The sequence below is a fragment of the Ictidomys tridecemlineatus genome, chromosome 1 (assembly GCF_052094955.1).
Source record: "Ictidomys tridecemlineatus isolate mIctTri1 chromosome 1, mIctTri1.hap1, whole genome shotgun sequence".
NCBI lineage: Eukaryota > Metazoa > Chordata > Mammalia > Rodentia > Sciuridae > Ictidomys > Ictidomys tridecemlineatus.
In genome coordinates this window covers 277,689-413,098 of record NC_135477.1, presented here as the reverse complement: position 1 = coordinate 413,098, position 135,410 = coordinate 277,689, and the positions used below count along the sequence as shown (strand labels likewise).

Genomic DNA, 135,410 nt, shown 5'->3' with positions numbered 1-135,410 from the left:
TGGTTGTGACATACGGGGTCCGGTTCTTCTGCAGCAGATCGATGTAGACCTCAGCTCCATCTCCACTGTGGACACGCAACAAGCTGAGCAGCTCATTGACATCATGATGAATCCGAAATTCACTCATGGTTTCAGCTCTGAGGCATCAGCATCACAAGACACACTCTCCTAAAGGAAAGAATAGAGTTATTCATAAAATTAACCTCTATGAAAAAATTAAAAGATCAAATTTGACCAACTTCATGCTTTGACAAAACAGATCACCTGGCCCAGCCCAGGCCCCCCCACACCACGATGCCCTCCCCCTCCCCTCCCACCTGTGCAGTCAGTTCTACTTGCCTCCTTTTCCTCAGGGAGCTGAGGCATGCTAGCTGGCCTCACTGCTTTCACCAGTGCTACACCCTTCTGACAACCCAAAGTGCTGCTCTTTCACAAGTTGGGCTTTTAGCACACTCTACCACTCAGGCAGTGCACCAGGCAGGTTGTGCGAATGGCCCTGTGGGCTCTTCTCTCCTGGGAGACTATGTGCACACTTAGCCCTAGGCCAGCAGGAAGTGGCTGTGCTGCTCCCCTTGGCTAATGCACACACAACAGTGTGAGGCACTGGGTTCAATCCTCTGAACCACATAAAAATAAATAGAACTTTTTAGTTGTCCATTTACAACTAAAAAGACTTAAAAAGTAACTATAAATTTCATATGAACAATTCAAAACACCTATGTGTGGGTTCTTAAGTTAGGATGCACAAATAACAAAAGAACCCTTAAAGCTAATTATAATCATTTGTCTGTGAATTTTGTGAGGAAATGGTCTTGCAACAAATTTTTAAAGGTTCTGTGACCCAAAAGGTTAAAAAGTACTGCACCAACAGCTCAGACAGAAACAGCTGTTGAGTCAGACTTCAAGAACAGGAGACCCAGCACACACTCCCACAGCATGCTAATTTTGTAGGGGACATCAACTGGAACTCTAACCTCAGGGTAATGGAAGCTTGTTAAATGAACCTCCAGCACTGGCCAAGGTAAGTGTCTCCAAGAATGAAGGTGAGAGGAGGAGGCCTGAAGTGGCGCCCAAGTCCCCAGCACCTTACTTTCCAATCAAGAGGCGCTCATGTAACCACAGTAATGGAACAGGGCCTCTCTTCCTTGGCACTGCACACAGCTACACAGAAGTCATGCTCCAAGATGAAACATTACCCCCCAAAGCGGGGTGACCCCCACCTGCAATCCCAGACACTCAGGAGGTTGAGGCACGGGGACCGTAAGCTCAAGCCCTGGCTCAAAACCAAAGGGGTTGGGGATGGAGCAGGTGGTAAAGCGCTCGTGGGTTCAGGCCCCAGCGCCAAGAAAGGAAGAAACAGCGGCGCCGGGAGAGTGAAGGCTCCACGCCGCCGACGAGCGGAGGTCGTCCTCCGACGTTCGTCCCCCTGCGCGGCTGTGGGCTCGGGGGGGGGCAGCACCGCCTGGGACCTCCTCGCCCCGTTACCTGTGGGGGACGGTGGAGGAGCCGGGAGAGGCTGAGCCCGCAGGACAGGCAGGGCCGCCGGGCAGAGTTGGGGAAGCCCCCGCCGTGCGGCCGGCGGAGGCGGTCACAGTGGACCGCCAACTTCCCCGTCCGCTGGCCCAGCTGCAGGGCCGTTCCGGGGCCCGGGAGAGGCGGCCGCATCCTGCCGGTGCAGGCGGGCGGAGAATGCGGCCTGAGGGGCAGGGGCAGAGGGAGGGGCAGGGGCAGAAGCCTCACGAACGAGCCCAGCGCCGACTCACCTCCGCCGCCGCCGCCGTAGCCGCCGCGCGCGCGCGCGGGCCGCCACAGGAAGCGCTGCTACGTCACGTCCGGCTCCGCCTGCGGATGGTGGCCGACGGGCTGCGGCGCCGCCGCGAAGGGCGATGCTGCTGCCCGCCGCGCTGCGCGCCCGCCTGGCCGGCTCGCCCGGGGCGGCTGAGCCGCTGCCAGTGGAGAGGGACCCCGCGGCCGGGGCGGCGCCCTTCCGCTTTGTGGCACGCCCGGTGCGCCTCCCGCGGGAGCACGAGCTCTTCGAGGTGCGGGGGCGCGGGGGCGCGGGGGCGGGGCCTGACGCTGGGGCGGGCCCCGGCCTTAACCTCGGCGCTTGTCTCCTGTAGGACGGGGACGTGCAGAGGCATCTCTACCTGCAGGATGTGCTCACGCAGGTGGCCGAGGAGCCGGAGAGGTCCAGGTGAGCGGCTCCGCCCGCGCCCGGTCCCCCGCACCGCCTCGTGCAGCGGAGGGCTCAGATCCCTCCACAGAGACCCTCGGTGCCAGCGTTGGCACGTCTGGTGACTGGCTTCTACTCCGTCTGTGGCCTGTTTAGGGGAATTTCATGTTTTAATAAGAAAGGCTTGGAGTGTGGCGCGGTGGCGCACTTCTCTAATCCCAGCGTTCAAGGCCAGCCTGGGTCATGTAGCAAGACCCCGTCTCAGTATAAAAATGAAAAGGGCTAGGGTTGTATGTATCTCAGTGGTAGAGCACCCTGAGTTCAGTTCCCAGGACCAAAAGAACCTCAGGAGCTTTATTGGGCCTCTTACTCTGGATGAAAAGTCACACTGGGGTTTCTGCTTCAGCAAAGTGTGCCTCCTCCGTTGAGATTAGCCTCCTTTCCCAGGGTGCCTGAGTTCACCTGTCAGGTGCCCGGCTGCTGCCAGGTGTTCGCTGCCCTGGAGGACTACCAGCACCATTACAACATGCTACACGGGAATGCCTGCTCCCTCTGCAGCCGCGCCTTCCCCTCCGGACACCTGCTGGATGCCCACATTCTGGAGTGGCATGACTCTCTCTTCCAGATCCTGGCGGAGAGGCAGGACATGGTGGGTAATTAATCAGGCTGGGCACACGTTGTGCTAGGGACTTGGATCAGGGAGGTGACACCCTATCTTTTGCAGTACCAGTGCTTGATTGAAGGTTGCCCAGAGAAGTTTAAGACCAGCCGAGACCGGAAGGATCACATGGTGAGGTTCCACCTGTACCCCGCGGATTTCCGGTTTGATAAGCCCAAGACAAGCAGAGGGTACGTGAGGAGTAGGGTTGTTGGCCACCCCTGGTCTTAGGAGATGTGAGAGCAGCTTGAATGGGTGGAGGCTTTTTTTTGTTTGTGTATACCTGCAGGTAGCTGACATTCTGACCATGGGGATCAGTACTCAAAGGGGTTACACAAATAGGGTAGCTTCCCCTCAGAGGGAAATGGCAGAGGAGTTCCTGGCCAGGAGTAGCAAAACAGGGATGTAGCAATGGCAGGCACTCCTTTCCCATACTTGCACCTGGGCTGAATCCCACATGCCCTAGTTTTCAGAGTTAGGAAGCTGCCAGCAGAGGCCTATAGAGTTCATCCAAAGCCATGAGCATCCTCCCCCTTGGTAGGCTTATACTATGTGGCACCATAAAAACAGTATATTTGAAAGAAAGAGTATGATCATATTTAAATATATAAAATACAGGGCATATTATGTGAACTGTGACCTTGCCATAAGCATTCACCCTTTTTTTTTTTTTTTGATAGCCTGGAAATTGCACTGTAAAATTAGACTATGCCAACAGAGTAAGAATATCTTTGCAAAAAAAAAAAAAGAGTCCTTTGCTTGAAAGTTTATTTCTGGGGGAAGCCAGGGCTGTGGGAGTTATGCTGAGCCGTGGCTGACACTCTGTCTTCTGCAGCCCAGCCACTCGGGGGTCTGATGCTGACCTGTCAACTGCTGCCCTTGGGGATGAAGGGGATGCAATGGAAGTCTGCTCCGAGCCTGCAGCAGCACCCCCAGCACCTGTAGGTGAGAAGCGGACCTACATCCACAGGTCAGTGTGGACATCTTCTTGAGACAGTAACACTGGGCAAGTGTTGGCCTCATGAGGTTGAAAACCAGAACATTCTGGTGTGTTCTGCACCATGAAGTCCAGGAATGCAAACTACCCTTTTAACTTTCCTCAGTCCATGGGGGGCCTTCACTTGTAATTGTTCCAGTCACAATCTGGCAGACTTGTTTTCTAGTATGGAGTTAAAACTGACTTGGAATCTGGTTTTGGGGAAAATGTTAACCATGGGAAAAAAATCGCTGAAGACTCTGAACTGGCTGGAAGATGGATGTGTTTCCCTCATCTGCCTTCTCACCTTTGCCTAGACTGGCCTGTGAGTGGCCCAGACGGTAGAGGAGGTCAGGTTTCAGGGGATGGTAGATAACGGGACATGGGCACCACAGAAAGCTGGGCCACAGCTGAGATCTCAATGAGTGCCCATTGACTGCGAATGTCTTCCACAGGAAGCAGATCTGACTCCGGGAGCTGCCTCAGGGCCCAGGAGGGCAGACTCCACTTCCTGGCTGTTGCACAGAGTGAGAGAGGGAACATTCTAGAATAAGGAGGAATAAAGAATCACACACAAGGCTGCTATTATGAGTTGGGTTGCTTGTTGGCAAAGGAAGTGTCATCACTTGATGTGAACTGTTTTCCATTCCAGAGTGCCTTCTACCATCTGTTTTGGCCAAGGTGCATCTCGAGGGTTTAAAAGCACCCAGAAGAGAAACAAACACCACTGACAGATCCAGATGGGAGAAAGAACCAGGCATCTGTGTGGACAGTGCAGGAATGGGGCTCCTGCAGGGGCTGGTGGCCCTCGGGCCTCTCTCACACTTGTCATGTGGGCACCCTGGGGCTGGGCCTTTGCTTCCCTCCTTGTCTGGGTCCCTGGGTAAGTTACCAGAAGCGGCAGGGGACTTAAAGCTTCCAGAGATGACTGGGACAAACAGCAGGCTCAGGAGACAGCTCACCTCTTTCTGCAGGGACCACTCTAGGGACATTCTTTTTAAGCACATGAAATAAATATTTTTCACCAAATTCTTTACTCTTATTTCTGTGTTGTTGAACTTATCAACTAAGAGTATTGCACTGTGAGGATTCACTGTTCAGAGAGATTTATGAGGAGCCCCTGAGAGTTGGTGAGTAGGTCAGGTACAGCAATCCCTGAGTCCTTATCTTCAAGGCCTTGAGAAGGACACCCAGATGGTCTTTGTGCCCCACCCACCCAGGAAGCTCCTCTGGGACACAGTGTTGGAGAAGGGGTGCAGCAGGAAGGCACACAGGCCTGTCAAGCAGGAGAGAACTCGGCCAGGGGTGGAAAAGGCAGCTCAGGAGGTCAGAACAGGTGGGGAAGCACAGACAGGCAGGCAGTAGCATGTCCTGGAGAAATATGATTATCCTGGGCTCCAGGGCCAGGCCTGGCAGAGGCCCATCCCCACTGCCAGGCATCTGGGTGCTTCTGTGCCAGAGGTGCTAGCACAACAAGCCCTTCCCTGCCTCACCTCACCACCTGCTGTTTTTCTGGACTTGGAGCCTGACCAGAAGCAGCTGGTGGTCACTTGTGACTCCTGGTACAGAGGTGCAGCCAGGCTCATAGCTCTCAGAGGGAATCTTGAGGATGACCTCAAATTCAGAAAACATTCCACTGGCATTCAGGCACTAAGGCAGGTGCAAGTGCTCAAGGGAGAACAGCTTGAGTGCAGTCCTGGTGTGCAGGGAGGAAACCCAGTGTCCACTGTTGGGGTAGGAAGTGAGCATCCCCTGGGGGCAGATGTGGCCACTTGAGAAAACAGAATGCAAACCATCTCCCAACTCCCGGTGGGAGGCCTTGTCTCAGTGTGTCCACTATCCTGCTGTCCTCCTTGTATGCTAGTGCTGACCAGTGTTCTCCACAGTGATGGGATTGATCCTTTCCACAGCAGCACATTCTGCCAGACCTATGTTGTCTGCAGTTTGGGTCACCAGGAGTGTGTTGCAGCCTTTGAGGACTGTCCATGCTGGGATCCTCTCCGGGATTCCTCCCTCACCAGAAAGCTATCTGTTTTTCCTGTCTCTGTTTTTCTCTTGACAAATATGGAATGCAGAACTGATGGGAAGAAGACTCCAGCATTGCGGTGAGGTCCAGGTGAGCCGCTCAGTCTCTGGGGAGACCTCCTCTCCCTGCTGCAGAGTCCCGGTGGGTTCAAGTCCAGCTGTCAAACAGAAGCACTTTCCAGAAAGAGGTCACTTGCAGGCTTCAGGATGGAATGTGCATCAGTGCTGTTTGTGGTGGAAAACTGGTTTGCCACGCTTGGGTTTCGGTGACGTGTCTGTGTTTTCTTGCTGGGGGATCAGGACCTGCTGGGGTGATGTTTCTTTCTAATTAGTGTGTGGAGCCTTGGTCTTCTCTTTGCTTTTACATGGAAAGCACCTTTCACATGGGAAACACCTTGGCCCCTAGTCAGGTGTGGCAGCCATCCTCAATCCTGTGGTGCACAGTCTGCTTAGGCTCTTGGCTTCACTTTTTCTTTCCTTTTTATACCTTTTTTTTTTTTTTTTTAGAGAGAGAAAGAGAGAGAGAGAGAGAATTTTTTAATATTTATTTTTTAGTTTTCGGCGGACACAACATCTTTGTTTGTATGTGGTGCTGAGGATCGAACCCGGGTCGCACACATGCCAGGCGAGCGTGCTACCACTTGAGCCACATCCCCAGCCCCTTTTTATACCTTATTTTGGACAGAATGTGCTTTTTCTCCCTCTGGGGAGTTAGGCACCTTCTAGCTAATTATCTTAGTAGATGCCCTGACATTTTTAACATAAACTCTGTTGGGCTCCAAGATTAATTGACATCTTGTTTCCCCCAAAAGTCAGGGACTGTGGACACTAAACCCAGCCCCAGCTCTCTGCTCACGCTTTGTCACAGACATTTCATTTCTAGATCCTTTTGCTAATCCCGTGGCATGACACTCCCATGGCTCGGGGCCAACGTGCAGTGAATCTGCCATAGTGGCCGCTCCTGGCTAAGCAGTCCTTGCCTCTCCCAGCTTACAAGGATCATTCTCTTCATTGCCTTAAGCAACCCAGGAGTCTCCTTTAGTGAATCTGTGCTTGTACAGTTTTCATTCTGTTTGCCTGAAAATGCTTCTCTATCCTTGTCTTGTTGCTGGGAACAGCAGACCTGGTGCCTCCCCTGAGCCTGCTAGGCGGCTGCCCCTGCCTTCAGAGCTGCTGACAAGGCAGCCAGGTGTGCTGGGGACTCCCTGTCCCCTGAGGGTCCTCTCCAGCTACTCTCAGGACCTTCTTTGGTCTTTGGTATTCCACTGTTCTATCACCCAGTTGGGAGAAGGTATCCTTCTTCCCTGCCTGCCTGCTGTTCTCTGCCTTCAAGCCTAGAGTCTAACATCTTCAGATGCTGCCTATGCCCAGGCTCCCTCCCTTCTCCTGAAAGCACTGAAGTGAATGTCAGATTCTGTCATCTGCTTCCAGACCTTCTGTGTTCTATGCTGCGTGCTGGTGCCTGGAGTCTCGTCGGACCTGCTTTCGTTTTCTCTCCTTTGTATCACGTGCTGCTAAACTCCATGTCTAATTCTATAAATAGGACAGTCAACTAGAGAAGCTCTAGGCTGTCTTCCTATGTTGCTGGATTTCTATAGTTTTGCTTATCACAGTTCAACCCATTCTTTCAATTGTTGGATTAGTTTGTGGGGAATTTATGTCCAAGGCATCATTGGAAAACATGGAGCAATCTGTGGGCACTTAGCAGGCTGGGCTAGCAAAGTCCCACTGCCTCAGGACGCCAGAGGCTGAAGACATCTGAGAAGAGCTGCCGTCACTAAAACCAGATCCAGGGCTGGGAATGTGGCTCAGGCGGTAGCGCGCTTGTCTGGCATGAGTGCGGCCCAGGTTCGATCCTCAGCACCACATACCAACAAAGATGTTGTGTGCGCCGAGAACTAAAAAATAAAATATTAAAAATTCTCTCTCTCTCCTCTCTCACTCTCTCTAAAAAAATAAATAAATAAATAAAACCAGATCCAGTGCCAGTGAGGAATAAGCAAGCAGAAGCATTAGCAAGATGCTATGATGTTACCTACAATGTTCAACTCACAACAGCAAAAAATACAAACCATGCAAATAAAGAGGACACATGACTCATATCCCTGGGAGACAGGCAACTCCAACAGCCATCCCAGAAGTGTTTGCAGAACTGAGGGGAGCATGATGACATCTCACAAACAGGGTTTCAAAGAAGAGAGACACAAGTCTTTCAAAGAACCAAGTGGAAATTCTGGAGTTGAAAGTACAATGCCCCAAATTATAAAAATTCATCGGAGCAGTTCAACAGTAGAGCTGAACTGGCAGAAGAAAAGAGTAAGGAAACTTGATGACACCAACCAAGAAAAGAGAAAATGAAGAGCCTGGGGAGAGCATGAGGGAGGCGGGGCACCTCTGGCACCCACAGAACCTCGGGAGGAGAGGAGAGAGCAGCAGAACAGTGTGTCCGAAGAACTGCTGAGAATGGCCACATTTTTTGAAAAGCACACCATCATTTAGGAAGTTCAATGAATTCCAAGTAGGATAATGAATACAAAAAGAGCCATAGACAAGTCATACTTAAAGTGCTGAAAGTCAAAGATAAGGAATTCAACTTCAGTAGCAAAAGACTTGTTGCTACAGGATTCAAAGTGGCTGCTTTCAGAAACAATGGGGCTCCCAGGGCAACTTGGCCAAAGGCCTAAGGAGCTGTCAGAACCCTCTACTGACAATCAGAATGCAAGGGGGCATCATCCCACCTATGGAAGGGTCAAAAGAGAGCTATGAACAATCAGAACAGTTGCAGGGACAAGTTCTAGACATAGGATCACCAGCAGCCAAGAAGAAGCAGGGGGTAGAGTAGAACCACAACATGAAAAAGCTAAATCAGAAGCAACAAAGATCCCAAGAGAGAAGACTCAGGGCCAAACCATCTATCACTAACGCTGGTCTTCACTGTCTAACTTGCTGGGTGATTTTTTCCCCTTGGTGGTCCAATCAGTGAGAGTATGGCATGTTATATGGACCATCAGAAATAGCCAGAACTTAGGCTGCGGTTGTGGCTCAGAGGTAGAGTGCTCGCCTAGCACGGGTAGACCTGGGTTCGATCCTCAGCACCACATAAAAAATAAAGGCATTGTGTTGTGTCCATCTATACCCAAAAAATAAATATTAAAAAAAAAAAAGAAAGAAATAGCCAAAACTTAGGCTGGAGTTGTGGCTCAGAGGTGGAGCGCTTGCCTAGCATATGTGAGGCACTAGGTTTGATTCTCAGCACCACATTAAAAAGATAAATAAATAAAGGTATTGTATTCACCTACAACTATAAAATGAATGTTAAAAAAAGAAAGAAAGAAATAGTGAAACTGCCAATTTAGGCAACAGTTTTAAAAACTGAAAACAAAAGTACACACCTGAGTCCCTCTGGACTCAGGAAAACAGCGCAGTCCACTTACTCATAAACGCTTCCTGAGGGCGTGCACGGGACTGAGAGCTGGGGACACTGGGCCCACGAAGACAAGCAGGAGAGCAGATGGCCTGTCCCCAGCGCCGGGCTCTTGGGGTCAGCCCAAGTGGAAATGGTATTGCTCTCCACACGCCTGCTGCTGCACCTCCACAGTTCACTGGAAGCATTTCTCGGGTAGAATAGCATGTCCTGGCAGGGGTAGCAAATGCCAGTCCTACTACCCAGCTGGAGAATGCATCACCTTTTCAAAACTCGCTGCAAGGAGGCCCTTAGCTCCAGATCTTCACTGTCATTCAAGATCTGCTGGTCAGATTTCACAAATTCCTTCCCCAGAACCAGTGCAAGGCGTCCTGACCAGGCCTATTCCTCCTAGTGGTCCCCAAGCACAGCATAGTGGCCTCCAGTCCATGCCCAGGGTGGGGCCAAGAGCAGCCCCCATAGACCCAGAGGGGTAAGGCTGGTGCTGCTGGCTGGCGGAGGCTCTAAGGGCTGACCCTACTAGGATGAGGCCCAGAGGGGTCAGCCCCTTTCACACCCAGAAGCTGGTGGGCCTTCGAGCCAGCCCTGCTATACTCCTATCTTCTGGTGATGAAGTCCCTACGTTGGGAGCCTCAGGGTTATTCTGCAGGCCCCATGAGTTCCCTTTCCCAGGAGAGCAGGTGGCCCTGTCTCGGGCATCAGACCCGCAGTCTTTTCATGTCACTCAATGAGACATCTGGGATGGTGGGGCTCAGTGGGCGGGTCACTAGGGCATTTCACAGACCAGCCCTCTACACTTTGACCCTGCCAGAGGCCACCAACAGTCCAGGCCATTCTACCATGTGTCCACTCCTTATTCCTGAACCACACAGCCGCCCTGCACTCCCAAAGAAGTGTGTCCTACCCTGGAAGATTGCTCCGGGCCACCTTGTCAGGTGATCATCTTGCCAGAACACAAACTCCTAAGGACAGGGCAATGTCCCCAACCCCAACAGGAGTTGCCCAGCACGGACAGCTGAAAGGGCACAGACTGGCGGGCAGGACTCTGGGGTTCAAGGCATCTGTCTATAGATGGCCCACCCGCTACCTGCAGGGACACAATGGGTGACTATTCTGCCACCAGTTCCGGGCCACCTCTGACCTTGAGACACACTAGCTGAGTTCAGGGGGTGGCCAGCAGGTGTGTACAGCTCCAGGTTAGCCTAGGGTTTGCAGGGCCTCTAATCCTGGGAGAAGGCTTCTAGCCCACATCCTCTCTCCAGGAGAAAGTCTCAGTCTTGGTAAGTTCACCTTAGTCTTTTCACAAGCAAAAGGGCTGGACAGCAACAAGGGCATATGCATGTCCTGCCCTCCAGCCCCAGAGATGAACTCACCCTGGAGAGGTCTGGGCACCAAGAGGACTTGGGCAGATGTTTGGGGTCAGAAATGGTTTCAGAGAGATGAGTGCTATGGCACATGCCAGCTTGGGAGGCAAAGGCAGGAGGATCATGAGTTCAAAGCCAGCCTCAGCAAAAGCAAGGAGCTAAGCAACACAGTGAGACCCTGTCAAAGTACAAAATAGGGCTGGGGATGTAGCTCAGTGGTTGAGTGCCCCTGAGTGCAATCCCTGGTACCCCCGCCTATCTCCAAAAAAAGAATTGGTTACAGAAGGATAAATAAGCTAGCTCATCACTCTCAGTTCAGCAGATCTGCATCAGCTCTGGGCTGCCTGGCACTCTCCAGGGCCCTGTAGGGTGGTTTATATGCCCTTGGCCAGTGCACAGATGCCCACAAGGTGGCTAAGTTGCTGTGCGGACCCCAACTCCACTGGAATGGGCCCTGGATGCTTGTTTTCCTCATGAGTAGCTTTCAGGATTACTCAGAAATCACTAAAACTGAACCATAAAACTTGGTCCTGGCTGGCCCTATGCCACTCAGAGACCTAAGATTTGGAAAGAGAATACAAGGGCCTTGAGAAGCAGCAGCCTGGTGCAGCCCATGGGGGACATTGGCTGCTGAAGACCTATCCCAACCCCGGTTCCTTTGCTCTGTACATTTAGAGACCACGGGAGGGTCGGCCACTTGAAAATTTGGGCTTCAGTTTAAATAGTTCAGGCCCCAGGGCGGGTGGACAAGCACAGGCACCTGAGAAGGGCAGGCACCTTCCCTTTCTCCAGCCTGGTCTCCAAGAACTGGGATCATTCCTCATTAAACCCATGGTGAGTTCCCATTTTCTCAGAGACACAGGAAGAGTGTCTAATGGACACCTCAGGGAATTTCACGCAATATTATCTTTATAACTTCCAGGTGTTTGAATTGAAGCAGAAACACCCATGAAGTCTGTAGGACTGGGTGTTTCTCCTAGGCTGCAGTCCTGATGAGCAGAGTTGATCCTTCCCCTCCTGCAGTCTGATTCACCTGATCTGCAGGACCCAGCCCAGTGCCATCAGCAGAGGCCTGTGGGGAGAGGGGATTCCCCATGGTCTAGGCCCACTGCACCCTTGGCCATCCAGTCCTGTCTTCAGCTGCAAGTCAGGACAGGGTTGGGGGGTGGGGACTTCCCACTACTCCTGCTGTGACTCCAGGGAATCAGCAAGCTCAGCTTAACCCTCCAGTCTGTGGCTGCAGTTTACAAAGAAACCAGCTGTGGGTTTTCCAGAGTCTCTGCTGTGTGGCAGGGCTGGTGGACCTACTGGGGTAGCTCCTCAGAGTGGGTCAGATTGTTCATCTTTTCATGTAAAGAGAGCTGTGCCCGCCTCATCAAGGAGCGCAGTGCCTTGCAAACAAAAGGTGACCAGCGGGGACCTGGGGACCTGGCCTCCACGGTGCTAGAACAAGGCCTTTTGGATCCACCCATGCCCCCATCCACCATCACAAGGAGTTCTTCCTCTTCCCTGCAAGCGGTGGGGGGATGGGGCACAGCTTGGCCTGGGTTTTGGAGCAGCCTAGCAGCAGCATCCTGCCCAGCGCTTGTCCTCCAGGCATGTCCCCAAGCCCAGCAGGCCCACTCGCCCTGCGCCCCCCCATTGCTGTCCCTGGCACCACTAACGTGCCCATGCTCCCACCACAGCGGGTGATCAGCTTCAAGCTCCCTGAACCAATTACAAATTGCCTGAAGTAAGTGCAAAAGTTTCCATCCATAATGACGTGAGAATCTAATTAGAGTGTCAGTATTTGTTTCCAGTAGTCCTGGCATCAAACTATTTTAATTTCTTTGAGAAGTAGTTCCTTGGTGTGTCCCAGAATAATCCTGCAACTGGACAAGGCTACCTGGAGGAAACTGGGCTTCAGAGCCAGAGGTGGGTCCACGGAGCAAGCCTCAGAGTACTTTGGCAGCTGCTTTATTCCAAGTAGGAAGATCTATTTTGGTCCATTTTGAGGGTACAGAATAAAGTCCATTACCTTTCAGCAAACAGTTTAGTACTAACATGATTCTTAGAAACTTGAAATCTTTGTAAGATACCCACAAATAGGCTTCAGGCATTCAATATAACATCGTATTAGCAACAAAACCGAAAAACTAAACAACAGCAACAAAAAAGGCGACACCGAAATGCCGAGGGTACCAGGAACAGGGACTCAGCGCAGGCCAGTCTTCCGTGGACTGTGGCACAGGCGGAGCCAGACTGGCCGTGTCCCTCCTGCTAGGCGGCTCCGGGTCGGATTCTCACACCCACGCCTAAGTCAGGTAGTACACGCTGTAGGCCGTGGCTGGCCCTGCGAGGAGCCCAGACACCTGGGGAAGGGCTCCTGCGGGGCCACCGAATGCGCCCGAGCCATGCAGCGGGGCGCCCAGAGGGAAGGGCAGGGCGAACGAGGGCAGCGGCGGCTTGGCCGCCAGCTTCAGCTTCTCCAGCTCAGCCTCCTGCAGCCGCTTGGCCTTAGCCCTACGGTTCTGAAACCAGATCTTCACCTGCGTGTCGCTGAGGCTCAGGCTGCTGGAGAACTCGGCGCGCTCAGCGACGGACAAGTACTGTTTGTGGTGGAACTTGCGCTCCAGCGCCAGCAGCTGCGAGGCAGTGAAGGGCGTCCGCGGCTTGCGGTTGTTCTTGTGTTTTCGGAGGATGCAGGGTGCGGGGCCGGGGGTTCCTGAAAGGAAAGAGAAGTATAAAAAGGGCCCACAAAGCTGGCGCTAGGTCATTGTCCTGACACTGCCAGACCCCTGCAAAGGCCGGTTGTTGGCGCAAGTTCCCATTCATGACTGGGCCCTTGGAGCCACGAGACCCCAAAGGCAGCTGCGGCAAGCGAAGGAAGGGCGGGGAAGCGGCGGGGCAAAGGTGGCTCCCTGTGGATTCGGGCTTTGCTCTTCAACCCACAGCCCCTCACCCCAGGGAAGATTAGGACTCTATCCACTTGGAAAAAGCGGGAGGCTCGGACTGGAGATCGTGGCCGGAAATGAGTGGGGTGAGCGTAGAGTCCAGGACTCCAAGCCAACTTTAGCCATCTCAGGAAGGCCTGGGGCCGACAGGGAGTGCTTCAGTAGGAGAGTCCTGAAGCGGAAAAGCCTTGGGTTGTGGACAGGACAGAAGCCTGCCTGGAGTGGGATGCAGGAGTAGCTGCTGGGCCTGGACGCGCTGCAGGGCTCCGGTGGGCAATTTTCTTTCTTTGCGCTTAGGCTGGGCGTGTTTGTGGCTGTTACTTTGTAAGTTATGAGCGACAGCGCCCTTTCCGCCCTGGTTTTCATCCAGGCTGGTCGGGCGCTGCTCAGGACCCGGGACCGCGAGGCTGGGCACTTACGTAGGGGGCACGCAAGGGCAGCAGGCGGGACCCAGGCCCGGGTCTCTGCGGCGCCTAGCGGCCTCTCCTCCCCTGGCTCTGTGGGCTCGGAGTCCGGCCCGCGCTCTGCCTCCAGCAGCGACTCGACGCTGAAGGGCAGGGGACCTGAGCCCGCGCCGCCCCCACCGCGTGCCCTGAGCGCAGCGGTGTTCATCCCGAGCGACATGGGTGCCATGCATGGGACAGTGGGTGCGGGGAATGTCGCACAGTGCGCGCGGGACGCAGGAGCAGCTTGCCTCACCACTGCCCGGGGCTCCGCGGCGCCCCCGCCCTCTGTACCCTATAAAAAGGTGGTGCCGCTTTCATGAGCCGCTGTCCAATCGTCGCGGCAGCTGATATGCGGCTCTCGGCGCGGGTTGGCTTTGCTAAAGAGGAGGCGGGAAAAACAGGGAGGGGCAGGGCCGCTGCCTGGGACCTCTAAGCCCCGGCCCAGAAGCGCTGGGCTACACTGGTGCGGAACTCGCCGCGCTGGATGAACTCTGTCAGAGATTTGCCCGCGCTTCTCCTGCCCAGAAGGCTGCGGGGACGCTTCCGCAACGCTTTGAGCTGTACCCAGTCCCCCTGAGCTGAGGAACCAACAACGGGCGCGGCGGCATGGTGGAGCTGCGGCCTGGGCACGGGCCCGTGTCCTTGCGCGGATTCGGGGCGCTATATACTGCGCCTCTGGCAGTCCTTGTGTGGCTCCGGGGATGCTCTTCCCAAACGTCCCAGCCCTCGGGAGCAGAACTATCGTCGTGTGCCTGCTTCGACCATGGCTCTCTCTGCATCCTGGGGGTCGCATGGGACGAACACTGCTCTCGAACTGGTGACTCTGCTTCTGTTTCTTTGGAGCCGCGCCATGGGGTCCAGGCTCTGAGCGGCTCCTTCGGCTCCTGGATCCGCCAAGCACACTCTCGGGGAGTTGCTGCCCCTAGGCTTGCCTGTGCGTCCCAGGGACGGCAGGGCGCATTGCAGGGCTATGGGCACAGACCACCGGGACGTGAAAGGGTAGAACGCGCACTGGCCTCAGATGCCGGCTTGCAAGGTTTGACGCCCGGGGCTGCTAGGAGCGAGAGAGTTCACTGCTGGGTTTTCGGCTCACTGTCCGCCTGTCCCGCTCTGCATTGCAGATAGTTTTGGCTGACCTGCGATAAGGCCTCCAGAGAGGGTGTCTGGTGGGTGGGAACAGCCAGGGTCACTCCTTGAGGCTTCGGAGGAGGAACCTAGTGGGGACTGCATCCCAGCTCTGCAAGAAAGGAGGCTTGGCCTGATACAGACTGTGCACCTGTGGGTTCCTTTTCCCAAACTAGACTGAGCTTCAGGTTTAAAGAGCTCCTGTGCTGCTTGGAAGCCGGGCTGTTTTAGAATATTTCATAAATTGGTTTGGGATGATGACCTATGTCTGATTAATATCCTAGAATGTAGAAACAACTAAATTAATCTATTTATTTATAAAAAACCAAAGTTGCCTTAGGACCATTCTGGGGCAGTTTAATTGTCCAGCTCACCCAGAGACGTTAGGTTTTTCTTCATGTAGGTGTAGAAAGTCCCAGAAACCCCCAGAGGGCTCCCAGCTGCCTATGTTGCCTGGCAGGGGACAGAGCAGCCCTTCCTGCTCCAGACTCTCCACTGTGATGGAGATGGTCTGAATTCACTGGCGATGCGTGCATCATTGAAGCGCTTTCTCTGAAGGCCTCTCTGGCTTTTTACTAGGCAGCTCACAGGACTGTTCAACCCAGAATTCTAATAAGGACGAGTGCCAGCTGGTCTGGGCCTGCCCCTGCCAGGGGATGCCACCAAGGGGGCCTCTTGGTGGGGAAAGCAGGGGCTTGGCTGGTGTGGCCGCCCGGGTCCACGCTGGCACAAGTAGGCTCAACAGGATTCTCTCCTGCCAACTTGAGGAATGGTGCTTCTTGGCTCCCTCACCTGCCCCCACCTCCCAGTGGGTGTCCATGCTGGCATCTCTCTGGTAGCCCTGCCCTGTGCAGCAAGACTGGCTCCTGCCTGGCTCTGTGGGCTCCAGATAGGACACAGAGGAGGGAGGGCACCGTGCCCCAGTAGGCATGAAGGCCTAGGTCCAAACATAGGACACTCAGCCCCCTTCAGCCTGGCTGGCAGAGGGCCTGGGTGGGGGGCAGTCCTGGAATGAAATGGGACCCCTTTTTCAACATGGCAGCTTTGGATACAGAAATCCAAGTCCCCTGTATGAAGGATCCTGGACACTGCTCTGGCCACTGGAAGGGACAGCAATACCCATGGACCCCGGCATCCCTGAAGTTCACCAGCAGGGCTATGTGTGGACAGATAGGAAATAGCACAGCCCTCGCAGCCAAGGGACCCCTTCCAGGTGTGCTCTAGAATGGAGGCAGACCCTGAGGCTGCCTCGCCCTCTCTGGCTGATGCCTTCCCAGTCTGATGGCACCATTTCCTCCCTGTGTTTGGAGTGCTGATTGCTTAGAGCAGAGGTGAATGCAGACCCGAGTCAGAAGGGTTTTTCTGGAGTAGGGATAGAATTTATGAGGCTGGATTTCATTGTAGGGTTTACTGTCACATTTGGAACTTGGCAGGACTAAAGAGACTGGTTCTTCTCTCAGCTTCGACTGAGACTGCACAGTTTAGGCCTTGCTAGGTTGAGCCAGAAGATCCCATGTGGTGGAGGCCACCCCCCACTGTTACAGAAGGTGACATGGCCCCTCTCGGATAACTGGGTTGGGTTCAGCCGGCCATGCAGACTCTTCCTGCTGTCTGGCTGCCAGTGTGTGGACCTGGTACAGGCAGCTACCTCCCGTGTCTCATACCAGAGCAGAGTCATCCACTCCAGCGTTTTCCAAAGTCTCCCTTCCCAGACACTGGTCTTCAGAGAGCCACAGGGAAAAGCCAAGTTGGAAAACCTCACATCTCTGCCTGATCCTTGTCCTAGTCAGTCATGTGTCAGTTGTGGCCCGAGATGTGGCCCTGTCCTGGGAGGGCAGCTCTCCTCCCCAATAACATTTCTATTGGAACTTTGGCTTTTTCCTTCACAACTTGTTGGAAAATTGTTCCGAATACAAAGTGGTATTTTACCCCGGATTCCAGCCAGAAGAAGACCAGTTTGGGTGAGCTCTGGCAGCTAACAAAGGTGACGCAGAGCAAGTGGGAAAATGAGGCACAGGGGTAAGGACATGAGGCAGGCTTGGGAGGGCTGTGCAGAGCTAGGAGCCTGGTCCTGCACCTCCTAATGATCCACCTTCCTCTCCTGCTCACCACGTCTTGTCCTTCAACACACCCTCCTGGTTACTCTTCACACTCAGGTTAATAACTTTGGCAAACTGCTTGAAGGAGGAGAGTAAAGGAGAAAACCATCCTTATTGATTGCCCCTTTCCCAGAATAACAGGAACACATTCCTTTGTGCAGTATAGATGGCCCTCGGCCCCTCAAGATGCCCCCGTCTAATCTTCAGGACCTGGGAATGTATTCTGTGGCCGAAGAGCTGAGATGTCAATCAGCTGACCTTGAGATGAGGCATGCTGTGGTTTGGGGATGGTTTGGGTGTCCCCGATGGTCCACTGTGGTTGGTAAGGTGGTGCTGTTGGGAGGTGGAGCCTGATAGGACGTTCTTGGGTTGGTGTGCTCTTAGAAGGCCATTCTCTGTTGAGAGAATTATATATGACCACACAGTGAAGTGACTTAGCTTACTAAGTCACCTAATGCATATTTTATAAAAAGGGCAGGCCTGACCCCATCTCCCTGCTCCTGGTTTGAGATGTAATCACTTGCTTCCAAGGCTTTGGTCATTGCCACCCTCCATGATATGGCACAGCCCAGGGTGGCCCTCGCTAATCTGTACTGCCCCATTTGGACTTTGAACCTCCCAAACCTTGTTGGTATGCTGGCAGATGGCACCCTTGTGCTGTTTCAACTGTCTGTAGTCACTTGCTGCAGGTGCAGTGGGAAGCCAGTTTCCTAGGAGAGGACACAGGCTCAGAGAGCTGGGGTGACTGCAGGTCTCACAGGATGGGCCTGTCTGATTCTAAAGTCCTTCCTCTTTTCTCTCTACTTGGCCTGAGGGCTGGGAGGTGGGCCTGGGGCTATTGCCGGGCCCAGCCCTGCTCTCAAGTGCTCCCTGAGCTTATGGGGTCCCAGGCAGAAGGAGGCAGGGCCACATAGCAAATGGGACCTTTGCTTAGGGGACAGCTCTCCCAGCCTCTGTCTGCCCATCATCATCTCCACTGACCATCAGGCAAGATGCAGTGCCCGTCTCTGCTCTGCTAAACCCAGACCAGAGTACTGACTGGCCAGCACAGTGATTAGAGGCAGTGGTGGATGGTTAGGACCAGACATCTGGGATTTTGCTTGATGGGCTGGTAGTGTCCACTCTAAGGCTGGCATAAATGTCCCAAGCCCAAGACTCAAGACACAGGGGTTGGTGGGGAATTGATCCCCTGAGAAAGGACAAGGCCGCCTTTCAGAAAAGGAAGGTGGGCCTCTTGGAAGCGGGTGGACCGAGAAGTCAGAGCCGTGCCAGTACTAAGGACAAGTTCTGCACCCCACTGCCCTCTACAGCAGCCACTGCAGACCAACCAGCACAGCAAGCCGACTGCCCCCACCCCCAGACACCTAGAGACCAACTCACTCTCTGGAGGGTAAGGGTCTGGGCTTTCCCCCGTTTCCTGGCTCCTGAGCCCCACCTGCCCTGGGTTGAAAGAGGGCTGTGTGCAGTCCCACTTCTCATCCAGCCACTCCTTCGTCTCTGGGGCCATCTGGCTCTGCCTGCCTTGGACCTGGAAGTTAGCTGCCACCTGCTTGAGCTCAGTCCCCAAAACTAAGAAGTACCCAATGGGCAGGATTTCCTGTTAGGCAGGAGAGGGGGAACTGGCTCTGAGCCCTCTGCCCGGCTGGGCCTGCTGGACAGCAGAAGTAAGCTGTCACCTCACCTCACTGTGGTCACAGAGGAGGCTGGGAGCCTGGAACCGCCGGGAGAAGCAGTGAAGTCTGCAGATCTTTGTGGAACATTGCTTGGGGATTACTGGATTATATTTGTTTATTTTGAGGATTAACAACTTTTCTTTGGAGATGCTTGGGGAGAAAAATGCAGAGGTGGATGGGGACAACACCCGGAGGGACTGAGGGATGATAAGAATGAGTGGAGGGGGGCTGGGGATGTGGCTCAAGCAGTAAACGGCTCACCTGGCATGCGCGGGGCACTGGGTTCGATCCTCAGCATCACATAACATAAAATAAAGATGTTGTGTCCACCAAAAACTGAAAAATAAATATTTTTAAAAATTCTCTCTCTCTCTCTCTCTCTCTCTCTCTCTCTCTCTCTCTCTCTCTCTCTCTCTCCTCTCTTCTCTCTTAAAAAAAAAAAAAAAGAATGAAAGTGGAGGGCTGGGACTGGGGAGGAGCCCAGCAAGTGCGATGGGGCGGGCGGGCAGTCTGCCTGTCTTTGTCCCTGCAGCACTGCCCCTTGCTCTGATAGGAGGAGCTGGGGTTACCATCTATGTGGCTGGCTAATTTTAAAATTGGGGCGGGAAAAGGGATGGGCTTTAGTTAAAACAGCTGCGATTGAATCTTACATCCCAATTAAGTCTAAATACTACATTCTGAAAATGGACCATAGGCTTTCTCTTTCTCACATTTGTCCCCTGCGACCATACATGGTTCCTGCCATCTCCGTGGCCTCCGGTGGCAGTCTTGCTCTTCCTATCTTCTGCTTAGCTTGGATTCCTTTCTTTTATTTTTTATCTTCTTTTATTACGAAAAACTTTTTTTCTGGAGGGTGGGTACCCGGGATTGAACTCAAGGCACTCCACAACTGAACCACTTCCCCAGCCCTATTTGTATTTTATTTAGAAACAGAGTCTCACTGAGTTGCTTAGTGCTTGCAGTTGCTGGGTCTGGTTTTGAGCTTGAGATCCACCTGTCTCAGCCTCCCAAGCCACTGGGATTACAGGCATGTGCCACTTGCCCAGCAGTTTTTTTTGTTTTTGTTTTTGTTTTAATTGTAGATGGACACAATATCTTCTTCTTCTTTTTTTATACCTTTATTTTATTTGTTTATTTATTTTTATGTGGTGCCAGGTATCGAACCTAGTACCTCACGCATCGAGGCAAGCACTCTACCACTGAGCTACAACCCCAGCCCTCCCAGCTCCTTTTTATATTTTATTTTGAGACAGGGCCTTTAGGGCCTAGCTGAGTGGCTGAGGCTGGCTTTGAACTTGTGATCCTCCTGCCTCAGCTTCTGGAGCTGCTGGGATCACAGGTGTGTGCCACTGTGCATGGCTTATTGTTTTGTTTTGTTTTGTTTAAATATGGAAAATGAACCATGGAATTTTAAATCTTTATTTTTAAACTATATTGTGGTACTATGGATTATCCTAGGTACTACTTTAGTGGTGTTAAGTTGGATTGGGAATGTCCCCGAAGGCTCCTGTGCTGAAGTCTTGGTCCCTAACACAGCAGGTTAGAGGTGGAGCTTTGGGGAAGTGATTGGATTATGAGGACTCTGGCTCCTCAGTGGATTAATCCACTGATGGATTCATAGCTGGCTGTACCATTGAGAGGAGGTGGAAACTGAGGGAGATGAGACATAGTTGAAGGGAGTGGGTCCTTGGAGGTGTGCCATTGAGGACTATTTCTTGTGTCCACACCCCACTTCTAACCTCTACCATGCCCTCTCCTCCACCATGCTTTGCCTCACTTCAGGCCCCAGAGCAATGAGCCAGCCAACAGTGGACTGAAACCTCTGAAGCCATGAGCCAAATAAATCTTTCTTCCCTAAAATTGTTTTTCTCAGGCATTTTGTCACAGCAATGAAAAGTTGACTAATACAAGTGGCATTCAACACATTTTGATATGTTTAGGTTTTCTTTCAGTTCAAAATGCTAATTTCCCTCTTGTTTCTTCTTTGACTCTGCAGTTTCTTGGAAGTGTGCTACTTAGTTTCCATCCATTTGAGGATTTTCCAGGGATTTTCCAGTAGGAATTCTGTTTATTTCCACTGTGGCTGGAGGATACATTTTGTCCAGCATCAGTATTCTACATTTGTTAAGACTTGTTTTATGGTTCAGAACATGGCATGTCTTGGTGCATGCTCTGCATGCTTTTGGAAAGCAGTGGCCCTTCCTTTCTGCGCAGGTGGTCAGGAAACATCTTTTGGGTGGAGGTGGTGAATCATGTCTCCATCTGCCATGTCCTTCATATTTCCTGCCTGTTTATCCCACCAGTTATTAAGAGAGGGTTTGACCATCATTGTGGATTTCTCCATTCCTCTTTGTGGTGATTATCAGTTATTTTGTGCATCTAGAAGCTGTCTTATTAGATCCACATCTGTTTAAGATACTTATGTTCTCTTGACCTACGGACTCATTTATCAGCATGGAATGTTCTCTTTATTTTTGAAATGTTTTTGGTCTAAAGTCAGCTTTGATATTACCACTATTATCACTGCAGTGCTGAACCCATGGAGCTCTACTGCTGAGCTACATCCCCAGCCCTTGTTATTTCTATTTTGAGAAAGGGTCTTACTGAGTTGCTGAGTTGGCCTCAGACTTGCAATCCTCCTGCATCAGCCTCTGAAGTAGCTGGGATTGCAGGTGTGAATCACTGGACCCAGCAACTTTGTTCAATGTTAATGTGTAGATTCCAGATTGTTTTCAACTGATGTTAGCATGGCATAGCTTTTCCATTCCTTGATTTTTAACATACTTTCAACTTTATATTCAATGAGTGTTTCTTGTTATGCTATAAGGGGTTGGAGGAAGAGACCACAAGAGACCAGCTTCATGCAATGAGCAGGAGGGAGTTTATTGAAGAGGATCCTAATTCAGCGCGCTGAGGCCCAAGGCTCACTCAGGAAGGGAGAGCGGCCCAGAGCCCAGAGCAGAGGTCAAGCAGAGCTTAAGTACACTTTTTTTTGGGGGGGGGGGCTTTGCATACATCAGAACAAATCATCATGAGGCTCAGGAAAATTGAACAACAACTCTGAGACATGATTGGCACATTCATTGGCGGGAACAGGTCGGGCGGGGGTGATTGGTCACTCCTAAGCGGGGTACACATTCAAACTGATTGGTTCGGGCCCTGTGACAAACTGCACAGGGCCCTAGGCTAAATGGCCGGTAGGGCGTTGTCTTAACTATCTCAGGAATTTCAGGTTCTGGGTGTAGCAGAGGAACTTTGCATGCCCGGTCTTTTACATTTTAATTCAGGCTTTGCAGCTTAGAAACTTTTTACCCTTTCAATGCAGCATGGCCTTTGTGCAGTGTGAGGGACTATGCCTCTTAGTTGAGTATTTAAACCATTTATATTTGATGTGCCCAATGGTATGGGACTATTTTATAAATTACCATCTGTTCAATTGGTTTTCTCTTTTTCTTGCTTTTGGATCAACTGGATTTTTTTCTTATTTCAATATGTCTCCTTTGTTGACTCTTGTTTTAGTAGTTGCTGTAATTCTTGTTTTAGTAGTTGTTGTAGGGTTTATGTCTTCAATTTATTGCAGCCTACCTGCAGAGATGCCACACCCCTAGACCCTGGTACCATGGTCGTAATACCTTCCACTCCTGTACTTCAGAGGCCACCATTACAGGGATTTTTGTTTTTTTGAGATGGGGCTCTCTGTGTTGCCCTTGCTGTCCTTACATTCTTAGGCTCAGGTGATCCCCTGTCTTAGCTTCCTGAGTAGCTGGAACTGTAGGTGCGCACCACCACACCAGGCCAATACAGCTTTTGTGTAGATGCTTTTTATCTTGTAAAGAGAGTTAGACAATAACCAAGTGTCTCTTCTGTTTATCCATGTACTTACAGTTTCTGGTGCTCCTGGGTCTTCATGCAGGTTCATCTTTCCACCAGGTGTCACTTTCCTTCCAAGAACTTTAATATTTCCCTCTCCCTCTCTTTCCTTCTCCATCCACCTTCTCTTCCTCCGCTGCTGTCATCGTTATCCCACCGATGCCTCCTCCTTCTCCTCCTCCTCCTCCTCCTTCTCCTCTCTCTCTCTCTCTCTCTCTCTCTCTCTCTCTCTCTCTCCTTCCCTCGGGGCCAGTGACTGGACCCAGGACCTTGCACATGCTAGACCAGCACTCTACGCCAAGCTGTACCCACAGCCCTTTTTATTTTTCCTCTTGAAGCAGAGTCTAACTAAGCTGACCAGGCTGGCCGGGAACCTGCCTCCGTCTCCTGAGTTGTTGGGTTCACAGACTTGCACCACCTCAGCTGGTAGGGTGAGTTTTCTGATAGTCACTTTTCAGTTTTGTCTGAAAAATTATTTATTTTTGTTCAATATTAAAAGATTTTTCTGGATATAGTTTCAAATCGACAAACTGTCCCCCCCCCCCCAGCATATCACTCCACTGTCTTCTCACTTGCACTATTTCCAGTGGAGGTCAGCTGCTCTCCTTATCCTTGTCTCTGGGCACACAGTGTCTTTTGTCTCTGACTACTTTCAAGATTTTATCTTTGTGCTTAGTGTTGAGCTGTTGGTCATGAGGGCCTGAGCTAATTTTAGTCACATGTCATATGCTTCAGTTTTGATGAGTTTCTTGGATCTATAGTTTCATAGATTTAATCAAATTTGGAAAATTATCAGCCATTACTTAAACTTTTCTTTTCTGATTTCTACTTGCTTTCGGGATTCCAGTTGCTTATATCTTAGGCCTGCCAAAGTTTTACCATGTCTCCCTGAAATGCTTCATTTAAAAAACAAAAAACATTTCCCTGTGTTTTATTTTGAACACTTTCTATACTGTCTTTAAGTTTACTGATTTTTTTCTTCTGTAATATGTATTCCATCATTAACATTAATCAGTGTGTTTTCAAATCTCAGATATCATAGTTCTCACCTGCAGAAGTTCTGTTGGGTCTCTTTTCTATCTCTCACGTCTGTGCTTATCTTTCCCAGCAATGGAATACCTTTCTGTTGGTTTGTGATACTGGGTATTGAACCAGGTGTGCTCTAGCACTGAGCTAAACACCAGCTCTTTTTATTGTTTTATTTTGAGACACAGCCTTGCTAATTTGTCCAGGCTGGCCTGGAACTTGGGATCCCCCTGCCTCCTGAGTGGATGGCAGGTGTGGTCACAGTGCCTGGTGGAATATTGATATAATAACATTCTAACAGGTTTGTCTGCCAGTTCTGTCTTTGGTACCAGTTCTTGGGTGGTTTTGACTGGTTTTTCTTTTTATCAGACATCTATTTTCCCGCTTTTCTGTGTGCTTGTACTTTACAATTGGATGCTATACTTTTGTGAATTGCCTTTCTGGATGCTGGACATTTTTGCCCTTCCACCACCTGCTCTGGGACAGCTGTGCTATTAGAAGAGTCTGATCCTTTCGGGTCTTCCTTTAGGGTTCCTAGGCAAGGTCTGCTGGGGTGCTTGTTGGGCTGATCAGCCCCCACCTGAGGCCAGGCCCTTTGTGCATACCCTGAGTGCCCAAGGGCTGGGGAGCACCAGGCACTATTCTCCAAGGAGGAGGATACAAGCGTAGGGAACTCCTCACACTGGCCTGGTCCTACCATCTCCTCAGCAGCCCAAAGGACAGTGCCACTCATTCTGGAAGCCACAGAGAGGCTGGTAGGCTGGGAACTCACTAATCACCCCTAACCAGTGTAAGGTCCTTCCTGTAGGGTGGGGGGTACTCATAGAGTGCACACAGGCCTTGGCTTAGGAGGAGGAAAGGGAAAGCTGAACAGAGAGACATTTGGGACAGAGGCAGAGTTGGCCACAGGGGCCATGGAAGTCAGAGGAGGCCCTGAGGACCATAGTGCAGGAAGTCACAGAGCCTGAAACCCTGAAGCCCCCCCCCCTTTGCAGAGACAGTATCTCCCCAGCCTGCAGTCCAGAGGTGCTACAGAGGGCCTGCCCCACACCCATCGTCCTCCCATGTCTCCTAGGGCTATCTGGGCAGTCCATGGAGATGTTCGCTGCACTGAGTGGAAGAATGGGGCACAGGTGGGTGGAGGTAGAGGAGGCAACGGCCTCTAGCTTGGGGGCCTACAGGGCATCTGGAGGCAATGGGTCAGACTTGGGTGCAGAAGTGCAGCCTGGCTGCCCTGCTGTGCCACGGGTCCCTCCTCTGCTGCTGGGAAGCTGGATCCCCCAACTGTGGATGGGAGGTGGTCTCAGGTCTGGTGGGGACAGAGGAACAAGGTTGAGGTGGCTCTGTCCACCCTGGCAGCCTTCCTGCCAGCCCTCTGTGTTGAGCATCTGTACCTCACTACCTGGGGGCTCTTATGAGCCCACCAAGACCTAGGAGGGGCGATGCTCTCCAACCACACTCCAGGCGGAAACAGATCCCCCTCTTGGGCCCAGTCCCCACCTCGGGGGAATTTAGGACAGAGGCGCTTGGTCCTCCCACAGGCCACCATGCCTGAAGTCCTGGGGTCCCACCTCAGCTGACCAGGGTGTATCCTGGCTCTGGACACCTTGGCCCTGCACCCTGAGGGTTATGCCAATGTCACTGGAGAGGTCTGTGTCCCAGCTTCTGTCCCTGGGGACAGCGTTTCTCGGTGCTGGCTGGTGAGGGCTACTGGGCCCTTTAATCACTGCCCACGGCAGCAGTGCATTGAACATCGGCGGGCAGGACTCTCCCAGGTAGCCCGACAATGTGTTCAAAGGGCTTGGATAAATAGTCAGACACAGGGGACAAAGGGTTGCTGTCTCTGGGCCGGTAGGACCTGTGGAATCTGCTTCATCAGGCCTGCCCTGGAGCTGGGCCCACAGGTGAGGCAGCCCTGTGTGGGGTTTAATGAGCTGGAAAATACAATTGGCTCCCCTGGCTGTGAAATTGCTTCAAGGGCAGTGGCTCACTTAGCTGCTGGGAGATCCTGGAATTGATCTCCTTTGTTCACAGGGCCCAGCACATCCTTGCAGTTGTGGAGGCCGAGCAGGACCTCCTCCCAGGAAGACCCCAAGCAGCCCCCAGGTCAGAAGGGACTCAGGAACTCAACCTTCAACCAAATGTCACAGGCCTTCCTGTGCTCGCCGTTTCCAGAGCTCCCTTTGGAGTCTTCTTATAGGCCAGGCCAGGAGGGTGCTCACTGGCAGGGACTCCACAGAGGACTCTGGTCACTCACTACTGGGGCCTTCTTGGGCAACCACGTTGCTGCCTGGTAGACCTTGCAGCCGTGGGGCTCATTTTTCTCCAGTCGTCTGTGCTGCCCTGAGTTGGGTCATGATGCTCATGAAGCTGTCAGGGCTGCTGTGACCACTGGGAAGGACACGTTGGGGAAAAGCAGCCTCAGCTGTGACAGAGAGGGTGACGCCTTCTTGTGTGCATGGGGCATGGGTTTCTGGAATTCCTGCTGGCTCTCACATCCCTAGGGCAGATGGGCTGGCTGTGCTCAGCTGACCTTGGGAGTTTCGCTGCCTCGCTCAGGGACTGTAGCAGAGGAGACCAAAAGAGGTAAGTGAGCATTTTTATGTCAATCCTAGAGGGTTCATAAAGTCATTTTCTACTGGTCTGGATTCAGAGCAGAGATACTGACTCTAGAACCTCCTCCCTGTGGTCTCCCAAAGCCTGGAGAATCAGAGTGAGGAGGGGTCTGCAGACCTCGGCAGGGTTCTCAGGACAGCATGGTGTCGGGGGGCACCAGCCTCAGGAGCCCTGCCCTCAGATGGCCCGTCGAGCTGAGCATCTGCAGGCAGGTGCTGTGGAGCAAGGATGGGAGTGCATAGGAAGGAAGTCCCCTCTGCAGAGTTCACAGGCGCTCTCAGAGCTGGGCCCTCCCATGCAGGCATGTGGTTTCCTTCCTGCAGCGGGCTCCTGGTTTCCTTCCCCCAGTCCTGAGAGCAGCTTTCTTCCCTAGCCATCATATCCTTGATATCACAGCCTTCCCTGATATCATAACCTTGCCTAGAAGCCAGTCCTGGGGCTGCCTGCGAGCACTGCACAGACCACTTGTCCACCCAGCTTGCCCAGGCCTTGAGCAAGATGTCCTCTCACCACTCTGGTCCTTGGTACAGGCTGTAGTGTGAGAAGCAGGGATGCTGGGTTCCACAGAGGTGCCCTCCTTCCCCTCCCCACCAGCCCTGCAGCAGGGGTAAGTCCACCAGGGCACAGAGGTCCCTGCTGCGTCTCAGACACTACTAGAGGACTTCTGGGTATGTAATCCAGCTTAATCCTGTTGGGCCTCAGATCAGCCTGTCAGCAGCCCTGCAGGCACAGAAGGCCACACAAAGTAGTCTCCATGGATGGACTCTGGCCCAGCCTGCCGACACAGGTCCCCTGGCACTAGGGCTAACTACCCGTGCATATAGGCATGGATTCTGGGCACCCAGTGACAGGCACAGGTGCAGCCTCATCCTGGAAGAGTCCAATGCACAAGGCAACATCAGCTGTGCTACCCTCTGTTGGGCAGACCAGACAAACAGGTGACTGCACCAACACATGGTCTTGTCTTGGGAGTGAGGACAAGAGAAGGGTGGCATCTCCTCAGAGCCATGGCTTTTGTTTCTAGAAAGGGGAAAACTGAAGGCCATAACTCAGGTGAGAACCAATCCCGCAAGCTTTCCCTGCTGGCTCCACCACACATCCCAGCCCCTACAGCCGGACAAGGGGCAAGGGGCTGCACCAGGCCAGTCCACTCTCCACAGTGGCCACAGTGTGAGTGCCTTGACCACTCCAGGGACAGAAAAAGTGAAGGTCAGTCGCTCATAACTCGGCTTCCCCCAGAGCAGATGGAGAGAGGGGAGAGGGCTGTAACCCTGGTCACCTGGTCACCACTGCCTTATTCCAGCCTTCATGCAAGTCACCAAGCCCAGCCACACTCAAGGGCTAGGAAAAGTATCAAGGACTTTGTGAACACATTTTAAAACTACTCCAAGCCTGAGGCGGTGGTGATCCCAGTGACTAGGATTGCCAGTTCAAGCCTTGTCTGGGCATCTTAGCAAGATCCTATCTCAAAAAGTAAAAAGGAGATGGGGATGTAGCTCAGTGGCAGAGTGTCCCCAGCACTGCAAAACAAAATGGAACAAGGTAACAACAAACCATACAAAGGCCCAGCCAGGGAGAGAGAGGAAAGAGGTGCAGGTGGTGGACACCAGGCCACTGTGCAAGGGAATGGTGCTAAGGACGTGACTCCCAGGGCATGGGGCCCCAGGAACAGCCAGGCGGTGCCAGTTTGCCTGCCTGGGAGTGCCCCCTAGGGGTAAAACAGGACTGTCCCCAGTGGGGACAATTCCAACAGGCAGGCCAAAAGGTGGGGCAGTGGGTGCCTGGCCCAGGAGAGGCCGGGAGCAGAAGCACAGCCACCCTGGACAGGTAGCAACCAGGAACTCCTCAGAGAGCGAGGGCCAGTTGGGGCTTGGCAGGGGCCCAGGGAATTCCCCTTCCTGACCAAAAGCAAGCGACTACGAGTGTGAACAACCCATGGCCCAAGGCTCTTAAGTTTGAAAACAATCTAAGACAGAATGTGACCAACAGCTGAGCTTCCAGCATTGGAATAAACGTGGGTGTTGGGTCTGACCTCCAGCCTCTTCCAGGTCCTGGGGGATGGAGACCTCTGGGCACAGGCAAGGGTTAGGAAGAGCAGCACCTGTTATCACTGAGGTTTTGGCCCTGGGCTGCTACAATGTGTCCAGGACCCTGACTGGCATGTGTGACCTGTGCACAGTGTTGGCTCATCTTGAGCCAGGCCTGTCTGGCACCTGAGATCTTTATTCTTCATTCTGGGTGACCGACTCCCCAGTGAGCCGTCACTGTGGTCTGCCAAGCTGTCACCCTCAGTCCCCTCCTCATCTCTGGACTTTCTCTGAGCTATGTTTGGAATCCTGGAGTAGCAGGTAGAAGGGCCAGCAGCAACCTGTGGACAGCCTAGGATGCCGGGGAGGCCCAGGGCCCTGGCTGGGAGGTAAGCTAAGGCAGAAGCGCAAGGGTGAGGCCCTGATGCCTTTTGTCCTTACCAAGGACAAGCATGACCCCAAAGGGCTGAGCACAGTTAGGGAGGACATTTCCCACCCCGTGCCTATCCCCAGAGCCCCCTAGGGCCAGTTGCCCGATTTACGGTCACATGTCTGGAAGGCTGTGACCGAGAAGGGGGAAGCAGGCAGCCAGCTGTTGGAAGACTATGGGTTCCTCTGGGTGGGCTTGTTGGATATCTAGGGGCAGATGCCTGGGATGTGCCTACTTCCTGCCTCAGACCCTGTGTTGAGGAAGAGAAACAGCCCTGGCCTGCAGGTAAGAAGCCACTGCTTGTCACAGGTTTCCAAGGCAGTCTCCGGAACACTGACTCCCCCTCCTAGGCCTTCTCCTAGCAGCAACGGGAAAATCAGCTCTGCATCCCTGGCTCCCCTCTGCCATAGAAAGCCCGGCCCCAATCAGCTCTGCTGCACTCCAGCACTGTAGTTGTGCAGGGGTATTTCTTCTTACTCGCTTTTACCCCTGAATAGAGCAGTGCCGCTTTGGTAATCCAGGACGGGCGGGGAGCCCTCTGGCCCTTCCTCCACCTCTTGGGGTGTGGGTGGGGTTGACGGGGGCGGGCGCTGGCCGCGACTCTTGGCTTTCCTGCTCGCGGGCCGGGCTGCGGGACCAGCGAGAAGTTCGGAGAGGCCGGGGAGCTCGGGAGCCAGGCTCGGCGGCCGCATGGAGCGCCAGAGGCGGACCGCTCGGCTCCCGCGCCGGGCTCTTGGTCATGCACAGGAGGGCGCTGGACTGAGAAAAGGTCTCCGTCAATGCGGAGCCACGTGAAGGGCACTTTTCTTCCCCGGTCTGCGTCTTGGCACAGGCCTGCTGCTTCCAAGTGGCCTCTTATTCAAAGGGCCCGGCCCCCATTCTTTGTCCCCCTAGGTGCCCGGCCCGCGGCCCCTGGCAGCTGCTGCGCCGTCAGAGGCCCTAAAAAGCCCGCTCTGCAGGTGAGCCTCTCGGTCAAAGGCGCTTTCAGGCGTGTCACCCGGGAACGGATTCCGAGCTGTCGCTGCTCGCGGCGCCGGCACAATGACTGCGCCACTCAACAGCCACCGCCCGCCCCGCGCCGCCCTCTCTTTGCAGCTCTCCTCCTCTTCCTCCCGATCGCCCTCCCCTCCCCCCAGCCGTTCACCCCCCTCTCCCAGCTCCTTCCCCCTCTCGCTCCACCGTCCCAGTCCCCGGTCTCCGTCCCCACCCCACCCGGGTAATCGTCCTGGGAGGCGGTGCCCTCAGCGCCCGCCTGGCGTGGGGCTGCCATCCAGCCGCCTGTCTCAATACCTCCGGATCCTTTCCTTTCCATCCTTGGAGTCCCGCCAGTGGTTCCGGGCACCAGTTCTGCTCTACGGGGTGACCAGGGAGGATGGGTCGAGGGGGCATTCAAGACCCACGGAAGCCCGCCTTGCGTGCTGCTGGCCCGCACTGCCCCCGCCTCCGGGCGTCCCCTAGCTCCAGTCCTCTGGTTGTGCTAATGTTTGTTGAAAGAATGAGAAAACAAAATTAGAGCTTTAGATGTCAGACCGCCAACAGGCTGTGCCCCGCTTTCCTATAGGACCCCAGAGCTCCAGAGCTGTGCTGCCCCCACCCCAGCCGGAGTGAAGGGTGCCAGGTAGTGGCCCAGGGAAAGAGACCTTGGGATTCAGCTCCTCTTGCCTCTCCAGCTTGCTTTTGTTTTTTCCTTTTCTTTTTCTTTTCTTTTTTTTCTCCTTTTTTTTGGTACTAGGGATTGTTGAACCAAGAGTGCTTAACCATTGAGCATCCCCAGTCCTTTTTCTTTTCATTTTGAGACAAGGTCTCACCAAGTTGCTTTAGGTCTCGCTGAATTGCCGAGGCTGGCTTTGGACTTTCCATCCTCCTGTCTCAACCTCCTGAGTAGCTGGGATTATAGGGATGCACCACCATGCCCCACTCGACTTTGCTTTTAAAGCTGAATGTATTTGCTCACATTACGGAAACTTGGTGTCTGGGTCAGCTCTGTGTTGCTATAATAAATATCTGAAGCTGCAAAGAGAAAAGGTTATTTAGTCCATGGTTCTGGAGATGGAACTGGCGCTACTCTGAGAACACTTGGAAGAACTGACTGCAGCTGAATGGGTGTGGTCAAGGCTCTGTCCCAGAGTCCCTCCTTTCTGGGATGACCCAAGACACCCTGAGGCTGGGCCTTCTCCTTCATCAGGTCCTGCAAAGCTGACTTGGATGTGGTGTTTGTTGTGCTGTACAGTCGCCTACCAGGGCTCACTCTCCTGGGCCCTAGAGCCCAAGGCCTTGGCAGTCCAGATCTGTGGGTCACTGTGGCCACTGGAGGAACAGGGCCAGGTGTCTCAGTCCCCACATGCCTCGCCTTTGAGGTGGGCACCTGAAGTCCAGCGCAGCCTACCTCAGGGCTGTCAGTGCTTCTCTTGAGTTCTCCTGGGCTGTCATGTTCCTAAGGCTGTTGTCTCTGGACACAGATAGCATCCATAGGCTGGCAGGGCCTCACTGTCACCCACACCGAGACTGGCTTCAAGGGTCAGAATAGGTGGAAAAACCTGGCCCTGGCCCTGCCTCACCTGGAGCCAGGCAGAGATGGTTCCAGAGATAGCCCTGGATCTGGCTCTGCCCCACCCCATCAGGCACCCCTCAGTGTAGGCCCTTCTTTCAAGCCTGGGACTATAACATGGAGACGTCTCCAAGCCAAGATGCTGTCTGGCCAACCCAGAGGAGGCCTGCACAGCTGGCAGGCACACCCCAGCCACTGCAGCCTGGTATCTCCCTAGCCCTCAGGACAAGTGGAAGGACAACCCGCATCTCTTCTGTCCTGTCCCATGGGTAGAAACGACATCTGTGTTTTCAGCGGGTGACAGCATAGAGCCAGGCTAGGCAGGACGGTGCTAAGCAAGCATCTCTTGAAGCTGCTATGGACACAGATGTCCAGGGGCCTTGGGTGCCTGCTCTCCATTCTGAACCCCCCGGGCCTAAGGGTAAGATGGGCAGAAAGGTGCTGCAATGCTCCTCACTGCCAGTGTCCAGATGCCTGTGCAAAGGGAGTCGGGCTGGTGCCACGCAGATGTTGACTGTCCTATGGTCACCCCAACAGGGCCTGAGTCCCCCGGCATGCCCCTCAGTCTGTTGACCCACTGGGGCTGGGATTTCAGGTTGGGCTCTCCCCCAGCTGGGCCTGGGAGTCACTGCTGGTCTCTGGCAGCCTCAGGTTGGCAGCATAGTGACTCTACTGCCCCCTTGGGCATGTCCCCTCTTCTGGGGTCCGCTGTGCTCCATGGCTGCCTGGGCCATCTCTGGTTCCTTTTCACCACACACTGGTCTTCATTCCTTGGTAGCTCATCCTCCCCTGGACGCCTGCTCCCCCAACAAGCCTGAGGTCCAGTGGCTGGGACTGTGGACCAGGCCGAGGCTGTCTCAACATGTCAGGTTCCAGCACGAGTCAGCCCAGCCTGGGACTCGGCCTCCTGGGGGAAGCGGCACCCTAAGAGGCACCCAGTAGAGCAGACAAGGGCCTAGAAGGGAGGCTCTGCTGGGGAGACCTTGATCTTCCCGGGATTTTCTCTCTCTGGAGTTTCAGGTTAGGGGGATGGATGGACTAATCATGAGACTGCCAGATCTTCTGACCTCAAGCTATGGCCTCTAAGGGGCCAGACAGCCCCAACATCACAGGGGCTGAGGGACTCCGGGCATTTGTGCCCAGGCCCCTGAGATGCCCCTCTGCTTAGTGGTTGGAGCAGCCTGTTTCTGGCCATCCCCCAAGCTCCTGCCTCCTTGCCAGCCTCCTGCAGTGGGCAGGGTCAGCACCGGGTCCTTGGCAGCCCCCCGGGTGCACCCTGATTCAGGTGGTTTCTAAGAAGCTGAGATGACACAATGTGGCTCAGAGATCCAGGCAGGGGCAGGCTGTACCCTCCAGGGGTCTGGGGCCCTAGAAGCCCTGCCAAGATGCGTGATCCAGTCTGTCTCCCAGGTTGCCCGGCTCTGTCCTTCCCAGCCTCAAGCTCATACTCGTGGGCTGGGTAAGACCGAGGCCCTTGCCCCAGCCCAGCCCACCCTGGGTCCTGTCTGTGCTCAGTTTGGAGTGTCCAGCTTAGGCTTAGCAGGGCAGGGATGGCTGCAGAAGCGTGAACCCCAGGACAGAGAATGGAGTACCTCCTTGGCCCTGGAGCCAGGCTCCTTGGAGTGCAGAAGCAGTGGGGGATGTGGCCCACTGCTGCTCTGCTCTGCCCCTGACCCACACTCTTGGCTGTTGAGGTGGGCTCAAAGCCAGGCTTGTTTCCAAACCATTTTAGGGAACAAACCAGGTGGAAAGAAAGTGTTCCTGTGCAGCAAGGATTACAGTACTGGTCACGTGGGCCTGCTGCCTCAGGGCCTCTTCTGGGCAGCTGCCTTAGAGACCAATTAACAGCTGTGTCCACCCCCACAGTGTGTGCCATCTTGCCCGGAGACAGGGTGCTTTCTCGCTGTGAAGTGTTCTTGACTTGGAAGGCTTCTGGAGGCGCTGGGATACCAGTGAACACCAGTGACCCTTTCTATGGCCGGTGGGCACCTTGGACCCAACTTGAACAGCCCCAAGTCCTGAGCGCTGAGTCCTGCTTGCAGTTTCAGTTTCCACTTGGTGTCTTGCTCAATGAAGAGACCCCAGAGTCTGTTGCCTTCCAGCCTGGCACCCCAGTGCTACTACGCCTTCATAGTGTGTCCACCCTTCCAAGGCCACATGTGCCTACTTTCAAGACCATGTGTGCCTCCCTTCCAAGGCCAAGTGTTTCCTGGGCATCCACAGAGATATCCTTCCGACATGAGCACAGGCTAGCTTGCCAGCAGGGCAAAACTCAGCGCAGTGGAGGTTGGGAAAGCTTCACTGAACAAGGAGAGGCCCTGGAGTGGCCAGTGGAAGCTTCTGGTGGGGGTGACTGCAGGCAGTAACTGGCATCTGTGGGGCATACTTGGCTTTCTCAAGCTGGTCTTAAGTTGCAACTGTGCCATTCTGTCTTACTGGAGGAGGCACAGCTCCATTGTGCAGCCAACCCCTACCTGCGCCACTGCAGTGATAAGACCCTGGCCAGTGGCCCTGGACTGCTGACAGACAATGCCCTTGGGGCTGGCACTTTCAACACTCAGGCCTCCAGGCTCCTGGGGCAGTGCTGGGCCACATGCACAGGAGTGCAGGGAGTCTTAGCAGGCCCTGCTGACCCCTGGGCTGCAGTCCCTGGCCCCCCCTCCTCTCTCCTCAGTTCCATGTTCCTTCCTTTAATTTTGGAGCAACCCTGCTGTTTTGCTGCCAGTACATTTCTCTGTCCCTCTATGTGGTTTTTGGAGGTGATTTCCCAAGCAGTTCTGAAGGCTTTTTTTTTTTTTTTTTTTTGGAAGAGATACAGAAGCTGGTCCTGGAGCCAGGAACCCAAAGTCCTGCCGTCAGAGGCCAGCATTTCTGCAGAGCCCCAAGTGGGGTCAGTGTATTGCAATGACAGCAGGGTCCAAGGAGCATCCTTTCCCTGCTTGTGGTTGAGCTGCCCTTGGCTGGCCGTGTGGACATGGCTGTAAGTGAGGCCAGGAAAGTATGCATGGGCATCTCACCTCTGCTGAAACCCCTTCTGAGTCCCTGCTACCTGCACAGGCTCCCCAGATACCAGAAGAAGTCAGACAGACCCTGCCATGGGCCCTAGTCCAAAGCACGACGGCCAACCCTCCTGCTCCTGCTGTCTGTACTGAGAGCCCACGGGGTACTGGTCAGCCATCAGTCCTGTCAGCAGGAAACTGGGAGGCCAGGGGAGGCCTGCATTTGTCCTCAGCATGGGTGCCCCACCATCATAAGACCTGGGCCTGGGTCTTCTCACATAGCAGGCACTTGGCCTTAGCTCTCTGTTCCCCCTCCCCTCCCACTCCCACTCCCACCCTTGAGTTTTGCAGTAGCGGCCTCTGTGAGTGATGTCACCCCTTCCTAGGTTGGTGTGCCTGTCTACAGCGCCACCTCCTGGAGGCAAGTGCCAAGTCTGGATCTCAAGGCTGCAGAGGTGGCCTTGTGCTGGGGTTGCTGGGGTGTCTGCCGGCACTGTCTCTGGGAAACAGGAGCAGTGGGACCTGAATTGCCTGGGCTTTTGGGGTGCTGGAACCAGGGACTTGCGTGTGATGGGCAAGTGCTATATTGCTGAATCTGTTCTACCAGAGCTTCATGTTTGAGTGTACTGGGGACACAGCAGGAAGCAATTCAAAGGTCCATTATCACAGACACATACAGGACGAAGCTCTGTTTTCCTTTTCCAGAGTCTGTGGTCAGAGGGAGGAGGAAGGATCCTTGTCCGGCTCCAGGAAGGGGTCCTCAAAGATCCCTTTGACTCCAGGCCCCAGCAACAAGGCAGTACCATGGAGGTTAGGGGTGGGCCCTGGACCTCTGTTCTGGGCCTCAGTTTATCCATCTGTACATGAGCAGATGATCTCCAAAGATCAGTCAACTTTTCATTTTTATTTTTTGCAGGACTGGGGATCCAACCCAGGGCTTCATACCTGCCAGGCAAATACTCTGCCATTGAGCTATACCACCAGTCCAAACATAAGCCAAACTGAAGTTTGGTGCTGGGTGGATGTTTCTGGCACCCTCCAACAGCAGCCAGGTGCTGTGGTGCTGGTGGGAGCCAGAGGCTGGAGAGCACTGGCTCCTGGGGCCTGGACTGCATGGTGAAGATCCCTTTGAGAGGACACCAGCAGGCAGAGGTGTGGGGACCAGAGAAAGAGGCACTCTGGGCAGGGAGATGGCTCTGACCCACTGCTCTTGTCAGTGGTGGGATAGACCCCCTTGCAATTTAAGGGCTGGGCACTGACTGGGACAGCACAGCCAGGAGTTGGTGGTGGGCACTGCTGCTCTCCAGGAGTGCATCCTGGAAGACCCAGGCCTGCTGAGGAAGCTTGGGGTGCCCAAAACTTTCTTGGGGGCTGTGCTAGGTACCAGGATCTGCTCCAAGCTCCTAGCACCTGTCTCTGAGTGGTTCGAGGCAGGAGCTCAGTTGAACATCCCTCACACCCCAGGAACCTCAAGGAACTGTGGGGGCATCCTGAGACTCCTGCTTCTGCTCATGGGGCTTCTGTAGCCTTCTAGGGCCCACAAGACTCCACTGATACCTGCGTAGGACCTCTCAGAGTTGCAGCCTGGGCAGGGACCATGCAAGTGAGTCCAGAGAGCCGGGCCACCCCACCACACCCATGTGGGACCAGGCCAAGCCTATGGATGGCAGAATAGGCTCCCAGGACATGGAGGGGTTGACTCCACACCATGCAGGCAGCACCTACCTTGGCCCCAGAGCCATTCAGCCCCAGAATGCAGATGTTCCAGAGAGCACGGGCATGCCAGGGCCTTTCCAGAACCCAGACTCCAGGCTCAGCACAGGAAGTCCTGGGCCCAGGGAAGGTGGCTTGACTTCTTTGCCATGTCCAGACACACGCTCACGGACACAGGGACAGGGACATGCACATCCACACATACCCTTGAGCATATGTGCACACACAGATACGGGCACACACACAAACATGTGAACACACACTTGAGCCCACACATGCACACATGGCCCCTCAGGCTCTTCCAAGCAGGCCAGTGACTACAATGGCATTCCTGTCCCCTGCAGCTGGCGCCTTGTAGCCAAGAGACAGAGCAGACAAAAAGGATCTCACAAAGGTCTGTCACTTCAAAAAGCCAAGATTTTTTGAAGTCATGAAATAACACATTTGTACCCACAGTAAGGGGAGTGTTGAAAATGAGCCATTTTACGGTGCCATTGACCTTTCACAGGGCAGTGGGAAATCAAAGCCTTTGGAAAGTTCCGCCTCTTTCCAGTAGCGTGAGGGACAGTGATGTGCCTTGTCCCTGCAGTCTGGAGCCCTAACCCAGTCCCTCTCCATTGGGTCACCCAGCACCCACCCCAGGACTGTGTGGCCCACACCTGTAGCTGCAGAACACCAGGTTTCTGGCCACCTCCCAGGGCCCTGGACCTAGGGCTGTGCCACATGCTGCAGGTCAGAAGCCTCTGTAGGGCCCTGTCCTCTGGGTGCCCTACTGAAGTCCCTTGAGCCCCAGAGGAGGCCCTGGAGTAGAGACCTTCTGTAGGCCTGACCTCCACTAGCAGCCCCAGGCAGCCCTCTGAGCCTGGGAGACAGCCTTGCAGCACCCCAGACACACTGGTACATCAGGTCCCAGCAGGCTAGGGCGGCTGCAGAGGAGGAAGGTGGCACGGGGTGCTCTGTGACCTCAGTCTGGGAGCTCCACCCCCACAGACACCTATGGGAAGCATCTCTTGCTGCTGGTCCAGGACAGAGGCAGATGAAGATGCTTTACCAGGCTGATGGTCCCCAGGAGCTCCTTCGAGGCCATGGCCTGGCCATCAGTCATGATGGGCCATCCCAGTGGTCTCTCCGAGGGTGGGTGCTGAGGCCTCTGGAGCAGCCCCTCCCTGTTCCAGTGTGTTTCCCATGAGACAGGAGAGGAATGAGGCTGCTGCACCTGGTAGCCCCCTCCCCCAATTAAACCATGGGCCTGGTTTCCACCGACTCATCTGGCCCTAATGGCGGGCTCCAGTATCTTGAGGGACCCTCCAGGGTCCCCTTCATTTGTCTGGACTCTGCCCAGGCTCCTGTGGGCCAGCTGAGTCTCACCATGAATCGTGCGGATGGGACAGGACCCCTGTCACAACATTCCTCATCCCTCCTCAAGGACAGCAGGGGCCATCCTGTACCAGTTGAGTGTCTGGGCTTTGGGTCTATGTGCCAGAACAGGAGGACCAGAACGACCACTGGAAGCCCACCTGACGTCCCTAGGCAGGGCTGCAGGCAGTCCAGCCCCTGGGTGAAAAGCCTGAGCAGGAGAGCTAGGCTGTGAGGGTCTGGCCTCATCGACCCACCTTGGGGGGCAGGAGAAGCAGGGGCCTGGGAGCCTGAGAGCCTTGTTCTGGAGTGAGTTACCCACTCCTTGAAAGAGGACCCCCAATCCAGTCCCAAGCAACATCTTACAGACTGGAAACTGCAGCCCCAGGGCACAGCTGGCCACATCCCTCCCCATCTACCTGAGCCCCAACTGCTGGCCACCACAGAACCTCCTCAGGGGTGGGAGCCCACCTGGCCCAGTGGTCTTGGCAGCATGTTCCGAGCAAAGTCCCTTAGACGCCTCTGGCTAACTCCAGCTGTAAGGAGTCCTTTCAGACATCTAGGGTGGGCTGCCACCTCGGCCTGTCCCCATAGTGCCTGCATCCAGTAGAACATGGACGCACAAGGAGAGGAAGGCTCCGTACTACAGGACTCCTGGGAGAAGAGCGCACCCCGCTCTTGATTTCCTAAAGCTGCAGCATCACAGGGTCATGCCTGGGTCATCCAGTGGGTCACCCAGGAACTGGCAGTGCTCAGAGGTACCCATGCAAGAGTCACATGGCAACTGATGTCCAGGTAGGGTGGTGAGTGAGACAGTGAGTCCTCAGGCTTGTCCTGGGAGGGCACATCTTTGAGGCCACCCCCTGACACATAGCTCCCTCAGATGGCCCACCTGGAGGGAGTTTCCAGGGTCCACTGCAATAGGGTGATCACCTTCAAGACCATTTTGAGAGGTTTCAGTAAAACCTGGGCAAGAGCAGACCTTACAGGCACCTCAGAAATCTTACAGAATGCAAGGGACCCAGGCAGGGTCTGGCTGACGGGCCCAGGAGGGGTCTGGATGCCTCTGGGGCAAGGCCTGGCTTTAGTGGAGGGGGCCAGGGTCCCACCCCCAACTGAGAGGCCTGGCCAGCAGGTGCACTGGCTCACCTGAGGTGCCGGGGGTGCGGGGCTCTTACTTGTGGGCAGAGATTAGGAAAGATCTTCTCAAACCGGGTGGAGATTTTAAGTTCACAAAGTACTCAACTTGTCTAGATTCGAATCTTCAAATTCTGTCTCATGAGCCTGTGGTTTTCGTTTTAAAACAGGTCACCAGATTGTGCCGCTGGCCATCCCAAAGAGTATGGGTGCATAAGTGCTCTTGAATTTCCCCGGGCAGCATGCCAGTGTGCACTGTGGGATGGTTGAGGTGCCCAAGAGGGTCAGATACATCGATTTGTGATTCCAGTTTGAAACACCTGGGGAGCTTAATCAAGTTTGACATGTCTGCAAGATGTCTATATGAAGTTTAGAGATTTGGCATGGGTTCGATTCTCAGCACCACATATAAATAAATAAATAAATACATAAACAATAAAGGCCCATCAACAACTCAAAAAAAATAAAATTAATAAAATCTATCCAAACCATTTAAAAAATGTTTAGAGGATTTAATGTATCAAGTATAAGTGAATGGAATGTTAAAAAATAAGTGGTGTATTTTCACACTAACACAAAAATTACTGGATTTATAAATAAACTTTTAGGTTGAGCTTTCAAGCTTGAAAAAAACTTGTTTTAAGTTTATAATTATAAAACATGCTTTTAGAGCTGGCGTTGTGGCTCAGTGGTGGAGTGCTTGCCTCACACATGTGAGGCACTGGGTTTGATTCTCAGAACTGCAGATAAATAAATGAATAAAATAAAGTCCATCAACAACTAAAAAATATTTTTAAAAGATATGTTTAACCCAGAAATACTACTTCTAGAACTTAACCCTGAAGATAAATCACCGACCAGAAAAAAACACATGTGCATGACTTAGCCCTGGCAGCACAGCACCACACTCAGCAGGGCACCCAGCGAGGCATGGCTGCACAGCCGTCCTCTGCCCCAGGTCCTGCTGGGCACAGAGCCCCGAGCATGCCTGAGCTGCTCCTGCAGCCACTGTGGACCACACCTTTATGAAGCCTAAGCTTGTGCTGGGGACGTGACTCAGGCTGGGGGCCCTGATGCTTCAGGAGGGGCTGGTCACCAGAACCCTGAGTCAAGGGTGACAGCTCTGCCCTCTGCCCTGGCAGGGTGTGCCCGTCCCCCGCCACCTTGCCCCCTGCCTTCTACGTGGCTGACCAGGTGTGCCTTCATGACAAACTGCAAACAGGAAATGGAAAATAAAATTACAGGGGCCACTGCTTTGGACTGGGCTCCTGTACTAGGCCCAACAGGCCAACCAAACCAGAATGGAGTCACCTCACGGAAGCTCCAAAGGCCAAACAAAAAACAACAACAACAACCAAAAAAAACGAAAACAAAACGAGGCTGTTACTTGTCCCACCCAAGGCCAGGAGAGACTCTAGAGTGAGTTCCCAACAGGCCAGCTCCAGTTGGCTCTAGTCCTCTTGCAGAGGTGACCCCAGGACACTAACCTTGAAATGGCCCATAAAGTTCTGTGATTTTGCTTCCCTCACTCTCTAAAGCCAGCACTTCTGCCCAGCACTCGATGTGATTGACATGCCTGACCCAAGTGCCTTCCTGAATGCCATCAGTTGTTCTAGAGGAGTACTGAGCCTGCCCAGGGGTCCAGGAGTGCCCGGGTCTGCCACCCAGTTGGACAGAAGTGCAGGTGGCCTGTGGATCCTGGGATTCCAGCTTTTGCCCCCTGAGAGAAAGGGCTTGTGGGGGTCTGAACCTGTGACCTGTGGGTGTGTGCCCACTCCAAGTAGCACCAGGACAGGATGAAGGACACGACCTGAGCTGGGGCCAGACAACTGGGGGTTGTCACTGTGGACAAAAGCCCTTCAGTTAAAGTCTAGGAAGGGAGCAGAAAAAGGAAAGTGTATCTGATTATTTTTGCAAAGGAGATGGAGGAAAGCCAAACTAGACACGAATAAGATGCATTTCCTGATGGGTGGGATGCGGGGGTGGGGTGGGGGTGGCAGGGGTGTCTCATCTGAGCTGACTTTTGGAACCATGTCAAGGTCTTACATAATAGAATAAAAATAACAAAGTGGGGAGAGGCCTAAAACAGAGTACGAGCAATAATGAGCCTCACCCCTCACCGTATTTCAAATCAATAATGTAATCTCACTGAGTGGAAAAAAGGACTAACTCAAATGACCTTTGAGTGTACACTTGGACTTTGTACCTTCAGATTAAAGACCCAAAAGACCCTAAGTTCCAGTTTGCAGGCTCCTTTTTGTCATGTTTGAGTTGCCGACTCTGATGCATTTTAGGACTGAGCAAATAAACACATGAAGGACAAGAGGGACTGGTCTTCTCCCAGTAGAGGGGGCTACAAATAAGGGGAGACTGGAGTCAACCCCAGGGTACTGCTGTCACATGAACTCAAGCAGATTTTACATGTGTGTATACCGACGTGTTTACAGAGAGGAGATGCAGGGTGTGTGTATAGTGTGTGCACAGAGATGGGGACATGAGGTGTGTGTGTGGTGTGCGCAGAGTCAGGGGACATGGTGTGTGTACAGAGACAGGGGACATGGGGCGTGTGTGGCAGGTGTGCACTGAGATGGGGACATGGTGTGTATCCTCCCAGATCTGCTTCCGACACACAGGTTCTGGTCCATGTTGTCTGGTCCACACTGGAGTAGGGGGCTCTCCTAGGGACTTCCACTGGGGGGCCCCCTGGATGCTAGTGCCCCTCCTGCTCCAGCCAGGACACAGTGGCCCCTCCTGCTTGGAGCTGCTTCCTCATGCCCCACCAAGTACTCTCTGTCATGGCCCCTAACTGCCATCACAGTCCCCAGGCCTGAGCTTACCTCCAACCAGGTGGGATGTCTGGGCCCCCAAATGGAAGCAACAGAGAACAGGTGCTTAGGTAGGCAAGGTGACAGATGGGGTCCTGCAGAGTTGCAAGCTGGCTTGATGGAAGGGCTGGTAGGAGTGAGGGATCTTCCCACTGGGCCCCCTGAGACTGTCCTGTCTAGCTCCCAGCTGGGGGCCAGAGCTCACAGACCCTGCAAGGCCCCATTCCCTATCCAGTGTAGCATTTGCTCATTGCTTCCTTAGGACATTCATAGTGACAGTGATTCCTCTTCGGGCAGAAACCCAGTGCAGGTGCTGCCAGGAGTGTGTGTGTGGGGGGTAACCCCAGGAGCGGGCTACTGCTAGACACTGGTGGCTCAAGGACCAGGCCCCAAACCCAGCAGACAAGCCGGGGATATGGCAGAACATGGGTTTGGCGGTTGACAGAGTCCACCCAGGACTCTTAGAATTCCATTGTGGCCAGTCAGGGCAAGTGGAGGACAAGGCCCCTTCGCAGGGCTATGGCCCCCAGCCCAACTAGCAAGGTAGTGGGATCTTCCTCAGCAAGAGCGTCCCTGATCCTCCGCCTCAGGAGCAGGACTTCAGGGGTCCCTCTGGGCCCCAGGAGCTCCGTCACATGGGGGTTGGGGGCGGGCAGTAGGTGCAGAAAACACAAAGGGCCAGTAGACGGGAATCTTTACTTACAGAAAAGCGACAGAGGCAGAGGCCCCCGGGGCGGGGCTTCAGCAGGGTGCCTGGGGGTAGGGGCACAAACACTGGGTGGGAGAGCAGCGGGGCGACGCTCTGGTCACAGGAGCTGGCTGGGGAAGGCTGCGAAGATGGAGGGGCTGGGGCTGAGCGGGAGGGGCGAGGCCCGAGGTGCAGCCCGCTCCCCGCCCCCCACGCCCACCGGAGGGAAGAGGCGCCCTGCAGCCCCTCTCCCGCTCGCCCGCTCCCTGCTCACCCCGCTCCCTGCTCGGACTCTGCGTGGTGGGAGTGGGAAGGCGCCCGCCTGGGTGAGGTTCTGGCGGGCCGGGCCGGGCCGGGCCGGAATGAGGGGTTCCCAGGAAAGCCGAGAGGGGAGGAAGGAGTGTCCCGTGCTCAGAAAAGGCGGCAAGAGGTCAGAGGGAGGCCTCGATGGGACAGGTCAGCGCCACGAAGGGGCGGCACACCTACCCGGGCCAGGCTGGCTGGAGGGCCCTCACTGAGGGGCCGGGGGAGGTGCGCTACTCGCTGCCTCGCGGGCCTCCTCCTTCTCTCCTTTGGTCGAGGGCTGCCCGGGGGTCTCGGTGGTCGCCGCCGCCGCCGCGGCCGGAGTGGGCCCCTTGTGCACCTCCTTGGCCGCGCGGTAGCTGTCTCCCCAGGCCGCGGGCATCTCGGTGCCGTGCTTTCGGCTCAGCGGATAGGCCCCAATGGCTGCCAGGATGCTGCGGTGGCGCTCGGGGTCCATCTCAGTGTAGTACATCTCCAGGGTCAGCGGCGTACAAATCTTGTGCTGCGGGGGCGGGGCAGGGCGGGGCTGGGTCAGGGGCTAGCTGGGCCAGGTGAGCAAGGGGGGTTGGAAGTCCAGGCACGGGGTGCGGCGGGTCTATGGAAATGGAGATGGGTTCCAGTTAAGATCCACCTCCAGGTCAGAATCCACGGAGGCTTCGTGGAGCCACAGGACCAGGTGGTCGTGGTTAAGAGAGGGGCTCCCGGGGAGAAGCATGTCTGGCGTCAGCCTGGAAGGACTTGTGAAGTGTTTGAAGGCATGCAAGGGCCAGGGTGGTTTCTGCTGCTCCGTGCCCAGGCCTCTGGTCTTACCCGAAGCAGGAAACCATCTGGGCAGGTGAACTGGTCATACCAGATGGCCTTGTACATGATCAGCACGCAGCCCAGGAGGGCCATAGCGAAGGCGATCATCCTGGCAGTGGGCAGCTGGTGGAGGGAAAAGAGATATTTGGTTTAGGCAGGGAACCAAGTTGGCCAGCTTCCTAGGGAGAGCCCCCTTGGGGGCTGGGGACGGGAAAGGGATTACCATCCCCAAGCCTTGGCACCTTTCAGGAGGTCAGCCCCAGGGCCAAGTGCCCAGGAACAACTCTTCAGGGTCCAGGCTATGTTGGTGCCCCCTCTGATGGGATTCTGGAAGCATCTGCCACCCAGAAAAGTGCATGTGGCCTTTGACCAGCAGGTGCTTATAAGAACTTCTCCAGCAGCTTCCCTGCCCACATGGCACCCAGGGAGGTTAGTGGCCACCATGGCCAGGGTACTGTTTGTTGGGAACATCTCCAGGCCTCCCCAGTGAGGAGGGTGCTGGAGCCCCAGACTAGATGGACCTGCTGAAGTGCAGCCAGGCCTCAGTGCCTCTGTGGGGCCCTTCATTGAAGGAACTATGGGGTTAAAAGTGACAGATGTCACTTTTGAAAAATGAGAGGCTTCAGAAATAGTCCACTAAAAATTATTATTAAAGCCACCTTTAGGGGCTGGGGTTGTGGCTCAGTGGTAGAGCGCTTGCCTAGTGTGCGTGAGGCAATGGGTTCCATCCCTGACACTACATAAAAATAAACAAATAAAATAAAGGTATTGTGTCCTTCTGAAAAAAAAAAGCCACCATTAATAAAGAGGTCAAAAGATGAGGGAAGGTATTATGCCATATGTGCTACAGAAAAGTCAACATCTATATGACGCAGAAAGTCAGCAAGTAGCTTAAGAAAAAGACAGTGGGGCCGGACCTGATGGCGCATGCCTGCCATCCCAGCAGGTGGGGAGCTGAGACAGGAGGTTGTGAGTTCAAAGCCAGCCTCAGCAAAAGCAAGTAACTAAGCAACTCAGTGAAACTCTGTCCCTAAATAAAATACAAAATGGAGCTAGGAAAATGGCATAGTGGTTTAGTGTCCCTGAGTTCAATCCCGGGTACCTCCCCACCCCCCAAAAAAGGAAGAAAGAAAAAGAGAAGACAGTGGCCTGTTGAGGAGAGGCTACTTCCCTGGGAAGGGGCAAAAGCCCCAGCTCCGCACTCTGCAGTCAGCCTTGGAAGAAAGTCGGTCTGTGGAAGCTAAAGGTCAGGCAGGCTGGAAGGCCATCCTGAGTGGAATGACCCCCTGCTATGCTCTTGTGTCTGGGCTAGACCCAGTGGGGACAGCCCAGCCTAGAACCTGGACACCTGCAGCCCGGGCTGCCCCTCCACTTGTCCCTGCCCTGACTCCCACAGCAGTGAGTAGGTGTGTTACCCTGCGCCCTTCCTCTGGGTGGCCGCAGCTCAGCCTTTGTCCCTCCAGGTCTGGAAACTTCTTCGGCTGGTCTGGGGAGGACAGCTGGTATTCCGTCTGCGTCTTGATGACCACCTGAGGAGGGAGATGGCCATGGCCTTGCTGGACAGCTGGCAATGACCCAGGAGAGCCCTAACCTGGAAGTGTTAGGAGCCAGGGTGCAGTGCATGGTGATGGTGTAAAGCTGACCGTCTGCCAGGATCATCTGATGGCAGGCAGAGCTCCAGCAGCTCCAAAATGAAGCCCAGGGAGGTGGATGCTGTGTCTGCCCACCCTCCACTCTAAGGGGGTGAAATCTCCCTGCCATAGCTTCCCTTTTGGTAGCTCCACAGCTTGGAGCTTTGGCTCCCTCCTCCAGAGCCTGTCCTGACTCTCATAGTCTTGGGGCCCCTGCCATAGAGCAGAGCTAGCTCTAAACTCTGTGTGTTCTGGAGGACGCAGGCTGGGCCTGCCCATAGTGTCCACTGCTGGAGGAGAAGCAGTTGAAGCCCACCTGGAGAACTGTCCTCAGGAGACCCTACCACCAGGAACTGCCTGGCGTGGGCACAGAGCATGGCCCCTGCCTCCAGCTGGGACAGCTCCTACTGTCCTTTACGCCCAGAGGTCCTGGAGGCAGGCTGGGTTAGGGTTGAGCTGGGCTCTTTGCTTCCCACTGATGTCTGCTGAAAGCCCACCCTCCATTAGTCACTTGCCCAAAGAGCCCATCTCTGGCCCCCCATCCAGAACCATGCCTATCAGAAGAGTTTATACTATGGTTTGCTGTCCCTCAGGCTGCATTGTGGGCTGGGTGCTCAAATTCTCAGGCATCCTATGGCCAGTTTGCCCTGTTCTCAGATGGGAAGAGGGGCTCTGGATGAGGGAGCCAAACAGGAGGTCACTTTGGCTGTGGTCAGCTGAGGATTGGCTTTTCAGGACCCTGGCTCCACTGCATCTTGGAGGAGGTCACATCTATATGAACCTCACTCCTGTCTGTTCCCAAGCAGGCCTGAAGAGGCCTCTCCCCACTGGTCAGCTACTCACCTGGTCAGGGAATGGTGGCTGCAGCTGGCTGACATCCAGGGGACTGATCAGAGGGACACTGTCCGTGGCAGCCCCATCCTGGTCCCCAGGGTCTTTGCCTGGCTTCCCGGAGAAGCTGCAGCCCAGCTTCACCATGGTGGACAGTGGCCCTTGTCCTGCCCCAGAGACAGACAGGGTCATTGTTCAGAGGCCACCCTGTAGACAGTCATGTCGGCTGTCTCTGGAGTGAGAGGACCCCTGGCTAGTTCCAGTGCTCCTCCAGCCAAGGCTTTTTGTCTTTTCCTGACCCTGGGGCCCCTCAACTCTGCAGGGTGTGGTGCCTCTGGTCAGAGACTACCCAGACACAAAACTGCGGGGGGGGGGGGTCTTCCACCAGCTGATCTGTCCTAAAGGATATCTTAAGGGCTGCTGTTATGCTCAAAGGAAAAGATTCAAAGAGCAGTTTGAATTGGGTTTCCAGTGTTAAGCACATAGGCCCAGATAAATTTGAATTTCAGTTAACCAATGGTGACTTTTAAAAATATAAGTGAATCCCATGTAATACTCAATATGGGACATATCTATCCTAAAATGTCAATCTTTGTCTATCTGAAATTCAAATGCAATAGGGTATCCTGTGTTCCTCTGGCAGCCCTGCTGGAGCTACTGAAGGAGGGCATCTGCTAGTAAATTCAGACACTAATGGAAGAACATGGTCTTGTTGGTGCATGGAAGGGCAGATCTCCTGGAAACCCGATATCCCAGGACAGAATCCAGTGGCTTAGGGGAAGGAAGGAGAGGCAAGTCCCTTGAGCACTAGGCAAGTCAAGAGCAGACACACATTCACCTCTAGGCTGACCTCTGAGAGAAAAGGGGTGCAGCAAATGACCCTGAAGCTGACAGATGAAAAAAGAGCACAAAATACACTCAATTAAGAGAAGAGGTCCTGTGTCCACTGAGAAATGTAGTCTGCCATTAAGACCTCTCAAAAAGAACTCCTGGCCCTGTCAGCCTCACCGCTGATCCACCTCCGTTCCAGAAGGAATGAGGGGAAGAGGATTTGCGGACACCCATAGCCGAGGCCAGCACAGCTTGCACCTGGCAGCCTGACAAGGACACAGGAGAGGCAGTCACAGCTCATTCCCACCTGCAAATGCCAGAGCAGACTCCAAGTTAGATCCTAGCAAGCCATAGCCATCAAGATACAAAAAACGAGGCTGAGACTAGAGGACTGCAAATTTGAGGTCAGCCTCAGCAATTAAGCAAGGCCATACAACAGCAAGATCCTGTCTCAAACTAAAAAAGAAAAAGGTCTAGGGATGTGGCATGGTGGTTAAGCATTCCTGGGTTCAAAACCCAGTACAAAAAAAAAAATCTCTATCTTCACCACATTAATAGAAGAAAGAAGGAAAAACATCTGATGAATTTCAATAGAAGCAGAAAAAATATTTGACAGGATTCAACATTTATTTACTATTTCAGAAATCAATTACATATCAGGGACAGAAGGGATGTTCCTTAATTTCATAGAAGTCAACAGTAAAAACCCTGCAGTGAAGCGCACTGAACACAAGTCTGGTGCTGGATACCAGGAAGGAGGTAAGAATCACCTTGACCTGGTCTGTTTTGTGACACAGTAGCAGAGATCTCAGCCATGCAGCCACACAGGGCACAGAAATGAAACCCGAGCCTGGGACAAGAACAAGGAATGCTGTCATTGTTCATGGAAGAAACTGCTTTGGTGTGTAAAAAATCCAAAAATGCTACAGATAAGGTCTGAAAATGAGTCTATTGAGATGACTAGAGACAAAGTTTGCAAAGCAGGTATATTTCTTTATGCCAATGGCAAAAAAAAAGGAAAAAAATTTTTAAAAAGATTCTATTTAAATAGTATCAAAAATATGCAATGCTTGGGAACAGGTATAGCCAGCCAGAATGGGCAGGACCTCCATGTGGAAAAAGTTATTGACAGACACAAAGAGGAGCAGAGTCTCCTAACAGGCAGGGAAGGCTGTGGTGGTAGGTCTTGGAGGTCTCCATGTTGAAACGTGCCCCCTACGCAGCAGGGCAGCAGTGTATCTGTGGAATCAATGTATAGGACACAGAGAAGTCGGTGTTGCTCTCACCCAGTGAAGGGCGACATCTCAACACAGGTGCACCAATGCCTGTGTGAGAGGAGCTGGGGAGGGGCAGCAGGAGGCCACTGAGGAGGTCATCCTGCTGCTGACCCCAGTCAGGCTCTCTGGAGAGAGGTCCCTTGGAAGCATGTTTACTGCTGGTGACCCTGTGTCTGGCCAGACCAGGAAAGAGGTCATGTGGCACGAGGCTCTTCCTGGAGTGGTCTTGGGCCTGGCTTCTTGGCACCTCCCTTGGGCAGGTAAGCGACTGTACTAAGGGGATGTGGTTTCACGGTGCTTCATACTTAGCGCACAGCACACAACCCATTGGGCACTGGGTGCTGACAGTATCGCAGTGGGAAGGCAGAGATGGACGATGAGGCAATGAGAATACATATAAAGGCCGGTCTAGATCCCCGGCAAGAGGATGGAACGACAGGAGAGGGTGCCATGCAGGGTGCCCTCAAGGAGAGAGGCGTTAGGATTTTCACGGAGTGCCATTCCGAGGTACACCAGCCTTGGCACAGGTCGGGAGCTAGGCGCAAGCATGTGGGAGAGTCCAATGCGGGATCGATCCGCTTGGGATCATCCGGGGCCAACTATGAGCTCCAGCTCCCCTGGCACTGCGTCATCTCAGGTTCCTACAGCAACGGGGCAGGACTCCAGCCACCCCACACACGCCTCTGCATCTTGTTCCAGGCCTCAGTGTCCGGGCGGAATGCTAGGAAGGGGGCTGTGCTTGGCATCACTCCCCGCCCCTCTCCACACACCAGAACATCCTTTAGGTCGCTGAGTCACGGAGATCCGCTGGGAAGGCGCGCTGGATGCATGCACACAGTAGACAGCTCTGAAATTGTGGGGAGTGGGCATCCTTACTCTTCCTACTGGCTCCTCCCCCACCCCGCTCTGTAATCCTGTCTGCGCTGCTGTTGTGGGGACAGTGCACCAAGCTCCAAGATTGGAGAGTGGGCGGTGCACAAGCTGTTGATGGACAGATGGATGATATCTCTGCTAGAGGTCATGTCATAGAGTCGCTTTCACTCTCACACCCCACCCAACTCTGGGACGTTGTGTCACGAGGGGAGGTGCCCGCGGGCGTGGATTATGCAGGCGAGCTACCAGCGCTTGCGCGGCGTGCGCGTCGGCGCGTTCATGACTGCGGACCTCTGCGGGTCCGCCCCTACCTCGCCCGCGCCTGTCCCCGCGGAAGGCCCCCACCCACCGCCCGACCAGGTGCTTTTGCCCCCCTGCCCTGCAGCGGTTGGTGATTTGACTCGGGTTGAAGCCCTGCTGAGCTGCGGGGCGCAGGCAAAGAGAAACCGGGGCGCAGTCTCCTGCGTTCCAGCCACCTTCGGCCACATATCCAGAGCTGTGGCAGGTGGTTCTGGAGAAATGCCGCCTCCCTACTTTCTGGCCACTTCCTGCCTGTCATGCAGCCACCCCCATCACGCCCCCGACCCCCTGCAGGCAGCAGATCCTTGATGCTCTGGCCCAATGCCCCTTCTGCTACCCATCTTCTCCCCATTCCCTGTCCCTTCTCCCTGCCAATGTCTGCAGGCAGAGCTGAACAGGAGCTGGGACTGGCCCTCTCTGCCTACCTCGGGGATGCATAGCTCCCACTGGCTCTCTCAGACCTGCAGGGGTGGAGCCAGCTCATAGGGAGGAGGCTGCAGTCCTACCCGTCTGCTGCCCGCCTGTGCCTGATAAGGGGATCCCAGCAGCAGGTCAGGTCTCTGCAGGTGGGACACTCAGGTACTTACTGAACGTCCAGGTTGTGACTGTCCCCACTTAGGACTCCCCTGACATCGCCCACCCCCGAGAACCACCCCCATCCAGTCAGCAAAACCGGGCAGCATCTCCCGCTTCCCTGAGGACCTCCCCACCCCCCACTTCTGGTTAGCAGGATGGGCCTGGCCTGGGGACAGGCAGAGTCCCCAAGGTAGGAGGGTAGCTGTGCCTGGCCACCCTGGCCACCATTCAATCTGCCCAAGTGCTCCTGCATACACTTGCACCGTACACACACCCAGCACATCCCTGCACACGCACTCTCTCCTGCTCACACCAACACACCCTTGCGCTTGTCACATCGTTGCACACACCCCCCCCCACACACACACACGGGCCCCTCACCCCACTCCACAAGGAGAAACCTGGAAATGGCTCACAGGCGGCTCCTACTCCAGCTGCTGCAGGACGCGGTCGCGGGAGGGTGAGGATGCGGATGTGGATGCGGAGGATGCAGTTCCAGACGCTTCGCAGCCGGGGGCGGGGCGGGCAAGGGGCTGGAGCCGCGAGACCGAGGCTGTGGTTGCCGTGGTAACCAGGCTGGAGGAGGGACCGCTGCTACTGTGGCCGCACACACCCCCTCCCTCATCAGACGTTGGCCGGGAGCCCCTACCTTCACAGGCACGCACCTGACACACACCTCACACTCACACATGTAACACATGTAACACAGCATAGACACATCTCACATGCCTCAGCATAGACACATCTCACATGCCTCAACACCAGACACACACACACACCTCCTAGGAACCCAACACGTCAGACCAACACCACCCAAATCCCCACATAATCACCCCCTTAGGGCAGGGGGCAGATACTGGGACCAGCCCAGCCCAGGCTGCTCCTCCACCAGGCAGACCTTGATGGCACAGACCGCCTGTCCCCTCCCCTGCCTCCTATCCCTTGGGGCAATTGGGGCCAGACACAGCTGGGTTTGGCCCCCACTCACCCAGAGGATGGCCTTCTTTTTTTTAATATTTATTTTTTAGTTGGACACAATATCTTTATTTATTTAGTTTTATGTGGTGCTGCGGATCGAACCCAGGGCCTCGCACATGCTAGGCGGGCGCTCTACCGCTGAGAGACAACCCCAGCCCCAGAGGATGGCCTTCCGCTCTGTCAGCTTCTGATTCCTTGGGCAGTGCGCTTTCCCAGGGCAGCCTCGACTTTCCCAGTCACCGTGGTGACGACTGTCGGTAGGAGGCCCAGCATGCAGAAGGTGCTCCCAGTGCTTGGCTGAGGGTGTGTGTACCATGATTCATGCAGGGCTCCAAGCACAGTGCTGGCACATGCACTGTGCTCACTGCCATGTCCTTGGTGAGAATCCTGTTCCACTTGGGCACCATGTTTTTGATGTCGTTGAACACTCCTGTTCAAGTCTTTGGTAGACATGTGCTTCATTCTCTCAAGTAGATGATGCAGAGAGAAACTGCTGAATATTTAAATATTAAGTGTACATTTAGCTTTTAAGGGAATGCCAACGTGTTTCCTGGGCAGTAGCTTTACATCCCAGCAGTATGGGGCTCTCACCAACATCTGCTATTGTCTTTTTCATGGTATCCATCTGAATTAGCCACCTCTGGCTGCCAAAAAATTGCTGCAGATGGGTGATTTAAACAACAGACCTCATTTTTTCACTGTTGTGGAGATGAGGTCTGAGATGAAGGTGTGAGCAGGGCTGGTTGTTCCTGACATGGAAAGGAAGTCTTCTCCCTGGTCTTCACAGGGTTGGCCCTGTGTCTGTGCCCTAATCTTTTCTTATCAGGACTCTAGTCCTGTGGGATTAGGGCCCTCCCTAGCAACCTTATTTTAGCTTGTTGCCTCCTTAGGGACCCTAACCCCAAGTGCAGCTGTACTCTGAAGGCTTAGAACTGAAACACAGGCCTTGAGGGGAGAACTTGGCACCACCCAGGCAGGTGCACAGTGGGCCGGCAGTGGTTTGCATCTGAGCTACCCTGGTGACTAACAGTGCCGAGCATCTTCTCAGGGCCTACTAGCCATTTGCAGACCTCTGGTGGAATGTCCCTTCAGTCAGGCAGTTCACCTTACATTCAAGTCGTGAGAGTTCTCTCTGTGTGCTGCACACACCCTTTCTTTGTTTTTCGATTACTTGTGGAGGGGTGGGAGGAGACAAGCTGATAAACATACCTGTGTGATGGTCACCACAGTCAAGCTTATTAACACACACTCTTCCCGTGTACCACCCCTAGAACCTGATCATCTCACTGCTGGCAGTCTGTGTCCTGTGACATCCCATTTCCTGGCTCCACCGCACTGGCAACCAGCCCTAACCCTTTGCTTCTGAGTTCGACATTTTTGGACTCCATATGTGAGTGAGCTGGGCAGCGTTCTTCCAGTCCAGCGTAATGCCCTTGGGGTCCATCCATCCACTGGAACAGCACAGTGTAGGATGGAGGCACAGAGAGAGTGGGCACCTTTGTCTTGTTTCTGTCTTAGGGGGACAGATGGCAGTGTCTCATCACTAAATACGATGTTTGCCACAGATTTCTTGTAGGTCCTCCTTTGCCAGGGTTTGAACCCAGGGCCAGGCTCTAGTGTTTTTGTGCTAAGAGCCAAGTACTATGGTGCATGGCATTTTTGGTTGAAAGGTGACGCCAGCTAGCCATTGAGATGATATGACTATGTTAAGATCTGCATTCATATGGATATTGGACTCCTGCGGTCCACCTCAGCCTGCTATGGGACTCCTGGAGAGTTCCCATTGGTTGGGGAAGTGCAGTAGGAAAGAGTTCGGGAGGAGGAACTTCCTCTTGGGATCCGGGAGAACGCCGCGTGTGTGCCGATCGGCAATCTTCCCGGGAGCGTCCAGGGCATTGGCGGCAGTTTCAAAAATAAAGTTTGTTCCTGCTTGAGTGGCTTGTGATTTTCTGCCCAGCCAGACTGCGGCATTTTTGGTTTGTTTTTGGTAGTGGGGACTGAACCCAGGAGCACATTACCACTGAGCTCATACCTAGATCTTTTGATGTTTTATTCTGAGGTAGGATCTAAGTTGCTGAAGATTTCATTAAATTGCTGAGGCTAGACTCAAATTTGATTTGATCCTCCAGCCTCAGCCTCTCAAAACACTGGGATGACAGGTGTGTGCCACCATACCCGACTAGTCCTAGTTTTAAAAAAGTCTTTACCATAAACAGGTATTGGATTTTGCCAGATACTTTTTAGGATGACATGAGCTCTTTATCCTTCATAGTGTAGTACATTGATTTTTAAATATTGGGCCAACTTTGCATTCCTGGAATAGTGCAAATAATGTCTTTTTGTGTGTTGCTGAATTACGCTAATGTTGTACTAGTGATTTCTGTGTCTGTGTTCAAGAGTGGTCTATAGTATTCTTTTCTCGTGATGTCTTTGGTGGCTTTGGTAGCTGGGTGTCCCTGCTTCATGGAAGGAGTGTCCTTGTTCCCGCTGTCGATGGCAGAGTGTTGGTGCTCCTTTTTGATGATTCCATTAGAAGTCAGCCACTAATTAAAAGTGCCGTCTGTGCTCTGTGTTGAGTATTTCTCTCTTGCTGGTCTCAAGATTTCCTCCTTGTGTTGGGGTTTCAACAGTTCAATTCTTATTTGGTGCTTTTTGTTTTTCTTTTATTTTTTAGGAGGCAGGGTCTCCCTGTGCTGTCCAGGCTGTCTCAGGCTCCTGGCTCAGGCCACCTCCATCTGGGCCTCTGGGGTAGCTGGGACTGCAGGCCTGTGTTGCCAAATTTGTTCTTTCAGTGAACTGCTTATTGAGATTATTTAAGACATTTCATCACACTTTTCTTTAGTTCTCTAAACACGGTTTCCATTACCGTTTTGGTTTTTTTTTTTGCGGGGGAGGGGTTGTACCAGAGATAGAACTCAGGGGCACTTGGCCACTGAGCCACATCCCCAGCCCAATTTTGTGTTTTATTTACAAACAGGGTCTCACTGAATTGCTTAGCACCTCACCATTGCTGGCTTTGAACTTGAGATCCTCGTGTCTCAGACTCCCGAACTGCTGGGATTACGGGCGTGTGCCACCTTGCCCAGCTCCATTGCTTTTTATTTGTGAAGCCTAACACCTACATTCACTCAGAGGAAGTTTCTAGAACTAGCTTTCCCCTAAATACTGGCCATGCTTTTCCTGTTCCTTTGCCTTGGGTTGAAAGCAGGTGCCTTAACCGGCTCAGTTGCAGGTCACAGGCCACACTGCTGCAGGGTGTGATGGGGGAAATGGGTGAGAGGCAGGGGGCACACGGAGCTCGCACCTTCTGTTCACCTTCTCACTAAACCTAAAATTGCGCAAAAAATGAAGTCTATGAATTTAAAAAACTAGATGTTTTAGATAATATGTTGAGGCCTTGAAACCTGACAACTGGCCTGTTGCTCTCTTGCTTGTGGGTTTAGTTACCTCCCTGGACTGAACCTCGTGGCATGTGGCACTGTGTCCCCATGTGTCTTCCTCAGCCTGGCTCCCTTGTGCTGCCCTGTGTGGGCTGGTGGAAGGCCCACAAGTCTCCACCCTGGGCTCTCCCTGTGGCTGGGCATGCTGTGTCTAGGTGGCACTGGGGCTCTCCTTCCAAGTCTCTGGCCTTCTTTGAGCAAGTGTGCAGGGCTTGCTGCAGCTGGAGGTAGGGGGAGAGGCCAGAGAGATGGGGAGAGCTGAGCCCTCATCTTGCGGTTACCCCAGTGTGGGGGTCCCAGGCCCAGGTGGTTGCCTCTCTGCTGGGTCTCCTTGTTGAGGCTCCAGCTGACCTGCAGTCATTGCTCGTCCCACTGGGAGGACTCTAGCTCCTGAGCCGCTGCCTGTGGGCCTTTGCTACCCGGCTGGCTGGCGCTGGGTGGCCCAAGGCGCTTTGCACTCTTACCCAAGGTGCATCACTTCTTGCAGCGGCCATTTCTCAATTGTTCATGTTAAAGTTTCAGATTCTAAAATTGTTTTGTGATCCTCACTCCATCCTGTCAAAATCCCAGTCCTGGTTTTGGGAAAACTCAGTTATGGGAGGGCTGGCAGTGTTACCGCTTTTGACCGGTGAGGAGTCCTGGCTTCCCCAATGTTGAAGAATAACACCAAGAAGCACGCCGAGGCCAGGTCAGAGTAGAAATTAGAAGTTTATTAAAGGACAGCAGAAAAGACTTCTCCCAGAGGAAGAAGGGGACCCAAGAGGTGGAATCCGTGGAAGTGCGGTTGTCTCCCCTTTTTAGCGTTCTTTCAGTGATGGAATGCAGGTGGGAAGGCCCGAGGGGTGGGACACAGGTGGGCCAAAGAAGTAATCTGGGCAGGAAGGACTTCTGAGTCAGCACCTTCAAGTTTGCTGGGGGCCGTTCATTAACACTTCTTTGGGATGGGCTCTGGCCTTGGGCTTTTCCCAGACTTCATTAACATTCCATGAGTTGTCCTGCGTTTCCGGAATCATTCCCAGCATGGCCTCCATTTTAGATTTCACTCGGTATTAGACCCGATTTACCTAACGACACTGACCACCTAACTTTAAATCTGGCTTCAGCAGCTCAACCCCATGGCCACACTGCCCCAACGCTGCCCTGACAGGCTGGACAGGGGCAATTTGAGGGCAGGGCTGGGACAATCCTCAGGCTGAAAGCTCCATCCAGCCACACTCTGTCAGTACCCTCTCCTCCGGGTCCCAAGGCCAAGGCCTGCCCAGGCAGGACACCTTCCTGGTGTGTCCCAAGGAGAGAAGAGTGAGTGTGGGGGATGAGGGCACTGGGTGGGATGGCCAGGGTGCTCTAGCAGGCCAGGCAGTGGGGTGGGCAGGTGGGTGACCTGGAGGTTTCTCAGGGAGTCAATTCCTTGGGAACACCTGGGTTCCAGGTTGGGGTGCGGCTGGGCAGCGAGATTGTGGGACCCTGACCTCTGGCCAGACACGCCCGGCTGAGGAAGACACAGGCCATAAAGCCGAGCTGCCTGTGTGGGGAGGGACCAGGAGGTGCCTGGACCTGTGGATCTGTGACTGCGGCTCCTCAGAGCACTCTACCCTGAGAAGGAGGCCCGGCATGAGGAGGTGAGGCTGCCCCCAAGCCCCAGCTGCTCTGCCCACCCACTCTGGCAGTGGCAGGGCTGGGCATGTGGTCAGGGCCATTGTGGCTGCAGGTTTTAGAAGCCTAGCTCAGAGACTGCCTGACTCTGAGGAAGGCCAGGGAGGGAGTCGCTGTCCACAGACTGGGGTTGGGCCCTGCTGGGTGGCAGTTCTGAGAGGCTGGCTCTTCCCAGGTGGATGGGGACGGGCAGAGCCCGCCCCTGGGGCCCCCTGGTCTTTGTCCATCTGATGCCCCCAGATGTTTACAAGAGTGCCTTGCCCCCTGGGGCCCTGACCCTGAGGAAAACCACCACAGGCCCCTTGGAAGGAAGGGTGACATGAGGCTGTCAAGGCCCAGGAGAAGGGATGGGGTTCGAGAAGACCAGAGGCAGCTTGAGCTGAGTGAGGCAGCCCGCAGGGCCAGGGTCAGCCTGCAGGGGTCTGGTGCTGAGGACAGGGTGCGTGTCCCTCCCACACTCAGCATAGGCAGGGCAGCTGAACCCCACCAGGCCAGGTCCCCCACCCTAAAGTGCTGAGTCACCCTGGGAAGGAGAGCAAAGGTGTCTGGGAGGCTGCAATTCACACACAACACACTTCACATGCAAACTGCACTCATGCAGACCACACACCATGCACACTGCCCACACCCTAAGCTCTCCTTCCTGCCTGGGGAGGGGGCTGTCTGCCCAGTGGCACAGCTGCAGGGCTGTGGCTGTGTGCTGGGGTCTCTGCCTCTTATCAGCGAGGTTGTAGCCCTCACGGGTACTGGGAGCTTTCGACTCCTCTCACTCTCGAGGTGTGTGTGTGCACATGTGTGTGCGCGTGTGTGTGCAGGGTCCCTCTGAAGTTCTCAGTACTGCCCCTCTGCCCCACTGGTGGCCCAGGGCAAGCCTAGTGCCTGACTTCTCCACCCTTCTCTGTGAGATGGGACCCTACTTGTGGACCACTCCAGGACTCCAGCCAGTCCTCCTGAAGGCAGAAACCATCAGCCCCTTAGCTGCTCAGTAGGGTCCTGCCAGGGTGGGCTGAGGGCTTCCTGGTGGGCAGGTGCAGCCCTCTGCCTCACACTTTCTCCCTGGCCCCCAGGCTCTTCCTGGTCACCTGCCTGGTGCTGCTGCAGGAGGTCCTTGCAAACCCAGCACCCCAGGTACACATGCCTGCCCCCACCCACTGTCACCTCCTGCTCCCTACCAACCAGGATGTTGGCAAAGGCCCCCCCAAGCCCATGGGCACTGAGTTGGGCCTCAGGGTCTCCAGCTGGGGACGTGAACCTCCATGGCACCTAGGAAGACCCCCCCAGAGGCGGGCCCCTTTGATGCTCACCTGGGTGGGGGCCAAGCTGCACTGTTCATGCTGTTAACATGGTGGCCTGGGCTGGAAGTCATAGGCCTGCCCTGGGTCCAGGCCACTCAGCTTGTGTCCCAGAGCCATCAGGATCAGGGAGGCCCGCCCTTCCCGCCACTCCACGGCTGCCTTGGCCAGTCCCCCCTGGGCTCCCCTCTGCTTTGCTCTTCTCTCCCCACTTTGCCCCACTGGGTGCTGGACTCAGGGGGCTGCCCCACAACCAGCCAGGGAGTGGGGTGTAGGACGAGCCCTAACTTGCCTTTGCAGAAGATAGCCAGTGCCCCCAGGGCTGGTGGGTGAGTGGGACTGCTGAGCCAGGGTGAGGCTCACATCCCTGCCGGGTCGTTTGGGGACAGGGAAGCTGGTCAGTCTAGGTGGGCTGGTCATCTGGGGACAGGCTGGTGACTTCACTTCCCTTGCTCATAACCCTGATATCCCAGGTGGCCGTGTTCTGGCCTTTAGTTCTCAGAGACGCTCACAGAGGGTGTTGAGCTGGCCGGCCTTTCCTGTAGCCCCAGGTGGACCTTGGAGCAGCCTCTGCACCATGTGTCCTTCAATCCAGCCCCCTGAATAGCAGTGCTCACACCTGTGACTCACTCTCTCAGGTCCCTATCAGGACCAAAGGCAAACATGAGCAGGACGTGGAGAGGTAAGTGTCCCCAGAAGCCCTACTCACTCTCCCCTGAAGCCTGGACCTGTTGGACCTGGGGTGCACATGGTGGGTTGAGAGGAATCCTGTCCTGGAGTTCTCCATGGGAGGATTCTCAGGGCCAAAAGGTATCCATCCATCAGCAACAAGCTCTGTGCCAGGAGCAGGGGACCCTGGGGGCTCTGGCCAGCTCCCCTACCCACTGGCCCTAGGCTGGCTCAGTCTTGGAACAGGATGGCTTCTCACCTCCCTGGCCCTTGAGGACCCAGTGAGAGAGGGTTGACCAGCATCTTGGGGCTGCTGAGCACTCTCTTTGGTGGGCTGGCTACCTGCATGTGGACTGACTTAGTTTGTGGGCAGGGCCTGGGGCATCCAAGCTGTAGAGCCTCTGAAGAAGGATGGTCAGTTGGTGGGGCTGCCCCCAATGCCGAAGCTGAAGCTTGCAGCCTCCGAGGAGAAGCACCCAGGTAATCTGGGGCCAAGACCACACAGGGGGACCCCAAAGGGATAAGCTGGAGAACGTGCCAGTGGACAGGCCAGTGGAGGGAGGGCCTGGAGATAGGAACTGAGGCTACACCTCCATTTATCTGTCTCTAGGCCCCAAAGCATGGGTGCAGACTGAGGACATCCTGGGCCGTTTTCGGATCCCACAGCAGGGTCCTGAGCTGGATCTTGACAGTCTGTACCACCCTCCAGTGGAGGAGGTCCAGGGCAAAGAAAGGCCCTGGTCCCCAGTGCTGCTGCCTCGCCAGGTGCTCGAGGGACCAGAGGAAGACCTAGACCACATCTACCACCCTATGGAGGACTCCAGGGAACCCTGACTGCTCTCCACCTCTGCCTGAAGTCCACCTGCTGCCTCTGCTAATCCTTCCCAGCTAGAAAAATAAATGCCTGCAAACAGAGGTGGAGGGCCACATGTGTCCTTAGACCAGTGACGAGGGGGCCTCTTCCTTCCAGGAGGAGTGAGCTGTGTCTGCCCCTTCTGTGGCACATCAAGAGCCTTCCAGGCTGCACAAGGGCCAGCTGACCCTGGCTCTGACTACTCTGGTCCCCCAGGCTCACCCCGTGCATGTGTGGATGGGGTGAGGTGTATGACGGTAGTGAGTGGTGGGAACCAGCGGGGAGCACTGGACCAGCCTTAGCAGAAAAATGGAGTTTAATCTGAGCTCCCCACAGAAGGGGTCAGAAAGGAGAGGACTGGGGAGCAAGAAGATGGCATCAGTGGGCACTCAGGTGAACAGGTGCAGAAGCATGCTGGTGTACCAGTGGACAGATAGCCTCAGGAGTTAGGTGCACCAGTGCACAGGTACACAAGTATACAGGGGCTCAGGTGAGTGGAGCAGGACACAGGCCAGGACACACTTTCTGACCAGATTTTCTGGGCAGCTGCCTAGCTGTATCTTGGGGGCCAGTCCTCCTCAGGTTCTTGCTCAACAGACCCTTGCTTGGCACGGGCACAGGCCACTTGGGTTCTCACACACTGGATGCATTGCGGTCTGGCAACCCTGCCCTGCAGGGAGAGGGAAGGACCAGGGAAAAGTCCCAAGTCACATTCTTCTGGCTCAGGCAGCTAAGATGGAACTGAGGCAGCTCTCAGTCCTGGGTGCCCATCCTGCACACACTGCAGTAGTTTGTCCAGGTGACCTCGTGTGCCCTCAAGTTCTGTGTCTCCTCGCCTGTCTCTACTCCCTTGAGGATACAAATGGTAGCCCTGAGGGCTCATGCCCACGCCTTGGCCTCAAACCCTGTGAGCAGGAGCCAGCCTCCCCACCTTGCGGATGAGCTGGCCATGGTGGAACAGTGAGTGAGCTTCAGGGTCTTGCCTGAGAGGGCCGAGCAGGTCCTGCTTCGCCTTGGTGCACCTTCCCTGATATCCTGGTACCCATTCAGTGGGCACTCTGAACCTACCTGTCCCTCCTCCTGGACCACTCCTGGCAGGACAGCATTCACAGAGGCTCCAAAGTCCCGCCTGAGTCTCAGGTGGGCAGAATTCCTGGGGCATGTGAGGGCTCAAGGCCCCAGGCTGACCCACGTCGGGCACAGGTAGTCGGTGGCCCTGAGGTCTGGTCTCCCCATGTTGACCCCTTCACCCTCCCTGGGTCTCATGGGTTACTGGGGCTGTCAGGCTCAAAGGCTGCCACTGGCTTAGGATGGTGTTTGTGGCTAAGTCTCTCTGTGGTCTTGCCTGAGCCAGGACCCCCTGTGGACACTTCTTTAAACTCCTGAGTGTGACCAGGAGACTCAGGATTGTGCTGTCATGGTGGGCAGGCCAGGTAGGCAGAAGGAAGCAACTGGCCAGCTCAATCCTGCAATTTGAGAGCCTGCGGGGAAGGTCAACCACCCCAGTCAGGTGTGGCTCCTTGGGAGGTGCTCATCTTAGGTCACTTTCCGCTGTTCTCCAGATGTGGCTGGTCAACGCATCTGGAGAACAGAGGAAGTGGTGGAGGGCTGAATTCCAGGAGGCCTAGGAGGCACAGCTTGGGCTTCACTGAGTGCAATGGCCTAGTGGGGACCTGGGACACTGCCTATGGAACTGTGACCAGAGATGCTGCACAGGGGATCTGGCCTCAGCCAGCGGTGCCCTTCACTCATCCTCACACACCTGAGCTGATCCCCAGCCTGGGAGCCACATCCTGGTTCAACATCTCCACTGAGGGGACTTGTGGCAGGGTGGCCTCTGCTCTCATGTGCCTCTGAAGTTTAGCTGGGCCCAACAGACAGCTGGTGGGCATAGGTACTCCCCAGAGAGAATGGACCCAGACTTGAGTCTGATGTTAGCGGAAATCGGACACGAGAGTTGAGAATTGGCATCAGCCAAGACAATCTGTGCATGAGAAACAGACCCAGAAAAGATGCTCCACACCAGCAACTGTCGGGGAATGCAAATTAGAACCTAAGGGATACAGGATTCATTTGTTCAACAGGATGGAACAAAGTCAGGCCACAATGAGCACCCAGGAAATGGAGCTGGATGCCCCCTCGTGGTGGGAATGTGAACTAGCACAGCTACCGATGAATAGGGGTCCAGCAGGGGACATTGCTTGTAATCTGTTTTAGTCAGCTTTTTCCACTGCTGTGACTAAGGGGACCCCACCAGGACAACTGTAGCGGAGAAAAAGTTTATTTAGGGGCTCATGGTTTCAGAGGTCTCAGTGCATAGACAGCAAACTCCATTCCTCAGGGATCGAGGTGAGGCAGGACATCATGGCAGAAGAATAGTAGAGGGATCAGAGAGACTCCACTCACCTGTTACAAATATATACCCCAAAGCCATGCCCCAATGTCCCCTTCTCCAGTCACACCCTACCTGCCTCAATTTCCACTCAATTAATACCATCAGGTGATTAATTCACTTATTATGTTAAGACTCTCATAATCCAGTCACTTCTTCTCTGCACCTTCTTCCATTGTCTCACACGTGAGCTTTTGGAGGATACCTTACATCAAAACCATAACACCAGGCCTCTCTACTCTATACCACCCTCACTGGCATCTGACATGATCACTTTTGGCCATCTTCCCTGCAAAGTGTCCAGGCCAGCCCTGACACTTGTCCTCCTGCTTAGGGGCGAGCAAGGGGTCCTGGTCAAGAACCACCTGTGTCTGCAGCTTGGGGCTGGTGCAGAAGCCTCCACCCGACTCAAGTCACCCAGCAGCCACCGAACCCACCTCCATCCTCCTGCTGGCCCTCTGCCCAGCCCCCAGCCCCAGACCTCATTTCCCACTTCACAGCTGAGGATGCATCAAGGGTGGGCAGGGGCCTCTTCTTTGGGGATCCAGTAGCTGCCTTGAGCTCAGGGGTAAGTCCATGAGAAAGAGCAGAGTCTTTATGCTGAAGGCTGACACTGACTGCATTTCCCCATCATTTTCATAAATCAGGGGAATTCTGGTCTTCAGAGCCCCCCAGATCTGCCAGACCCTTGATCCCTGGCTACGACCTGGTCTGGCTGTGCCCTAGGAAGGGCTGTTGGTGGGGCTCAGGGCATCGTCCACCCTCTGTCCCTGGAGTGGTCTTCACCCTCAGGAGGAGCCCAGCTGAGCTGGGGCAGGAGCAGAGGCTAGGGTCCCCTGAGCCAGGGTCTGAACTCCAGACACAGAATGGATCCCATTTGCTCTCATCCTCTGAACTGAAGGTCCAGACACCAGCAGCCTTGGGCAAACAGGGACCCTGTCCACCCAAATGCCCCCTTTGGGTGACCTCAAGTCTCAACTGGACATGAGCTAAGCAGGGGTAGGGGTAGGGGTCTCCTCAGGAGCACGAACAGGGGCACACTTGGGCCAGCTGGAACTTATCCAGTTGCAACAACAGCAGAGGCCTTTTTCATAAAACTCAAATCTCTTATCTTTGCCAGGGCTTTCTGGAAGAGAAATGGGCCACCTAGAGGGACCTAGCTGAGAAACCCCAGCAGGTGGGCCCCGAGTCCCTGGGCAGGAGGTGGGGGCACCGGGAGTCACGGCCCTCTAGTCCACTTCTCTGGTTCTCCTGGTGCAGAGGTCCCCAGGGTGCTCAGTCTTGGATTTTTAAGGACTGGGCAGTGGGTATGGGGCAACGCTCATGCCCTGTCCAGGGCCTCTGGTGGACTGGGTCTGAGGGCAGCTTGGCAAGCCCTCCAGTGCCCCCGAGCTGCCCTGGGGAGTTGCCTCCAAGACAGGCCCCTGGACTGCTCCCTGAGGTAATTCTTACTCAAGATCTGCCAGTGGGGGGGGGCTGGGGGGTGGGATGGGTGTGTCCACTCACTTGGCAGGGTAATGAAGCCAGATTTAAAGTTAGGTGGTCAGTGTAGTTAGGTCTAATATCCAGTGAGATCTAAAATGGAGGCCATGCTGAGAATGAATTCCGGGAAAAGTTGAACAACTCCTGGAATGTTAATGCAGTCTGGGAAAAGCCCAAGGCCAGAGCCATCCCAAAGAAGTGTTGATGAACGGCCCCCAGCAAACTTGAAGGTGCTGACTCAGAAGTCCTTCCTGCCCAGATTACTTCTTTGGCCCACCTGTGTCCCACCCCTCGGGCCTTCCCACCTGCATTCCATCACTGAAAGAACGCTAAAAAGGGGAGACAACCGCACTTCCACGGATTCCACCTCTTGGGTCCCCTTCTTCCTCCGGGAGAAGTCTTTTCTGCTGTCCTTTAATAAGCTTCTACTTTCCACTCGGACCTGGCCTCGGCGTGCTTCTCTGGTGTTGTTCTTCAACATTGGGGAAGCCAGGACTTGTCACCGGTCAGCAGCGGTAACAGTGTGAGCCATGTGGCTGCAGAGCATAGCCAGGATGGGGTGGCCAGCAGGGAGACCTGGGGCCTGGGGACACATCCCTGGAAGGTCGGGAAGTCCAGAGCCCCCCTCCCCAAAGCTGGCTCCACTGGTACAACCTCTCCCCAGTCTGCTTCCCCACGCCCAGGCAGATAGGTCAGGATCCTAGGAGGGAGGTGGGAAGCTAGTGGGCCGAGAGGGAGTCAGCCACAGCCAGATGCACCTCTTCTGTCCCAGCCAGTGGACAAGTGCCTGTGTTCCTGAGCACTGTGTGCTGTGCATCAGGGCCAGGTGGGGGCATCTGGAACTTCATCTTTCACTCTTCTGAGCCTCCAGGAGACAGAGTTCCTATCCCCGTCCCACAGCCTCACTGTGCAGCCCACCATAAACAGACTCATGATCTTTCCACAGTGATTCTGCAGTCCCTCTCCTTGTTGTTGGGCACCAGATCCATGATAGCAGCCTGGGGGCGGGGCAGGGGTCAGCTTTGTGGTCCTGGGCACCTTCAGAACTTCCCAGCTAGAGATGATTCAGGGCTCCATGGATCTGGTTAGGAACCCTTTCCACCACCTACTCCAAGGTAGGTGACCTGTGAGATACGGGAAAGGGACACTGAGGCTCAGAGCAGCAGTGTAGCTTTGGGGCCTTCACCAGGCTCCCCAGGAGGTGTCCAGAGGCAGGAGCTTCAGCAGAGCAGCCAGGAGCTGCACGATGCCCAGGGCTGGAGGGGAAGAGCCAGGCTCAGACTCGGGCCATTCCCCAAGGCCTGTCCTCCTTCACCAACTTTCACTCCTGGGCCTCAGTAAGTCACAGGTCATGACGACTTAGGGCCCAGGACAGAACTAGGACCACTGCCCACTTCCCAACCTGCCACTGGCAACTGGCTCAGCATCTGCTCGGACTCCACCGGCCCTCACTGGCAGATGGAGGAGGTGGGAAAGTTCACGTCTGCAAAAACTGAAGAGCTGGTCAGCCAGGCCCAGGTCAGCATGGACGCCGGTGGAATGCAGAAGCCACTACCTGTAGGTCAGCTGGCCTCTGCTCCTATCCTGGTCAGTGGGCCAGAACATGGGTCACTCCCACCCCCCTTCAGAGGAAGTAAGGAAGAAAGGCGGAGGTGTGAGAAGGCCAAACCTGTTCCTAAGAGGAGGGGGCAGACCACCCCAGCTTCCAGTTGCACAACCTGGCCCTGGGACCTGGAGAGAGAAACTGCCGAAGACCAGGGTGGCCTGGCCTGGGAAGGATCTGAGGCTGGAGGTGAGCCTGGCCCTCCCAGCACCCTGCTCGGGTTCCTTGACCCAGACACAGGGCTGACCAAGGGCCACCTTGTGATCATGGGGCCGGACACTGAGGACTTGACAGCAGGGGTAGGCAGGGGGCAGGGGTAGGCAGGGGGCAGCTGTGGCTTCCCTACCTCCCAGACTCCCTGCGGAGGGCATGAGCATGGACAGCACGCCTACCTGGGGCCCCCACAACCCAAGCACTAACTGATCTTGTCTCCATGTCCCATCTGTGCCAAGGTGTACAGCAGCTCTGTGGACAGCAGCGCAGGGACACCCTTGAGCCCCTCCATGCAGCGTACTTCAGGATTGGACATGATGGAAGGGCAGAGCGGACTTGCCTAGCATGGGCGAGGCCTGGGATTCTATCCTAGCACTGCAAAAAGCAACAACACTTAGGGTTCAAATGCTAAAAGTCAGATTGTGGAGCTGAATGCCCAGCATGTGTGAAAAATTAAATATTGGGGCTGGGGCTGGGGTTGAGCAGTAGCACACTTGCCTGGCATATGTGAGATACTGAGTTCGATTATCAGCACCACGTATAAATAAAGGTCTATCAACAACTAAAAAAATATTTTTAAAAAAAGAAAAATTAAACTATTATACTGTGAAACTGGAGTTCTCCTCAAAGTCTCATTGGTGAGGGGTGGAAATGCTGGAAGGAGGGGCCTAGAAAAAGGTCTTTGGAGAATTTGGTTGGAACCCTGACCTCTCCTGCTGCCTTTGCTTCCCAGCCGCATGAGGTGAGCAGCTGTGTTCCACCATGAGCTCCTCACCATGATGTACTGCCTGGCCATAGGCCCAAAGCAATGGGGTCAAGTGACCATGGACTGAAACCTCTAAAACTATGGGCCAAAACAACCTTTTCCTGCTTATAAGTTGATGATCTCAGGTATTTTGTCATAGCTATAAAAACCTAACACACAAATGAATGGATTTTCTCAGTTTTAAGGTTTTCCTGCTTGGATACTTCAAACTGATGTCTCCTCTACACACTTATTCCAAACTCTAGGATTGATGGTGGCCCAGCACAAACCTCCAGGTGTGTTCAGCTTTAGTCATTGAGCAAGTGCACATCCGGTGTCACCAGGGCCAATCTCCCTGGCTCCCTGCCCTCAGGGAAAGTCTGCTCTGCCCTGTTGGCCTGAATCAAATTCCCTTTGGCCCTATTTCTGTAAGCACATGCCAAAGAATTCAAGATCCTGAGGCTTATCAGCAACACATCATTCCTGTGTGAAGGGGGAACTGTGTGAGAATTCAGTGCTGCCCCTGGTGGGTGTGTCAACAGAACCCATGATGTGCTCCTTCCTCCTGCATCAATTCCTGGTTGCAGCACACAAGAATACAGGCACATGTGGGGGGATTGCAGAACTGATACCTGCAAGGGACATGGTCCCCACAGTGCATGCAGACATGCTGTGCTGAATAAATGAAGTTGAACAAGAGCTGTCATCTGAGGTGTGCGAAAGTTCTTACTTCTCAGTGTGGGCGATCCTCCCCTGGTCCAGCTTGGTCCTCACAGGCTCCTGGCTTATGCCAGCCCAAAACCATGACCATACTTCAGACCACCTTCCTACTCCTAGCCGTGGGCCAGTATATGGTGCTCTGACATGGTTACCAAGCTGAAGGGCATGTGCTTTCCCATGAGATGAGGGGCCCGAGGCCTAGTTCCCAATAGGACAGGCATCATTTGCTTTGGCCTAGCTGCACACTGTGATGACCATGCTGGTCCCTGTGGCCTGGGGTGCATACTGGCTACTCAATAAACTGCAAGTGCTCCCTACCCTAGAGTCCCAGGCAGATTTAGACCCCCTTCTCTTAGGCAAAGTCCTATCCGGTGTATAGCCAGCACAGCCAGGCACCGAAGGGGTACCTGTGGGGGCTCACGACAGCACCAGCCTACACTGATTTTCCCTCAAAAGCCAAAGTCAGTGTGCATCAGCAGAGATGCAGATTTCTCAGCCTCTCCTTAGGTCTCAGGATTCCCTAAGGCTTGTGAGCCCCTGACCTGGGGCAGCCAGTGTCATCTTAGGCCTCAGACCATATAGGATGGGAGGTCATCCAGGATGGTCAACTCTCATAGACACTTGCTTGAGAACAGTTTGGAGAGCTTAGTGTTCTGGGAATAAAGAGGATGCTTGGCGGCAGGGGCAGCGGTTTCTAATAACCAGGTCACCACACTGAGCTCTACTGGGTGCCAGAGGCTGCACAGCAATTCAGGCCAAGGTCAATCCTCCCAGAGTGTGCAGCCACCAGAGGAACCCTGACAGAAGCCCGTCCCTCAGGGTAGCTCTCCCACCCCTGTGGCCCCTGTGGACTAGGTCTCCATGCCTTGCATGGCAAGCAGCACCAAGCATGACAATACTTCCTAGATCAGCTTCTCTGTGCTTCAGGAACCAGCAGGTACTGGGCACAGAAAAATCTAAAGGAGGCTACAAACCCAAGTGTTCACAGAAGTCAGACACCTGGGATGTGGTAGGGGATTGCTTGCCTTATGGACTTCTGTTTTGTTTGAATGCTTTCATTTACAATGAAGAAAGTTAAAAACAAAACAAAACATTAATTTATAGAATATTCACCTTCTAGAGATTATTACAAGGCAGAACTAATTTGAAATAGTCACTTTAATCATGATTCTTTTCAAAAGTAGCAACAGCAGCATCTCCTTCTGAGCAGCCACATCCAGCAGCTGCAGGCACAGGACAGACGGTGCCTGCCTCCACCCCAACACAGCACAGCAGTGGCCAAGCAAGCACCTCAGCTCCTGAGGTGAAGAAAAGGCTGAACGTGCTGGAAGTTCCTCAACAGGACCTTTGACTTAGAAAATGTGCTCCAGTCAGAACACAGGAGACTGATCCTGCTAACCACTGGCTGGCTGTGCTGCGAAGGCTTGAGCAACGACCAGCCATCAGCAAGAACTCTATGTGGTCTCTGCTACCTTTTCAAGGAGGTGATCTATTTGCTTCTAAGCGGACAGCCTGCAGTTCCCTCTCCATGAAGACTGAGGCCCAGGAAGCTGGTTTCTCAGTGGTCTTTGAAACTGGCCTTCCTCTTCTCCACAAATGCAGCCATGCCTTCTCTCCGGTCATCCTGCAAGAAAGGGAGGTCAGCAGAGGTGGTGCAAGCACCTGTATCACTGGCACCTGGGGTCTCAGGGCTGCTCTTGCTGCTCTCTCCCTGTCTGCTGTCCATGCTCACGGGGCAGGCAGGGCGATTCTGCAGCAGGCCCACCTGCAGCCTGGGAAGAACAGAATTCCTTACCAATAGGCCTAGGCCTGGAGAGGAGGTTTATAGCCCAGGCAACAGTCACTCAGGAACTACCCATGTGAGTGTAGAGTAGTCAACCTCAGAAAGCCTCAGAGGTAACCTCTGGCCACCCGGGCCCACAAATAGCAGAGGCAGGGTCGGCAGGGTCTGTGTCTGCAGCATACGTGGGGCATTAAGTAGGACCACAGTGGAGCCCTGCACCTGTCTCTTCCTTTGCTGTGTGTGTACACACACACACACACACACACACACACGTGCACCCAGACATGCAAACACCTTCACTTTTTCCGTAAAAAAAGCCATTTCCAATCTAGTAGAAAGAAGACCATAGTCGATTCCGATGTGCCTGATTCACCTCTCCATGCTGAAACCAAGCAACTGGCTCTGGCTCTGTGTTTGTACCTTTCCCTCCAGTCAGAGGTGCCTTGTTTCCAGTCGACCCAAGGAGTCAGTTCATGAGAAGAGGACCTCTTTTCCCTCCACCTCTCCCAGGAAACTGGTATGGAGAACCTGGAGATTATTTTCCACCGGCCCCACCACCCATCCCATTTCCAATGCAAAATGTCTATGCAGGGAGGGGTTTTCCTCATGACCTTCCCCCACCCCCGCATTCTGAAAGTACAATGAGTTCCCTGAAGGGTTCCTTCCACCTGCAAATAAGACTGTTACTCAACATCCAGAAAAGAAACCTGATGTCGTTGCTCTCTCTTCAAAAGTAATTTGACTTATCTCTCATTTTTAGTTTTTAAGTAACTGCTTTTACTTCAGTAATTGACTATACTTTGGCTCCAATTGAAGCTCAATGGAACTATAATTCTTAAGATAGTATTTTGTAAATAAAGATGGTTTAAGTAGGAATGAAAAAAAAGCCATTTCCAAAACCATTCTAAATCTTTCATAAAACACCTCGATATGACTTTCTGTTAACAAAAGAGGTGAATTACAATGGTAATTAGAAGATATTTTCCTTTAAATTACTGGCAAAAATCCTAGAAATGTTGCTTGAAAGTGTAGGATTAGAGCTATTACAATACATTTGAATCACATTCCAAATAAGTGGAATGATCCAGGGAAAATATGGGTGAAGTGAACTATATTTAATTTTTTAAACTTCCATTTCTTTTTGAGAAGGGGTCTCACTATATTGCCCAGTACTCCAGTGATCCTCCTGAGTAGCTGGGATGCAGGTGCCACCACCCACCTAGCTAGGAACTGCTGCTTAAGGTGTGCAACAGGAAGTGGCCTTTTGGAGCATTCCCATTCTTCTAACCTCCATACACTCTACTTTCTTGCTAAAAACATGGCCCAGTGATAGTCTGGTCCAGCCAAAGGGTTCTAATAGTTCCGATCGAAAGGAAATGGTAGTTCATCATAGAATCTGAAGAATTCCCAGCAGCTCCTGTAAGTGGAATACGCTCAACTCTCAGCAGAACATGGTTTACTCACGGTGGCAAAGGTCGAATAGAAGAGTTTCTTCTCCAACTTATTTCCTTCTGTTAATGTCATTTCAAAGGCTAGAAGAGAAACCCGGTGGTCATGAACTCAGATGCTACATGTGGGAACATAGAGTGTCCATGTAGTGCTTGTGGACCCAATAGAAACCTGACTCAGTAGTGCCAGGAGGCCCAGCTCTGTGCAGGCCTCCCCTAGTTCAGCTCATGCCTCCCTGTGCACATATGGCCCCAGCTGAACAAACTGCTCTCCCAGGTCTTTTGAATGTCCTTCAATGGTGGCAGAAGAAACTGAAGGAAAGCCAAAAGGACAAGTTGTCCAACTGTGAGCATCTGAGTGGCCGAGGAACCCAAAGCACAGAGAAACTATAAGGAGGAAAATCAGGAGAGAGTGAGCAGACACCAGCAGTGTCGTAGATGCTCTGGGCCTCATTCCAGGCCTTTCTTTTCAGTGGAGGACACAGGTGTGCTGCTGTCTAAACACCTGGAGAGAAGTGCCTTCTGCTGTAATCCTGCCCAAGGTCTCAGCTCCCCCAAAGCCTCACATGGCTGCTCCTTGGACTAGCACATCTGCCTAAGGATAACAGCAACCCTGGAGGCAAGTTCTCTCTGGAGGTGGTATCAGGTTCACAGAGGCTGGGGGACTTCCTGGGCCACATCTCCTGCGATGGGCTGACTCTAACAAGCCACTACAGTGAGCAGAGGCCATCTCACTCTGAATGCCAAGGTGGACTGTTACATTCAGGTTCAAGCAGTTCTGTGGAGGGCAGTCAGACTGCTTTGCCAGCAGAGAGAGAACCAAGTGTCCAGACCAAGGAGAGTGTGAAGTCTGCCTGAGGCTCATGGATACTCTTGGGGTCAGCCTGTGCTGAGAGGAACCGTGCAGCCTGGGCTCACGAGGAGAAAACAGGGCTTCCCCAAAGCCACAGACCAGCTGAGCATGGGGACCAGGCTCCTTTCTTGGCCTCTTCCTTCCATATCTGGCACTGTGTCACCATCACCTTCCAGGCCTGGCCCAGTTCTCGAGCCCTGGTACAAAGGTACACTCAGAACATCTCCACAGCCTGAGAGACTAGGAGTCAGCACTCTAATGGCAGAATCACTGTCCTGAAAACCCTTCTATTGCTGCCCAGGACAGGCGGATCTGTGCTGTGTGGAGCCTTACATCTGCGTTGCTACGGCCTGGGACCCTCCACTCTCTTCCTGCAGAACCTACCTGCATTCACAGATTCCTTGGCCATGGCTGCTATAATTTTGGAATTGCTGGCAATTTTTTCTGCACATTGGATGGCTTCTTCAACCAGTGTCTCAACAGGAAAAATCTTGCTCACAAGACCTACAACAAAAAAGGAGGTAAGTGAAGTGCAGATCTGGCACAAGTCCACTGCTTGAGTCCACAGATGCCCAGTCAGGCTGCCTACAGCATCAAACAGCAGAGAGAGGAGGAAGGTGAACTGTGGCCACCAATGGCAGGGAAAGGGCTGGCCTGCAAGGGTCTAGATTCCCACAGCCTACTTGGTTCTATAGGAAATGGGATGCTGTGCTATTCCTCCTCAACCTGAGAGTATGTTATCACTCTCTCGAACATAGAATATTTCAAGATCTAAACCCCAAAATAGTCAACCTCCCAGATTCTCAGGATCTAAAAGCTCTGGTGCCAATTACCCCAGGACACCTCGGCCAGTCTCTACCCAGCTCCCGAGGGTAGACCTGCATCACCTGCTTGCTTGGCATCCTGAGCTGAGATGCGGTCACCAGTGAGGACCATCTCCATTGCCAGGGACTTGCCGACTGCACGGGTAAGTCTCTGAGTGCCCCCTGCACCTGCAGGGATAGAGACTGCGTATTGTAGCTGGCTACATGACACATGAGGTCAAAAAAAAAAAAAAAAGAGAGAGAGAAGAAACCACAGACGTGCTGCTTACCAGTTTATGCTGAAGATAAGGCCTAAGATGAGTTCTAGCCAGGGGTCAGGCAGAACCAAGTGGTCAGCAGGTGGAACAAAAAGGGCTCAGAACCTCAGGGCAGGCCCCTTTCCAAGCTCAGGCCCCCAATTTTAGGATAGTGTTGCACAGCATATGTGGATTCTCCTCAGGTTTTCACCAACATTCTAGGAACTTCCAGCTTTCCCTCACTCCATGTGCTAGATCCTTAGCAATTGCTGCCCTATCCAAGACAGACCCTGAAAATTCATGAACCTTGTAGCACAAAACCTCAGAAACTGCCTGGCTGAACCCAAAGGGCAGTGGAAGGCTCTTGGGAGTATGCCTAATCCCCCTGAGGTCTGCTCCCACCCCAGGTCTACCAGTGGACCCCTGCACATAGATAGAGTTGCTCTTGGCCCAATACCCCAGCTCCCTCCTAGGCAGGGGATGATGGAGATCTAGACACCTGCATGTGCTGAATTTGGTAAAGCCACGTGACCTGCCTCAACCAATGACATGGGAATGGACAGGCTGGGGTCACACTGGTCAGACCTCCTGGCATCAGTGTGAGATCACTGTTTTCTCTCCAAGGTTTCTGACCTATAGGGATCCACCTCAAGTATGGATCATAAGCAGGAAAGAACCACTGTGGCTGGGGGCCAGAGTCACGTGATCTGATGTCACCAGAAGTGGGATATGGTTGTAACCACAGGAACCAAGCTGTGTTCACTCTGTTCTTCATGTGCTGGTCCACAAACAGAGCACGAATCAGACCTGGGGCTGTCTTTCTGGGGCTTTTGGTTAGATGCAAGCTGTAGGCCCCAAAGCATGGCTAGCCTTGAAGAATTACCTTCAGAATGCCTGCTAAAGCTACTGTGTTCTCACCTGGGATGGTCCCCAGAAGGATTTCCGGCTGTCCAAACTGGGCTTTCTCGCCGGCGTAGATGATATCACACATCATAGCAAGCTCACAGCCCCCACCAAGCTGCAAGATAGTGTTCAGCAGTTTTTCCAGGGAAGTCCAGGCCGAAAACCAAAGTCTGCTTGCTCTGCTCATTGGGAGGGCAAACTCTTCTGCAAAGTGTGGACAGTAAGTATTCTCAGTTCTGAGGACACTGAGCTCTGCCATAGTGGCTCAAAAGCAGCCACAGAGGATGTGGATGTGGAGGACGTGGCACACATGGAAGGGGACTTCATTAAATTAACACCATGTGAAATGACCGTATGGCTTCCCCAATCCATGCCAGGGGCCCTGATACATCCAATAGAGGATGTGATGCCTTCGCAGGTACAGCATAGGTCTGATAACATTATATTAATACAGAAAAGTCCATTAACCCATTTGGAAAGAACCAGTAGCTGAGCATTCACAAAACGAAGTGGATGCAAAAGATTCCTATTCCTCATTCAGCATTACCAGCAGAAAGGGATTGCTAGCCTGCAAGCCACACACAAGGCCTTTCTAAGATAAGGATCCTGCATGCTCCCTCTTACAAGCAGAACCCATCAACCACCCCAGGAGCAGATCCTTGATGTCCACACTCACAGCATAACCATTGACAGCAGCAATGACTGGCTTCTTGACCCGAGTTAGATGGTCCCAGTGGCTCAAGAACTTGCTAGAGTAACAGTCCTGGAATGTCCGGCTCTGCATTTCCTTGATGTCAGCTCCAGCTAGGAGTGGAAAAGAGGCAGCAGAGATCCCACCAGTCCTATAAACCCCAAACCCACAAGTAGTTATCCCATGGACTATGTCAGGCTCTGGGAACAGCAAGGAGCAGCCAATACTGAGATGCCTATTGTGACCAGATAATGCAGAAAGGTCACAGGGCAGGCAACAGATGCCTGGTGGACTCAAGAGAAGGCAGTCTTGTTTATCAGCACTTAATCTGGCTGGTAAAGACCTGAGTCACTCTGAATATGCTGCTTCTGCTGATGAAACACACTTGAACGTCCAAGAGTGCTGTTCATTAAGCAGCTCATTTGGGTAGATCCTAAGACATCTGCCAACACCGAGAGGCCAGTCTGTCTTGCCACTTTCCACAGGCCATAAGCACCCCTCCCATCTGCCACCACTGCTGCCAGCACACCTGCAAATGCCTTATCTCCACCAGTGAGCACGATGGCGCCCACGGTGGGGTCTTCCTCAAAGGTCTCTAGTGCCTGGTTGAGTTCCTTGATCAAGCCATTGCAAAGGGCGTTGAGTGCTTTGGGGCGGTTCAATCGGATCAACCCCACGTTGCTATTCTTCCCCTTTTTTTCTGTGATGATGTACTCAAAGTTAGCCCCTAGGGCAAGAGAGCAAAAGGAGATCTCTGTCACACAGGTGTCAAAGTTAGGGACACAGAAGTACTCAGCCTGCAGCTCCCACCACTCTGCTTGAATCCTTAAGTTAAAGAAAATCCCCAGCACGGAACACAGCAGTCCCCTCTGATATGCCTGGTCAGTCTTCCCTGGCATCAAGGAGAGGAAAATGCCTTTTTACAACGAATGCCCACCGGAGGACAGCAGGACAGGGCTCTGGTCATACAGGGTAGACAGGCTGGCAGGAGGAAGACAGAGACAAAGGACAGAGAGGCAGCTAGCTCAGACTTAGAGGGAGCAGTCAGGGACTTGAGAGGAAGGACAGCCTGATAAGGGGCATCTATATGTTGAGTGGTCAGTCCTCTTACACAGAACCTGTCCCATGAACATGCAAGTGAATGACTAAAATATCATGGAGTAAGTGTCCTTTTGTGTGTGTGTGGTGCTGGGGATGGAAGCCAGGGTCTTGTGCATCTAGGTAAGTACTTAACTACTGAGCTGCACCTAGTCCTTGGGTATGAATGTTGAGCAGCAATGTGTCTGCCATTAAGAAACACAGGAATTTCTGCCAACCCCAGGCTGGGGTGCTGAAGTGAACAGGCAAGAACTGAGGGTGCAGCCAACTACTATCCACCACTGGATAGTTAGTTGGACCCACAGGGTATGGGAGGAGCCCAGCATGGGGTATGGCCAAGAATTCCTTACAATACTAGAGCAGTGGTGTATGCAGGAGAGCACAGCCAAGGTGAAGGAGCGGGAGTAAAGGACAGGACTGTTCTTTCTACAGCTGGCTGTAGGAGGAACCTGAGTGTAAGCATGAGCCTTTCTGAGTGGATGAGCTGAAGGGCAGGCTCAGGGAGGAACGGGCACTGAATGTGCCTGGACAGGGGGCACTGAGACAAGCGAAGCCTGCATTTTCAATTTCCAGGCTGACTTGTTCAACAGGACTCCATGTGCTCTTAAAGCTACCTAAACACATGTGGGATTTCACAACCGACATTCAGGTGCCTAGTAGGCCACAGGTCTTGGTCTTCAGTCTAGGTACAGGAGTTGAGAAAACAGTATTGACCCACCCAGAGTCTGGACATGACCTGCAGGCACGGGGATCAGGAAAGTTAGGGTGAGGTAGCTGGGGTTAATCTGGGGGCCAAGAATTGGGAGGTGTGTGGGGATGGGTCCAAGAGAGGGGTAAAGGAGCCCAGGTCAGGGGAATGAGGGTGTCCGAGATCAAATTGAGGGGTGTGGGTAGGGGTCAGGAGAGGGGCTCAGGGCTGGGGCCGGGTCAGGAGTCCTGGGTCAAGCCGGGATGGGATGTGTGTCTGGGGCAGAGGCCCGGGGTCAGGGGTGGTCTAGTCAGGCGGGGATCGGGAGTGAAGGTCGGGGGTGCGGGTTAGGGTCAGTCGGGGAAGTCCAAGATCCAGTGGAGGGTGCGGGCCGAGGGCGTCGGACCCCCTCCCGGCCCGCACTCACCCGAGGCGAAGGGCCGCAGCGCGGGGCAGCGGGCAGGGAGCTGCAGCTGGTGGCGGACACCCAGCAGTACGACGCGGAGGGAGGCCATGGCGTCCAAACTCCCAGCTCCGCCCGCGGGCCGCTGGGCCCGGAGAGGCCAGCCGGAAGCGGAAGAGGCCGCGCCAGGCCGGGGCCCCGCCCCGTGGCGAGCCGAGGCCCCGCCCCGCGACGACCCGAGGCCCCGCCCCGCGACGGCCCGACGCGCGCGTCCTGAGGTGCGGGCGCCTGCCGGGCCTCGGGCGCGCGGGGCGGGTCCGGGCTGCAGCCGCGGGCGGCCGAGCGCCGGGAGGCGGTGCGCTCACCGGGCTCCGGGCCGCCGAAGCCCTCCCACTGTCCCCGCGCGGAGGCCTCGGTCCCCGGGTCGCGCCGCGCACTGGGTGGCGCCTTGGGGCTTTGGACTGAGATTCTCGGGCCTCACCGTCCTGGGCCGCTGGGAACTGAGGCCGGAGCCGTTCCGCTGGCGTAGACTCTGCAGGTGCGTAGACTCTGCAGGTGCGTAGACTCTGCAGGTGCGTAGACTCTGCAGGTGCGTAGACTCTGCAGGTGCGTAGACTCTGCAGGTGCCAGGGCGGAGAACAGCGCCTTCACACCACTTCAGAAAAGCAAGGCTGGTGTCTCCAAGAAAACAATCCTACTCAACTATCGTGAAATGAACTTAAAAGTTAAACAACTCTGAATCTTCTGAGGTGAAACTTCAGATCTTCATGTTAACCCTCATCCACCTCCTTTTACTAAGGTCGAGCCGTGTGACAGACCCAGAATGAAGTGACTCAACCCAGGGCTGCTGTCGAGGGCAGGCTGCCGTCCTTGAAAGGGAATTTAGGGACAAGAGCCCAAACAGTAAAAGGGAAATATAAATTGGATTTAAGTAAAGCTAAAACCTTTTTTGTTTCAAAAGGTAAGATAGTGAAAGACTTTCACAGAATGAGAGAAACATTTTACGAGTTTTATACCGGGTGAAAGTCTTGTGTCTCGAATGTGTAATGAGCTCTCAAACCCAGTAACGAAAGAACAGCCAATAAAACGGGCAAAGTACTGAACAGATATTTCCCCCATAAAGACACAAACGTGTCTGAAAAGCCCACGGAAAGATGCTCACCATCATTTGTCTCAGGTATGGGACAAGCCCAGTGCTTTCACATCCATTGGGCTGGCCATAATCAAGAGACGACAATGCGGGAGAGGGAGGACAGGCAGAAGACAGAGCCCTCCACTGGCGAGTGGGAGGGTGCACTCACTTTGCTCCTCTTTTTGCAGTGGTGGGAATGGAGCCCAGGCCTTGCAGAAGCCAGGCAGGCCTCAACCACTGAGCCACACCCCCAGTGCCAAGCACAGCCACTTTGGAAAGCATTTAATGGTATTAAACAGCAGTCCCACGTGGTGGCGCATGCCTGTATCCCAGCAGAAGCTGAGACAGGAGAATCACAAGTTCAAAACCAGCCTCAGCAATGGTGAGGTGCTAAACAACTTAGTGAGACCTTGTCTCTAAATAAAACACACAAAAAAATAAGGCTGGTACTCCCCCCCCCCCCCCCCGCAAAAAAGAAAAAAAGGTTAAATAGCAAACCCAACCCCAGGTACAAGCATAAGAGGAGTGAAGACATGGCCACATGAGAGTATATAAGTGAACATTCACAGCTGCACTACTCATAATGGCCAAAAAGTGGAACAATTCAAATGCCCACCAATTCATGAATGTTTTGTACAATTGACACATTAAAATATACTAGAAGATACCCTGGGGGCAAGGGTGCAGTTGAATCATAGAATACTTGTCCAGTATCCACAAGACCCTGTGTTGGATCCCCTGCCCCCACAAATATACCCTGGAATACTGGGGATAAAAAGGAATGACGTACTAATACACACCACAATGTGGGTGGATCTTGAAAGCATGTCAGTAAAAGAAGCCAGACAGGAAGACCTGATGTATGATCCTGCTTATGTGAAACATCCAGAACAAACAAAGCATACAGGAAGTGATCAGTTGTTGCAAGGGGCTGGTGGGAGTAGGCCATGGGAGTGACTGCTAAAGATGGGAGTATTCTCTTTTATGGTGATGGGGACATTGTAAACTTGATCATGGTCAGAGCTGCACAGCTCCACACTGAAAATTATTGAACTGTACACTTGAATGGGCAAAGAATATGGCACATGAATTCTATGTCCATAAAACTATTTTTTTTTTAATGAAACAAACCTGATTTGGTTAAGCCGTCTGGGTAGTGTCACCCGTGAAGGCATCACCAAGGCCCTCAGTGTCAGGAGAAGCACATGACTTTGTCCCCATTGGTTGACACAAGGTGACCTTGTGTGCTAGAGCTGGTGGCCTAGACCAGCAAGATGCAGATTGGTGAGTTTTCTATTTCAGAGGATGTGGGGCTGGGTGAATGACCAAGGTGCAGGTCACAGTGTCTAGAGGATAAGAAGAACATTGATCATCCCCACCCTGCACTTCTTGGGGTCCATGGTGGTCTCATCCCCTGCATTGGAGTTGGTGTCCTCTCCATAGCCATAAGGGCACCTGTTCCAGGCCAGGTGCCCTTTCTCCTATCACCCTCACCCCATCAGATCTCCAGCCTAGCTGTGGGGTGTGTGTAAGTGGGACAGGGGGTTTCTACCCTTAGGATGCTGTGGGGTTAACCAAAAGTGTTCCCAGGCAAGTGGTCCTTGTCTTCATGCTGCAGCTTCATGATTGACAGAGGAGTCTAGCGATTGAGCCAGAAATAAATTTGAACACTTCAGGTCATTCATGGCTGGATTCTTACTAGGAGGGTATGCCAGGAGGCTGGCCCCAAGACCAGGGGTGGTCAGGGCAGAATCTAGGCTTTTGGTGGGGAGGTTGAGATCCTTTATCATTCTGATCTTTAACTAGAGAAGGGCTGGCCAGGATGATGGACTGGGCTGAGAGGTATAAATTTGCTGATCTGACATTGAGGGGCTGCTTCAAGGGGAGGTGATGCGAGGCACCAGGGGACTGAGCATCACTTATACTTTGACTACTGCCCATTACTGATTGGCTTCCAACAAAGGCTGGCCAGTGGCAGACTGGATAGAGTCCAGAAAGCTGGAAACATGAGACAGGCATTATAGAATGGGACAAGGACTTTGCAACCTGAAAACATGGCAGCAGCCATGAAGCACTACCACAGACCCCAGGGTGGGCCAAAGATCTGATGTGGCCATCTGCCTGGAGCCATGAGACCAACACTAGTGTAGGACACACAGAAGTCCAACATGGCACACACAGTGTCCATACAGAGGGTGGGGAGCTGGGCCATGCTGCCTAACTAGCAGCTCAATTTCAGAAAGTCAGTTAAGGAATCAGCCCTCACTTTGGGCATATGCATGCGACCTAAGGCTTTTGCTAATTTGGATTTTAATCTGCTCAGGACAGAGGTTGGGCACTGGGTGTTCTGAACCATAGCAACACATGAGACCATTGGGTTTCAGCTCAGCTGGATCTTCAGCTCCCAGCTCAAGCCTGCAGACAACCTGTGTGTGGAGGGAGGTAGAGCTAGTGCTTTGCTTCAGGCAGCATTGGGTTAGGGAGATCAACCCTACCTAGGAGAAACAAGTGACACTAGAGCTACAGTGGTCATACCCCAATCAGTCTTCTTCTCCTCCTTCTTTCAGTACTACGGATTAAACCCAGGGACTCACATGTGCTAGGCAAGTGCCATACCACTCAGCCGTATCCTCAGCACTTTTTATGTTTTTGCTCTTTTTATGTTAAATTGCCCAGGCTGGCCTTGCACTTGCAATCTTCTTGCCTCAGCCTTTGGAGTAGCTTCCGTTATAGATGTGTGTCACCAGCCCAGCTTGTCTTCTGCTTCTAGTGGCCATTGGCTCTCTCCTTGTCAGTCTTCCCCAAGTAAAGCAAGGATTTGTCTTAAAAGGGGTGTGTGGGGTATGTCTGTACCTGCAGTTGGGAGTGTGGGAAGCCATTCTAACACGTGATTGGGTGGCTCCTGTTAAGGGTCTGAGGCACTTTGGCAAAAGTCGAAGTTTTTCCCGGCCCTTTCCTGATGAGAGAGCCCATCTGTGTGGGGGTGTGCCTGACCACTGACCCCGGGGACCCAATCACTGACCCTGACCTTGGAGTGCAGCCCCCCCCAACCTTCGATGGATGGAATTCTCCCCTGAATCTCTTGTTCCCCAATAAAAGGCTGATCCCCAGCGTGCTTGCTCTCTCTCTCCTGCTAGCCCTGAGTAATCCCTGCTGCCCTGCTGGGCGGTTGGAGGAGGGAACCAGAGGGGAGCCCTCTCGGACCTAGCAATAGAAATAAGGTAATTGATTCTGTGTTTTTATTTCGATCTCTTCTAACTAATTTTATGCCTAGAACCTCATTAATGAAACCACTGCGCAGGCCTCGTGGTAGAGGGAGGCCACTTTGCTGACCTGGGACCTGTCCCAGGGCTACTGTAGAATCTTAGCTACTTTTAAGAGAGTCTCTGGCACATCCTGGCACTGGGGTGAATCTGGTGAACAGTACACACTGTTACCACTGCAAATATCATTGGTTCATTAAGTAGTTGAACTTCCAAGTTTAACTCCCAAGTCAGTCCCAGGGGTTGGGGTTGTGGCTCAGTGATAGAGCACTTGCCTAGCACATTTGAAGCACTGGGTTCAATTCTCAGCACCACAAACAAAAATAAAATAAAGATATTGTGCAACTAAAAATATTGAAAAAAAAATCAGCCCTATACCCATCCTAGGTCCTCTTCCTCCCTGCCATCTATGTGCAAACCCTTCAGTTCATTCCAAGTCCCTGTAGGACTGCAGAGGCTTCAGGGGTTGGGAGCAAGCTTTGGCCCTGCCCCAAGTCATAGGGTAGAGAGGAGGGGAGGTGGGCTGGGAGTGAGGGGGCAATGGAAAACACTGACCTTTGAACAAGGGAATTGGTAGGGGCCTGACCCATCTCATAGTCAAAAATCCACATGTAACTTTTGACTTCCTCAAACTGAACTAATAATAATCTGCTTCTGATGGAAAACTTACGAGATAACATTGCAGCCAATTAACCCATATTATATATTGTATATATTATATATGATGAAAGCATACAAGAAGCATACTGGAGATGGCTTTTTACTGGTATAGGAAATTTACCAGAGACAAACTGCTCAGTAGAGACCTTGAATATCTGCATCCAAAAGCAACAAGGTTGCTGTGAAATTGTTAACTGCAGTGCAGTAGACAAGACAGTCCCTTTCATGTAGTTAAGATTTACCTCTGCATTTCTGTTTACATTTCTTTGAATTGCAAATGGTTCCATACTTGACGTGTATTTGTGTGAGTTTTGACAATTTTTAATTTTTTTAGAAATAGATTTGTGTATGGTTATGTTAGTAAATGATATAATAGGCACTTGTCTATATATACTTTGTGCCTTTATTTTATGCCTACATTTTTCTTCTTCTTCTTGGTATTTCTAGGCTATAACGTTTATCTCTATGAGTTTTTTCAAATTGTGTTAACTCTTGAAAAATTAGAAAAAAATAATGAGAGAGAGAGAGAGAGAGAGAGAGAGAGAGAGAGAGAGAGAGAGAGAATATATCCAAATACAGGACCCTCCAAGCACAAACTTCCATTGTTCAAGGGTCAGCTGCACTGTAACAAAGTCTACCACTGTCTGGACACCTGTGCTGGAGGTGGAGCATGTAGTTTCCCAGAATGCCAGAGAAGCAATAGGAGGAGAGGGCAAACCCCAGCCTGGAATGGCCTGGGTCCCTGGCTGTCCTCACCCCAGAGAAACAGGCAGCTACAGATGACTGGAGGGGTGGGGGGTGTTTCTTCCTAGGCCCTGTGTATGGCTGAAACTTGGTGCCCCTGGGTGTTCAGGGAAGTTCAAGGCCTCCAGCTCCTTGTCCAGCTCCTTGGACTGCAATGCAGTGGAGAACTACCCAATTGAATTGGGACCTTGGCTGAATACGCAGTCAACTTCCTTGGAGAGAAGCCCAGGAGGAGAGGAGAGACAATGTTGAACTTTGCACTTAACCTTTATCACATCCTGTCTGTGCACAGACATGTGACTTATAGAGGACCCTTACTTAGTGTGGTTTGACTTATCGTCTTTAGACTTTACAATGGTGTAAAAGCAACAGTAGAAGCTGAATTTTGAATTCTGATGTTTTCTTCGGCTAGGAGAATGTAGGACTATCTTGCTCTCTGAGAGCCATGATGCAGGGGATAAACAGCCAATGCTGTAGCATACTGCGCAGCTAAGCTATGAAGTTCCTAGTTGAAGGAATTAAATGCATTTTAGGCTTGCGATGTTTTCAGTTTTCAATGGGATTATCAGGAGGTAACCCAGGTAAACAAGAAAGCGCGCGCACACACACACATACACCGTCCCTGCCCGGGCTGTCTCACGGCTTCCAGGGGAGACCTCTCAGCCTCACTCCAAGCACCCACAGACCCGTTCTTGGATTCCTAAACTGACTCCACGGTGCCTGTGAAGGGGGCCCTGGGTGACTGCGCTGGCTACTTAGTTGAACCAGGAAGTGCTTATCCGGCTGGACACTGGTGAGCTGCCGACACCGCCCACACCTCCCGGCAGCTGGGGGTCACACTCCAAACCCCCGTTCTCCTGCCCCCAGCTCCAGGCGCCCAATGACCCACCCAGGTGCGCCGCCGAAACTGGCCAGCAGAAAGGCGCCCCTAGTGTCCACTTCTCTAGGGTGGCAGGCGTAACTCGGCGGCTAGCGGAGGCAGGAGAGGCTAGGGTCACTCTGTGCGCTCTCCACCCGCTCACCTCTGTCCCGGCCCCACTCACCCCCTCCTTCGCTCCCCGCGGGGCCCCAGCCCTCCGGCTCCGCCTCATTAGGCCCCGCCCCGTCCTCAGGCCCCGCCCTCGGCCGCCTCCTGCTCACCGGGCCCCGCCCCGTCCTCAGGCCCCGCCCCCTTCTCACCAAACCCGGCCCCCGGCCTCGGGTCCCGCGGCCGGACGCGAGCACGAGCCATGGCGTCAGGCGGCGATGGCGCGGAGGCCTCGGGCGGCCGGCGGGTGCTGGTGGTGGGCGGCGGCATCGCGGGGCTCGGAGCGGCGCAGAGGCTCTGCCGCCACCCGGCCGCCCAGCATCTGCGGGTCCTGGAAGCCACGGCCTGCGCCGGGGGCCGCATCCGCTCGGAACGCCGCTTCGGTAACCGCCTCGGACCCTTTCGCGGAACCCCTTCCTGATCCCCGCCCCGGAGCCCCGTCCACTTCACCGGGCACCAGGGCGTCAGGCCGGCAGCCTCACCCACACAGCCCAAGCTCTCTGGGCGCGAAACCGGCCCCAAAGCTAGTCAGGAGGCGTCTGGCCCGGGGAAGGCAGCCTAGGGCCCTGCCCCGTGCCGCTCCACCCAGGGTCGGTCCAGGCACCCTCTCTTCCCCTCCAAGTCTTTCCTGTAAGTGCCCTGCGGAGGCAGGTGCAGGCCAGCACCTCTCCTGGGCGACCCCCTTAAGCCAGGTCTGTCCGAGTCCTGCCAATGGGAACTACCTGGCCCTCGAGGACAAAATCGATGGCTGTCATGGGAAGAGTGGCCCTTCAAGTTGGTCTTCGGAGCATGCTTGGGAAGGGGAGGGCTGGGGTGACCTTTCTGAAGAGGGGACCTCCAAATGGCATTTCCTCTGCCCCCAGGTGGCGTGGTGGAGGTGGGTGCACACTGGATCCATGGGCCCTCCCAGGGCAACCCTGTCTTCCAGCTGGCTGCTGAGTATGGTCTCCTAGGGGAGAAGGAGTTGTCCAAGGAGAACCAGCTGGTGGAGACAGGTGGGCATGTGGGCCTGCCTTCTGTGTGCTGTACTAGCTCCGGGGCACGTGTGAGCCTTGAGCTGGTGGCAGAGATGGCCAGTCTTTTTTACGGGCTGATAGACCAGACCCGGGAGTTCCTTCATGCAACTGAGACCCCAGTGCCCAGCGTTGGGGAGTACCTCAAGAAGGAGATCAGCCAGCAGGTAACCGGCTGGACAGAGAATGAGGAGACCAGGAAGCTCAAGTTGGCCATCCTGAACACCTTCTTCCACGTGGAGTGCTGCTTGAGTGGCACCCATAGCATGGACCTGGTGGCCCTTGCGCCCTTTGGAGAGTACACCGTGCTGCCAGGGCTGGATTGCACCTTCTCTGGGTATGGATGTGGCCCTGCCTCCCCAGAAAGCCCTCTGTACACCCCAGGGCCAAGGGGCTGGCTGGACTCTGTTCTCTGACTTTGAGAGGCAGAGGAGGTGGGGGAAGACTAGAGACATTTGCCCTTCCCATTCAGAAAAACCAGTCACTATTTTTCCTAGCTTTGTTTACTTAAGCAAAAGAGAGTTATTTTTCAAAAGCACAACTGGGAGAGGAAAGATATGTTGGAATGCCTTCTCTCTCCTGTCCCTGAGGCCTCTTAAGTACAAAGTGCTACCAGAGGGGCTTCAGCTACAGAGTGCCAGGCAGGCCTCTCCCCTGTGACAGGGTGGCTTTGCAGGGCTGATCCACTGGACTCTCAGAAGTCAGCCCTGAGGCTTCTGCCCAGGAGATGGGCATTTGTAACTCAAGAAATGGGTGGTTAGGAGGGAGCCCTGGTTCTCCATGCTTACCTGGACAGCTTTGTGTCCATTATCTCAGGAAGGTGCTGTTAACATTCCTGTGGCTGACAGGAAAACCACAGGAGCTGCTCCCCACTTCTGGGCAGACTCTGCACCTACCTCCCCATGCCTGGCTGGGAGTGGTGCTCCGTTTGACATCTGTGGGAGCTTGGAGGACTTATTTCCATCAGACTTATGGTTCTCTTAAGCAATTCCGACATCTATCTCTCCTAGGGGCTACCAGGAACTTACCAACTGCATCATGGCCTCCTTGCCGAAGGACGTGATGATTTTCAACAGGCCTGTGAAGACTATTCACTGGAACGGCTCCTTCCGGGAGGGCACATTTCCTGGGGAGACCTTTCCTGTGTTGGTGGAGTGTGAGGATGGCAGTCGCCTTCCAGCACATCACGTCATTGTCACCGTTCCCTTAGGTAGAGTCCACTTTCAGTCCCAATACCCCTCCCTGGTACAATGGCCTCAGGCTGAATAGGCTCTGGGATGTTTGCTGGGCTGTGGGCTCCCATTCTTACTCTGATAATGTTTGGATAGACGGAAGGAACCACTCTCATGTTTGTAGCAATTGCCTGCCTTGGGTTAAGGGTTTCACAGTAAGAAAATGCAAGAAAAGTATGCTCTGCTTGTTTGGTGGGCCGGAAGGGGGGGAATTGGAAAGGCTGGAACTGCGTTGTGAAGTTTCGCTTTCTTGGGGAGGAAAGGGCAGGAAGAATCTGATCTGCAGATTAGGTCCTGTGGGGATCCTTGGGCCCAAGGATCTGTCCAATCTGCCCAATTCCAGATCTGGTACTTTACACCTAAGTGTGTGAGCCAGAGTTGTTTGGCTATTTGATAGCAGTGGGGCTGGCTGAAGGTGAGTGGCCAGCGTAATTGCTGTGGACTGGACTTGGGCTTTGTGTGTGTGTCAAACCCATGGATCTGTGTTTCTGTTGGGTCTTTTATTCCTTTAGTGCAGCTTCAGGAAGTGTCTGCCACTCCCTGCTGTTGGACAGCTTTGAACACGTGGGTGATGAGAGCAGTCACTTGATTGCCCAAGTCATGGCAAGTGCCAGAGCTGACTTGGGAGTCTAGGTTTGGTCGAGGATGTGAGAAAGCCCTGCGGTGACTGCAGCTGCCATGCTATGAGTCCGGGATGGACAAGATTGTGCTATTCTCACAAGTGGAATCATACTGGGAATGTTAACATCTGCTCTGCTTCCCTTTTTTTAAAAAAAATATTTTTTTAGTTGTTGATGTACTTTTATTATTTATTTATTTATATGTGGTGCTGAGTATCAAATTCAGTGTCTCACAAATGCTAGGCAAGTGCTCTACCACTGAGCCATAACCCTAGCCACAGCTTCCTTTGTTTTTAACAGAGCTTTCTATGTCTCCAAATCAGCATGTATGGATCTGTTATGAGTCCTTTTTGTTGAACACCAATGGCTTAATTCATGTACATCATGCTAACCAAGCTGCTAGGGCTGAACCCTGGGTATGTGGTCAGTAGATTGACCTGACCCTTGTGCCCACATTGTTCACAAGACAGTGCTCCAGGCTTATGTCTGCTTTTAACCACATGGTAGTTAATCATAGTGATGGACGTGCAGTGGTCCTCACGCCTATGTCACCAGTGTCTGTGTGCATTGGAGACTGAGTGGCTGGTCTGAAAGTAGATTCCAGCTGGGAGCTGCTGGCTGAAGATCTGGACAGGGTGACCCCACCTGTGTCCCCATGACCACGCAAGGGAGCCCTGTCCCCATTCACTGCCTGTTGATGACCTTGCTGTTCACTGCCTGTTGATGACCTTGCTGTTTGCTGCTGGTTGTTCCTCCTTTCCTCGCTGACTTTGGGAAATTGGCTTGCCGTCACGTGCTGCATATGTTCCATCACCTCATTTGACTGTGCTGTTGTTTGTTGTTCATCCTCTTGTCTGTCTCTGGACTTTTTTTTTTTTTTTTTTGCCATGCAGACTAATTTTTATATAGCTTCTGATGTGGTATGGGCCTATATGTTTAACTGATCTCAAGCCACATGGCTTGTAGAGTGGAGAGACAGAAGGCTCAGGAATGAGCTTTCCTGCAAAGCAGTGTGTGGGTTCCCTCATGCAAAGTGCTCCACATGACCAGTGGTGGCCACTGGGCCTGTAGTATTCCTTTAGAGTCCCAGTGGGCAGGGCCAGCCTCATCTCTGTGTCCCCAGGGTCCTGAATGAACATGTGGCATGTTTAGATGCCTCACTGTCATTCAGGCTGGGATCTTGTTGGCACAAATTCTAGTTTCAGAACTATGTGGTGTGAATCATGTCTAATTCTGAATTCCAGGTTTTCTCAAAGAACAACAGAATACCTTCTTTGATCCTCCACTGCCTGCTGAGAAAGCAGAAGCAATCAGGAAAATAGGCTTTGGGACCAACAACAAAATCTTCCTGGAGTTTGAGGAGCCCTTCTGGGAGCCCGACTGCCAGCTCATCCAGGTGGTATGGGAGGACACATCACCCCTTCAGGACACAGCTCCCTCAATGCAGGATGCTTGGTTCAAGAAGCTCATTGGCTTCTTGGTCCTGCCACCCTTCGGGTATGTCTGTGTCCTAAGGGCTCTGAGGGAGGCTGGCCCATTCACTAGGTCTGTCTGCTTGAGAAAACAACACGTGGGGCTCACTGCCAGCCATTTCTGAGGGCTTAATGGGTGGGTGGGGGGCCATGAGCCTTCAAGGGGCTGACTACTGACATCCTGGGCCTGACTCCTGCAGGGACAGATGGAGGTTAACTGCACACAGGTTATCAGTGTCTCAAAGGGCCAGCATGTGCTGGTGGATTGAAGGAATGTTTGATTCCATTGCACTTACTGGGATTCTGTAGGAAACTGGGACTTGTTGATGCAGAAGAAATTTGAATTATGGGTCTGTTCATTTTTGGGGAGAGATGATACTTGAAGGGGATGCAGTTACTGAATACTTATAAGTAATGGATCAAGCACCATAGGGGAAGGCTTGACTTCATGGTCCAGCAGCATAACATATTTAGCTGGTGCTAATTCAGGAAGTAGCACCAGGCATGATCAGAGGGTGGGGCTCATACTTTTAGGGTGAGACAGAACAGGCAGTGTTCTGTGGTCTTGTGGCAAAGAGAAGTTTATATTATACTCAAGGACCTTATTTCCAGCATGAAAGACTAGGGACCCAGATGGGAGCAGGAGGCGTGGCCTCTGAGCAGCCCTTCCACTATCCCCTCTCATTGAAGAGAAAACTTACTTTCAAGAGTTTGGAAACCAGTGTGGCAGGTGATGTGTGGCTCTCAGACTTGTGGCCAGGATCCCTTTATAAAGTGGTGAGGATCTCAAGAGCTTTCATCTATGGGGATCATGTCTGCACTTACCATGTGAGAAACTGAAACTCAGAAATTTAAAGGTATGTCTTATTTAAGATGACAGTAATAAACCTATTCCATAGCATTAGTAGCATTTCACAATTAAAAATAACTATATTTCTCAAACAAATTTGATGAGAAGGGTGGTGGAGTTTGCTTGTCTGCAGATCTCTTGGAGTCTGGCCCCAGAGTTGCTGCAGGTTTACCCTGCAGCAGTGTTTTGTTTTGGTGGACAGGAAGAGGGCCGAGCTACACAGACTTGCAGCTGGAAGGAGGGAGTAGTGAGACACAGCTTTCAGACAGCTGTACCACTCAACATGTGGTGGTTCTTGAGGGCCAGGCGTGGAGTCTGAGGCCATATCCAGGGACTTTGCACTTTGTTCCACTGAAGTCCATTCGTCTGTCTGGCACTTTGAATGGATCCTTCACCTATCTCTGATTTTGGTCATTCAGAAAATATTGGTTCTTGCAATCTTCCAAATGTTGACACATTTTGTTATATAATAAGAAAAAGTTTGGGGCCGGGCACGTGGCACAATGGTAGAAGGCTTGCCTAGCACCCGTGAAACCCTGTCACCACCAATCTCAGAAAAGTCTCTTGGTGAGGACCCCGAGTGAAGCCAGCATAGTCAGCACTGTTTACTGCACATGTGTATGGCCATGCTCACGGCGCCCCTCATCTCGAGTCACGTCACTGCCAGTGCACATGTTTGCAAATGATGGCCGGAGCAGCAAACATCATCTTGGTGTTATGCAGTTGTTCGGACCCTTAGAGCGCTGTCCTGGAAAGCTCTGGGACACTGTGTGGGTGTGGTGGGGCCCACAGAGTGTGGGTCCTTGCAGAGGGACAGCAGAGCTGGTCTAGCTGTGTTTCTTCTATGGTCTCTTTCCAGCAGGTCTGTGCACGTGCTCTGCGGCTTCATTGCTGGCTTGGAGTCTGAGTTTATGGAGACTCTGTCTGATGAAGAAGTACTTCTCTCTCTAACCCAAGTGCTCCGGAGAGTGACAGGTGCTTAACTCGCCAGAGCAGATTTACTGCCTTGTGCTGTTGGGTAATCTGTAGGCAGGAAGTTTACATTTCAGAACAGAGAACTAAATCAGCTCTGTGCATTTCCAGGACAGCCCTTGCTCCTCCTGGTGGAGTCAATAACATTCTTATCATGGAGGAGCTAAAATGCCTTTATAAACACTTACTACTTCTTTTTTTCTAAAATCTGCCACCAAAATAAATGCTGTTTGTCCTTTAACAGAGACTTTCAGGTGAAGAAGCTGAGGCTCAGAAAAGTTGCTCAGGCAGCCAAGGGTCAGTTGGTTAGCAGGGCCTTTGGCTCAGTGGTGTTGCCTGTTGGCCCTGGCTGTGTTTGCAGCATTCAGCAGAGCAGCTGAGAAGGGAAGAGCCTCTTAGGAACAGTCTTGAAGCTGGACACAGTGGTGCATGCTCTGTAGTCCCAGCAGCTCTAGAGTCTGTGGCAGGAGGATTGCAAGTTCAAGCAAGGCCAGCCTCAGCTGCTTAGCAAGACTGTCTCAAAATAAAAAATGAAAAGGACTGAAGATTAAGCACCCCTGGTTCCATCCCCAGCACCAGGAAAAAGAAAGAAGGAAAGCACTTGGTGGCTCAGTTTTTCCTTAGCCAGTGTCTTTCACTTTAAATTCCTCAGTCTTTAAAATGAATACCAGTTGCAGACACATGATTGAGGGCTCCAGGTTGACATGCTACATCTCTGGTTCAGGAAACCCACAGCTGCCTGCGCCTAAGAGTGTGCTGAGGTCTTGCTGGCACAGTGCCCCATACACCCGGGGTTCCTACAGCTACGTGGCCGTGGGCAGCACTGGAGATGACATAGACCTGCTGGCCCAGCCTCTCCCTGTGGATGACTCCAGCACCCAGGTATGATGGCAGGCCCTGGTGGGGTACCAGCATCCCACTGCAGATCTAGTCCCTGTGAAGACTCAGAGGCACTGGAGTACGAGTGAGTGGTGGGTAGGGCTGGACCTCCAGACTCAGCCATTTTCTTTTCAAAATTAAAAGTTAATTTAAAAGTACATTGGTTATATCAAAACTATATATGCAAATAGCTTCAAGAGTCATAATTCTACAATACTGGCTAACAAAGTGAAACAAAAGTAGCTGATGGGCAACTCATCCCCTACCCAGACTATTCTTCCAAACAATTTTTTTTATTCTTTTTTGTGGTGCAGGGATAAACTCATAGTCCCATGCACGCTAGGCAAGTCTCTACCCCTAGCTACATCCTCAGCCCCTCAGCTGACTTGATCTCTAAATTTACTCTCTCTGTAAAGCACATGTTTATATTATCACTTTAAAAAAAAAAAAATTGTGGAGGGGCTGGGGCTGTAGCTCAGTGGCAGAGCACTTGCCTAGCATTTATGAGGTACTAGGTTCAATCCTCAGCACTACATAAAAATAAATAAAATAGAGATATGCTGTCCATCTACAACTATAAAAAAATTATGGAAAACATCAAATGTATACAGAAGTAGGCAGAAGCTTGCAGGGGCCTACCCTGTCCTCGGCAGCCTCCCGACCCATGGTTTCTGAGCATGGTTATACACACATATATTATGTGTAACTCTAAACAATAAGGACACTCTTAATAAAAGTATGGTCGGGTGCAGCTCAGTGTAGAGCATTTGCCTGGTGTGCACGAGGCCCTGGGTTCTAATCCTAGCACTACAAAACCATAACCACAACAAAAAGCCCAGCAAACATATGTAGCTGTACTATTACCACACTAAAAAAGAAACACTCTTGAGCAGCATCCAGTACTCACCATTCAGTTTTCCAGTCATCTTATGATCTTTTTTCAGCTTGTTTATTGGCCAAGTCACTTATTGGTCAACTTCTGCCCAGCTCATAGGCTCTAACTTTTGTCTACTTCTCTGTCTGCCTAGCTCTGGAGTTTCTCCTCATCCTCCTGGGGGACTCAGCAGTTCTGGTGAGGTCACTGTTTACTGCCTCACAGCTTGGTTTCTCCAGGTGCTATTCATACATGCACAGTCCAGGCATGAGGTCTCCTGCCAGTCTTGGGAGTGAGTAGTGAGCATGGGGCTCTGTTTTCTGTTTCTGTGTCAGCTGTCTCAATTGCATCCAACCCTGACCCTTTTCTGCAGCTCCAGATCCTGTTTGCAGGGGAAGCCACACATCGGACGTTTTACTCTACAACGCATGGGGCCCTGCTGTCTGGCTGGAGGGAGGCTGACCGCCTCATTGGTCTGTGGGACCTGCAGTCCCAGCAGCCCCGGCCCCGGCTCTGAGCTCGGTTTCAACCTGGGTTGCTCCCTTGGGGGATGCTGGGACTTGCCTTCTTTCGGTCTGGCTTGAGATTCCAGGACCTCACTGACAGTCCTTTTTGGATAACTAGATCACATCATTTCTTATGTCTGTCACTGGAACCTGCCAGGATTGAGCTTGGACTGATCTGGAAGTCACTGGATGCCACTGCTAGTGGGGATGCTATGTACATAAAGCAGTTAATGCCACCTCCTTTTGTCTAGAGTTGTCCTTGTACCTGGGGCTGCAGAAACTGCCACCTTTGTTCTTGCTGTGCTGCAGGCCAGGTTGGGGCCATGTCTCAGATCCTTTGGCCCCTAGTGTGTACTCTGTCCCTGGGTACCCTTGCCCCTGGCCCCTGATCCCTGGCATCTTAAAGTGCTCCCCAAGTTCCCATTGCTGCAATCTGGGACCACAATGTGCTTGGCGAGCCACCCTACCTTACCCATCAAAGATGCTGCATCAGGCACCCTCTGCACATGGGCTGGGCAAGGGCGAGAAACTGGAGAGATAGATGGTGCATGAGGCACCCCATCCTCACCTGGAGGTCCCAAGTTTTCTGGAGGAGGGGAAGATGGGGGAGCAGGTTGGTCAAGCACAGCAGTAGGCATGGGGAGGGTATTGGGGAGCTAGGCAGTACTGGCGTGGATCTGCTGGGTGCTTTCTATTTGGTCTCACTGCATCCTTATAGCAACTCTGGGGGATAAGCCATGCTACTCCTGTTTCACAGCAGAAGAGACAGAAAGCTCAGACTGAGTAACTATCCTGCACCAGAGCTCCATGGGCTCTTGACATTTCTCCTGGAGCACTATGGCCAGAGGGCAGGTGGGTATAGCTGGGGGGGCACTTTGTAGGGAGGCACAAGAACATCAGGAGTCTGCTCCCCACCCCCACAGGCTGGGGGGCTGCTGGAGGGCTTGTGTGGGGGAGCTCCTGGCCTAGGTACCTCAGGACAGTCTGTCCATCCCCATTTGGTTTCAGAATCTGGAAGGAAGGTCTCAAGGCCACACCCCTCCAGAGCTGCCAGGCTCATGCCCTTACCTCTGCAGCCCAGCCCAGCTCTGCCTGGCCCTTCCTTTCTCATACTTCATGTCTAGGTTTATCAGTCCTCCGGGGCGTGCGGTGACCCCTAGATGGCCCAGAGACTACTCAGGCTCCCCCCATATATCCAGTGCTTTGTAGAGTCCTTGCTGCCTTGTGCTGCATGAGGCACCTGCCAATCAGACTGGTGTGGGAAACATTCAACAATGCTTTGTTATAGTTTATGGTCCCAGGATATGAAAGTGCAGCTTTCTTCGAGGGCAAAGATCTTCATTGTTGATTTTGAAGTTTCATCAGTTCACATGCCTTGAGGAAACATTTCTGTTTTCACAGACACAGGCTGCCCTCTCTTTGTAGGAAAGAGAGGCTCTGAATGCCTCATTGGGAAGGGCTCTGCTGTGTACTGTGGGGACCCAGATCCAATCCAGGAGCAGCATTGGGAGCTCAGTGTTAGAGGTTAAGCATCATAACATCATACCATGGTAATCTGAGAATGTGTAGTGTTTAGGACGTTGTTTCAATGATGCCATTGGAGGGAGGCTCTTGTAGCCCTTTTGGGGTGAGTGGTTTGGCCTGCTCACATGGGGGCAGCCTGGTCAGGCTCATCTTGTCCTGCAGCCACGAGGAGCACTGAAGTCTCATTGTATTAATGGGTTTCATTTAGCAAGGTTGCAGTCAGCGTTTGGAAGCATTGTTACACTAAACTTGGAGTATTGAAAAAGAAGTGGAGCTGTTTAAGTGTATAAGGTAAGTTGAAAGTATGATAGCGTTTTAAAGCAAGTCTGTAAGAAGGGGCCAAACATTGACACGAAGTTTTGCTATATATACTCAGAATATGCTTAAGGGGCAACTGGGGTTTTTCAGTTTTTAATTTTATTTTCTGCGGTGCTGGTGATAGAACTCGGGGCCTTGAGCATGCCAGGCAAGAGCTTCACCGCTGAGATGCATCCCAATCTCTGGATCTTCTTAAATCTAACTAGGGTTAATACGTGCCTTAATTGCTTAAGAAAAATCCCACAAAACCCAGAACCTGAGCGAGAACTGCCCCGCCCCGCCCCGCCCCGCCCCGCCCCGCCCCGCCCCGCCCCGCCCCGCCCCGCCCCGCCAAGGGGGCCCGCGGTACGGCTTCCTCTCGGCCAGGACAGTGGTGTGCGCATGCGTCACCGCGCGGCTGCGCCCTGGAGCGCCGGAAGCGCAGCTGTGGCAGGGTCGCGGGCCGCGCGGAGGCTGTGCACCGAGGGCGCTTCCGGGACGCGATGCCATGCGGCTGTCCGCGGTCGCGCTGCGCGCCGCCGGGGCCGCCTGGCGCGAGTGCTTTCCCCTGCAGGGCCGCGACGTGGCGCGCTGGTTCCCGGGCCACATGGCCAAGGGTGAGGTCCGGCGGGAGAGCAGCGGGCCGCTCCAGGCGCAGGGCTTCCCGCTGCGGTCTGGCAGCGCTGTCGCTTCTGTGCCCCGTCTCGGAGTCTCCAGTTGTCCTCCCAGTTTGGCCCTGTGCGGCCGGCTCAGGGACTTGTGGGGACCTGACTCCACCAAGGGCGTTCACTCGGGTGTCCTCCCCGACAGGCCTTCTAAAACTGCCCCTCTGAAAGCCCACGGCCCCGCCTCAGTGCTCTTGTGTTTTGCAGGGCTGAAGAAGATGCAGAGCAGCCTGAAACTGGTGGACTGCGTCGTCGAGGTCCACGACGCCCGGATATCCTTTCGCACGCAGTCAGGAGCCAGACTGCCTGAGACAGCCCCCGGGCAGTACTGGTCTCCGCCCACCTTTGCCCGGCCCTGGCCCTAGTCCCGTCCTGCAGCAGCCAGCGGCCTGACTTGTCCTTACTGCCATTTAAATCAGCGCTTTTATATGTTAGAATTACCCGGAGGCTTTTAAACACGCGGTTGCCAGGCCCCCTTTCAGATCATGCTGTGTTGCCAGGTCCAGGCCACATGTGTTCTGAAGCTCCACACCTGCGGTGTTGGTGCCTCAGTGGGCCGCTCAGGCTTTCCAGGGTACCCCGCATGGAAATTTCTAGGTAGGATATGAAAGCTGAGATTAAAGGTTCCTGCCAACCCGGGCTTTCCTCTTACCTGAGTGAGTCGTTGACAAGACATGGTGATGGTGCTCGTTAATTTGTACTGCTCAGACCTGTTTCCTCACTTTTGAAAAAAGAGTGGAGGTTCTCCTGTGGTGGTGTTTGCCAGCTGTCACCAACCTGCCTGTGTAACCCCAGAAAAGCTGGGGATGCCAGCCCCATGGGCCTGTCCCTGTGGACCACCCAGGAATAGCCAGGTGCAAATGTGTGCCTGACCTCCACTGCCTGGAGTCTCCGGAAGTAGAAGTGGAGGATGACCATTTTCAGGGCTCAAAGGCTGGTTGGAACTTGAGTAACAAAATAGCAGGAATTTTTGAATTGGGCTGTAAATATGCATCAGTTTACTGACAGGCTGGTCAAAGGTGTTTACTGGCAATTATATGTCTGATTGTTCTTTAAACTTTAACCTTTTTTCAGTATTGGAGATTGAACCCAGGGCCTCACACATGCTAGGCAAGTGCTGTAATGGGCTACATTCCTGTTCCTATGTCTGATTATTTAAAAAATGAATAAAACCCGTAGTCATTATTTAGTGTGTGTGATGAGAGGACTTTTTTCCACCTTTCATCTCTAGAACATTCTACTTTATCTAGGATATGGCAGGAAACCTGTATTGGATAGTAACATCCTGGGAGAGAGTGCTGGAGGCTGGTGGATGACTGAATGAGCAGAGACTTGGTCAGCACTGAGGAAGGGTCCCTTTGTGTGGCAGGTAGCGGTTAGAGTGGAAGCCTCACTAGGGCATGTCAGAGGCCTCTGGACTCTCCGAGCTACACTCCCTGGGAGAGACAGGTACTAGGAGAGCCAGGGGTCTCTACACAGTGAGGAAAGAAGCTGCTGCCTGCCTGTGTGAGTCTCACGTTCAGTCCCAGAGTCCCTGGCTGAGGGCAGTACTGAGAAGGCAGCATCTTCCTTGGGGATCTCTGGGAGAAGGCCTACCCTCCTGTAGGGTGGCATCGACCCCCAAGTCCTTGGTGGCCATAGGTGGGTGGTACTTTGAGGTATTCTATGGGTGTCTTGGCAGCTAAATAGTAACTTGCTTATAAAACCTCCCTCTGAACTGGTTTCCCATTTGGGAAGCTGAGTGAAGCCATTGCCCTGCTGACTGCCTGTCCTGGCTACTGCAGGAGGTACACCCTGTCCTCAGCCTGAAGGGCAGAATCTGGGTTGGCTTGGCAGCTGCTAGGGTGGGAGAGTGGACTGGGCTGGCTCCTGATCTGAGATAGGGCTTTGTCCTCTGCCTTCAGCTCTTACTGACAGGAGGTAGATAAGGTAAAGTAGGTTGATGGGCTGGTAAAGCTTTGAGGAAATTTTGCCTTAATGTTGCCACATCCCACTTTCAGGCCGCAACCCTCTGTTTCAGGAGACCCTTGGACTAAAGCCTCACTTGCTGGTCCTCAATAAGATGGACTTGGCAGACCTCACAGAGCAGCGGGTGAGGGCCTTTCCAAAAGATGCCTGCAGAGCATGACACAGATGTTGCTGGACAGACTCAGAATCATCAGCCAGGCTCAGTGTTATCTCTCTAGGCGGGCTCTGCCTCAGAAACAGCTCTGCTTTTTTTTTTTCTTTCCCAGTTGGATACAATACCTTGCTTTTATTTATTTATTTTTACGTGGTGCTGATGATTGAGCTCAGGGCCTCCCATGTCCTAGGCGAGCGCTCTACCGCTGAGCCACAACCCAGCCCACATCTGTGCTTTTCAGGAGGACTTGACAACAAGAAAAGCAGAGGCACCACCTCCAGTAATATTTCCAGTCTCCATGTTTCCTTTTCCCCTGGGCCTTCTGTCCCCATTCTGCTTGGCTCTGGAGAAATCTGTTAGCTACTTTGGGCCTGCCTTCCCCACCCCCAGTCATTCTACCCTCTAGATCACAGGGTGTATAGAAGGCAGCTGGCAGCAGAAAACCTGGGTTCAGGCTGGTGAGCATGGATGTCTGGGGGCATTGCAGCCATCACAGGGACCAGTGCTGCCCAGCACAGTGTGCTTGGCATCCTGATCTTGGATGTCTACTTGCAAATGCTCAGAATGGACACCATTTCCCCAGGAGGTGGCAGTGTGCCACTGGAGGCCGCCACAGCTGAGCCTTCCCTTAGGCCCTTCTGAAACCATGAGTGCTGTGTCTACTTTGCCCCACGTGGTGGCCTCTGGCCAACAGTGATCACTGCAGCTGAGGAACTGACTTTCACATCTTACCTAGTTCTAATTAAGTTTGAGAAGCTGCATGAGGCCAATGCCTGCAGCTCTGGACATCCCTAGTCTAGTCTGGAGGTCTGATGGCTGCAGCACCCCCAGGTGTCCACACTCACCAAGCTGACCCTAGGTTTTCTGTGGTTGGCTGCCTTCAGCACACACAGTGATCTGGAAACTGGAAGGGCTTGGGGAGGTGTGGGAGGTCCGGTTTCTCCGGAGCCAAGCCGAACTGGGCACAGGTGGGAGGGTACTTTCTGTGTGACCAGGAAATGTGGAGGCTGGAAATGTTATTGGAGGTGCTGCTTCTGCTTTTCTTGCTCTGTGGTTGAGACCTTTGCTAAGTGGTGTCACGGTCTTAAATTCAAGGCAATTTTTAAAAAGTTGTTAGTAGCATGGAAATTTCCTTGCTGCAGCAGCAGCAGTGCCTTCATTTTCCTAGGTGACTGGCACACCCCAGTGGCCTGCAGAGCTGAAGTGGCTCTGAGCAACGGTGCTCCTGGCCAACTGTTCCTTGGAGCTCAGTCCTGGAGTTTGATTGTGCCACCCATATTTGCATTTAATATGTAAATGGCAATATCTCTTTCAGAAAATTCAGCAGCACTTAGCAGGAGAAGGCCTAAAACATGTCATTTTTACAAACTGCATAAAGGATGAGAACATCAAGCAGGTAGGCCTTTTTCTGCTCACACGTTTCTGCTTTGTCACATTATTTTATAAGAAGCAGTTTTGGGGAAGATCCTGGGGTTGGCTTCTGCTTTCCAGGGATGTGGGCAGTCAGCCAGAGTATAGCTGTCCTAGAAGCCCCTGGGGGGCCACCTACTCCTCCCTAGTGTAGGGGTGGGGACAGTCTGCTTCTGGGTCTGTGATCTGGGCACTTGAGAGTACTACCTTCAGAAATTCAGGCAGGTCAGGCCTCCCTGTCAGCTGCTGGAGTCCGTGTGTGAGGCCCGTGTCTCCTGAAGAGTGGCAGGGAGAGGGTCCCTGATGCTGGTGTGTGGAGGTGGCTGCGGGGGGGTGGGGGTGGGGGGGTGCATTAGGGGATGTCAGGCTGAAATGAATGGCTTTTTGTTTCAGATAATCCCAAAGGTCATAGAACTGGTTGGGAGCAGCTACCGCTACCACCGGTCAGAGGTTGGTGAGTGGGGCCCAGAGCTGGTAGTGGGCAGCCCTTTCCTGCCTGTGAGAGGACGGGGAGTGCCCTAGCAGGAGGCTTGGCTTTTCCCCTGGGTCTCTTCAGCCAGCAGGGCTGGGTGGCCCATCAGGTGGTAGGTCTCTGCCTGACCTCCTTCCTGGGCTGAGAGTCCACGGCCTGGGCAGGATGGGGCTGAGGGTCTTCCCTGCCCCTGTAGAACCTGGACTACTGCATCCTGGTGGTTGGCGTTCCCAACGTGGGCAAGTCCTCCCTCATCAACTCCCTGAGGAGACAGCACCTCAGGACAGGTGAGCCTGTGCCCCCTGCTGCTGAATTGGCCCTTCTGCATCCGTGGGCTCTTCCGCCAGGACAGCAACGGAGAGGGCAGTGTGGGGACAGCTGTTTGTTGCACTGGATTTGTTTTCTAATGGCTTTCATGTGGGATGGTTTTCTAAACTCAGTGGTTTTGGTTTTTCATTTGTTAAACCCCTTGGTGCAGATAATTCCACTTGCTGTAGGTAGAAGGTGTGGGGGGTGTTCTCATCCCAGGTTTCCTGGACTTAGCTTGGAAACCTGAGCCCTCAGCACTGGTCTCCTGCTCATCCTCTTGTTTGATAAAAATATGGCCTGCTGCGCTCATTCCAGTGCCTTGACGGACCATTTTAAAATTTCACGCTGGATCTAACTGTATTGATCTTGTTGTTCATGTGATATTACAGTGTTTATTAACAAATCTAATCACAGTATAAAATCTGAGAGCTTTAAGCCATGCTGAACCATTATTCCAGAGGTAATGTTGGGCATTAATGGAGGGTCTTAGTTACCTGGTGATCTGTGTGTTTGTTGTTTGTTTGTTTTGGGGGGTGCACTGGGGCACTTTACCACTGAGCCACATCTTTATTCTTTTTTTTTTTTTTTTGGTGCTGGGGATTGAACTCAGGGCTTTATGCGTGTGAGGCAAGCACTCTATCAACTGAGCTATATCCCAGCCCTCAGCCTTTTTTAAATTTTTTGTTTTAAGACAGGGCCTTGCTACGTTGCTTAGGGCCTTGCTAAGTTACAGAGACTGGCCTTGAATTTACAACCTTCCTGCCTTAGCCTCTTGAGTTGCTGGGATGACAGGCCTGTGCCACCATGCCTGGCCAGTCATCTGTGTATTTTCCTCTGTCCTTTTGTGGTCAGTGGCATTAAGTGTGTTCCTAGTGCTATTCAGCTATCCTCACTGTCCCCAGACTTACAGCAAGACAGCTCCTGGTCCCCCCACCCCCGCAGCCCTGGTCTGTGTCAGTGCAGCCCTCCTCTGACTGGCTCATGCGATCAGCAGTGCAGTGCCCGTGTGCACTGTGTTGGAGCTCCTGTCAGAACTCTTTCTTCCTGGGGCTCCGTGTCCTCTGCTGTGTCTCCGCTTATTTGGATTCTTGCTCCTTTTACTCCTGAGTTGGTTTGGCAGTGGGTAGAGCAGTCCTTGGGACGTGCCCTCAGCTAGGACCTGTGCAGTGGCCTTGGTATTCCGAGTCTGGGCAGGCTGGTCAGGCCTGCTGTGGGCTGTTGGAAGGTGGGCAAGTCCAGGAGGGTGGGGCATGATGAGGGACAGCTCAGGTCTTGCTGTTGTGGGCCTTCCCAGCTCTGGGGAATGAGTCCTGGGCACTTGTCAAGCCTTGTGGCCCCTGCATCTGGCTTTTAAAAAGAGCCCCTGCGTGAGCTGTTGGGGCTAAATGTGGGTAATCATAGCCCTGGGAAGGTCGTTTGGCCTTTGGGGTTTTCATTCTGCTTGTCAGATGGGTTAGTTACACGTGTGTCTGACCGTGTGTTCTGTAGTTGTGTGTCTTGAACACACAAGAGCCCCCTTCTGTCTTACAGGAAAAGCTGCCAGGGTGGGTGGTGAGCCTGGGATCACCAGAGCTGTGATGTCCAGAGTCCAGGTGGGTCCTCTGTGGCCAGGCACAGGTGCTTGCCTGGTGCTGCTGAGCAACCTTGTCCTGCCCATGACCGTCCTTTCCCACACTCCACTGCATCTCCACCGGGTACTCACCTGTGCCAGGCACTGCCCTGTCCTGTTGCCCAGCCGCCAGGGCACCCCACTATCAGGAAAGAGCAGAGCCCACTCTCCACACGTTCCCTTTTGTTCTCCATGCGACCTAGTGCTCTTATTTATTCTCCAAATCGGGTGAATTAAAACCTCTGGCCACCCTGTGCTTGGTGAAAATGATGATCCTTTGGGGATGGGTTTGCTCCTGGGCCCTCCCATGGAGCCTCTGAGGCCTAGTGTGTGGGGCCAGCCCATCAGGAGGCTGCTGTGGGGCCTTACTGTGAACTCTGTCTACATAGGTGTGTGAACGGCCTCTGATATTCCTGATGGACACCCCTGGGGTGCTAGCTCCTCGGATTGGAAGTGTGGAGACGGGCCTGAAGCTGGCCCTGTGTGGTGAGCTGAGCCTGGTGCCCTCCCTCCCACCTCGAGTGCCCAACGCTGACCTTGTCACAGACCTTCAGCAGGAGTAGTTGTTCCACTTTTGCCCTGGCTGCTACTAGATGCTTCTCAAAGCTTAGCTCACGGCAAAGCCTGCTGGTTGCTATCTGACCCTGCCCAGTGAGAGTGACTTTCACTCTCCCCTTTGACAGATGTGGGCAGTCAGACCTTATAGCAAAGGCTTAGCCCAGTGGGAGGAAGGTCAGGATGACAGCTATGTTCTGTGGAGAGTCTCTGTAGCAGCTGAGACTGGGAGGGGCACAAGCTTGTTGGGGACACAGATGCCAGCTGTTGGATGTGCTCACCTTTGCTGCCATCTTCCAGGAACTGTGCTGGACCACCTGGTCGGGGAGGAGACCATGGCCGACTACCTCCTCTACACTCTTAACCGACACCAGCTGTTTGGGTGAGTGGCAGTGAGGGCAGGGCAGGGTGGGCAGCCCCTGCTTGCTTGTCCTGGCCAGGTGCGGCTCTAGACACAGCACACAGATACTGTAGTCGTGATAATCTGCACATTGTTAAAAATTGGGTAAGTCTGACATGAATGCACCTGAGACCATCCGATAATCAAGAAAACGTCACTCCCATTGCCCATTGTGCTTTGTAGTCTTCCCTTCCTGCCCTCTGTGCCCAGGCAGCCCTCTGCTGTCTGTCACTAGATATGTCACTAGAATTTTGCACAAACAAAAGATGCCTTTCTTTCAATTGGCTTGTTTGAAATTTATCTTTGTGTGATCTGCTAAGTGGTGCTCAGTGTTCAGACATTGTAGTACGTTTATCCAGTCACCTGTGGGTGGACACCATGTTGTTTGCAGATCTTGGCCAGAGATTTACTTTTATTTAATCTCCAGAGAGTCAGCTTTTGGTTTCATTGACGTTCCCTGTTATCTTTCTGTTTTTTACTTCACTGATTTCAGTCTTTGTTGTTTCTTCATTTATACTTTGCTGATTTTCCTTCCATCTGTACTGCTGATTGTTGAGAAGGGCATTGAAGTCTTCACCCCTCACACACCAGTCTGCTTCCCTGGGAGTCCTCTTGCACTGGCATTGTGCATTTTGAGGCTCTGTTGTAGGTGCAGTAGTGTGCAGGGTGTTGTGAAGTGCTTCTTCATCTTCAGAGAGCTCTCTGTTCTGGGCCCCTTGTCCACAGCACAGAATGCTAGGTTCTTTTGATTGGTATTATGATGGTATATCCTTGCCCACCATTCTACTTTGTGCATTTGTCTTTATAGTAAAAGTGCATTTCTTATAGGCTGTGTAGAGTTTGGCCTTGTTTTTATCCAATGTGGCGGTCTCTACCTTTCCTATTAGATATTTAGACTATTTATGTTTTGTGTCATCGTTGATGGTTTGAATGTGTTATGCTGTTGGTTTTCTAGTTGTCCCATGAGTTTTGTGTCTTCTCTCCCTTTTCTGCCTCTTGACATCCAGCTCCATCTCTTTGTTAGTCTGGTGCCTGTGGTCTTGTGCTTCAGGTGTGCAGGAGTCTGAGGAGTCACAAGAGTCACCTGCAGCACTCAGGCAGGCCCTTTGCCTCATGTGATGAGCTTGCCACTGTCATCACACATTCCACCATTGCATGTTGGATAAGTCCTGCACACACTCTCCTTCTCTTCTGTTTGCATAAACAGTCATCTTTTAAGGAGACTCAGACGGTAAGAAGAGCACGTTATATGCTTGCCTAGCACATTGCTGTTCAAGGTGCTGCTTGTTTCTTGAGTTCATCTGGTCTTTCACTGTGTGTGAAGGACTTTCCTCAATCTTTACTGTGGGGCAGGTCTGCCTGGCCCCTCCCTCTGTGGGGCAGGTCTGCCTGGCCCCTCTCTCAGGGCAGGGTTCTGCTGAGGTGTGTCCTTTTAGCTCCTGTGGTCTGTCTCCTTTCACCTCACAGGGAGATGCTTTCCCTGTGGGCAGATTTTTGGTGGGAAGGGTGGCCCAGCCTCGTGCTGGTTTTCCTGCCCTCCTGTTCTTTGTCTTCATATTCCTCTGGCTGCTTTGAGTGACTTCTCCTGGTCACTCCTTGAGCAGTGTGTGGGCCCTGCTGTGCTCTTCTTCGTGTTTCTGTGCTTTGGTGTGTTGGTTTCCGGTCTGTGACTTCATGTGTTTGTTACACTTGGCTAATTTCCGGTGTTATTTCTTCGGTGTTTCTTTTGCCTTCTTCCTGCTCACCAGGGCTTGGGTGCCAGCTGCTGGGCACTTGGCCTGTGTGCTGCTTGCTCTGAGGTGCTGGTCCTGTCTGGGTCCTCGCTGGGTTTTGGTCACTGTCTTCTGTGGTGTCTGGTCTGCTGTTCGTCCTATCTCATTGCTTCTCAGGACCCTCGAAGCTCAGATCCTGCCTTCTCTCATCATCTGTTCCTCAGCTCTTGTAACCACATGGCACGTGAATGTGAGTCTGTACATTCTGATACCTGCCACTTCTGGGTCCACTTCAGTTTTCTCTCCTTTGGGATCTGACTTGCTTTGCAGGCTGGTCAGTGTTATTAGGTACCAGACTTTGGATCTCACCTTGTTGGGCCATGGATCTTTCTTTCCTGAAGGAATTCTTGAGCCTCGTCCTGGGATGCTCAGGAGCCTGGCCACCGGCTGCTCTGGGCTGTGGTCAGCAGGCCCCAAGGTCTGATGTGGCCTGTGCGTAGGTACGTGCAGCACTATGGCCTGGACGGCGCCTCTGACGACATTGAGCATGTGCTGAAGAGAGTGGCCATGCGGCTGCGGAAGACCCGGAAGGTGAAAGTGCTTACAGGCACCGGTGAGTGCGGCTGTGCTGTGCCACTCGGTCTGTGTGTTCCCTGGCTGTCCCTAGAGGAGGGCAGGAGGAGGGAGACGTGGGGGTTGGAACTTGCATGGGTGGTGGTGCTGACCTGGGGTTGGGGATTGGGCAGAGGAGCTATTGAAGTATCTAGAGAGAAAGGAGCTCGTAGTCCAGGCTCCAGAGTGTGGGACTGGCCCTGTCCCCTGTCCTTGGGTGGTGCTGAGCGGACATTATGCTCTTGTCTATGAACAGGCCTGGCCTGAGCTTTACTCACTGATGCCCAATGTGACTGTCTTGGGGCTGGGCCATCCCTCTTGGAGGACCCTTTCTCATCAGACCCACTGTCTCTAGGGGATGTGAACGTCGTCCAGCCCAACTACTCTGCGGCAGCCCAGGACTTCCTCCGGACCTTCCGCAGTGGGCTGATTGGCCCGGTGATGCTGGACCGTGATGTTCTGCAGGACGGCCCCCCTGCCGACACAGACTCGGCGCCTACTGCGTGGCAGATGGCTTCCCGGACCTCAAGTGGACAGAGCGTTTGAGGCTTACGACTTCCCACTTTTTTCCAGAAGCAACCACGCTGGTCCCTTTGATTCAGGGCCCCACTTTCCCACTCACGGTGGCCTGGCCAGCCCTATGGAGCAGGCCTGCGTGACTGGCCTGGTGAGGCGGTTCCTGTTTAGTGTCTCTAGGGAGAGGCTAATGCTGTCTTGAGGAGCTAAAGCTGTAATCTGTAATGTTTAGAGTTCTGGATGAAAAGATCTCTCTCTTCTGGCTCTTTCATTGCACACCCATGCTACCTTGGGCCCACATATTGAAGTCCCTCTCACCAGTGCAAGCTGGAACAGGCAGGTCAGGAATGGGGCTCTCGATGTCCTATGGCCCTACAGTGACCAAGAGTCTTATTCCCAGTGCAGGGGTTTATTTTGGTTAACTTTGATATTAAATGAATACATAAACATGGATGGAGGTTCGGAGTAGTGGAACCCAAGGATTTCCTCCCCCTCAGTGCTCCGCTTTCAGGAGGCCACAGGCCCATGGCTCAGCTGTACAACAGGCCAGAGAGTCATGGATGGCCAACTCCTAGCCAAGGGGACAGTGGCCCTCTTCTTCAGGGGGGCCCAGAGGAGGTGCCGAGGACCCATCCCAGTGTTGTGTAGGGAATGTTGCTGTCAGCAGCCTGCATTCTAGAAGGCAGGGTGGTTGGGTTAGCGCAGACGGGAGGTGCTGGCGAGCCTGGACCTGGTGAGTAGCTCTGACCTCATTGTCTGGTGGTGCCTAGCTTTCCCACAGCTGCCCGAGCATCTGCCAGTCTCTGATGCTCAGCCGACTCTCTCCATGCTGTGGGCAGCTGCTCCCAGGGGCTGGTCTTCCAGTGGTGCCTCCCACTGCAATTGCCACATGATTGACCCATTCTGAGGGTGCCTTCTTAGCATTGTCTGTGTCTTGCTGAGGAGGTATTCAAGGGCCCTTGGCTGTGCGAAAAGCTAAACACACTTGAGGTGAGGCTGGTGTGAAGCAAGCATTGAAAAATGTTTTCGTTGCCTCTGGAACCTTTTGACACTCATGCGCTATGGTGTGCCAGGGTCTGGTCCAGTGCAGCCTGTCAGGGAGGCATCTGAGAAGCCAAGAGGGCTTTGGTGGGTCTCCTTGTACCAAACTGGATGATGGAGGGATCTCGTCTGCTTTTGAGAGATCGGCGGGCTTGGACTTGGCTTGCTGGTCTTAGGTGGCATCCAGCTTGGTCTGGAAGGTATGGAGGAGCATCGGGGCTGGCCGTGCCCTGAGCAATGGCAGTGTGGATGACAGGATGCAAGGAGTAGTGTCCTGTGACTACTTGGCCCAGGTCTTGACAGTAGCCTTAAAACCTATCCCCAAACCAGAGCCTTGTGCTGGATGGAGAGATGCTGGTCTCAGCATTGTTCTGGCTAAGCCCAAAGGCTTTTTGGTCCCGAGGGTGAGGGCAAGTCCTGGAAAGAGATTGTCTGTGGGTGAGGGTCTCACAAGAGCACCTCGGAGCTGACCTCAGGTGCTTAGAGATAGACATCTTGGCAGAGCTGGGAACCCCAGAACTGGGCTCATGGCACTGTGCTGGTGGGCCCTGGAGACACAAGGGGCCAGTCTGTGCATGAGGTGTTTGGGAGTTGGAGGCCATCCTTGTAAGGACTGCCAGCATCTTGAGGCTGTTCTGGGTACCCCTGCCCTCAAGATGTCCATGTTTAGATAGCCCTTGGTGGAGTAAGGAGCTCAACTTTCTGTCCTGAGCCCAGGCTTGCTCTTGTCTGACTATACCTGCTGGAGCCTTGGCCCCACTGCTTTGGTCAGCCTTCCTCCAAAGACCTGCAGGTGGCCCTGGGTCTGATGAACCATGGTCTCTCCTGTCTGTCCTCGGCCACTGTGCCACAACCTTACTGAGGACCCTCTGCCTCCACCTGGTCCATCTGCTCTGAGGGAGGGACTGCCCAGTTGGAGGTGCTGCTGCTCACCAGAAGTGTAGGGACCACTTACAGCACAGGGGGACTCTGTAGTGGGATTGGCAGCTGCTGTCCCCGGAGTGATCACTGGATGTGAACTTAAATTACAAGAAAATGGAATTCCCTTGAATGTGGGTTTTTCCCCAGAATGAGTCTCAAGATGAGTTAAATGATCCTTAGGGCCCACTGGCTCTAAGGTGGAGACCATCACCTGGCAGAGGGGTTTGTGGGAAGTCTGCCAGGCAGAGAGGGATGCTGCCGTGGCCTCCCAGGGCATGTTCTGCTGGGAGCTCTGAGAACCACAGTGGGCATCTTCTGGGATGGATGGCTTTCCTCCCCAAAACATTACTGTGCTGTGAAATCTTCAGGACCTGCCCTAGGCAAGTGGTTAGCACCTGACGTTTCTCACTGCAGCCTAGTTGAATGCTCCTCACTCGCTGATATTCTGCTCCTGTGGGAAGTCCATTCCAGCTCTGGTGGGAAGCCCTTGGTCCTCGATCCTCAGGGCTTCAGTGGCAGAGTGGAACCTTTCTGAAGGTGGCCTCTGCCTGGTTGGTCAACACTGTCTACACTCTTCTGTCCAGGGAAGGCCAGAGAACAGGAGTGGCCTGAAAGCCTGGTCTGGACACCTCCCAGCCTGCAGGCCTGAGCAGGAGCCACAGGGGACCCTGAAATCCTGGAGCTGGGGGTGCTGCTGATTCCATGGTAGGGTGGGGAGATGGGGAGGCTGGGACAGTCTTAGGTGGAGGGTGGGGTCCTCCAGGGCCTGAGGACTGTGGGCAGTGGAGGGAAGAAGTGTTCAAATGCTGTTGGCCTCTGGGACAGCCTGAGGGGCCTATGGAGAAGGCTGGGCTGGGGGCCATGATATGGATCCCAAGCCCAGCTGTGCCTAGGGCTGGAGCAGCCCCAGGGTGCCCAGGGCTCCAAGGGCACCACCCAGCAGCAGGCAGAGGCACAGGTGGTGGGTGGACTCTGCACCAGAAGTCCAGGTCCAGTAGCTGTACACACCCCTGCCTGTCCCGTTGCCGCCGGGTGCCCAGTCCTCCTCGTCCTCCCGGCCACCCTCCTTTGGCCCTGTGGCCCTTCTCCAGCCTGGGCCCCCAGCCAAGCCGGCAGCTGCCCCTGCTGCTGCCCCTGCTGCAGCCCCTGCTGCAGCCCCTGCTGCTGCCACGCGCAGAGTTGAGCCGGCTCCGCTGTAGCGGGGCGCAGGCCTCACACGCACCCTTGAGGCCCCACGTGCTCCACCGCGCAGGCCTCCGCGAGCGCTGCCCCGGGCTCCTCCACGGCCACCTTTGGCTGCACCGCTGTCGCAGAGGAAAGCTGCAGCCAGTAGCAGAGCCCAGCAAGTTGCAGCTGTCCAGTTCATCTTCATTGGCAAAACTGCAGAAAGGAAGCAGAAGGACTTCAGCTTCTGCAAGAAGGGGCACAAGGGCATGGGGCAGAGATGAGGTGACAGGGAACTTAGGGCCTGGGACCAGTGGGCTCGGGGTCTGGATACAGGAACATGAGAGCTTGGAGACTAGGGAGGCTCAGGGTCTGAGGAGATACAGGTCAGGACTGGGGACCAGTCTGTTGGGTGAGGGGGTTCAGGGCCTGAGGCCACAGAGGTTTGGATCTAGGAACCAGGATGGGGTTAGGGGATTCAGGGCTTGCTGACAGTGGTGAAGTGGCTCAAGTCCGGGCAGGATAGGGTTCAGGATCTGGGAACAGGGGCTCAGAGCCTGAGGACAGATGGAGCTGCTTTTGTGAAGATCTGGGAGCTTACCACTTGTGGTGAGGCTGGACTGGGCTGTGTGTGTGTGTTCAGGCCTGGGGTCGGGCTTGGGGTCCTGTTCACCAACCGGGAAGGGTATGGGGTGGGCTGGGAGGGATTCACACGGCAGGACTGTTAGGTGCCTGGGGTAGGATGGGGCGCAGAATTGGGGGGTGCTGAGCGCCTGTGGTGGGGGCGCTCAGGCCTAGCGGTAGGGGCTTCATATCCCCGGCCTTGCGCAGCCATGTTGGGGGTGTTGGAGGGGGTCGTGACTGAAGGATGCCAAACACAGATCAGCATCTAGAGAAAGAACTGGCATGTGACCGACCTGGCATCCCCCATCTCGGATCTCCGGAGCCTGAGGGCCAGTGGCCGCGGAGAAATGGGTGCGGGGTTGGTAACGCCGCTCGGACTCCGCGGACCCCAGGAATCTCCCTCCCTGTCCCCGCCCCGCGCCCCGCCCTTCCAGCCGAGGCCCAGCGGTGGGGGAGGGGAACCGGACAGGGACGGGCCCACCCGGCTCTGCGCGAGGGTCTGGGCGGCGTTTCCATCCCTCCGGGGCCGCGCAGTCGCCCCCACTCCAGCCTCTGCGGTCCGCTCCCGCATCCCCCCTCGGGCTTACCGCTGCGGGCCGGGGTCGGAACTTCTGCCCAGATGCCGCTCCGGGCCGCCGCCGGGTGGGAAGGCGGGCGGGGGCGAAGACCTTCGGCCACCCCGCGCGGCTGGATGCTGCCGAGGCCTCCGCGAGGACTGAGGGCGGCGGCGGCGGCGGCTCAGCCCCGGGAGACCGCAGGGGAAGGGAGGAGAGAAGGCAGGCTCGGAGGAGGGCGCAGCCCCTCTTGTGGTCCGGCCCCCATGGTCGCCGCGCCCCCTCCTCCTTCCTTCTCCTCCCCGCCTCCCTCCCCAGCGCCTCACTTGCCCACAAAAGACCCTCTTGTGCCCATCACCCCCGCGTCTCTGATGGCGTCTTACCCAGGGAACACAGCAGCCCCCTCCCTCCGTGCCCTCCCCACCTGCCCACTTCGTCCATGCCCGTTCCCCAGGGCTTCTCCCCAGCCCATCCACGCTCCTCCTTCCCGTCTGCCACATTATTATCCCCACCTGAGAGGACATCCCAGCCACAGGGGCCACAAAAATGTGCCAGGAGGAGAGGAGGGGATGCCTGCCCAGGGTCCCAACTTTCTGAGTCCTACCAGCAACAGGCTCCCTTCCCAGGTCTGTGAGACTTGCTCATGGGCACTGGGATGTGCCCCTGACCATAATTTGGGACTCATGGTCATCCTGTTGTTCTTGCAGTGCCACTGAAAATGCTGCCAGGTACCCTGTGCTCCACCGGGAGTATCCTGATGAAGCCAGATTTAAAGTTAGGTAGTCAGTGTAGTTAGGTAAATCGGGTCTAATACCGAGTGAAATCTAAAATGGAGGCCATGCTGGGAATGACTCAGGGAATGTTAATGAAGTCCGGAAAAGGCCCTAGGCCAAAATCCACCTCAAAAAAGTGTTAACCAACAGCCCCAACAGATTTGGAGATAGCTCATCCCAGAGAAGTGATAATCCCATCCCAAAAGGTGATAATTAGGTCCACCTGTGTCCTAACCCTTCCCCCTTACATTCCATCACCAAAACTCTAAAAAGGGGAGACAACTGCACTTCCACGGATTCCACCTCTTGGGTCCCCTTCTTCCTCCAGGAGAAGTCTTTTCTGCTGTCCTTTAATAAACTTCTAATTTCTACTCTGACCTTGCCTCGGCGTGCTTCTTGGTGTTATTCAACATTGGGGAAGCAAGAACTCATCACCCGTCAACAGCGGTATCACTGATGGCACTAGATGAACTTGCCAGGCCTGGCTCCCGGGGACCACTTCTGGGAGTGCTCTCCTGGGAGCCAGCCATGGGATCTGTCTGTTGCTGTGCCCTCCCTGGCCCTTGGAGGGGCATATGACCTCTGCTCCAAAAAGCATGCAGTTTCCTGGCCACAGGGTCTGCAGCCTGAGTTCTAGGACCCACAGAAGCGAAGTGGAGCAGATCCAGGTTAGTGAGGGAAACTTCTCTTCCCACTGAAGCCAGTTAGATTTGGGTTTCTGTCACCTGCAGTGAGGAGGAGCCCAGCCCGGTGCCTGGCTCCCTGCCCTTCATTCTCAGGGCCCTACTCAAGTACATAGAGTTCCCAGGAAACCTCCCATAGCTTATGGCAACAGCATAAATGACAACCAGAACCTCTCAGACATTCAAAGGGCACCGCAACACACAGGAGCTGGACCAAGATGAAGAGACAGAACAGTGGAACAAGAAGTTTGAGGAATCCGAGGGAAACTTCAACACAGACATTAAAGGATACATTATCTCAAAGGCTTAGAATGACCGGCAGATACAATATTTATAAAATAAGAATAGGTTGCTGTGAAAAAAGAATAAAAGAAACTTTTCAATCTCAATTTGTTGAAAAAAAAAAAAGAGAACAGAGGGATTGAGTCATAAAGCTAAGGAAATCTCAGGCAAAAGACAGAATATGAGAGGAGAGGGCTCTGACCCCTGACAGTTGTGCAAGGGTGAACATGGAGGCAGGAGGGTTAGTGACCCAGCAGGAAATGCACGGGAGAGGTCCTCTCACCGCCTCTTATCTGAAGATTGTAGGATGGTTTCAGGATATGTAGGGAGGCAAGGAAAACACTTGGACTACTTTGAGTTGTGAACATGAAAGTTCTTAATGGAATATAGCAAAATGTGCCTGGTGGTGCGGCAGGAAGCATGCCAGCATCCAGTGGGACTCAGGTCTGGCCTCAAGACATGCCAGCAACTTCATTCCTCAGTGGGTAGAGGGAGAGACTCTCTTAATTTTCTCAAAAGAGGAAGACAAAGCATTGGATTTCAACCAACACTCATTTGTGGTGGGGGTGAGGGGAGAAAGGCCAAGAAAGTGAGTCAAGGAAATGAATTTTCTTTACTCTGCTGTGTTTCAGAACCACAGCAAACATCCTGCTCAGTGGTGCGGCTGTACCTGCACTCCTTTGAGAACACAAATGAGAATGGCCTTGCTTTCACCACTTTTGTGTGAGACAGGACTGGCAGTATTTGGAGTGGGTGAAGTCAGTAGTGGCAGGTGCCCACTGCTGCTGCCCACTGGCGCTGACTTCCCACCTGCAATAGGGGCCACAAAGCACTGGAGGGCCCCTGAGACCCACGCAGAGGGCTCTGGGCATTCCAGGGGGTCTCTGTTCCCCCTAGGAAGAGGGTCTGTGCGGAGATTGAACAACCTTTCCGTATCCTTCTGTCCTGCCTGGACATGGTGTTAGACCAGGACGCAAGACCACTGACTCCAATTAAAATCAAATTAAAGCAAGCTTATTATTTCGACCGGCCGGACTGCCTTTTCCTCCCAAAACGGTGGGAACAAGACAGCAGCCCCACCTTTCCTACAGCCCAGCTTTATAGCCCAGAAAGTTACACAAAGGGGGGTTACAGATAACAGAACTCTGACAAGCATCACACTAATGGTAGTTTACATTTTTTGCTGGCCCCAACATCAGAATTTATGAAGACCATTAGAGCCTCAGAGAGGGTCGTTGTCTGGCCAGGGAAGGCCAATATTTATGAGGCGTCACTAAAGTTTCAGAGAGGGCTGCTATCTTGTCAGAGAGCCAGGCAGGGGTGAGTTCAAGGCACAGGCAGGCATTCCAAGCAGGTTCAGAGTTTGCAGTAATTTATAGTAAAGCCAAAATTAGCTTTTCATGGCTTTGTGGCAAGATGGCTCCCAATTTAATAAAAGATCAGGTTGGGTTTATCACATGGTGCCCAGGGTGCTGCCATCATCTGATGGCCACAGGGTGCTGTTGGCAGAGTCAGGGTGGTGGGTGGATTTCTGGGTCCCCGCTTGTCGCGGCTGCTCCATCGCCTGTGCTGGGCACACCTGGCCTCCTGACTCTGCTTGTTAAAGTAGTTATCAACTGGATATTCTGTGTCAGCAAAACTGCATCTTAGACTTGAGTAAATGCACTAGCTTTTCTCCCCAGAATGAGAAAGCAGTCAGCAGTGCAATTAGCATTCTACAATGCAGATGGCATTGTTCGAGAACACAAAGGGAGACCTGCTTGCATGGAGGCATGAACGAGGATAGGACAGCTCAGGACTGTGGAAGTGATGATTCTTCACCCACAAGTTAATTCATTCAAAGAAATACCAACAAAAATTCCTGCACATTTTTTTTATTAGAGCATTATTTCGGTATGATTTTTAAAGGAACCTGCTGTCGGTTAAACTGCACCCCTGTAAAATTCATATGCTGACTCCCAAACCCTGGTGGCTGTATTTGGAGACAGGACCTTTAAGGAAATAATTAAGTTTATTTATGGTCAGAAGGAGCTGCCCTGATCCAAAGGACTGGTATCATTAAGAAGGGGAGATCAGACATGCACAGAAGGATGACCATATGAGGACACAGGGAGGAGAGGAGGTGCTGTCCACAAGTCATAGAGATAGGCTTCAGAAGGAGCCATTCCTGCCAGATTATGGATCATTCCTGCTAAATTTCTATCGTATAAGCTGTTTGTGGCACTTTGTTTTGGTACTAAAACTAATATAGACCCAAGAGATCATAAACTCTGGATAGAACATAAAGGCCTAAAATAACTAAGATAGTTTTTAGAAAGAAGATCAAAGAGGACTCACTATATCAGATATTGAGGCACCACAGAAAGTCATGGTGAGGAAGCATCCTGGGCAAGGGCCAGGCAGACCAGCACAGGGACCTAGGGCATGGTGACCATTCCTTCCAGCTGCTCTCCCATACCTTGATCATACATTCCTTCATCTGCATCCCCTGAAGTCCTTTTCATAAGCTGCATGTGTAAGCACATGTTTCCCGAGATCTGTAAGCTCCTTTAATAAAATAATCCAGTTTATAGCGAGTTTGTCAGAAGTGCAGATAAAACACCCAAGGATTAAAACTGGCATGGAAGTGGTCAGGTCCTCAAGTCTGAGTCATGGGGGTGAACAGTGTAGGACTGAGCCGAATAGAGGACACCCAGCAGTATCTGCTGCAAGACTGTTGCTGAGTGTGTGGGGACCCTGCTTGGCCTCAGAAGTCTTCTGTGTTGACTACTGAGCAGGAGCTGGAGAAATTTGAGTTTATATTATCTACTCAGAAAACATAAAAAGGACAAAGTGAAAATTCTGGAAGTGAAAACAGAAGATTGGACATGGCTAGAGTGATGGAAGATCAGAAGAAATATCCAGAGGAGAGCATAGGATCAGGGCGGGAGCAGAGGGACACTGAAAAGGTCTGGTACATGATTCTGGAACCAGAGGAAGAGGAGAAAGGGCATATGGTAGAGGCAGTGTTCAAGGAAATGCTTTCCAAAATGGACAAGAGGGCAAATCATGAGCTTTGGAAGCATCCAAACCAAGAGCAACAGAAACAGAGAAGCAACCCAGGAGAGACTCTGGAGGTCAAAATGAAAAATATCTTAAGGCTTCCAGAAGCAGAGGAAACCCAAGTCACCTGGGTTTAAAAATAAGACTGACACTGAGCCTTCAACAGAGCCACATGGAGAAGCATGGCAGGCAGCCAGGAGCTGAGAGGCAATGATTCCTGTATCAGGAAAATGCCCACAGGAAACTGATGTCACTGTATTAGTGTCAGACAAAGTAGAATTTAAGTCTTAAACATTAAGGCAGGGAGCTGTTTAGAGGCAGAGTAGTATCTCCTAATGATAAAGGTTAAATTGACCAAGATGATAAAATGACCCTAAATTTGTATGCATTTTGGCATACTTTAAAATGCACAAAGCAACACGATGAGAAAGATGATGTTTATAGCACAAAACTTTTGCATAGATTTAACTCTCACACAGACCACGGGATACATCTGTCGCATATACACACTGACAAGGCACACCTCCTGGTGCCATTACTAAGGAAATGGGGCAGGAGTGGAAGCCACGTGCAAGAGGTCTTGCCCTGACAGCACTGGGCAGGGAGTCATGGTTTACCAAGTTCCATGATCCTGAGAAGAAAGGGGGCAGAAAACTCGGGCATGGGCATATTACCTGGTCACAAAACCTACCAGGCATCAAGCAGGAGGATGCCCTTGTTTCTGGGGAATGGTGTCACCTGTGTGTTGGGGTGCTGCTGAGACCTGCGGCCTGAGGATCCTTGGTGCCCACTCTGAGCCTTCTGAAGTTCTCATGGGAAGAGGGCAATCCATGCAGGCTTGGGGGTAAGGGATGCAGGGCTTAGGAGAGGGAGAGGGGGCTGGCTGCCACCAAAGCAGACCCCAGTGGTCAGGGGAATGGCACTAGAAAGGGACTACCTGTGACTCTGCACTGAGCTTTTCAGGCTGTGTGGCTGCCAAGGTGCTGATCTTGCTGGGAGAGGTCCTGGGAGCTAGGAAGCCATTCCTGCTCCAGTGCTTGATCTCCCAGGGAGAAGCCTGGGGAGCTGGGAGCTGTCCCCTGTTCAGTGCTGATCTCCCAGGAAGAAGCCTGGGGAGCTGGGAGCTGTCCCCTGTTCAGTGCTGATCTCACTGGGAAAAGCCCGGAGAACTGGGAGCTGTCCATTGTTCAGTGCTGATCTCCTGGGCAGCAGTGTCCAGGGCCTGGACATAAGTCTTTAGGTCTCAGTCACCTCCTGTGCTCATTCAGATGTCCACTTGAGGCCACTGTGTCCTGGGCAGCTCTAATCCAGGGTGGGATGGGGGAGAAGAGGAAGGAAGTTCTGCTGCCAGTCGAGACAGCGGGCCTGGTCTTGGTGGTGAGGCAGTGTCTGCAAGCAGGGCAGAGTGGTCAGCAGTTCCAGAGTGCATCCTGCTGCTAGTCCTCAGGAGGGGTCAGGGACGTGGAGGAGTTTGGTCAGGGCCTCCCTAATGTCACGGTTTCGTAGGCAATAGATTATGGGATTGAGCAGGGGAGTGACAACCGAGTAGACTACAGACACCAACTTGTTGAGGTTGAAGGAGCTGATGGCGTGAGGCCGGGCATACATGAAGATGGTGGTGGTGTAGAAGATGACAACCACCACCAGGTGCGAGGCGCAGGTGGAGAAAGCCTTCTGGCGGCTGCCTCTCCCTGGAATCCTTAGCACTGTGGCCAGGATGTGGGCATAGGAGACCACAGTCACCAGCAGGGAGGTGGCAAGCACAGCCAGGGCTGCCACAAAGTCCAGTGTTTCGATGGTGGTGGTATCTGAACAGGACAGCTGCAGCAGGGGTGAGATGTCACAAAAGAAGTGATTGAGGACATTGGGGCCACAAAATCTGAGGCGGGAGATGAGAGTTATGGACACAAAGGAGGCCAGGAAGCCCCCAAGCCAGGCACTGAGCGCCAGGTACAGGCAGAGCCTCCAGCCCATGAGGGCTGGGTAGCGTAGTGGGTGGCAGATGGCCAGGTACCGGTCACAGGCCATGGTAGACAGAAGGAAGCACTCAGAGGAGCCTAGTGAAAGGAAGAGGAACAGCTGGGTGAGGCAGCCGGAGAAGGAGATGATCCCTACTCCTGCCAGGAGGCTGACCAGCAGCTTGGGGACAGTGACTGTGGTGTAGAAAGTCTCCAGCACTGACAGGTTGGCCAGGAAAAAGTACATAGGTGTGTGCAGTTGGTGGCTGGCCCTGATGGTGCCCACGATGACCAGGTTCTCCAGGACTGTCACCACATAGATGGTAAGGAATGACCCAAACAGCAATCCTTGCAGGTGGTGCAGCTCAGGGAAGCCCAGCAAGATGAATTCTGCTACCCAGGTGTTGTTGGGGTTGCTCATGGCCCTTCTCGGAAGGGGAGGTCACTTCTGAGCACCCTGGAACAGTGACACTAAGCTGTGGCATGTGATAGGGCCAGGCTTACTTCTACACTGGTGAGAGCAGCTGTGAGCATTGCACTCCTTCTGGGGGTCTCAGAGGCAGGGCTTCCCTCCCCCACCCCCTTTTGGCTGCCCAAGGACTGAGGGGCTAGCAGAAGACATCATGACCACAGCATGCCTTTGGGACCCACTGCAGCCAACCTCACCTCTCAGCTTGCACACCTACCCAGGGCTAACATCTAGCAGTGGCCACAGGGCCTGTACACAGCCGTCTGAGCAGAGGCACTCCTCACAAATATGCCCTCAGGCATCTATCCTCTCCTGCCTCAACATAGAGAATGGAGTCAAGGGTGTGCACTCCCAGGTGAAATCTACATCAGCTGCACACCCCAAGATGCACATACACACAGACTTTGGAGGTGTACACACACATGGCCATGCCAGAACACACACAGCATCAGGAAGACTTATTTTGCCTGATGTGCCCTGGGGCACTTCCCTATCTTCCCTGCTGACTTCCAGGCCTCCTGGTTGGTTCATACTGCTTTCTGTGGCCAGGGGACCCTCGTGCTTCAGGAAAGACAGGGAGAGAGGATACTACTTTCATTAACTGCAGGGCAACCTGCAGGGTGAATAGAACTTGGGGGCTGTAGAGAGGTGGGAGCGAGTCCCCACCTCAAGGTTCCCATTGGCCTGGCCTGGAGCCTGCGCTTTCTGAGCTTGCAAAGCGGCTGTGGGGAATGGGTGAAGATGTCCTCAAACGGGATGTGCAGTTTGGGAACTTTTGTTAGGACACCCCTGCAGGTAGGTGCCTGAGGGCAGATGGGCTGATTGCATGGAGGAGGTGGCCTGAGATACAGGCTGAGGAAGGATCCCACTGGCCTGCCAGGTGCTCCTGGCCCTGCCTTGCGGCTGCTCCTCAAGGCTTCTCCTCTCCTCGTTTGTACTTGGGTTCCTTCTGGGCTGATGGTGCGGAGGGAGTCCGAGGTCCTTGGCCCCTCTGCGTGCTCAGCTTCTACTTCTGCAATTAGCCCTTCGCACAAGGGCTCCACCAAGGTGAATTCCCCAAAGCCTCCGAGGGCTAAGGCAGCCGCCAGACTCCCGCTGGGGCGAATGGCTAGCTCTGCGGATCACTGCGGCCCACCCAGGCAGGGGCGCAGCGGGGCCAGAGAGCCTCTGGCGGAGGAGCCAGAGCACTGGCCCCCAAGTCTCAGCACCCGGTTAGTGAGATGGGTCAGGAAGCTGCGAGGGGCCTGCAAGGGTCTGTGGGCCCGCCTTGGACTTGCAGGCTGAAGGCGCGCAGGTCTTAGGCCTGAACGCGCACGCAGACTGAGCTCAGGGCTTAGTGCCTGGGTCTGGCCTTGGCTGCTTCGGGGCTGGACCGCTCCGGGTCCCGTTCCTGCGGCTAGGGCCAGCTAGCCCGCCGGTGACAGCTGGGGGTCGCCGGAAAAATGTGGCGCTCACGGGGCCTTCCTGAGCGTTGCCTCAAGATCAAGGTCCGGGCTAGGAAAGCACAGTCCCCGCCTTGTCTTCGTGAAGCTCAGACAGGGTCTGGGAGAGGCTGGGGGCGGGGGGCGGGGGGCCTACAGCCTCTGGCTCCACGTGGACTTTATTTGGCTCCTCAGGGGCCTCGCCCTCCTCCCAGTCTTCTTTCTGCTCCCTAACTTGGGGGACTCTTAATTGCTCTCCAGGCAATTTGTGGAGGGAGCCGGAGGTGCGCTGCTGGGAGTCAGCCCAGAAGAGGTCTCCAGAGGAGTCTGCTCTTGGGTGCCCGCGGGACGCCATCCTGGGGAGGCCCCAGCCTGATTATGGCCGAACATGGATTCCCACCCTCTCCGACAGGCCAGGTGGCCACAAGCTCAGTCTTTGCTAAGCCGTGTTTCCCTGTGCGGAGGCTTGCATTTCCCTGCTTCTCACGGGTGTTTCCTATAGATGTGAGCTTCTGCTTCTGTGAGGTGTCCCATCTTTTGTCCATTTCTTCCAATGGTGTCCTCTTTTACTTGATTTGTAGGAGCTCTTATTTTTAAAAATCACTTTCTTTTTTTTTTAAGAGAGAGTGATAAAGGGAGAGAGAGAGAGAATTTTTTTTAATATTTATTTTTTAGTTATCGGCGTACACAACATCGTTGTTTGTATGTGGTGCTGAGGATTGAACCTGGGCCGCATGCACGCCAGACGATTGCGCTACCGCTTGAGCCACATCCCCAGCCCCCTAAAAATCACTTTCTAAATATCTCTTTGAGGTGTAATTTATGCTGCGTGTTGAGTTTGATGGATTTTGACCAAAGTGCACGTGCGTGCATGCGTGGAAATCACTGCTCATCAAGGTAACTCCTTGGCTGAGAGATGTCCTGATGCCCTTTCCTAGCCATCCCTGCTCGGTTGTGATTCTTTTCCTTGCAGATTAGCTTCATTTGCTCTGGAAGGCAATGTAAGCCACAGGCTTCCTGCCAGGCATGCTTCAGAGGCTCTGGATGTGGGGACCCTCTGCATGGCTGCGGAGTTTTCTTTGCAACCTCTACTTTCTCTTTTATTTGTTCCCAACATCTGGAGATGCCTGGCTTTCTTTCATTCATCCCATATAAATTCATGCCTGCACGGAGGCCTGAAGACTCACTTGGGACCTTTGCAGGTTCACCTTGATCATTTCCATCTCTTGGCGTTGTTGTCCTTCACTGCCTGATGTGCAATGTCTTAAAAGCCTCTTTTTCATTTTCTGCTACTCCATTTTGGCTGAAAGTGGATGTCTTTAAATAGTTTTAGAATATTTTGTTTGACAGGTCATTATTTAAACATGTTAAAAAATATCCAGATATGGGGGCATTCAGATTTTTGTTGTTAATTTTAAATTTAATTTTGTTGTAGTTAGAATGTATGCAGTTATTTCAACCTTCCAACTTTACTAGCCCTGCCCTATGTGTATCGTACATGCACCTGCAAAGCATGTGGGTCCTGTGACTGCTGAGCAGAGCACTTGTGTGGGTTGATGTCCCCTGGTGTGGGGTCCTTGTGCCCCTCCTTCTGGACTCTTGCACTCACTGGGCATCAGGTCGTTACTTATGTGTTTTTTCTTTCCCTTTCCTCCTCTGTCTGGGAGTCCAGTTACATTCACTGTAGCCTGCTTGTATCTGCCACAGGGCAGTGAGGCTGGGTTTACATCTCAGTCTTTAGAACAACCTCCATCTTGTTATCAGTTTCTCAGAGCTATTATCTTCAGTGTCTAATGTGCAGTTTAGCTGTGGCTGTGACATTTCGTTGCTTTCTGTGTCCTCGATTCTCAGGCATTTGGGAGTGATCCTGGAGAGATGTCCCCTCCCAGCCTGGCTGCTTCCTGCACAGGTGAAGGGCCTGTTACTGCACCTTGGATACACCTATCCAGGGCCTTCATTGCAACTATCTCCTTTTCCAAACTCACACACCAAGCTGATCTTCTCCTGACCTAAGTGGCCCTAAGATCAGGCGCCTGAGGGCTAGAGGCCACCCCACAGCCCAGAGCCCACTGAAATGACCCCAGTGACCCAAACTTCTGCTGACTCAATCCTTTGCTGACCCTGGGGGACCTGCTGATCCTGCTACCCTGTGGCACTTGTCCCTCCCCAAACTCCATGGGCTCTGGCCCTTCCCCTCCTCCTGCCTCCTGCCCCTTCCTGTCCTTCCTGTTGCTGGCTGACTGGCCTGCTGTGACCGTGAGCACCAACTCTCTTCCTGATGTCGTTTCTGTGTCTGCAGTCTTACTGTACCTCACTCTAGCCCATCCAGTGAAGTTTTAGCCAACACATTGTGTTTTCATTTTAGAATTTCCAAATTGTTTCTTTTATATAATTCCCCTTTCTCCTATTATACCCGTGTGTTCCTTTAATGCATGATCATATTTGTGATGGAAATTTGAAGATGTTTGATGTCTAGTTCTGATTTTGTTGTCTCTAGGGGTTTGCTTCTCTTGACAGACTTTCTTCCTGCTTCTGGATCTTATAGTTCTGCTCCTTTGTGTATGTAATAAATCGTGCATGGCTTCAGGTCATGGGCTCTGTGTTACTGTGTGTGTGAGTGTTCTATCTTCTGTTTTGGTAGACAATTAGCTCAAGTAGAGACACTGTGACCCTTTAGTCTTCTTTCTAAGCTGGATACAGCAAGTCTTTTTTTTTTTTTGTACCAGGGATTGAACCCAGGGGCCCTTAACCACTGAGCCACATCCCCAGCCTTTTTATATTTTATTTAGAAATAGGGTCCCACTAAGTTGTTGAGGCTGGCTTTGAACTTGTGATCCTCCTGCCTCAGCCTCTGGAGCTGCTGGGGTTACAGGTGTTTGCCACCAGGCCTCACTAGCACACATATTCTTTTCTGGTGCATGTGGGACATTGATTAAGATAGACTTATTTTTTAGGCCATGAAAGAAATCACAAACTTAAATAACTCAAAATGACACATGGTATGCTTTCTGACCACAATATAATTAAAATAAAAATCAACAAAAGAGAGATATTTCTGGAAAATGTCCTAATACTCAGACAATATATTTCTACATAGTCCATTAGTCAAAGAAGAAATAAGGGAAATTAGAAAATATTTGAGGGCTAGAAGTGTGGCTCAGTGGTGGAGCACTTGCCTGGCAAGTGTAAGGCTTTGGTTTTGATCCTCAGCACTGAAAAAAAAGAACAGAAGTATTAGAAATGCTGAAGTGCTACAAGAAATTAAACACGTAGTCAGCAGTAGGTTGGCAAGGCACAATTGTGCTTCTGCAGAAGGGCACCCAAAGGGAATCTGGTGAGCAAGCACACCTGGGCAGGCAGTCTGCCAATATTTATTCTTAAGGAAGCACTGCCCCTTGCTCCTGACAGGAAGAGGGACAACCTACATGATTAGCTAATTTAAAATTGGGGCAGGCATGGAAAAGGGCCATAGTTGTGTTGGGCCTGTTAGGGAATTTAAAAATGGCTCTGTGCTGACCACAAGATTCCCTAACTTAAGATAGCTCCACTATACACATGAAACTTACGTTGCAGTAAAAATGCCTGTGTTGCGTTACAGGTTTAGCTTTGATAGAGAAGAAAACATAAATCTTACAGAAGGAAGAAAGGGAGGAAGAAATAAAGTGAAATTAAAAAAGGATCCAAAATGAACTTGAAAACACAATAAAAAATCACAGGATGCTGCTAAAGCAGTACTTAGAAATAACACCACAGACTGTATTAGAACAAGAAAAAGGTCCTAAATCAGTGACTCAGCCTCCACCTGAAGGAGCTGAGATATACCAGTGAAGCCCGAAATGAGGAAAACAAGGGAGTCGTGGAGATCAGAGCAGAAATCAGTGGAATAGAAAATGGGAAAGGCAACACATAAAACCAGTAAAACCACAAGCCGCAGAGACAAGCTTAGAGACCTGTGAGCACACACACTGGTCTGCACACTTGGGTCCCTGTGCAATCACCCCGTGCCTGTGCTGTTCTTTCCCACTGGTACTCACACCTAGTGAGAGCTGCTAGCACACCTTGGAGGAGCAGCTTCCAGGGTGGAGCAGGAAGCACAGGATGGGCTTGGAGCGTGTCTAGCCCAGGGTGCTAGGAAATGTTAAGCAGAAGCAAAACCAGCAATGGGGTGTCAGGGGCCAGAAATACCAGGGAGCAGTGGCCGAAGGAGAACAGTTGGAGCAGGAAAACAAAGCAGGCCAAACACCTTCTCGTGTTTCCCACCAGGTATCTGTGGTGAAGAGTCAAGTCTTGATACAGCCAAATTTCCATCTTTTATGGTTCATGAGCAGCTCTTGGCTGCCCTGAGTTTGGAATTGTAAGGTCTTTGTGTTAGACCCTGATGCAAAAAAAAAAAAAAAAAAAAAAAAAAAAACAAAACCAAACCAAAACAACAACAAAAAATCCCACCGATTCCAGTTGAAATCAAATTAAAGCAAGCTTATAATTTCGACCAGCCAGGCTATCTCTCCCAAAAACCACGGGAACAGAAGACAGTCCCGCAGCTCTCTAGGAACACAGCTTTATAGCCCAGAAAGTTACAAAAAGGGGGGTGTCTTGAGAACTTACAGATAACGAAATTTTGACAAGCATAGTAACACAAAGGCTGGTTGATATTTTAGCTGGCCCTGACATCAGAATTTATGAGGGTCATCACAGCTTCAGAGAGCTTCCTTATCTGCCCAGGAAAAGCCAGAACTTATGAGGTGCCACTAAAGTTCCAGAGAGGGCTGTTGTCTCCCAGGGAAAGCCAGAACTTGGGTGAGTTCAAGGAAAGCCAGAACTTGGGTGAGTTCAAGGCAGAGCAATTCCCAGCTTAGAAATCCCAGGAATTTATAGTAAAGCCGAAATTAGCTTTTCACGCCTTTGTGGTGAGATGGCTCCCAATCTTAAGAGGGAATGAGGCTGGATTTATCACTTGCTTAGCATCTGGATGGCCGTCTTAAGTGACAGCAGCCATTTAAGGACAATTTGGCCTTCCTGCCCCAGGGTGTGCCTGAGAAAGGTTCAGCACTTGCTCACAGCAGCCCCACCCTTCACCACCTGCCCGCTGTCTGTCCCTGGAGAAGTGCCTTTGTCAGCTCTGACAGTAAGTTCTCCTCTACGGCTCCTTGCTTTCCTTTCAGGAATGACATCCACCTACACTTTGGTGAAGTGTCTTCAGGGTCCTTCTTTCTTAGCTTTCTCCTCCTTCTTATTTTTTAAACAATCGAGGTGGAACTCCATAACACAGCATCAATGATTCAAAGCGCACAGTTCTGTGGCGTGGAGTCCGTCCACCAGGTCCTGAGACCACTGCCACAGCGTCCGGCCCTGCCGTGGCCCTGTGCTCTCTGGAAAGCACGCAGTTGCCCTCTGCCCCATGGATTGGCTGCTCTGCTTCTTCTGGGAACCTACTTGGGGGTTTGCGGCCTCGTGGGCGCCTTGGCGCTCCTTTCCCTCCCAGTTGAGAAGCTGCGCACTTCCAGGTTCTGCTGGTGCGTCCCGAAGTGCTGATGGGCAGTGGGCTGCCACCTTTCCGCGGCTGTGAGCGTCCACGCGGGGCCCCGCCCAGGAGTGGCGTTTCCTGGTCCTGTGGTGACTGCGCCCCCTCGAGGAACTCACCCTGGCCCTCCGGCGGCCACCAGCAGCGGCGGCCACCAGCAGCTCGCAGGGCTCTGCCTCCCCCGCTGCCAGCCGCGCTCGCTTTCCATTAGGACTCACCGCTGCCCTCGCGGGTGTGGGGCCTCCCGTGGTTTTTTATTTTACTTTTTTTCTGTTTTGGGGCACTGGGAGTGGCCTCCGCGGCCTGGCACGAGTAGGTGAGCGCTGTGCCGCCCTCACTGGGGTGCCCTGTCTCCCGAAGGGCGCTGCTGTCGGTGGTCTTTACACAAAGTGCTTGGAAAATGCGTGTGAGGTGTTTGGCGGTGCTTGGATCGGGCTGATTCTCTTTTTGTTGTTGAGTTTAGAAGCCCTTTATACACTCTGGATATTGGAGCCTCATCAGTAGGTGGGCTCTCCCCGCAGCCTGGAAGAAGTCAGCCCTTCCTGCGCCTTGACTTTAGCCCAGGGACACCCTGCGCTTTGGCCTGCAGACCCAGGACACAGCCTGCTGTGCTCGGTGGGTGGGGGTCTCTGATTCAGCGGCCAGAGGGCGCTCGTGCACCAGGCCACCTGGAGCCAGCCTCCTATTCCTATTCCTGGTCTTTGCAGGAGCCTGTCTGTCCCCAGGTGTCAAGACGACCAACGCCACAGCCGTTAGGGAGATAGACCAAGCTACAGCGAGGGCGGGGTGTGGCTCAGCGGCACAGCGCTTGCCTAGCTCGTGCCAGGCCGCGGTCCTTCCTCAGTGCCCCGAAAAAGAAAAAAATAAAGAAAAAACCCAGTGAGGCCCCATCCGCGAGGATGGCGGTAAGTCTACACTGACTCCGATGGTCTGCCTACTCCCTTCCTGGTGAGCTCGAGGGCCAGGGCTGGTAGATCCACTCTGCTGGACCCAGCTGGGGCGGCAGTGCAGCGAAATCCAGGACAACTAATGAGTTGTCGTGAGTGAGCTGCGAAGCTTTGAGTTCTGCTCCTCATCCTTTGATTATGATAGTTCTCAGCATTATGAACCAGCAAACAGGAACTTTATAAAAACATGAGATGTTTTTCTCCTGTTGTTAATGTTCAATTCCACTTTCCCGATAATGTCACAGTTTTCTCGGAAGTTCTGTTTTCAGTTAATAGATAATTTGCTGTGTTCAGCACTTGTTGTTTTAAACTTCCCTTTGCCCTATTTCTTTACAAGGTCTATCTTTAGAAAATCATCCACAAGCACAGGACAGAGCCAGAAAACCAAATGAAGTCACTCATGGCAGTCAGTGTGCCTCACTGTGAACTCCAAACTTCTCCCTCATTTAGTAGTGAAAGTGCCATAGCAGTGAGTTCTGGTGCTGCTGTGGTAGGTGGTGGCATAGTAATGACAGGTGGCATACACTGCTGATTCATGCTCTTTAGCAAGCAAACAGGTTAGGTGGATCACAGTGAATCATCAGCCAGGGAAAAAGCAACAATATGGGTAAGATCTATCCTTGAAGATTTATTCTGCAAACCAAGAAGAAGGAGAAGGATCATGTAGAAACTGAACTCACTGTTGGAATGCTTTGCTTTGCCCTTGTGTTTTTAAGAATGAATTTGTTGGGCTGGGATTGTGGCTCAGCAATAGAGCGCTCGTCTAGCACGTGCAAGGCCCTGGGTTCAATCCTCAGCACCACATAAAAATAAATAAATGAAGGTTGTGTCCAACTACTTCTAAAAAATAAATATTAAAAAAAGAATGCATTTGTTCATTCAGTTCTTGGTGCAAGGCACTTACAACCTTTCCCAATGGGAAAGCAGATGCAGACAACAGTGAATTTTTTATAACAGACAAATTTCCACAGGAGTCATTATGTGGTCATGGAGTGATGCAAAATCTGAGCTTTTCTGAACCACAGAAGCCACAAGGCTTCTTGATGTCCCTCAAGCCACGACTCTGGTGCTTCTAGAGGGTCTAAGCTTTGTAAGATTTGTTGATCTGTAAAAGTTTATTCTTGTAAGTGAGATGTAACATTTTTCATGTAACTATTTATTTGTTGTGCAGTTTGTAATGAAGTAGCCAAGGCAGCAGCTGGGTGGCAGGGATGGCAGGTGTGACTATAATAGCAACAATTGCAACTATCCATGTTGCAATGAATCCTTTTTGTTTAACAGTTTGTAGGTACATCCATTAAGGAAACCTTGTTATGCTAATGAAGTGTAAGACTGATGGGCAGGCATCTAACCATTATCTCCTTACTTGAGGATAAATATAGCAAATGTATTTACTGTGGTAGGGCAACTCCTCAAATAGCAAGGAGTTACGCAAGTATGTTTTACTACTAATGATATTTTATGGGCCAAGAGGTAATTAATGTATGTATTAGAAATATTAATTGTTTGGACTAAAACTAAAATATATGGTTTGGGAGTATAAACTATGGTGAATGTTTCAAATTCATCCCAATGCCAAATCCATTATAATTTTTAGAGTTCCCTTGTGCACATCATTATCAGTGTTACATGTTAGCAACCAAGAACTTAAACTATAAAAATACAAAGGCACATGGGAACACTCTAAATACAATGGGTTTGGAGATCATTGCCAAGAAAAGATTTTCAAGTGTTTTTGCAGCTTGGGTATTCTCTAATACCTTTTTATAAACATGATTTTATACAGCTGTTAACTTATGATCATTTTGATTTAAAAAATTTAAAGTGAATAATGCTTGCTTTGATTGTTCATGTGGTGAATGAGTCTATTCCCCTTTTTATTTAAAACACATGTTTAAAAAAATAAAATAAAACACATGTTTTTAAGATTTTGGGGCCCACTTTCAATTATGGCTTGTCCTTGAAGATTATAAGGAATACCATGTATAAGGATAATATTCCATTGAGTACAGAAATTAGAAAATGCTTTAGATGTATAGGCTGTACCATTATCTGTTTTTATTATTTTAGGTTGTCCTAAGAAGGCAAAGGCTGATAGCAAATGTTTTCTTATTGTTTTAAAATTCTCAGAAGTTTGTACTACAGCAAAGATTATAGTAGAGAAGGTATCAATGGTCACATGTATACTCACATTTTCCAAAGGGAGTGTATTGGAGTTCCAATATTCTGACAAGCCTTTAGCATGTCTACTATAATCCTGGGTGGCATTCTCATAAGCAAGAGTAAACACAAGCATGTTGGCAACTTCAGAATTTTCTATTTGCCTTTCAATAGCATTTTGGTCTATTAACAAAATCCATGTAGGGTTTAGTGGCTTCTTGATGAATCTGGGAAACGGAGCCTGTAGGAGTCTTCATGTCGGGCACTTTATCCCACATTTTCATGGCAGCCTGAGAGGATTACGAGCTGCATGTGAATCATTAATTGGTTGAGCCCCAGTACTAGAATTTCCTTGACCACTAAGCTGGTTGAAAGAAATAAGAATGCCATTATTCAAATCGTCAATGCCATTATGACCTTCATCTTTCCATTCCTGTAATCGTAGCCTGTTCTGAGCAGTGCAAGGCTGGCTTTCCTCAGAGCCATCCAGTCCCGGGGACTCCTTCATACACACGGGCAAGTTCCTCTGTTAAACTCCAGTAACATGACTTTGTGTGTCATTTTATTCCATTGACCTTTATGATTCCTTAAAAGTGCAAATGGAAGCCTATTATGTTGAGGATTATGATTATTTGTCCTCACAACTGGGAAAGCTTTAGTAGTTTCTCCTGCTTGTTTAGCTTCCTCAATACATCTCTGCATAGCTGGGACCTTAGTCTTATGGAATCTTTGCTAGAGAAATGGAAGGTAAAGAAAAAGGAGCAGGATTGGGGACAGTTTTCAAAGGTATGCTCTCCCCTTTTTGAAGGTTCTTTTTATTTTCAGCTTGTGGAGGTAGTTTGTCCAGAAGGGGAAGGTTGGAGGATAACATTTATAAATTTTGAATAGGTTGAAAATAGCTTCACAGCATAGATTCCAAGTAGTTAAATGCTTGAGACTAACTGGCCCGATAGACATTCTAAAACATTCATTCCCGTGTTTCTGCATCTAAGCTACCAATGTCTGGATGCCGCGGCATTGTTCCCTAATGACAGTTAAGAGTTTTGATGTATCTCATAGAGGAGCTGATTTATCTCTTCATCATCTTTGATGTATATCTTCCTGTTTTCTTTTAAAATTAAGCTTCTTAACTGAAAAGCATGCCCTTTAACCTCAGGAGAAATGGAAAGTAGTTCCTTAACAATGGAGCATCTACTTTCATCAAACAAACTCTTCTCAAGTTCAAGAGTCAAATAGATCTCAACACAATAATATTGGGTGACTTTAACACACCCTCTTTCATCACTAGATAGAGCTTCCAAACAAAAACTGAACAAAGAAACTATAGAATTCAATAATACAATCAATAACTTAGGCTTAATTGACATAGAAAATGTCATCCTTCAATGAGAGAATACACTTTCTTCTCAGCAGAAGATCCTGAATATCCTAGTATATGGTCTATTTAGAGAAGGATCTTCTCTAAATAGACCATATACTATGTCACAAAGCAACTCTTAGCAAATATAAAAAATTAGAGCTACTACCTTGTATTCTATCAGATCATAATGGAATGAAATTTGAAATCAATGACTTGAACAGACACTTCTCAGAAGATGATATACAATCAATCAACAAATATATGAAAAAAATGTTCATCATCACTAGCAATTAGAAAAAATGCAAATCAAAACCACTCTAAGATTTCATTTCACTCCAGTTAGAATGACAGCTATTATGAAGACAAACAACAGTAAGTGTTGGTGACAATGTGGAGAAAAAGGCTGGTGGGACTGCAAATTGGTGCAGCCAACATGGAAAGCAGTATGGAGATTCCTTGGAAAACCGGGAATGGAACCACCATTTGACCCACCTATCCCAGACCTTGGTCTATATCCAAAGGACTTAAAAACAGCATACTACAGGGACATAGTCACATCAACGTTTATAGCAGCACAATTCACAGTAGCTAAACTGTGGAACCAACCTAGATGCCCTTCAATGGATGAATGGATAAAAAAAATGTGGCATATATACACAATAGAATATTACTCAGCAATAAAAGAGAATAAAGTCATGGCATTTGCAGGTAAATGGATGGAGTTAGAGAAGATAATGCTAAGTGAAGTTAGCCAATCCCCCCCCCCCAAAAAAAAAAAACAAATGCCAAATGTTTTCTCTGATATAAGGAGGCTGATTCATAGTGGGGTAGGGAGAGGGAGAGTGGGAGGAACAGAGGAACTCTAAATAGGGCAGAGGGGTGGGAGGGTAAGGGAGGGGGCATGGGGTTATTAATGATGGTGGAATGTGATGATCATTATTATCCAAAGTACAGGTATGAAGACACGAATTGGTGTGAATATACTTTGTATACAATCAGAGATATGAAAAATTGTGCTCTATATGTGTAATAAGAATTGTAATGCATTCTGCTGCCATATATAAATAAAAAAATCTGCATTTAGGAAAATGCATGGAACTGGAGGTCATCATGCTGAGCAAGGCAGGCACGGAAAGACAGGTGTCACATGTCTTCTGTCATATGGAGAAACTTGTGGGGAGCCATTCTCACACGTGACTGGGCAACTCCCGGTTTGGGTATGAGGCGCTCTGGCTACACTGTGTCGGAGCTTTCCTGACCCTCTCCTGGTGTGAGAGCCTGTCCGTGTGGGGGTGTGACTGACCACTGACCCTGGGGCCAATCACTGACCCTGACCATGGAGTGCTGCCCCCCACCCCAACCTTCATTGGATGGAATTCTCCCCTGAATTTCTTGTTTCCCAATAAAAGGCCACTCCCTGGCGTGCTCTCACTCTCTCTCTCCTGCTGGTCCTGAGTAATCCCTGCTGCCCTACTGGGTGGTTCGAGGTAGGAGTCAGAGGGAGAGCCGTCTCGGACCTGGTCATAGAAAAAGGTAACTGAGTCTGTGTGTTTATTTCGATCTCGCTAGCTAATTTTTATGCCAAGAACCTCTTTAATGAAACCAGTGCGCTGGTCGCATGGTGGAGAAAGACCCGAAAGTTGAAGAGAGGCTGTTGGGGAAGAGGACAGGGACAGGGGAGGGAGGAGAGTGGGAGGGCATAAGTGTGGGGGGTGCAGTCACAGCACAGTCTGCAGGTGGGGGAGGGTGAGTTGCCGTTCATGGTCACAGAAGGCAACATGAAATCTGCCGTTCTCCTGGGGCTGCGATTCCATTCAGCGTGGAGCTGGAGTGGGCAGGACCAGCCTTGTTCTGACTGTTCCCTCCACCCCCCGCCATGCACACACGTCCAAGGAGCCTGGGGACAGGGACACACCCCACGCTCACCAGTCTCTAGTGTTCTATGGCTCATGTCACATTGATCCTTGAGGCTGAGGTTCAGGGACAGACCATGATCCCTGTTGGAGAATGGGGTTCCCAGAGTGGTCTGGCAGGAGGGGGAGGCCCGAGAGTGGACAATTCTGTGAGGAGGGATGTATTTAATACTCCTTTCACCTACAAGAAGCAAATTATCAGGCATCCAGAAAAAGCTGTCAGTCAGTGTGGGAATGAGAGCAGCCAGGGGAATGGTTTCCAACTGTCGGCCAGGGGTGACCATGGTGGCCTGCAGAGTGTGGGAAACATCTTGTAATATTGAGAAAGAAAAGGGGTCAGAGGCTTTTGGGAGGGAACCCTGAGGCTGACGTGGGAAGCTTCAGGGAATGGGAAAGAAACACTGCCAAATCCTTGCTACTGTCCATGCTTTGAAAAGCTTTCTTCTACTTCTCTGTCCTAGAATGCTGGTACAGTGGGAAGATGGAGTTCACTTAGCTAAACAGAAAGCAGCCCTGTGTTTTCCAGACCAGGGCAGCTCTATTGTAGGGCAGGTCGCTCAGAAAACACACCAAGTCCCAATTTTGTCCAAATTGAAGAGTCTTTATTTAGCCGACAGGTTAGTGACTGTTCCCCTCAGGACTTGTAAGTGCAAAGAACAGCCTCGAGCCTCAACATTTTAGGATACTTAAAGGCAAAATCTGCAAAAAACACATCCAGGTTGACGTAGCTGCAGGCAAGCAGGTATAGAAGCTGAACTGGGCAGTCAGCAAGACAATGCAATGGGTATATTGGTCTTCCCCACGGGACTTTCCAGGTTGGCATAGCAGAAAGCAAGCAGACAGGAAGTGGGTCAAAATAACCCTAGTTAAGTACAATAGAGAATGGTAACTAATGTCTATATAATCAATCTCTGACAAGGTACATTGCCTAAGAAACATGAGAACCAAAAAGAAAATTCTATATTGTATAAGAATTGCTATTTTGTGGTGCCAAGTATGCTATAGTAGCTACCTATTAATGAGTACAGAGGTGAGCTTTCCCATGGGAGAAGTATTTCTTATGTGATATGGAGTCTCAGGGTAAAATGGAGCCTGGCCCATAACAGCTCCTGCAGTGGGTGCTACTTGCCAGAAGCTCACTCTGGCCTGCTCAGCACCAGGGAGACTGCAGCTGGGGTGGCTGCAAGGAGCTGGTATTCCAGGGCAGTGTTAATCCACATGTGGCTGGCCAGGGTCCCCACTTCTCTTGAACAGCTGCCAAATACCTGTGGGGCCTCAATGTGCTGACCACGGAGATTGGCTGCAGGTAGGGTGGGGCCCACCAAGGACCCCTACCCCAGGGGGCTGTGTCCCTGCTACTGACACCCAGGTGCTATTTGGCTAACAGCACGCAGCCTCTTGTGAGCCCAGCACTGGCCACAGAGGCCTAAGGTGCCCACAGGTGTGGCACACAGGTTCCCAAAGGCTCCTGCTTGCAGGAGTTGAAAGGATCTCAAGGGCCTGACAATGGTGGCTCCTTGCCTAGGCCACAGCCTCTCCACTGGCTGAGGATCCCATCTCCCCCTCCCCTGCCTGAGAAGAGGCCCAGCTGAGGGACCCAGCAGGAAAGAGCCAGGCCCTGTGGAACAGCTCTCCTGGGGGTCGATGGTGGGGAAGGGCGAGCAGCTTGCCATCCTCCTCCCACCCTGCCAGGGCGGTGCAGGGTCTGTGGGGGCCTCTGCCTATTCACAGCGGGAAACAACATGCCCAGCGTCGCCTGCATGGCTGGGCCACTCCCTGGAGTGCCTGGCCTGCTGCTCCCCCAGGCACGTGGTTCCCGGTGTGGGGCACTGCCCCAGGAGATGGCCCCGGAGTGGGTGAGAAGTTGGGCACAGCCCTAGGGCAGGCAGTTCACCCTTTGGGCCAGCCAGGCTCCAGGGCCAGGCTCTTGCCAGCCACGTCACTATCAAGAAGGTCCTCCCAGTCCTGAGCCCGGAGAGGCCAGGTGGAGCAGCAGTGCCGAGCACCAGGTGCTGCCTGTGGCGCACAGGGCTTGCCCTGTTGCTCCTGTGGGCGAGCAGGTGGGCCAGGTATGTTGGCTGCAGGGTGGGGACCTCACTGCTGCCCTGTCTCATGCTATTGCCATCGAGACTGGGAGTGAGTGCCAGCGGGCTCAGGGCTGGGTCTCTGGACAGCACATGTGCTGATGGATGGCAGAGTTTGGGTCAGGGGGACATTGCTGGGTGGGCTGGTGGGACTCATTGGTGGCAGTGGAGCCTAGGAGCAGAGCAACAGCAGAGGTGCTGCCGGCCCCCTTCCTGTGCCCCCAGGCCCTGAAGTGTCCCCTGGGCAGGGGCAGGGCCAGGGCTGGCTGCTCCAAGGGACCATAGCCAGGGCAGATTGGGCAGAGCAGCCTGGTGGACTTGAGGCCTGGGCAGTCTGCCCAGGGGCTGTACTTGGGTAGGTGGAAGGCAGCACTGGCCACCACCATGGAGGAGCTGAGGGAAGAAGAGTGTTGCGTTCCTTGAGCATCCAGAGTGGACTGAGACCCCTGTGCCCTTCTTTCTCACCTCCTCTGAGGAGATGGGCAGCAGAAAGCATGTGGCTCAGCCCATGGGAGACCTTTACAGGAGGTCAGCCAGGCAGGACAGTCAAGCTTCCCCTGGCCTGGGATGTATCCTTGCCTGGAGTGGCTATGAATTGCCCCCGCTGGTCTTCCTGGTCTCTGGGCTGCTATAGAGGATGTGTTCTGGAGCTGGGTGAATGGCCCCACAGCCCTCCATCCCCATGAGGGGCTGAAGTTGGCCCTAGACTAACCTGGACAGGGGATTCTCAGCCCTGTGTGTCTGTCCCCCACCCCCAAGCACCAGGCCACAGGGGGTGTGTCTCAGAGGGCTCATCTCCTCCTGGACAGTGTGAGTCCCACATGCACACAGGGTCTGTGGACCCCACGTGGCCTGGCCCAGCTCTCGAACTTCAAGCTCATCTTCCAAGCCTCAAGGAATGTCTGTGACAGCAGACCTGTGGTGCAGCTTCCCCACCATGTGGGCAGGCCCCCCACCTGCACACCCACACGTGGCCGGCTCCCTGGATGTGAGACTGAGCAGGGCCGCCTCCTCATCTGTGGGGTTCAGTAGGAGACTGGAGGTTGCTGCACGGGATGGCCACTGGAGGGTGGCTAGGCCCCATGTGGAGCAGAAGTTGTGGGTTTCTTTTCTTCTTTCAGCCCAGGAAGTTTGTCCTTGAAAGGAGAGGCTCTCTGAGTCAGGGCTGAGTGACTTCAGTGCTGACCCTAGGTCAGGACCCCCAGGCCAGGGAGGAGTGGCTGCCATCTGGATGAAGAAGGCAACTGTGGCTACAGAGTAAGTGCTGTCCAGCCCCCCAGCTCAGGAGTAAGCGGCAGGTTCCCCAGGTTCAGGAGGTGGCCTCAGGAAGCAGTGTCATGGGGAAGATAAGGTTGTTCCTTCAGGGCAACACCGGGGGGGTCTTTGCCTCTCTTCTTGGGGTCTCCTTTTGCAGGAAGTGTCCCTGCTTGGCTGCCTATGGCTGGAAACTCCCGGGACAGGGGCCACACAGCAGAGTGTGGCCTCCGCCTGGGCAGGTGTCTGGATCAGGCCTGAGGTGGCCCATGGTGCTGGTTAGTTGAAGACGGAAGCAGATGAAAGGCGGCTGTGCAGGACTGTGCTAAGGATCTGCAAACGAGGCGGCAGCCAGAAGACCCACGAGCCTTCCTGGGTGGCGGACTCTGCTGGCTTACAGTCAGGAAGAGGGTAAGTGCTCTGGGGTAGAGGGCTGGTCCAGGGACATGTGCTTGCGTGTGGCCAGGGAGAGGGAGGGAGCAAGAGGATGGCTCTGGGTTCAGCAGGCCCCAGAGTGGCTGGTGGGCAGTGCCTTGAGCTCCGGTCCTCCCCACCTAGACCATCCTTGATCCTTTAGGGCCATAGGATGTATTAAACAGATAGTCACCTGCCCCTGCCTATGCCTCTCCTGCCCACTGACTTCTGGCCAGGAGGGGGCACTGGTGACAGTTTTCAAAAGTCATATTTTGGGAAGACTACCTCCCTACCTTCTGAGCTAGCAAATAGACTCAGGTTACAGCCCCAGGTAGGGAGGAGGAGGGCCATCCAGGGGATCCACTCCTGAAGGCTGTCCTGTGGGGGGTCTTTATGGTGCTCAATGATAAGGATGTTCTACTAGGACCCTGTCTGGTTTGTTGGAGGAAAATGCTAAAACAAGACCAAGTTCATTTCATTTGTGAAAAGCTGACTGTTCCTGCCTTTTTCCAGGCTAATTAACTCTAGAATAAAGACATGTTCTTCCTGGGTGACAAGGACTCTAGAATAAGGCCACTCCCTTCCTCCCCCAAGATGACAAGCAGCAACTAGCTGACACCCACAGGCATTCTGGCCTTTCCTGCCGGCACAGGGGTGATCTATGTTGTCCCTTCACTTGCTCCCACAGGATGTTGGGCCTGCCTGGTGAGTAGACTCCAAAGAGGGTGGGGAAGGGCCAGTGCCTGGGTTCCTCAGCCCCCTTCCTGGCTGCCTGTTGCCGACACAGCGACATGGTCTGGAGTCAAGGCCAGAACATGTCCACGCAAGGGCCCTTCATCCTTTTGGGTTTCCCGGGGCCCAAGAGCCTGCGTGTGGGGCTCTTCTTGCTCTTCCTGGTCATGTACCTGCTCACTGTGGCTGGGAATCTGGCCATCATCTCCCTGGTCGCGGCCCACCGCCGCCTCCAGACACCCATGTACTTCTTCCTGTGCAACCTCTCCTTCCTGGAGATCTGGTTCACCACGGCCTGTGTGCCCAAGACGCTGGACATCTTCGCCTCTCGGGTTGGAGCCATCTCCATGGCAGGCTGTGCCGCGCAGATGTACTTTGTCTTCTCGCTGGGTTGCACCGAGTACTTCCTGCTGGCCGCGATGGCCTATGACCGCTACCTGGCCATCTGCCTGCCGCTGCGCTACGGCGGCATCATGACGCCGGGCCTGGCGGCGTGGCTCGCGCTGGGCTCCTGGCTGTGCGGCTTCTCCGCCATCGCGGTACCCGCCGCGCTCATCGCGCGCCTCTCCTTCTGCGGCTCACGCGTCATCAACCACTTCTTCTGCGACATCGCGCCCTGGATCGTGCTGTCCTGCACTGACACGCGGGTGGTGGAGCTGGCGTCCTTCAGCATCGCCTTCTGTGTCATCCTGGGCTCATGCTGCGTCACGCTGGTCTCCTATGTCCACATTATCGTCACCATCGTCAGGATCCCTTCTACGCAGGGCCGGCACCGCGCTTTCTCCACCTGCTCATCCCATCTCTCGGTGGTGCTCATCTGGTACGGCTCCACCATCTTCCTGCATGTGAGGACCTCGGTGGAGAGCTCCCTGGACCTGACCAAGGCTGTCACGGTGCTCAACACCATCGTCACACCAGTGCTGAACCCCTTCATATACACGCTGCGGAACAGGGATGTGAAGGAGGCTCTGCTCAGGACCATGAGGGGGAAGTGAGGGGCCAGCTTCCCCCTGCCCTCCCCCTTGGTCGCTCTGCAGGGTGGGGGTCAGTTCTGGGACAACTACCCCACCCCTGTGGCTGAGCAGTGTCCATCACTGCCTGGATCGTCCTTGGTCATCCATAAAGTTGTACAGCCCTCGGGGAAGGGGTGGGTTTCTACTCCCATCACAGGGTTTGCCCAGAGGCTGGGGCTCAGGGTCCAGGCAAATTCTGGAAGAGAAACAGGGTGCAGGCCCCCAGGAGGTGTCTCCATCGTGCAGTTGCAAGGCCCTCAGCACCAGGGGCGGTCAGCCTCTGAGGCCTGGTCATAGGGTCTTGGACCAACAGACTCTCTACCACGTGCAGACTTCACCACCCTATCTGGGGTCTCCAGAGGTACTCACGGGGAAAAGCACACCTGAGCCCTCTGCCAGAGCACAGATGGACACACTGTGGGAGCCTCTCTGAGGGGCCTGCTCAGCCTGCAAGGGCTGCTTAGGGTCACTGTGTGGCTGGCCTCACACTGGGGGTCCTCAGCACAACTGCCAGGTCTCACACCACCCACAGGCCCTGAACTGTGGGAACAGAGGTACAGGAGGGGTCAGAGTCAGACTGGGGCTCCGTGCAGCTCAAGAGACCTGTTGGCTTCAGGCTCTGGTCAGACCCTCTAGGAGGACAGCCTGTTCTTACTTATTCCTGGAGCAATGTGGGTGGGGCTAGAAACAAATGACTTGGGCCAGTTGTGTAACCACTGCACACCTCTGTGGCTTCATCTGTGAGCCCTGTGAAATTGCCATCTGGTGGATCCCTTGTCACATGAGATGACAATGTGTCCAGCTTAGGCCCCAGGAGTGGGCCCAGGAAGGGATACGATAAGGGTTATTTTCATAATTTAGCAGGACCATGTATAGGTTAACCCCCTTGTCTTTCTTATTTTATCTGAGATGATTGACAGGGGTACTGTCCTCCACCCAAAGTCCACTCTGATCTTTCAGCTACCAAGGACCCCTGAGAACTAGACTCTCTCTAGTTGGCCTGGATAAAAAATGAGGGGTGGTTACTTGGAACCTAGCAGGGCCCAGTAAAAGTGAGTTTGCACTTGGAGCTACAGGTCCACCCAGGCCCCAGGGTTGGCTGTGTGGTCATCCAGTGGCAGGGGCATGAGATGGCTGAGCCCTAGCAGTGGGCTGGATTAGAGCTGCTGTGCAGAGGGTCCGAGCCCCAGCCCTACTGCCCTCTCTGTTTCTTATGGGGCGCTGGAGCTTCCCAGAGCTGAAGCAGGGCCTGCTGATGGGGTCCCTGGGTCTTGGCTCAAATACCACTTTTCGGGCTTATCACAGACCTGCCTCCTTTAACTGGCCTTCATCTCCTGTCCCTGTCCATTCCCTTCAAGGTCCAATCTCATGCCTCTGTGCTCTGCCCTCTCCTCTGGTGTGGGAGCCTAGGTGGGGTTTGGGTTCTGATGGCTCCTCTTTGCAGTGACCTGTGCCCAGGATAGGGCAGGCCACGGGGGCCTGTAGGCATCTGCCCAGGGCCTGGAGGAACCATTACCCATGCCAAAGTTGGTGTTCCCACAGGCCTCCTTCTCCTGGGGCCAGAGAACACACTGACCCCAGGGACTGCACACTAGGCCATCCGTGGCTCCTGACAACGGTGTAGGGTTTGTGCTTTTTTTGTGGTACCGCGGATTGCACTCAGAGGCACTTGACCACTGAGCCACATCCCAGACCTATTTTGTATTTTATTTAGAGAGAGGGTCTCACTGAGTTGCTTAGCACCTTGCCATTGCTGAGGCTGGCTTTGAACTCACAATTCTCCTGTCTCAGCCGCCTGAGCCACTGGGATTACAGGCATGTGCCACTGTGTCAGGCCATGTTTGTGCTTTTGTGCAGTTACTTTTCAAGTGAATTAAAGAGCACTCTGATTTCATCAGTTCATGTCTTTGCTACCCAGATGGGGTCAGTAAAGGCCCACATTACAAGGGCTTGATGATCTCTCAGCTGCACCTGGGGGAGAGGGGCAGTGGTGGGAGAAGCAGGGACCCACACTGGGGCCTGCTGTGCAGCAGCCACAGACCCCAGCAGGGAAACCTCCTCCTTCATTGCTGCAGACTAGCTAGAGGCCAGAGATGCTGAGAAGCAGCACAGTGTCACTTCTGGAGGGCGGGGCCCTCAGATCCTGGGAGGAACAATTCACAGGAGAAAAGACCTATTTGTTTTTATAATCAAATATTTATTCGTATCATCAATTCAGTAATTACATAGGGACTCGAGTGTCCTTTCTCATATGGAGAAACAAAAAGCAATTGGGTGGCAGGGGGTTGTAGGGGTAGAGGTCTAGCAGGCTAATTTCCAATCTATAGATATGTAGTAATAACAGCCAACAATTACACTGTGTTTGCCAAGTACCAGAAACTCACAAGCATATTTGCAGATTGTAACTAATTTGAGCTGCACAATAGCTATGTAGGAGAGATACCATCATTAACCCCACTTTGCAGATAAAGAATGTGATACCAATGGGCTCAGGAACTTGTCCCAAGTCACATAATTAAAATGCAGCATAGGTGGGATTTAGCTGGGGCAGGCTGTCTTCAGAGTCCCTGCACCAATGCAGAGTGCTCCTCTGTTTCTCCTGCACAGCAAAGTAGCGCGATGTCGGGTGGGAATGGGAAGCTTTACATTTGAACAGGATCTGAAAACCATGTAATGAGCATTGTATTAGCAATTCTATTTCCATTTTCTAAAATAGATAAAACCATTTTATGCCATTTTCTTGTCTATTGGAAACCACCAGTTTAAAGAGGAACAAAACAGGAAAACCTCCAGTTAAAAAGATTTCAGGTAAGTATATTTCAGGAAATAATAATTATACATTCAAAGGAGTGTTGGTGTTTTTTGCCCCTGATAAGCTAGACTCTTACTTAGCAGTTCTAGAATTTCCCCCTAACTCAGAACAATGATCCTTGCATGGGTGTGAATTTAGAACTGCATGTGTGCGCACTTGTGTATGCACTGTTATGTCATGCACACGTTCTCAATCGTGGACAACTTCTGTTCTCTGAGGATGGATTTTATTTGCAGATAATCAAAGTATTTGAGCCAAGTTGGGCAGATGAATTAGAATTAACAATATTTATTTGAAGTA

At 52.9% G+C, this 135,410-nt stretch overlaps 11 protein-coding genes and 1 long non-coding RNA gene across 31 annotated transcripts in view; 5 read left to right on the top strand and 7 right to left on the bottom strand.

Moving 5' to 3' along the window:
- The window catches only part of Tubgcp2 (tubulin gamma complex component 2), a 19,059-nt gene extending 17,164 nt beyond the window's left edge, over positions 1-1,895 (bottom strand). For 2 of the 3 annotated variants that reach the window (XM_005320785.5, XM_078023750.1), the window contains exons 1-2: positions 1,764-1,895; positions 1-168 (exon numbers count right to left, since the gene is read on the bottom strand). The exon at positions 1-168 is cut by the window's left edge and continues 23 nt beyond it. In XM_005320785.5, coding sequence (XP_005320842.1) covers positions 1-127 — 127 coding nt within the window. In that variant the 5' untranslated portion in view covers positions 128-168; positions 1,764-1,895. Of the gene's footprint in view, positions 169-1,485; positions 1,706-1,763 lie in introns of those variants that run through there. The other variant, XM_021723414.3, reaches the window with a different exon arrangement.
- Znf511 (zinc finger protein 511) lies at positions 1,887-4,836 on the top strand. 3 transcript variants are annotated; one of them, XR_013426846.1, is made up of 7 exons: positions 1,887-2,039; positions 2,121-2,194; positions 2,621-2,822; positions 2,898-3,022; positions 3,667-3,801; positions 4,263-4,334; positions 4,460-4,836. XR_013426846.1 is itself a non-coding variant. In XM_005320842.3 (6 exons), exons 1-6 carry the CDS (start codon positions 1,887-1,889, stop codon positions 4,536-4,538), a joined length of 768 nt encoding a protein of 255 aa, XP_005320899.2. In that variant the 3' UTR covers positions 4,539-4,836. The 3 variants fall into 3 exon arrangements, 2 of the variants coding, with proteins under 2 accessions (XP_005320899.2, XP_077879906.1); XM_005320842.3 differs by lacking the exon at positions 4,263-4,334; XM_078023780.1 differs by lacking the exon at positions 4,460-4,836 and having other exon boundaries at positions 4,263-4,384.
- Positions 4,837-9,263: 4,427 nt separating this feature from the next.
- LOC101971391 (homeobox protein MSX-3) lies at positions 9,264-14,515 on the bottom strand. The gene is made up of 2 exons (XM_005320786.5): positions 13,973-14,515; positions 9,264-13,324 (listed from the first exon to the last, which is right to left on the bottom strand). Exons 1-2 carry the CDS (start codon positions 14,184-14,186, stop codon positions 12,915-12,917), a joined length of 624 nt encoding a protein of 207 aa, XP_005320843.1. The 5' UTR covers positions 14,187-14,515; the 3' UTR covers positions 9,264-12,914.
- Positions 14,516-42,120: 27,605 nt separating this feature from the next.
- Positions 42,121-50,116, bottom strand: Caly (calcyon neuron specific vesicular protein). 4 transcript variants are annotated; one of them, XM_005320787.4, is made up of 6 exons: positions 49,971-50,116; positions 45,710-45,864; positions 44,651-44,764; positions 43,245-43,358; positions 42,618-42,936; positions 42,121-42,272 (listed from the first exon to the last, which is right to left on the bottom strand). In XM_005320787.4, exons 2-5 carry the CDS (start codon positions 45,842-45,844, stop codon positions 42,643-42,645), a joined length of 657 nt encoding a protein of 218 aa, XP_005320844.1. In that variant the 5' UTR covers positions 45,845-45,864; positions 49,971-50,116; the 3' UTR covers positions 42,121-42,272; positions 42,618-42,642. The 4 variants fall into 4 exon arrangements, with proteins under 4 accessions (XP_005320844.1, XP_077879919.1, XP_013211985.1 ...); XM_078023793.1 differs by having other exon boundaries at positions 42,121-42,936; XM_013356531.4 differs by having other exon boundaries at positions 42,121-42,936; positions 49,956-50,087.
- A 5,325-nt stretch (positions 50,117-55,441) lies between these two features.
- Prap1 (proline rich acidic protein 1) lies at positions 55,442-58,501 on the top strand. The gene is made up of 5 exons (XM_005320843.4): positions 55,442-55,591; positions 56,693-56,753; positions 57,556-57,599; positions 57,960-58,066; positions 58,197-58,501. Exons 1-5 carry the CDS (start codon positions 55,584-55,586, stop codon positions 58,418-58,420), a joined length of 444 nt encoding a protein of 147 aa, XP_005320900.2. The 5' UTR covers positions 55,442-55,583; the 3' UTR covers positions 58,421-58,501.
- An 8,233-nt stretch (positions 58,502-66,734) lies between these two features.
- On the bottom strand, positions 66,735-74,706 carry Echs1 (enoyl-CoA hydratase, short chain 1). Its single transcript, XM_005320789.5, has 8 exons — positions 74,546-74,706; positions 72,862-73,059; positions 72,318-72,445; positions 71,657-71,756; positions 70,566-70,670; positions 70,063-70,182; positions 68,842-68,909; positions 66,735-67,218 (listed from the first exon to the last, which is right to left on the bottom strand). The coding sequence occupies exons 1-8, from the start codon at positions 74,631-74,633 to the stop codon at positions 67,153-67,155; spliced, it is 873 nt and encodes a 290-aa protein (XP_005320846.1). The 5' UTR covers positions 74,634-74,706; the 3' UTR covers positions 66,735-67,152.
- Positions 74,707-75,160: 454 nt separating this feature from the next.
- On the top strand, positions 75,161-90,001 carry Paox (polyamine oxidase). 6 transcript variants are annotated; one of them, XM_040272798.2, is made up of 8 exons: positions 75,164-75,698; positions 75,842-76,035; positions 82,211-82,697; positions 83,371-83,570; positions 85,457-85,709; positions 87,394-87,509; positions 88,231-88,388; positions 89,414-89,774. In XM_040272798.2, the coding sequence occupies exons 1-8, from the start codon at positions 75,676-75,678 to the stop codon at positions 89,459-89,461; spliced, it is 1,479 nt and encodes a 492-aa protein (XP_040128732.2). In that variant the 5' UTR covers positions 75,164-75,675; the 3' UTR covers positions 89,462-89,774. The 6 variants fall into 6 exon arrangements, with proteins under 6 accessions (XP_077879809.1, XP_040128732.2, XP_040128731.2 ...); XM_040272797.2 differs by having other exon boundaries at positions 75,166-75,698; positions 87,397-87,509; positions 89,633-90,001; XM_040272796.2 differs by having other exon boundaries at positions 75,166-75,698; positions 89,633-90,001.
- Positions 90,002-90,148: 147 nt separating this feature from the next.
- Positions 90,149-102,217, top strand: Mtg1 (mitochondrial ribosome associated GTPase 1). 7 transcript variants are annotated; one of them, XM_078023710.1, is made up of 12 exons: positions 90,149-90,617; positions 91,498-91,580; positions 92,459-92,525; positions 94,241-94,343; positions 95,689-95,769; positions 96,177-96,233; positions 96,452-96,542; positions 98,095-98,258; positions 98,563-98,659; positions 99,029-99,110; positions 101,341-101,453; positions 101,808-102,217. In XM_078023710.1, the coding sequence occupies exons 3-12, from the start codon at positions 92,470-92,472 to the stop codon at positions 101,996-101,998; spliced, it is 1,035 nt and encodes a 344-aa protein (XP_077879836.1). In that variant the 5' UTR covers positions 90,149-90,617; positions 91,498-91,580; positions 92,459-92,469; the 3' UTR covers positions 101,999-102,217. The 7 variants fall into 7 exon arrangements, with proteins under 7 accessions (XP_077879836.1, XP_077879843.1, XP_077879847.1 ...); XM_078023692.1 differs by lacking the exons at positions 90,149-90,617; positions 91,498-91,580 and adding an exon at positions 91,938-92,203; XM_078023699.1 differs by lacking the exons at positions 90,149-90,617; positions 91,498-91,580 and adding an exon at positions 91,947-92,203 and having other exon boundaries at positions 98,095-98,156.
- On the bottom strand, positions 99,198-106,687 carry Sprn (shadow of prion protein). Of its 2 annotated transcripts, none has more exons than XM_021723418.3 (2): positions 106,306-106,687; positions 99,198-105,310 (listed from the first exon to the last, which is right to left on the bottom strand). In XM_021723418.3, the coding sequence occupies exon 2, from the start codon at positions 105,300-105,302 to the stop codon at positions 104,820-104,822; it is 483 nt and encodes a 160-aa protein (XP_021579093.1). In that variant the 5' UTR covers positions 105,303-105,310; positions 106,306-106,687; the 3' UTR covers positions 99,198-104,819. The 2 variants fall into 2 exon arrangements, with proteins under 2 accessions (XP_021579093.1, XP_040128734.1); XM_040272800.2 differs by lacking the exon at positions 106,306-106,687 and adding an exon at positions 105,696-105,791.
- Positions 106,688-112,495: 5,808 nt separating this feature from the next.
- LOC101965994 (olfactory receptor 226-like) lies at positions 112,496-113,431 on the bottom strand. The gene has a single exon (XM_005320845.2). The coding sequence runs from the start codon at positions 113,429-113,431 to the stop codon at positions 112,496-112,498; it is 936 nt and encodes a 311-aa protein (XP_005320902.2).
- A 4,471-nt stretch (positions 113,432-117,902) lies between these two features.
- LOC144367441 (uncharacterized) lies at positions 117,903-123,946 on the bottom strand. Its single transcript, XR_013426810.1, has 2 exons — positions 123,560-123,946; positions 117,903-122,001 (listed from the first exon to the last, which is right to left on the bottom strand). It is a non-coding gene; the product is annotated as an uncharacterized LOC144367441 (long non-coding RNA).
- A 7,398-nt stretch (positions 123,947-131,344) lies between these two features.
- On the top strand, positions 131,345-132,280 carry LOC101966291 (olfactory receptor 287). Its single transcript, XM_005320846.3, has one exon. It carries the CDS (start codon positions 131,345-131,347, stop codon positions 132,278-132,280), a length of 936 nt encoding a protein of 311 aa, XP_005320903.1.
- The last annotated feature ends 3,130 nt before the right edge of the window (positions 132,281-135,410 follow it).

Excerpts from the sequence above, each read along its gene's own strand:
- Znf511 (XM_005320842.3), top strand. The coding sequence starts at position 1,887 with ATGCTGCTGCCCGCCGCGCTGCGCGCCCGCCTGGCCGGCTCGCCCGGG. Across the intron at positions 2,195-2,620 it reads GAGGAGCCGGAGAGGTCCAG|GGTGCCTGAGTTCACCTGTC; the intron begins GTGAGCGGCTCC and ends CTCCTTTCCCAG. Across the intron at positions 3,023-3,666 it reads AAGCCCAAGACAAGCAGAGG|CCCAGCCACTCGGGGGTCTG; the intron begins GTACGTGAGGAG and ends TGTCTTCTGCAG.
- LOC101971391 (XM_005320786.5), bottom strand. The coding sequence starts at position 14,186 with ATGGCACCCATGTCGCTCGGGATGAACACCGCTGCGCTCAGGGCACGC. Across the intron at positions 13,325-13,972 it reads TGCCCTTGCGTGCCCCCTAC|GAACCCCCGGCCCCGCACCC; the intron begins GTAAGTGCCCAG and ends CTTTCCTTTCAG.
- Caly (XM_078023793.1), bottom strand. The coding sequence starts at position 45,844 with ATGGTGAAGCTGGGCTGCAGCTTCTCCGGGAAGCCAGGCAAAGACCCT. Across the intron at positions 44,765-45,709 it reads AGCCACCATTCCCTGACCAG|GTGGTCATCAAGACGCAGAC; the intron begins GTGAGTAGCTGA and ends CTCCCTCCTCAG. Across the intron at positions 43,359-44,650 it reads ACCCAGAGGAAGGGCGCAGG|CTGCCCACTGCCAGGATGAT; the intron begins GTAACACACCTA and ends TCCCTCCACCAG.
- Prap1 (XM_005320843.4), top strand. Across the intron at positions 56,754-57,555 it reads TTGCAAACCCAGCACCCCAG|GTCCCTATCAGGACCAAAGG; the intron begins GTACACATGCCT and ends TCACTCTCTCAG. Across the intron at positions 57,600-57,959 it reads CATGAGCAGGACGTGGAGAG|GGCCTGGGGCATCCAAGCTG; the intron begins GTAAGTGTCCCC and ends GTTTGTGGGCAG.
- Echs1 (XM_005320789.5), bottom strand. The coding sequence starts at position 74,633 with ATGGCCTCCCTCCGCGTCGTACTGCTGGGTGTCCGCCACCAGCTGCAG. Across the intron at positions 73,060-74,545 it reads GCTGCGGCCCTTCGCCTCGG|GGGCTAACTTTGAGTACATC; the intron begins GTGAGTGCGGGC and ends CTCTTGCCCTAG. Across the intron at positions 67,219-68,841 it reads TCTATTCGACCTTTGCCACC|GATGACCGGAGAGAAGGCAT; the intron begins GTGAGTAAACCA and ends CCTTTCTTGCAG.
- Paox (XM_040272796.2), top strand. The coding sequence starts at position 75,676 with ATGCTCACCATCATTTGTCTCAG. Across the intron at positions 82,698-83,370 it reads CTGGATTGCACCTTCTCTGG|GGGCTACCAGGAACTTACCA; the intron begins GTATGGATGTGG and ends TATCTCTCCTAG. Across the intron at positions 88,389-89,632 it reads TGGATGACTCCAGCACCCAG|CTCCAGATCCTGTTTGCAGG; the intron begins GTATGATGGCAG and ends CCTTTTCTGCAG.
- Mtg1 (XM_078023692.1), top strand. The coding sequence starts at position 92,095 with ATGCGGCTGTCCGCGGTCGCGCTGCGCGCCGCCGGGGCCGCCTGGCGC. Across the intron at positions 92,204-92,458 it reads CCCGGGCCACATGGCCAAGG|GGCTGAAGAAGATGCAGAGC; the intron begins GTGAGGTCCGGC and ends TGTGTTTTGCAG. Across the intron at positions 95,770-96,176 it reads AGGATGAGAACATCAAGCAG|ATAATCCCAAAGGTCATAGA; the intron begins GTAGGCCTTTTT and ends TTTTTGTTTCAG.
- Sprn (XM_021723418.3), bottom strand. The coding sequence starts at position 105,302 with ATGAAGATGAACTGGACAGCTGCAACTTGCTGGGCTCTGCTACTGGCT.
- LOC101965994 (XM_005320845.2), bottom strand. The coding sequence starts at position 113,431 with ATGAGCAACCCCAACAACACCTGGGTAGCAGAATTCATCTTGCTGGGC.
- LOC101966291 (XM_005320846.3), top strand. The coding sequence starts at position 131,345 with ATGGTCTGGAGTCAAGGCCAGAACATGTCCACGCAAGGGCCCTTCATC.